Source organism: Ostrea edulis, chromosome 10, assembly GCF_947568905.1.
Source record: "Ostrea edulis chromosome 10, xbOstEdul1.1, whole genome shotgun sequence".
Taxonomy (NCBI): domain Eukaryota; kingdom Metazoa; phylum Mollusca; class Bivalvia; order Ostreida; family Ostreidae; genus Ostrea; species Ostrea edulis.
This window is the reverse complement of record NC_079173.1, coordinates 43,091,027-43,235,205: the sequence shown is the minus strand read 5'-3', so window position 1 is coordinate 43,235,205 and position 144,179 is coordinate 43,091,027. Positions and strand designations below refer to the sequence as shown.

The window sequence follows — 144,179 nt, the reverse complement described above, 5'->3', positions numbered from 1 at the left end:
CATACAGTGTATCACTTGCTGCATTACAAATACACAGTGTACCACTTACTACATTACAAATATACAGTGTTCCACTTACTGCATTACAAATATACTGCATTACAAATATACAGTGTACCACTTACTGCATTACAAATATACAGTGTACCACTTACTACATTACAAATATACAGTGTACCACTTACTACATTACAAATATACAGTGTACCACTTACTGCATTACAAATATACAGTGTACCACTTACTGCATTACAAATATACAGTGTACCACTTACTGCATTACAAATACACAGTGTACCACTTACTGCATTACAAATACACAGTGTACCACTTACTGCATTACAAATACACAGTGTACCACTTACTGCATTACAAATACACAGTGTACCACTTACTGCATTACAAATATACAGTGTACCACTTACTACATTACAAATATACAGTGTACCACTTACTGCATTACAAATATACAGTGTACCACTTACTGCATTACAAATATACAGTGTACCACTTACTGCATTACAAATATACAGTGTACCACTTACTGCATTACAAATATACAGTGTACCACTTACTGCATTACAAATATACAGTGTACCACTTACTGCATTACAAATATACAGTGTACCACTTACTGCATTACAAATATACAGTGTACCACTTACTGCATTACAAATATACAGTGTACCACTTACTGCATTACAAATATACAGTGTACCACTTACTGCATTACAAATATACAGTGTACCACTTACTGCATTACAAATATACAGTGTACCACTTACTGCATTACAAATATACAGTGTACCACTTACTACATTACAAATATACAGTGTACCACTTACTGCATTACAAATATACAGTGTACCACTTACTGCATTACAAATATACAGTGTACCACTTACTACATTACAAATATACAGTGTACCACTTACTGCATTACAAATATACAGTGTACCACTTACTACATTACAAATATACAGTGTACCACTTACTGCATTACAAATATACAGTGTACCACTTACTGCATTACAAATATACAGTGTACCACTTACTGCATTACAAATATACAGTGTACCACTTACTGCATTACAAATATACAGTGTACCACTTACTACATTACAAATATACAGTGTACCACTTACTGCATTACAAATATACAGTGTACCACTTACTACATTACAAATATACAGTGTACCACTTACTGCATTACAAATATACAGTGTACCACTTACTGCATTACAAATATACAGTGTACCACTTACTGCATTACAAATATACAGTGTACCACTTACTGCATTACAAATATACAGTGTACCATTTACTGCATTACAAATATACAGTGTACCACTTACTGCATTACAAATATACAGTGTACCACTTACTGCATTACAAATATACAGTGTACCACTTACTACATTACAAATATACAGTGTACCACTTACTACATTACAAATATACAGTGTACCACTTACTACAGTACAAATATACAGTGTACCACTTACTGCATTACAAATATACAGTGTACCACTTACTGCATTACAAATATACAGTGTACCACTTACTACATTACAAATATACAGTGTACCACTTACTGCATTACAAATATACAGTGTACCACTTACTGCATTACAAATATACAGTGTACCACTTACTGCATTACAAATATACAGTGTACCACTTACTGCATTACAAATATACAGTGTACCACTTACTACATTACAAATATATAGTGTACCACTTACTGCATTACAAATATACAGTGTACCACTTACTGCATTACAAATATACAGTGCTACATACATATCACTAGTTATACATGAATCTAACAATGTATTCTAGTTGAGCTTTGCCCTTTGCAATCAAAATTTCTCAGTGATAAGAATTAGGTTGACGGTACATCAACTAGAAAATTCTCTGAAATGATAATTGTTGAACCAAGGGCATTATATTAAACATAACGTTAGAAATGTTGATTGCATGCGTAATTAATTATATCAAGTTTTGCCTTTATCTTCATCCAATGTACAAAAACCAACAACACCCAACATCTAAAGTGTCGGATCTAATATTAGATACGAAATCAAATAAATAAGGATATAAAAAGCACCAAAATGCCCAACTGCACAAACAACAGTGAATTGTCAAATTCTCGGGTATACTTCTCCCTTCCTCAGAACAATAGAATTTCTACATAGAAACGAAAACTAAATAGAAAAGCAAACTAACACTTAAAGTAAACTACAAAAGCTGATAACAAACACAACGTCTCCATGTTGAAATCAAGTCGTAACTCACTATCCCTGTAATATAAGTACAGTCAAAACTGTTATACTGACCCACTGTATTAAGCGACGCACTGTCGTATTTGACCATCAAAAGTCTCCCCCGAGACATTACCCTATATATAGCCCTGCAATCCTCTTTTATTACATTTGCCCTTTTACTATAGATGTTCATTTTCAATACCTAGTTGTTTTCATCTTTTAAAGTCGTTCACAATACATCTTCATTGCATTGTTGCTTAAAAACTGTGTACAATTTTGGTAGTTTTACATTATTATCGTAAACATTATCATTTAACGAAATGACAGTTATTGAAACTGTTGGGCTTAGTGACTGAAATGAACATGGCGCGGCGTCTTCTTTTACTTTGGGATATCGGAAAATATTCAGGCTTCACGCAAGTATTCTTGTATGGTACTGATATCATATCGACTAATTTTTTGCTTTATTTATTTTACAAAATTGTTACTACGCAGCTTTAGATTGTCAACATTCGAAATAACTGTTTTATTTAACCTAACTTTATGTACATTGGGAGCAAGTCCTTCTTTGATTTACAGTACATACAAGTTTCGGGCTGAATATTAGCATGGCCTGGTCAGGCAAAAAGGAATTCAAAATAACAGATTTAAACTACAACATGACTTACCAAAGCATTCAGCATTGCCGCCAGTTAAATCCGACACAGTAAATTATGTAAGCAATTCATAGATAGCGATCCATATGTTATTGATGAGACATGACGTCATCTGTTGTAAGACATTCATGGCGCATTTTATGTTTCGATAGGCGGATCAAGTAACCCCCATATGAAAATACTCGATATACCGGTTTTTTTTTATTTCACATATGATATCGTTGTACATGTCAAGAGTTTTTTAAATTTTCTATTTTTATGTAACTTTACTTGTAAACAAAGACTGGGGTTTTTTTTAGGGGGGGGGGGGTAAGACAGTACAGTATTTATTGTGCATGTTTAATTCCGTTGATTTTCAATTTCATGGCCTAGTTTCAAGGCCTATCAACGTATGAGTGTTCCATTGTCCAATGTAAAATTAGAAAAGGAAAAATAGTGTCGTCTTGGTTGTCAAGGAGGTGTGTCCCCATGCCAAGTTACATTTATACAATATCAACAAATATTTTTTCAGCGTGTTAAACAAATCAAATTGCGTGATACAAGTAAAATTAAATTATGACAGACGGACTGAATGCTATATTATATATGTTTTGCCAATTAATAAACTGGACATGTGTTGTGCCAATAAATATATTTAATAATCCAGCCTACAATAGCAACAGGAAATTGTGCTTAAATTGCCCAATCTTCAAAACCTTAAATTGTGTACATGTGTGTGGTGGCGGTGGTGGGTGGTGGTCTTCATCCACTCAAACTGTCCCAATCCCCCTCCCAAATTCAATTTCTTTAAGTGTGCAGTGGATAGATCGCCACATGGACCCATCCAAGTCTACTGTAAGGATGTTTTAAAATATCGGTTTCAAATGCAATTAGTTCACACACACAAAAATATATAGATCTAGACAACATTATTTGACGATTTGCATTTTAGTTGCTTCTATTCGTACACGCTATACAACATTACTGAATCTGTAACAGAGAGAGAGAGAGAGAGAGAGAGAGAGAGAGAGAGAGAGAGAGAGAGAGAGAGCACCAGTAAATGTATACAGGTACGGGAAGTTTAATCAAATCTTAAATGTACAATATTATTCTTATTAATTAACCATTCCACTTCATTCTGATATATTTAATTTCCATTTTTTTCCATGTTAAATTATTTGGCTGGCGCGAGTTAGGACTGCCCCCCCCCTCCCTTTTTTAAACCGATGTTACGTGCCTAGCTCTCTAACGCCCTCTCAGTCAAAAATGAAATAAATATATAATCTATATTACTACAACTTCATTGGATTTACTAGACTTTTTTTACCACCGCAATACATGTTTATGCAAGCGGACAATCCAGGCATTTTAAAAAAAAATTCCCATCTTCGATAGCAAAATGTATTCAGTCCACGAAGAGCAGAATGGACCCATGGCAAGCGAAGATGATTTTTACACCCGTTTTCGGGTGTTATAACTGACCCCAAAACAGTATGTTTTATAACTTTCATTCAGAAGACGGGTAAGTTCGTGAGTGACTGAATAAACAAAAAATCGTCCGCAGTCTTATTTCAATCGCGTTGTCAACTGTACACTTTTTGATATTTCTACACTACCTGTAAACATGTAGACATCGGATCTAAATTATCTAATATTCTTAATTACAATAAAAATTATACATTGAAAGACATGTGGTGCACTAATATAAATGTCAATCTTTTAAAATAATCGCACAAATAAACCAATGCTTGTACTTGTCATTTTATGGTCCACATTTCTTTGAGCTGCTATAATTCATGCTATTTAACAAATTGAAATCAATGCCAATTTATACCATGTGATATTCGTTTGTTCATTTTCAGAGTCAAATGATCCTGAAAGTCTCTTATTTGGTGAACTCATGCTGCTCGTGCTGTGAATCATTGTACCGACTAACACGTACAGGTGTTTGTGTACGGGGTGTCGAGAATTTGGGCGTTTTATAAAGGTGTGAACGTCTGCGGGGAAGTCTGCATACGGATATGTATCAATATCTTGATATATCAATATACAAGAAATAATCCCGATTTACAAACATGTTGTGGTTTCTACTTCGAGATAATTAAAATCCATTTAGCGACACTGCCCACTCTATATCTACTTTAAACATATACACGTGGAAAGTTAATACAGAACGGACGTCATAAGTTAAGGGTAATTAAGATGAATTGTTTCGAATAACAAACTCCAACATGTAAACAATTTAAGTAAGTTATCAAATCAGCATGATAATTCTTTAAAGATAGACAGTGAAGGTACATTTTTAAAAATTAAATTACTACATGTATTTTAAATTTACAATAATATAAATCATTAAATGATATGAATATATACAAGTCGTCGTTTTATACGTTTTAATTTTCACCCACTAATATTTCGCTTAGTATTTTTTGTTATCACACGGTGGCACAAAGGAGGCACAGATGTCAGATCTCCGTGGACTTAAATGTCTACCTCGCTCAGAAAATTAAGACTTCAGAGGTGCCGACAATTTTAAAGGTCCACCGTGTTTTATTTAAAAAAAAAATAGTTTTAAAAATCCATTTTTGTAATTAGTTACTATAATTACTCAAGTTTAACCAAAATTATACAGTTGTCTCTCTTTTTTTATCTTCAATTATATCAATTTTAATGGAAGTTGATACAAATAGATATATGCAACTTGAAAATATAAACTCGTCTTTGAGATAGACGGTAAAACAATACTATTTGCTGTGGTCCTTTCACTGCAAGGAATTCTAATTTTTGATCACCATTTTTCAATTATGACCAATACAGCGGGGAAAAAAATGTAGTGTTATGTAGTGGGGAGGGGGGGGGGGCAATATATCACAAATTTAAACATCGTGATAGAAAATATACAAGTTCCTAGTATTTTAACAGTTGTGATTTACAATCAGAATAAGCCCCCAAAAATATATATCAACCTATGCGTCCATTTTTTGTGTATTAGACTGTGATTCTCATAACGTGAACATCATGACGTTATATAGCTTTTCTGTTGAAAAACAACACAAAGTTTAAACGACTGTAAAATGAAAACTAGAAAAGATATAGTTATAAAATAAATTGTTCAATAACCTATAAATCCTAGAGCATCAACTGTGAAAGTCTCATTTATTTTGGTGAAAGGGCCTATTTTAGCACTTTGTGGCTCTGGTTCTTTGAAAGGTTTCAATTTTAAAAATATTGTTGTACGCATCCCTCACTTTTCATCCATATCAAATTTCTCTGATGTGACATACCTCCTTAAAAGCATTCACTGGATTACATCTGTTTCACTCCATGAAAGCATAACCATGCACGTCACTGAAGAAATCTAGGCAAGGAGATATGTTTGTTGGGCAGCTAGAACAACCAGAAAGGTTACAAGGACGTTTTGAAGGTGATGAAATATTTGTTTTTTCCCAAAAGAGTGCACGTACACCACATTGTTGAAAACAAATGCAGCAATACACAATGGTATAATTGATCATTTTGAACCAGACCGTCACATCTAGAGCTAGATAGTGATAAGCCAGTTAACACTGACGTATACTATCAACTTCTTCACATTGGAAACATATCATCCGAGCAACTAAACCAATGAACTGCATTACCCAATACCTTTCATCTCCCTATGAGGCAAAGATGTTTACAGCTTTTTTACAAGGATCCAGGTTCTGCATTGCTGAATTCATCATCATGCAACCAACTAGAAATACTTTTAATTGATGACATTTCAGAAGTGGGAAGGTATACTTTTTCAAACATGAATCGTATGAAAATTAACCATTTGGCAGTCTCTCTGTTAGTTGTTGATGACCTCTGCTATTTTAATTCTGTACGTTAAAAAAAACCGGTATACAATTCAAAAGCGGCAGAAACCGTAATGAAACTAATGATGACCAAAATATTGAAGACCAAGCTTAAGTAGACAGGAAGTTTCAATATGGTCAACTAGTGTCATATTTAGTATATCTAGCATGGATGACAAATACAGTTCTCTTCAAGTTGAATGGGTTTTCTTGGACATTAGAATGGGAAATAACTGTACACAAAGTCCAATTACGTTTAAAGAAATGATAGAAGATATGACCAGTAGAATTTCACGCAGAATGTATACACTATCAAGTTGAGCGAACTCAACGAGAGTCCTAGCAATATGATTCTTTGATGCAGAGAAAATCAAAGTTGATAACTCTGCTTTAGACGTAATGAACATACTGAAAACTTACAAACGTTTTATTTTATATATGCATCAACCACATTGATGTGATCTCTAAATGTGGGTTCTTTAAATGAACATCATCAAGATTTACTGAACTTTAAGATTGTAAGGCACACTGATATTTTGTGTTTGTCAGAAACAAACGTCCATACCTACAGTATCAATTTGACATGGAACATTTCTATACATGAAGTAGGCATTGGTTAGTCGTACCCTCTGGCTTGTTCGTCTGGGAGGGACAAGACCTTGTCACTGAAATAAATTACTATAGTCGATATTGTAAAGAATAATCAATTCGCAACACGCTAGCCGGTACCGTTATTCAATATATGTACATAGCGTTCTCCCGTCATAGGTTACCAGAGATACTTCTATCTGACGACAGTCCACAGCATTCGAGCGATTAGTTTGCAAAGTTCAGCAAAACAGTGTGGCTTCGTACATGGGACGTCAAGTCACTCATATTCTCATTCTAATGGGCTTGCTGAGAAAACAGTACAGTATGTTAAGCACATATTAGCTAATTGTAAATACGACCACGAGAACCCTTATTTCGGCATCCTTGAGTACTTAAATACTTCGTTGGAAGGCGACACTCTCCCCGGTACAAGCTCTGATGAGTCAACGAATTCGTTCCACCTTACCAATAACTCATGGGCAACGTCAGCATGCAGAATAATTAACACTACCACAATCAGCTTATCCATAGGCGCGAGAAACAAGTTACACACTATTCGCAACAGCCCAAACCGCTTACACCGGAAGGGGACATCGTAAAAATGAAGAAGCAGAATATTTGGTTTCTGTTGACAGTAACAACTCAAGTTGATCATCGATCTTGCATTGTACGGACCACCAATGATCCCGAGTACCGCATGAATCGCCGTGACTTGCTAAAGTCCCATGAAGCCACTTCACTGGAGTTCGATCCACCCAATGTCTTCATTTGCGAGCAGCAATCCGCCACTTCATTAGGTAATCAGCATATTCGTTCTTCAGTCCAGGGATTATCTCCGGTATCCAATTCTAGCAACCTGGGAAATCTGCCCGCTCTTTGTCCAAAACCTGAAATAGCTAGAGCACCTATTATTACTTCCAAAAAAGAACATTACGTAAATCGGTCTGGCGGTGTGGCCAAACCTCGCACTATCATATCTATGTAGATATATCAAAATATGTATTTGTATGTATATGTTAATAAACGCACGGGTGTTTCATTCGAAATGAAGATGGGATATCTATATCATTTTTGGCACTCGCCCATATGAGTGATTACACAATTTGAAACAAACTCATTAAGTATTACTTCGTATAGTGTTTATGTAGTTGATTCTATGAACTCCGTCTCTGTACCTCTATGTTTGAATAAGCATGTGCTTGTACAACTATGCGCTTTAGTTTTAATTCTAACATTACACGCCCGTGACTTTACTCACGTGGTATAACATGAACTAGAATCCACGCAACTTATAAATATTTGCATCCTTATATTATTTGATGTGACTCTGTTACTCTTGAAAAGACATTAACGGCAAACTAAAAACTCAACTGTATGACAAACGGGATGATTTCAGCTTCTCCATCGTCAACTTCCCACATTTATTTAGCAATATTCCATTATCACCTGCATATGGTGTTTATATATCTCAACTGATTTGATATGCAAGAGCTTGTTCTGGGTATAGTCAGTTTTTAAATCGAGGTAAGCTACTGACAAACAAGTTGATGGTACAGGGATTTCAACAGTCTCGATTGAAGTCAGCATTTCGCAAATTCTATGGTCGTTATAACGATCTAGTTCGTCAATACAACCTCGCATTGGGTCAAATGCTGTCTGACGTGTTTCATACCGATTGTTAAGCCGTTCTTGGCACACTGATTTTGACTGCGGATAACTCCGTTTACCTGATCAGGATATGGGGCTCACGGCGGGTGTGACCGATCAACAGGGGATGCTTACTCCTCCTAGGCACCTGATCCCACCTCTGGTGTGTCCAGGGGTCCGTGTTTACCCAACTATCTATTTTGTATTGCTTGTAGGAGTTATGAGATTGATCACTGTTCGTTATCTTCACCTTGCATCCCCATATAAAAGTTTGACCGCCTATTAAGACCCCTTGAACAAACTTGAATTTGCACTACCCGTAGATGCTTGCATATTGGTGTAATTAATCATGGTCCTGCTGTTCTGAAGAAGATTTTTAAAGATGCCTCCTTATATTTACCAATATAGAATTTTGATCGAGAAGTTTTTGGAAGACATATCTAAATGGGCTTGAGTTTGTACTCAGAATGTGTACCTATATACGTGGGTAATAAAACTAGATTATGCTTTGGATATTGACGGCTACAACAAATACAATGAGAATTAATGGTTTGTATGGATTATATTCAGCGATATCTAAAATGATAAAGTATATGTATGTTTTCTTGCCCTTCAATGCAGTGACAATAAGTTGATCATGTTACATTTGCATGGTCCCTCCTCCTCTTAGGTCTGTAATTCTTAACTTTGATGGAAATACCTCCGAGTCGCACTTTTTGGTTTACCATCAGTAGATGTCATTTTGTAATAATGTTCTCACGAGAGAAATTGAGGTGAAAAACCTGTGTAGAACAATATTTTTAAAATTATATGCAGAATTGAAACATTCACTTTCAAATCAGTAAATCGATACTCAGTCTTAGATTAAGAAAAATAGTTAATTGCTTTATTTATCCAATTGCTTTCACAACAGTTTTGAATGATAAACCATATATCTCAAATATGTTACTTGATTAATGTTCCTCAGCTTATCTTTTTTCATGAAAATTTGATTTTGTACCTAGTTATGATAGTGCCTATCAAAGAAGATATGTTGTCCTTTGAATTTGAGAGCTCTGCACAAGTGCTTTACTACCCCCTCCCCTAGATATCTTCCATGGAAAAGGTCATGTTTCACATGCATGGCCAATAGTCATAATAGTAGCCAGCCTCATCACACCTCATGAACACCTAACCACATTATGTTTACCAATCAAAATGATATATCAACCAACTCAACACCAAGAGTAACAATGTTACATTTCAAAACCTACATTTAGGCCTACATTTCAATACACAATTATGTAACTAAAACTAACATATACGTATCCGTGAATACATAAACAACATAGACATGTACAGAAGATAAAAACAAATTAGAACAAGTATGCCAATAACTGTCATTTCCAAATATACCTTTAGGCCTCTTTTGACATTTTTGTTTGGCATGTATTGTCTAGCTAAAACTCTTCCTTTATACTTGATCATGCCTTCATCTATAGACTGTTGCTGAGGTAAATTCATTTAATTTCTGGACATTTTCCGTGTTTCATAGAGGACAGGCCTCATCTTATACAATCTGTCAAGAGAAACTGCAAGTAAATGTTCATTAATGTATCTAATTGAGGCCTGTGAAAGAAAAAAAAACGAAAAAAAAATTAGGAACAGAAGTTTGTAAAACATATTATCAGAGAATTCAACAAGCCAAGCAACATATGCAGAGCAATATAATCGAAAGGGGGGGGGTCATTATTCACATATGGTCAAAATACCCGTCACACTCTTGTGTTCCCCTTATTCCCTGAGTAGTATTATCGTTTAGATTGAAGAAACGTTGCAGTCGTTCAAATCTTTTCAAAGTCAGTATTTCCTGAAACCCAATGTTCCCTTCAAATGAACGAGAAAAAACCCTGACAACATCAGCACTACTGTGAATTATATTTGGAAATAGAGATAATTACATTCTAGAATTTTAAGTAATATAACAGCCATGTGAAATTTGATTTTGTAACAAGGTAGACTTATAGAATATATATGTGCATCATAATCATGCGGTTTATACTGATAACGTTGAAAGAAGCATACCAAACACAAATATCATACAGAAATAGCACTACTCATAACTGAGTTGAAAATATTTTCATGAAAAATATCCAAGATAAATAGAGAACATCAATGATCATTTCCATATCAGCTTAGTGAACAGTCATCTCTAAGTTCATTGATATAAACCCCTGTTGTGAAATAAACTATGTTTTAGTGAACACTTAAAATATCAAAGTAAACATTCAACATATCGCGAACAAATAACAAACCATTCTTAAGTAAAGGCAATCTAACAGTTGTTACCAGTGATGTGTGGCATGTATTGTTCTACTTTCAATATGTAATTCAAATACAAAGTTACACAAAAGTTGATAATTCATTCAAAACAATAACTGTTCATCTCACTGCAAACAAGAATAAATATACCATACATTAAAATATAATACTAAGATATACTTTGAGGCTCCCGCATAAATTTACCTACAATCCTGTCAGATGACCAATACATATAATCTGCAAACAAAGGTATGGTTTCATCTCGTCAATGGTTGTATCGGTCCATCCCTGCGTATCACTTTGAACAGCATACAGATTTTTGTTGTCAAGAAGTACCTGTAAAAGTGCTACTGGAAACAAACGTAAGGAATACTGCAACGGTCTGGCATCAGGAGGTAGGTCATGGGTAGGACCAGTCGGCTCTGTAAAGTTTGGGTCGTCGACATCCTTGATATCATCAGTCGAGAAGGCCTCATCTCTGTTATCAGTGATTTGACTGTCGAGGTCAAATATTGTTGGCTCCGTGTCATTTTCGGGTTCCTTGGGTTCACTATCCGTGTCACTGTCAGATAAATAATCACTTTCTGAGTCATTCTGATCAACGTGTAATCCAGAATCGAATGGATCGCTATCAAACTCGCTTTCGGATTCTGAGTAATTATTATTCGATGATATGCTGTTTACACGTGGATACAGCTTGTTTTGACAAACTCTTGATCCCGATGAACTATTTTATGACACATTTTGACGATGCTGGATTTTTCGTTCAAGGACTATGAAATGATATTTCATTTTAGATATGGAAAAAGAAGTAATTGTCTGTGTTATGAAGTAAACTATCAAGTTATTACACGCGTCATAGAACATATAAGCAATGTCACGATGATCTACTGTCACGTGAACCAATGATAGCAATCGACATTGTTTTTCAAAAAGTTAATATTTGTCATCAGGTATATCACAAACAACTGTATAATCTTTTGCTATTCCAACTTTAGTCTGATTTTATTACTTTTTCACACAGCTATTTCAAAATGTCAGCGAATGCTGCATAGAATGCGAGATAAAAAAATAACGCAATATTTTGATACATTTTAATTTAACTTGTACTCCATGAATTTAAATAGATATATATTTTTTAATCAGAAAGTGTTTTCTTTCTTATTTGTAGATTTTTTCCTATCGTTTAAATGTCATAGCCCTCATAATCAGACTTTAAGCAAAACTTTCACATATTCTATCGGAGATGCGTAAAAATGCCTATCTGCCATAAAAAGGGGTTAATGTGATCCGACCCTATCCCCAGGGGTTATGATTTGAACATTCCTGAATCTGTACTACCTGGCTATGCTTGTATGACTAACCATGAACATGCTGTTGTTACGATGATGTTTCTATATCATTATGTAAAACTATGATTCCTGTCATGGTCCCAGCCCACCCACACCGGGACATTATTTAAACAAACTTGAATTTGAGCTACCTGTGGATGTTTGTATATCAGTTTGAAAGTCGCGGTTTTGTTGTTCATGACAAAAATAGTTTTTATTTTCCCGGTTCAATAGCTTGATTTGAACAATATTGAATGTACTTTGTGAAAGGGGGTAGATAACGAACAGGCATCAATCTAATAAATCCCATAAGTAATACAAAATAGATAGTTGGACCAATATGGACCTTCGGACACACCAGAGGTCGAATCAGGTGCCCAGGAAGAGTAAGTTTGTCAGGAAATTTAAGCTTTTCTGGCTGAATGCTTTTTGAGAGGGGTTGTAAGTGATCCCACCTCATTTATGCCTTTCTCTTGATGATCATTGTTTGAAGGAGGCATGGTCGTTAAATTGATCGAACAAACTTGAATCCCACAGATGATTTTTCCCATTCTGGAGTTTGGTTCAAATTGGTTTATTGGTTATACAAAAGAAAATGATGATAACGTAGTAAAGTTTTGATTTAACTACCGCATATTGGATTTTCTACGCGGGATGGTAAATTTAGTTTATTTTAGCTGTCAGATAGCTTTCCTCCAACATTTTACTCGCCAAAATGTATTCAATTGCGACTTCCATATTTACAAGACAGATACCTCCATCTTTTCTGCCAACCTTTATTTCGCTAAAATTATTAGCATACCTTTGAGCCATGTTACAGTACAATTGGTCGCCTCCGTACATTTGGTCGCCAGGGACAACTCGTGCTACACATATTGTCGCCAGGCGAACGATTTGTCGCCATTTTTAGGCGATACCCGAGCACGAATGGTCACCATCCAAGCCCCCCAGTCCCAAACCCAGCGTTGCTTTTACCCTCCCTCTCCTCCTTCTCTAGCACTATTCCCCTTCCTTCTCTTTCCCCCTTATAATCTTCACCCTTCCCCTTCTTCTCCAATATCTTCCGGTTTCTTCAAACCGGACAACGAGTCCTTTAAATTGGCGGGTAACAGCTAAGGGAGATGTGTCGCTTTCGAGTAGCCTTCGATTAGCAATCAGATGCCATTAGACGTCCCCTATAAAAACCACAGCACATTCTATTCCGATTCGAAACAGCTCCCAAACCTTGTTTCAAGTGTGCAGAGAATAGACCTAATCTTACATTTCATAAACGTGGCGTAGGCCTACAAACAAAGAGAGTGCACAAAACATGGCATGAATATACCCGGACAATTTGTGGTACTCCTCCATAGACACATATTCTTCAACAAGTCAGAGCTACCCTTCGCTGTCTTCCAATCACCCCCACCCATGTAATCGCTCTCTCTCTCTCCTCTCTCTCTCTCTCTCTCTCTCTCTCTCTCTCTCTCTCTCGCTATCTCTCCCTCTCTCTCTCTTCCTCGCCAAATTCAATAACAGAGGGAAAGAGAACTGCGTTTGTGGTCAATACTTTAAAATATAATGGATTTGTTCTGAGAAAACCAACTCCATGTATATAAATTGCTTCATACACATGCAGTTGCTAATTTATTCATGTATATTTGCTTACTCCATTTGTTCAATTTGATGCGTACTTTGTAAATTTACCTATTTTGTAGCGTGTTCGTACATTTTACTTTCATGATGATCGCTAGTACACCAAATGATTTAAATTCCTTTTTTTTTTTAATTTTGTTGATCATAGTACTGACGTTTTTTTTTTTTTTTTTTTTTTTTTTTTTTTACATAAAGTTGACCTGTTAAGAGCCATTCTCTGTAAGCATCAAAACATGTGGAAAACGACCGACACGGATTTTGACGAAACTTTACACAAAGTTTACATACTTCAGTCCTTTAATCATGACACCTTTAAAATTGGGCTTTGACTCGTGTCTACATGGCAACAAGACATGAAATTTTGTGCAAAGACGTGACCCTCAGTAAATATTGAATTTTCCTTTATAAAAATGTGTATATTCATTTTTCATTTAATTTCCTTTGCTATTCAATTAAGCTATGATGTGTGTTATGTTGTGTATAGTTTTTAAAATTAAAATTATTTTGCTGCAACGCCTTAACATGAAATATATGCCCCCAAATGCCAAAAAATCCCACTGAAAATGAGAGAATTTTTTTTTTCAATTTTGTGCAGAAACACAACCACTGGTGGATTGTTCTTGGATTGATAAATGTGCATCGTATCTACTAGAATAACATATCAAAAAATTAGAGATGTCATATTTCATTTAAGAAAATAAATTAATTATAAAATTTGCGCTATTGCGAAAATATGCGAGTTTTTTCCCGAAATCTAGACCACCTCGACTCTTAACTGCAATGCGTATTCCAAGTATATTCATGATCAAGACAAGTTATGTCCCTTTTCTGAAGTGAAAGTAGAAATTCGGGAGCGGTGATTTGGATATTTTCAGCTGGTTTAAGTCTATAACTCAACTAGAATTTTACATTTGATACTTGTGTTTGTCGGATACCGTTATGCTCTCGATGGGTAGCTTTCAATGATGATATATCAGTGGATTTACGCTGTGATCATGATTACAACAGGAAGAACATGAATGCAAAAACTTCTGAGAAAATTAGCCGAAAAAGAAACGTACAGGTGGCATTAAATGTGTCCAATGCTGCTGTCATCACAGTTCAGATCCGTAAGTACTTTACTATCATTCATTTTGCTTCAGTTTGTACAATAACTAGACAGTAAACAAATATATAGATATATCCAATTTCATATGCAATTCACCGTTGAACCGATGAATATAAACACTGATAAACTTCAAGCAAAATCTTGTACATGAGAAATGCCTGTGCCAATAGATTATAGATGTTTGTGAATAGGATTTATCACATTAACTTTAACGTTTGTATTAAAATAGTCATAAATCTGTCAATTTAATTTCACTTTAAAGTTCTGATTGATCAGCTGGAAATATTTAGTATTGTTAATATACATCTGTAGCTCTGACAGGCAGGGGTGCAGATTCAAGATTGGATGTTCTAAATGAAATTAAGACAAATATTTTCTGTGAGGAATGTATAAGACTGATCATCATCATTATGACAACACAGTTGTGGGTCATTAAAATTTAAGTGGATCCAACATGGCTGGAACTTGTTTAAAGATTTTTCAGCTGGAATGTGTCCACTGAAAAAATCACAGAGGCTGTAACTGTTGGAGAATATTTGATGACCTGTTTTTGACCCCCTTTCATGGACGGAACTGTACTCAAGTGAACAATGCAACTGTACATGTCCATAGTTTACAGAAAAATACTGATATATATGCAAAAACAAATATAGTGTGTTAGTCATTGTTTACAAACTCATTTTAAGATAAAGCTTGAACCTATAATTGAAGATTGTTTAATATATTTTCTTCACTGACTGAGAGCTTCACAGACTCCAATTTAAAATGTAAAATTTTAATCTGATAGAAAACAATCAGGATAAGTCTGACAGAAACAGGGCAACTCATTCAAAGTCATAATTTTAATATAACCAAGATGGACACAAAATTTGCTTTTAAAAACAACAAAATACCCAACCCCCACCCCGAATTGGACGTTGGGCAGTATTTTTTGTAATGCATGCATCTTATAAGTCATTTATCTACATGTATGACACATAAACCCATATTATAATTTTGATACAAAACCAAAACCTGTTTTTAACAACAGCAACCCCCCCACCCTGTAAATTGTGTTGTTATAAATGATGGATGTTTTGGGAATTTTAATGGGCATTGATTTCGCATTGCAAATCTTTTTTAATGCCATCATCACAGAATCTGGTATTCATGGAAATGAATGAAATTATTTGCAACAAAGTAATTAGAAAAGCGACCTTATGTACTTATGGAGAAAGTACTGACACAAGCCAAAGGGTCATCCATATTCAGTTAGGTTATTTTCCCCACTAAAGTTAGATTAATCGAGAAATAAAGAAATGAATGAAAGGGTAGTGTACTGGTGTAAATAGATTATAACCTAAGTAACATCATTTTTCTGGTACCTTGCAGATTTAGTTGACACACAAAACAATTTAGAAATCGTTAGTACATATATATGTATGTGGGTAGCTGATAAAAATCAGTGTCAAGAAAATGTTGGGGAAAAAATGCATACCCAATAATTAATATACTACAGTTACATGTAGCTGGTACAGTTCCTATTTAATGTTTCCATGGAGCCAAAAAGTCAGATTGCCAACATTTTCATAACAGGACTTTTGGACTAGCTAGCTCTGGTCAAAACTGACTCAGCTGAGTATAAGTAGGTAACATACTTGTAGTTTAAAATGCAAATGAAAAGAAGTCTAAATCGCCAGCATAATGTTTCCATGGAAGTAAGTTTCTATAGCAACTAAACAACACATTGAATTCCTTCTTAATTAGTATATTTTAACCAGCCTATGAATACAAAGATAAAGTTATGATATTATAGAATAAATCTACTGAAGTACATGTACATTAAATTGTTTTCAATTATTATGGCCTGGATAGCTCAGTGGTTAGAGCTCCTGACTAGTAATGCAGGGGTCCCGGGTTCGTTTCTTGGTCCAACCAAAGATTTTCTCTCTCCTATGCTACATTTGGAGGTGAAGGTCCTGTCAGGGGCGAAAGGAATCTGGGTTATGTGTCTTCGAGGGCAAAGACTGTTGAAGGAGGGAGGGATGTAGTAATTAGGGCTATATACGAACCGTGGATATCGGCCTGGATAGCTCAGTGGTTAGAGCTCCTGACTAGTAATGCAGGGGTCCCGGGTTCGATTCCCGGTCCAGCCAAAGGTTTTCCCCTCTCTCTTATATATACTTCATTTATATATATATATATATATATATATATATATATATATATATATATACTACAAAACAATTCGAGTTGAATTTTAGCATGTATATATCTCATGAGAATACACAAGTCAAGTTGATATGTGGTTCTGTTCAGATATTTTTTTTAGCAGAGTTAAACCTCATAGATTCAGAAAATTACAAAAGATTCATTGTTTTTGCTCAGTTATTCATGATCATATTGCAATAAAATTTGGGATATATGTATCTAAAAAAAGCAGTGCAGTTCAAGTATGAGTATGGGTTCAGTTGGTTAGCTTTTTGACAGAGTTATGGCCCTTTGGCTGGGAGATTTGTGTCCCTTCAACACATCTAGTTTGTTTATCGGTTTGTTTACGTATTTATCAGTTATTCTCTGTTGCATTGCCATGGGAACTAAGTTGGCACCACTAAAACAAACTCTTTGACAGAATGGTTTATCAAAATGACTTTTCAAATTAGTAATCAATAATTCTTACAAATTTATGTGTGTGGGACAATTGAGTTTTATAGTAATTGTGTTGGATGTCTGTGAGATACTAAACAATTGAGTTTTATAGTAATTGTGTTGGATGTCTGTGAGATACTAAACAATTGAGTTTTATAGTAATTGTGTTGGATGTCTGTGAGATACTAAACAATTGAGTTTTATAGTAATTGTGTTGGATGTCTGTGAGATACTAAACAATTGAGTTTTATAGTAATTGTGTTGGATGTCTGTGAGACACTAAACAATTGAGTTGTATAGTAATTGTGTTGGATGTCTGTGGGATACTAGACACTTCAGTTGTATAGTAATTGTGTTGGATGTCTGTGGGATGCTACATTAGTGTTATAGTTATTATACACCCCGAACGAAGTTCAGGGGGTATATAGGAATCACTTTGTCTGTCTGTCTGTGTAGATTCGTGTCCGGGTCATAACTTCTTTGTTCTTTGACATAGGCATACCATATTTAACACATGGGTGTATCATCATGAGATGATGTGTGGGGTACCTTCATGACCTCTATATGACCTTGAACTTTGACCTCAAAGTCAAAATTTATTATAGGGTTTTGACATAGTCATACCATAAGACATGGGTGTATCACCATGAGACTATGTGTCATGTACATTCTTGACCTCTTTATGAACTTGACCTTTGATATCAAGGTCAAAATTATAGGTTTATACCATGGATTTGTGATCGGACTATATCTTCTATTTTCTTCTACAAAGGCATACCATATTTTTACACTCAGGAAAAAGGTAATTTATACCTATTAACAACACCCTTTGAAAGATTGGGGTAAGCGAGGGGTATTCTTAGTGAGCATTGCTCACAGTACCTCTTGTTGTGATGAATATGGATACTTACTAGCTATCTTCTATTTCAGATACAGACCTGTATCACGGACGCAGAGAGAATCGAGTACCTAGTCCAGATAGACAGTCCATTACTGAAAGCCTATGCTACACTCACCCCATTTCTGTTGGCCCCCATGCGAGCCCCTAGCACCCTGGCGGTGTCCAGTAGTGGTCCCTTCACTACCTCTCTATCTCTCCTGCCTGCATTATTGATAGTGACTTTTAATGCTATCAGGATGTTAACCTTCTCATGACCAATGGCTACATTGTCAGGAATTGATCTTATTTGTAATGATCTGTGAATACCGAGTGGTCGAATTAGTGTTAACTTATGGGGACCCTGTCATAGGAAACGTGTTCATATGTAGCTGAGTCATCAGAGAACCAATATGAAACAGGCATTTTGATTGGATGATTGGGACGAAGCAGTTGTTCTATTCAGAGACCCCACCAAGCAGCTGAGTTACAGGGTGAAAGAATAATGGCTTCCTTGCAGGTTTCTGGATGAAGTATGTTTACAAAGACCACGAGCTTCAACTGAACATGCAGAAAATGATGCATGTTCTGGACAAAATAAAATGGCTAAGTACTCTTGTACTTTTTTCTGTGGTCGCTTATTTATAATTACATTGTGGTCCTGCGACCAAATACCTGACTGTGATATCCAATCAGTGCTTAAAGACAAAAGAGAAACAATGATTTGTCAGGAAGTGTAGCATACTGGGATTTGATTGGAGGATGCTATGGTCCAATCAGTATTACCGTTCTGGAAGGCCTTGATCGTGAGATGGTGCTATGGAATGATAGCTTTACAAAGACAAACAGCATTTAAACCAACTCTAAATTGTTATTGTTTATTCAGTACAGTGAGCATCATTCATCTTGTAAAGTGAAAGTTTGCACCTGTAACTGTTGCATTGCATATTGTGTAAATGATGGCATTACCTGTATGTACCTTGTGTAACTTTATGAAGCATTACATCATCTTTATTTTTAGCACTAGATTGAAACAAACCAAAGATCTTCATAGCTATTACCTATATCATGACATTTTAATCAGGTCATCGACAAAATCAGACACAAAAAGGGATGTTTTGTGGTGGAAAGAGCTGCTTTTTGTTTTATCCTAGCTTTTGGAAAGTTTATATTTTTGTTAAGTGTGACTGGTCAGAATCTCATACATTTGTAGTAGAAGATGGAAGTTCTTGTGTATAATACTCATCCATCACATCATGTTAGAGAGAGAGAGAGAGAGAGAGAGAGAGAGAGAGAGAGAGAGAGAGAGAGAGATGGTATGTATATGCAGATGTTTTATGTCTGTACACACTCAACCCCAGGGGATCTAACTTACTGTGAAATCATTTGATTTCATTGGATCAGATTTCTGTGGTTTGAGAAAAAATACAGTATGTTTGTGGCAGATGGTGTGTAACTCAACTTTTAGGTAGTTAAACATGTAAATTGGTAGTCTTTAAGGTAATTCATTATGCAGATTGTCAGTCTTCAAAATAATTTATTATGTAGATTGTCAGTCTTTAAGGTAGTTCATCATTTCCTGTTGATGTTAGATTTGATTCTGTGGGTTAATGTCTGTGCTAAAAAAAATCACACCATACAAAAATGATTGTTTTGACAGTTGTGGATATATTTTAAATTTCACCAGACATTTGCAGAATTGTCTGAGGAGTCTGGAGATTGATTTTTGTTGAGTATTGATCTGAATGAGAGGAAGTGTAGCTTGTGAGCACTTTGTCTGTCTGTCTGTGTAAGTGGAGTGTGACACATCTTGTGTATCTGTCTGTGTGCATAGAATATGTCACATTAAATTCTACAAATTTGTAAGCCGTCTCTCTGTAAGTCGGGGAGGTCATTTTGTATTTAGATAATCAGTATTTGTCTAGTCATGGTTGCCTGAGGACACAATGATGGTATTTGTTCTTTATATTTTGTACGATTAGACGTTTTATATCCATGTCCTCCCTGAGTTTTTTCTGATGTGACTTATCTAATTTATTTATTTGAATCTTTGATATAAACCAAAGGTAGCGGTTGTCATTAGATATATATCAAAGGTAGCGCTAGAATGGCATACATACAAACACATTTTATTTTAAGAGAGATAAAGCTTTGATATTGAAATCGTATGCTTTAAGTTAATATCTGTCCTTGAGGAGTGATACTAATGCACTAAAATTCATTTCTGACAAGTGACAACAATATTTTGTTTCATAGCACTGACGTTTTGACTGAAAATTGACGACGTTATGCTAAAAACCATCGCTGAAAAATGACAAGAATAAGTTATAATTCATCATTGACGAATGACAAAAAGAAGCTAAAATTTACCTCTGACAAATTACAAAAATAAGCTAAAAGTTACCTCTGACAAATGACAAGAATAAGCTATACTTTAATTCTGACAAATGACAAGAATAAGCTAAACTTTACCTCAGACAAGACAATGAGATAACATTCGTTTCTGACAAGTGACAAATTATTAAAACTCGACATTGACAGGAGATGGCAGTGTGTTATATTTCATTTTTATCAAAGAAACTTCATCACATACGATTTTGAAAACCCTCTGCAAACTTGACTTAATTTGTATGAACATTTTATTCATCCCACCTCTGGTGTGTCCAGGGGTCCGTGTTTGCCCAACTATCTATTTTGTATTGCTTGTAGGAGTTATGAGATTGATCACTGTTCGTTATCTTCACCTTGCATTCATGTGGTATATGTACATGTACCAAGTGATTTGCACGGTGTGATCACGTGATTTTGTCATGTGATTTATGTCCCGTTCAGTATTATAGCCAAACCAGAGTTGTTTTGTCATTGTATGCCTGCCACATTTATAATATGTGTCCAGTTGTTTTAAATGTGCAAATAGTGCATGATGTTTGTTACAGAAATAAAGAGAAATGTTATTTTGTTCATCAGAGTCTGTTAAGTATTTACAACATTTGAGCCGAATTCTTTGTCATCATAACCTTTTCACCTTCTTATCTGTAACTACTGGATGAATTTCAACCAAACTTAGCACAAAGCATTTTGAGTAAAAGGAATTGAATTTTCTGTAAATGAATCATCTAACCTTTCAAAGGTGATATGATTATGATAAACCAATATTTACAGGAAAACTTTTAGTTAGTGCAAATTCAAAATATAATCTACAGGTTGATAATGGGACTGTAGGAGTGGTGCCAAAGTTAGCTTATGATGAGTTTTCTTGGTAGAACCAAGTTAGTTCACACTATAATCTCCAACGTCCACATATAGGACATAAGGGGAGGTCGAATGTCTAGAAATAGGACACAAGGGGGTCCAAAGGTTAGAAATAGGACACGAGGGGGTCCAATGTCTAGAAATAGGACACAGGGGGTCCAAAGTCCAGAAATAGAACACAAGGGGGTCCAAAGTCCAGAAATAGGACGCAAGGGGTCCATTTATATATAAGTCCAGAAATAGGACACAAAGGGGGGGGTCTAAAGTCCAGAAATAGGACATAAGGGTCCATTTATAAGTCCAGAAATAGGACACAAGGGGGAGGGGTCCAAAGTCCAGAAATAGGATACAGGGGGGGGGGGTCCAAAATCCAGAAATAGGACACCTGGGGGTGGGGTCCAAAGTCCAGCAATAGAACACAAGGGGTTCTAAATCCAGGCATAGAACACAAGGGGTCCAAAGTCCAGAAATAGGACACAAGGGGGTCCAAAATCCAGAAATAGGACACAAGGGGGGTCCAAAGTCCAGAAATAGGACATAGGGGTTCCAAAGTCTAGATATAGGACACAAGGGGGGGGGGGAGTCCAAAGTCTAGAAATAGGACACAGGGGGGTCCAAAGTATTGAAAAAGTAAACAGTGTAATTTGTTGAATAAAGAACAGTACATGTAGGTTAATAAATATGAACATATGCTACTTTTAAGTATATTCAAATTGTTGTCGTATGGAATACTCAAACTAGCTAACCGTAATTTGGTTAAAGGTATTCTGATAAAGACCCTATTATACTTGTTATACAAAAATCATTGCATTATCCAGACACTCACGATGAACATTTTTCCCATGTAAATTTGTAAATTTCTATCAAAGTAGATGAACATAAGTCTCGGTCAAACGTACTTAACTCTGGATATTAAAAATAAATCATTCGATGGTTTGTATTATTGCATCTATTAACAAAAGGCCCATGGGCCTAGAATCGCTCTTCTGATACATTGTAAAACAGGCAAAAATTCTCACTAACCAAGATTCATCAAATAACAAAGTTTGATGATGTTAAGCCAAATAGTACCTGAAAATTAAAATGTAACTATTCAAAAGTAGGTCACGGTGACCTACTTTTGGTCGACACACTGAAGACTCAAGATGCATCAACTGACAAGCCAAATAGTATTCAAATATAGACGTCAAATTCCAAAAGAAGGCCACAGTGACCTACTTTTTGGTCGACACACTCCAAAGACTCAAGATGCATCAACTGAAAAAGTTTGATAATTGAATTCAAATAGTAGCTGACATATTCAGATATAAACGTCAAATTCCAAAAGTAGGTTACAGTGACCTATTTTTTGGTTGACACACTCTGAAGACTCAAGACCCATCAACTGACGAAGTTGTATCAAATTCCAAAAGTAGGTCACGTTGACCTACTTTTTAATCAACAAACTATGAAATCTGAAGATGCATCAAGTAACGAAGTTTGATGATCCTAGCTTTCATAGTGGCCAAAATATGCATCTAAAATTGAAAATGTGAAAGTTGAATGTCTGTAAAATTCAATAAGTAGGTCACTGTGACCTACTTTTTTATAAATATGTTTCGAGGCGTCTAGACACATCAACTTACACGATTTGATGATTCTAAACATCTCGGAATCTGAAATAACAACCTAAAATGTATTCATAAATGATTAGCCATAAAATTCAGAGAGTAGGTCATGGTGACATACTTCTCACATGACGCAGTTCAAGGCCCCATGATCCATCAACTGACAACTTTTGATGATCATAGGCTCAAAAGTGTCCAAGATATGCATCAAATCCATTTATTATAATTACCTGTGAAATTAAAAAAGTAGGTCACCATGACCTACTATTGAAACAACATGATATTAGGTCCTACGATGCATCAACTGACAAAATTTGATGATCCTAGTCCTTATACTAAGCAAAATATCAAAGTTTTAACAAAACAAAATTTAAGGTCAACTTTGAAATGATCTTGAGACCACACCCTTTGCCCCAGGATGATGCCTTGAACAATTTTTTATCAACAACCTATCCTCATCCTTATGCATAAGTTTGGTGATAATTTGCCCAGTGGTTCTTGAGAACATTTTTAGCAACCACAACTTTTGTTTGCATTTTTCTAATTATCTCCCCTTGTTAAAGGGTCACAACCCTAGTTTTCGTACAAATGAAAGCCCTTAGGCCAAGGATACCCTGTGACAAATTTGACAAAAATTTGCCAAGGAGTTCTTGAGATATAGCCCTTTTTCCGAAAAGTTGATGCACACTGCACACCGCAAGCCAGACATATGGCCATATGATTAGCTCTTTGAACCTTCGGCTCAGAAGAGCTAATAATGTAATAAATTAATTCCAATTCGTTGATTGACGACATTTTCTATATTAGATCAAGTTATATTTGTGGGTGAGAGAGAGAGAGAGAGAGAGAGAGAGAGAGAGAGAGAGAGAGAGAGAACATCGGTAATTATTAAATATCTCTTTTACATGTTTTACATACATGATTTTCATTTACTGAATATACTAATATGCATTCAAAACAGGAATCGCTTGCAGTAAGCATAATTATTAAACATAGAATTTAAGAATATTTTAATGAAGAACGGGATTAGAAGACTTAAAGAAAATTTTTCAAAACCAGGTCTTCTCAAAAACATAATATATAGTGTTTGGCATCGTTGGAATTGGCTCAAAATGTTGAAAAACAATATAAATATCAGGGCGGACAATATTGACATTTATTCATTTATTAAACTTCCGCATTTATCATGATTATTTAGCCTGTGGCACACGTTAACGCCTCCTGCAAGGCGCCATGGCCACAGCAAAGCTCCTAGAAGTTGTGTGTATTCGCAAATAACACGCACCGTGGAACACGGTGTATCTCCTAGGATTTTCAAACGTGATCTTTCCGCGGTGGGATACATAAAACTCCTGTCGTGCACTGTACATGTTTTTGAGAGGGTATGGCAGGTGCCCGCTCCGACACGTGGGTTTCTTTGACCCACTTTGCCAATTTCAATCATTATTGACACAAATTGTCTTTGGGTGAAGGGGATTCAGGTTTGTTCAAATGAAGGACCATATTACAATTTTATATGGGAATATAAAGGGTCTATGAACATTTCATACCATGATCCCCCCCCCCCCCCCCTTGTGACATGTATCATGGCTAAGTTGGGGTCACAATATGGGGTCAAACCTTTTTTTGATGGGAGTAAAATTTTGCAAGAATTCTTTTAAAAATTAGAGAACATCATGCAGGGACAAGGAAACTCGTGTACGCGATGTGGCCCACGGGCCTCTTGTTTTTATCCTGGCTGTCACCTAGCTCTTTTGAGTGACACGATATATGGCTGTACATTTCTTGTGACAAAACAATTCTTTTTTGTACAAGTTTCAAAACTTGTGACATTGACCCTTGAAGAAAACCCAACTTAGACATCATCTCCTGAACTATTTAGGTGGGCTTTCATCTTTGTATATATATATATATATATATATATATATATATATATATATATATATACGTGTGTGTGTGTGTGTGTGTGTGTGTGTGTGTAAACATAGCCTAGACAATATCTTATAAAATATTGAAGCCATAGTTTCATATTTTGCATAAAAAAATATATGAAAGACTTTTAGTTCATGTTATGAGCCTGTGGGATCCGGGTTAGAATACATGCGCGGATCTAGAGGGGGAGGGGTCCGGACACCCCCCCCCCCCTGGAATTTGCAAAGATAAAAAAAATTACAATATAACGATTTATAAGAAAGATGAGTTATATCACGGGTTCGATTTTGTGAAAAAGTTCGACCCCCCCCCTGGAAAAAAATTCTGGATCCGCACCTGGAATAGACCCTCAGTACCCATTGCTTGTCGTACGCGTGGATTAAATGGGATGTCCTTCGGATGAGACCACAACACCAGCAGGTGTGACATGATAAAGATATCTACCTGCTCAAAGGCCACAAGTACGAACATGTGTCTAAATTGTGCAGCCATTCATCAGCAATAATAGCATCACCGTCTCCATTTCAGTAAATATAATAGAACGGGACGTTAAAAATACACAATTCATTTTATGATCTTTGACCTTGATCTCAAGTAATGCAATATTTTCTATGAGCATAATGATTTTTTTTACAGAAATTGAAAAATCTCAGCAGAGCCAACACAACTCAGGTAAGCGATGTGGCCCATGGACGTCTTGTTATGTAGTATTTTCTGGTTCCTTCACCATTAACGACCTATTAGCATGTTAATATAAGTCGTGGAACTTGTTTGTTAATTGTCCTGAATTAAAGTTTTCACTTTTCTTTACATAGTTTCAGCAAAATTAATTATTCAAAAACAAGATATGTTTGTAAAACACATATGCCCCTCATGGTACAAAATTGAAAAGGGTTATACACACACATCATTTAATTGATAGTAGTATCATCAATTCAAAATATTGAGCAGACAATATCTTTCTATGTCAAGAGTGAATTGACCATGCGACATAAAAATCAATAGGGGTCATCTACTCCTTATACTGTATAAGTGTACCAAGTTTGGTGTAAATCAAGCAAATAATTCTTAAAATATAGGAGACAATATACTACTATGTCCAGTTCAACTATTGACTTTTGACCTCAAAATGAATGTGGGCCATCTTCTCCTGAAGCTATACCAGTGTACTAAGTTTGATGTCAGTCAAGCAAAAGGGTTATCAAGATATTGAGTGGACAGTATATTACTATGTCCAGTTTGACCCATGACCTTTGACCATGTGACTTCAAAATCAATATGAGTCATCTTCTCCTAAATATACACCAGTGTATTAAGTTTTATGTCTGTCAAGCAACGAGTTCTCAAAATATTGAGCAGACAGTATAGTCCAAAGTCGAGGTTGACCCTTGACCTTTAAAGATGTGACATCAAAATCAATAGGGATCATCTTTTCCTGAAGATGTACCAGTGTACCAAGTTTGATGTCTGTCAAGCAAAGGGTTCTCAACATATTGAGAAGACAATATATTCCCATGTCTAGTTTGACCCCTGACCTTTGATCATGTGACCTCTAATCATTGGGATGTACCAGTGTGCCAAGTTTGATGTCTTTAAAGCAAAGGGTTCTCAAGATATTGAGAGGACATTATATTCCTATGTCCAGAGTAGATTGACCCTTGGACCTAAAAAACAGTAGGGGTCCCTTTCTATTCATAACCAACACATATGAAATATCATTATCATCAAATGAATAGTTCTCAAGATATTGAGCGGACAACATGTGGTCTACCGACCGACCGACAGGTGCAAACCAATATGCCCCTCTTCTTTGAAGGGGGCCATAACTAATAGATCAATTTTTATGAAACTTGGTATATTCATGGCTTTGATAGTCACCTACAAGATATTATGTAACACATAGCATTTGACTTACTTTTCATGTGACAGTTTTCTCCTGAAAACTCTTTTATATATTTTCTCTATTCTTTGGCCAAATGTATTGTTTTTGTAGAATGATGCAAGGTGAAGATAACGAACAGTGATCAATGATATATCAAAAAGTAATTTAAATTAAAGAAACGTTTGCTTCATAGTTCAGTTGTTTACCATGTAGGGAGGTTATTTCGCAATTTTAATGTTTCTAAAAAAAAGAAAATTCCCATGCAGGTGAGGAATTAGAGGACAAACAACAGTATGAATTACAATCTCTAGCCAGGAATTTACAAATTACACAAAAATTCCATAGAAATACGTGATTTAATATTTTTAGTTTTAAATCACGAAAATGGTCATACAAAGCACACAGTTTAACGTCAATGAATCAATGTAAGTGGAAATGTAATCAATGTCCTCCATCTCTAGATGAGGCATTATAATCAATATCCACAATTACTAGATTAGGAAATGTTATCAATGTACACCATCACTAAATGAGGAGATGTAATCAGTGTCCACCATCACTAGATGAGGAAATGTAATCAGTGTCCACCATCACTAGACAAGGAAATGTAACCAATATCTACCATCACTAGATGAGGAAATGTGATCAATGTCAACCATCACTAGATGAGAAAATGTAATCAGTGTCCACCATCACTAGACGAGGAAATGTAATCAGTGTCCACCATCACTAGATGAGGAAATGTAATTAATGTCCACCATCACTAGATGAGAAAATGTAACTAATGTCCACCATCACTATATGAGGAAAAGTAATCAATGTCCACCATCACTAGATGAGGAAATGTAATCAATGTTCACCATCACTAGATGGGAAAATGTAATCAATGTCCACTATCACTAGATGGGGAAATGTAATTAATATCCACCATCACTAGATGAGGAAATGTAATCAATGTCCTCCATCACTAGATGAGGAAATGTAATCAATGTCCACCATCACTAGATGAGAAAATGTAATCACTGTCCACCATCACTAGACGAGGAAATGTAACCAATGTCTACCATCACTAGATGAAGAAATGTAATCAATGTCCACCATCACTAGATGAGGAAATGTAATCAGTGTCCACCATCACTAGATAAGGAATTGTAATCAACGTCCACCATCGCTAGATGGGAAAATGTAATCAGTGTCCACTATCACTAGATGAGGAAATGTGATCAATGTCAACCATCAATAGATGTGAAAATGTAATCAGTGTCCACCATCACTAGACGAGGAAATGTAATCAGTGTCCACCATCACTAGATGAGGAAATGTAATTAATGTCCACCATCACTAGATGAGAAAATGTAACCAATGTCCACCATCACTAGATGAGGAATTGTAATCAATGTCCATCATCACTAGATGAGGAAATGTAATTAATGTCCACCATCACTAGATGAGAAAATGTAATTAATATCCATCATCACTAGATGAGGAAATGTAATCAATGTCCACCATCACTAGAGGAGGAAATGTAATCAATGTTCACCATCACTAGATGAGAAAATGTAATCAATGCCTACCATCACTAGATGAGGACATGTAATTAATGTACACCATCACTAGATGAGGAAATGTAATCAGTGTCCACCATCACTAGATGAGGAAATGTAATTAGTGTCCACTATCATTAGATGAGGAAATGTAATCAGTGTCCACCATCACTAGATGAGGAAATGTAATCAGTGCCCACCATCATTAGATGAGGAAATGTAATCAATGTCCACCATCACTAGACGAGGAAATGTAATCAGTGTCCATCATCACTAAATTAGGAAAATTAGATCAGAACCATTTGCTGAAGCGAGGGTAATCAAGGGTAATGGTAATCGTACGTCATCTGTAAAATATGAATTACAATCATTAAGTCATTTCTGTAAACTTGCAAGGAAACACTTCTCTCAATATGTGATATTTATATGCAGGAGTTTAAAACAAGAGGTAATGTGAGCAATGCTCACAAAGAATACCCCTCGCTTACCCCTATCTCCCAAAGGGTGTTGTTAATAGGTATTAATTACCTCTTTCCTGAGTGTAAAAATATGGTATGCCTTTGTAGAAGAAAATGGAGGAAGATATAGTCCGAACACAAATCCATGACATAAACCTATAGTTTTGACCTTGAGATCAAAGGTCAAGGTCATAAAGAGGTCATGAATGTACATGTCACATAGTCTCATGGTGATACACCCATGTCTTATGGTATGACTATGTCAAAACCCTATAATCAATTTTGACCTTGAGGTCAAACTTCAAGCTTATACAGAGGCCATGAAGGTACCCGACACATCATCTCATGGTGATACACTAATGTGATGTGTTAAATATGATATGCCTATGTCAAAGAACAAAGAACTCATGGCCCTGACACGAATCCATTGTAAAAACCTTTAATTTTGACCTTGAGGTCAAAGTCATATGGAGGTCATAAAGGCAAGTGACACATTGTCTCATCGTGATACACTCAAGTGTCAAATATGGTGTGCCTATGTAAAAAAAACAAAGAAGTTATGGCCCGGACACGAATCTATTGTAAGAAACCTTTAATTTTGACATTGAGGTCAATGGTCAAGGTCATATAGAGATCATGAAGGTACTCGACACATCGTCTCATGGTGATCCGCCTGTGTGCCAAATATGGTATGCCTAAGATAAAGAACAAAGAAGTTATGGCCCAGACACGAATCTGCACAGACAGACAGATGGACAGACAGACGGACGGACAGACAGACAGAGTGATTCCTATCAGAACTTCGTTCGGGGGTATAAAAATGTTTCATTAAATGTATTAACACACTAAAATTTGAAATTGATGTTTTGTACGTTTACATATTAAAATTTTGATACAATTTGAAAGCCATATTTCACTAGAAGATTATGTGACACCACTGGGAAAATTAATTCTTACGTCTACACCAAGATACACCGTTGGCAACATGTTTTAGGATCAGTTTCTTCTCTGGTGTCATCTTCCACACTGTCTGGATAGTCTAAGGGTATAAAAAGTACAGAATGTAATCAATTACAAATCCTACATCACATGCCAAGATACCAACATGCCCACTCGGTCATCCGAGTATCACTATTTGAAAAAAAAAACCTTGTCACAGTTTGTCTATAACTGAGGCAGAAGTTAAGCATTTAATCCTGTTGAAATAGGCCCAACCTACCACAGACAACATCAATTATTTATTGGTAATAAGTAATTGTAATCAACGATTGATCAATCATTTAAAGTCAATCATTTAATCACATTCATCACACATTGCATGACATGATAGGATCCAAGGCAATAGTCCTATGGGTCACATTGCTCACTTGATCAGAAAGTAGCCTTTTCTTCTTGATTTAAAAAAAAAACATTACTGTGCATCAATTCATACTGGTCATGTAGGAGCTTAATTCAAGTCACATCCACCCTACTGAAGTATGATAATTGTATAGTGAGAAGATTTAATTTGTAGCATGTGACATTCTTCTGGGGCCAGTGTACCACTTACTACATTACAAATATACAGTGCTACATATATATCGCTATTTATACATGAATTAAAACAATCTATTCTAGTTGATCTTTGCCTTTTGCAATCACAATTTCTCAGTGATAAAAATTAGGTTGACAGTACATCAAGTGAAAATTCTCTGAAATGATAATTGTTGAACCAAGGACGTTATATTAAATATAACGTTAGAAATGTTGATTGCATGCATAATTAGTTATATCAAGTTTTACCTTCATATTCACAAAATACACCAAAACCGACAACACCCAACATCTAAAGTGTCGGATCTAATATTATTATAGATACGAAGTCAAATGAATAAGGTTATAAAACATTAAAAATGACCAACGACACGAACAACAGTGAATTGTCAAATTCTCGGGTAGACCTCTCCCTTCCTCAGAACGATAGAATTTCTACATAGAAACGAAAACTAAATAGAAAAGCAAACTAAAACTACAAAAGCTGATAACAAACAAGACGTCTCCATGTTGAAATTAAGTTGTAACTCACTATCCCTGTAATATAAGTAGTCAAAACTGCCATAGCGACCCACTGTATTAAGCGACTCACTGTCGTATGTGACCATAAAAAGTCACCCCCCCCCCCCCAATACATTACCCTATATATAGTAACTGTATTAAACTACCACCTGTCTGACAGGACCAACGACCACGAGTTTGATTAATGGTATTACAAGTGGTAGATTATTTATTTTTTTCACACTGTCTGGGTAGTCTAAGGGTATCAAAAAAGCGCAGAATGTAACCAATCAGAAGTCCTACATCACATGCCAAAAGACCAACATTCCCACTCGGTCATCTGAGTACCACAGAAACAAGAGGGCTCAGAGGGTCATGGATCACATCGCTCACCTGAGTCACATTGGCTCATTATTTAAAGATTTGTCCTATATATTCACATAAAAAACTTTAATCCCTATTGTGGCCCTAACCTAATCCCGGGGCGCCATGTTTTTTTTTCCAATATTGAATCTGGACTATATCAGGAATATCTCATGTGAATGCAAACTTTTCTGGCCAGTGAATTTTCAGAAGAAGATTTTTAATGATTTCCCCTATATATTTGTATGTAAAATTTTGACCCCTTAAAGATGTTCTCTCCTGGTTTGAAATTTTTCAGAAGTATCAAATTTTGTTGATAAACCATTTTAACTGATACATCTTTATCCGAAAGACATTTAAAACATAAAAAAGAGTATGTTAGTGTGGACTTTAAAGAATTATAGCCCCTCAAAGTTGCCCCTTTGCTGAAACTTAATTTTTCATGAAAATCACCAATTTTCACAAGAAACACACTATAAAACAAATATTAAGGACAGAATAATCTTGGCTTTCTTTTATTTTATGAAAGTTAAGCATAATTGATTATTTCAATAACTTTTACATAAAATATATCACCAATTCTACAAAAAATCAAGTATTAATTAACATAATTGTATAAAATATCACACAAATTTGAAGACCTATTTCATCAAAAAATTCAACCTAGGGAGAATATCTGTATCAAAATTTTTCTGAAATTACTAAAGTAGATTTGAATCATGTTTTTGCTTAATTTAAAAGAAAAAAATATGAGGGGTAGTGTGCATTGGAACAAAGATTTGAACCATTTTGTGTCCCCACCCCCTTTCTTACATGGACATACATTCTAAACAATAACAATATATGATTTGTTATAAAATGTGTATTTTTCAATTCATATTTACAAATTTTATATATTTATTTCATTATATAATAAATAATCAGAAAACATAAATAATATATGCATATATACAATACCAGTTCATTTATAACTACGGAATGTGTAAAACATATGCCCCCGCATCAGCATTTTCTAATTTCCATGCACTGTGACCCTGATCTTTGACCTTCTGACCCCAAAATTGATAGGCATCTTCCCTTCTTTGTATGTATCCATATGTCCAAATTTGGTTTGAATAGAATGCAAAGTACTTGAGTTATTATCCAGAAACTACTTTTAACAGTCAACTTCCATGTGGCCATGAGGAAGAAATTTGCACTTCCTGGTATGGTTCTTCATATGATGATAGTACAACTCATCCCTCTCACTGTGGTTACCAAATAGATGTAGCTAAAAAGCAAACATTGGAACTCAATTTCTATCAATACTGTACATTCTTAAAAATATAAAAGAATATACTATTAGGTTTACCACCAGACTGCTAATACACCAACTTCAACTAACTCTAAGTTTTGTCTAGCCAGGGATTATGTTTTAATGCCTTGCTCAACAAATTGTTACTCTAAAAGAATTTCTTAGGCAAATTGTTATATATGAATTTGTTAGTGCATAAATGACTGTTTATGAAATATATGCTGAAATTCTAATCAGGATTTTTTTAAATACCCTATAAAAAAGATTTTAACATTATTAACACTTTTTGACAATTACACTTTGAAGGAATAATTAAAATAAAATTTTTATAAAATAATTTAATTTTCCAGAACTGATTAGAAACAAATTATCGATCTAGTAGCCCAATAGAAACATATTTATACATGTATATATAGTTAACAGAACTGTCTTTTTGTTTTAACTAATTTGTACACGAATGGCGCGCCATAATTCTCTAGATGGGATAAACCCCCCTTTTCCCTTTGAATTATTTTTAATGAATTAAATTCGCTGTATACTTTGGCGATTTTTTAAAACGATGATATAGATTACACTTTCTAATCAAAATGATGCTTCAATAATGATACATTGAACGTTAGGAGAGATATTCGCTCATGACCGACTAGGCGGGATCGGTAAGATCGCAGATCAATTTAGGTACAGATAGATCTACATAGTTTTATGTAGTTTTATATAAATTTTATTTTCATAAAAAAAATTCTTGTATATTGAAAAACTTACAAATCCATTCAATACTATATCATCAGCCTCTGATTCGGGTACTACATCGCTAACATCTATCCATATCCCCCTCTCGTCTGACACTATGTACAGTACTGTACTGTGTCACCATGTGCGTGTTTCTGCCTGCTTGTCTGTAATGTTCTCTGTCTGCCACTCACTTGTGAGAATATCGGATGCAGACTGATCTATAACTGCCGTTTTACTTCTAACGATTTGCCCATGTGTGTTTCTGGACTGCTTTAGAATAGACTAAATGCGACATCGTACAGTGTGCGTCTTCGAGCTCGAGTTTGTTTACAATCGTGACGTCATCATGAATGTCGTAAAATGAGAAAATAAGTACAATATTGTCATGTTTTAATTATTTTTTGTTAGTTTATTAACATTACTTGCAAATAAAAACAGATAATAATGTTCTTCTTTGTGCATACGAAATAAAACACGCATCCCCTTAGTTACGACTTTAAAAAGTATGGAGACTCACTCGCGGTAAAAGTACCATGAAAGTACACCCTTAATGTCGCCTCGTCTTACCTCCGGGGGTCATGATTTTAATATACTTGAATCTACACTATATCAGAAGCTTTCATGTAAATTTAAACTTCCCTGGCCCAATATTTTTTGAGAAGACGATTTTTTTTAGAGTTCTCTCGTATATTTGTATGTAAAACTTGGATCCCCTATTGTGCCCCCACCATACCCGTAGGGCCATGATTTTAACAGACTTGAATCTGCACTATGTCGGGAAGCTTTCATGTAAATTTCAGCTTTTCTGGCTCAGTGGTTCTTGAGAAGATTTTTAAAGATTTATCCTATATATGTGTATGTAAAACTTTGATCCCCTATTGTGGCGCCCTCAGACTCAAAGGGGCCCTGGTCTTAAAAAAACCTTGAATCAGTACTATGTCAGGAAGCTTTCATATAAATTTCAGCTTTTGTGGTCCAGTGGTTCTTGAGAAGAAGATTTTTAAATGACCCCATCCTATTTGTACATTTATGTGATTATCTCCCCTTTGAAAAGGATATAGCCCTTCATTTAAATAAACTTGAAAGCCCTTCACTCAAGGATGCTTTTGGCTAAGTTTGGTTGATATTGGCCCAGTGGTTCGGGAGAAGAAATCGAAAATGTAAAAAGTTTACAGACGGACAGACAACAGGCGATCAGAAAAGCTCAGGTGAGCTAAAAAGGTTCTGCGGTACATACCATGGTATAACACAAATTTAATCTTTAAGTATCATTTTTTTTTAGTTGTGGTTTATTAATGTAAAAAATGAGCAGTTGTTAGTTTATTGATTGTAAATTGCATTTAATTTTAATTATTCAAATATAAATAATTAAGAAAATATCTTATTTAAATTTATTTTGAAACCTTGCAGTAACAGAACAAAGGTTCAATCCATTCATAGAAGTAAGCATATAGTCTAGTATATACTAAATGGCAGTGTCTCTGTATCAAGACTAGAATTGACTGTGACTAGACTACTGACTGGGACGAATTCCAAAATAATTAATAGGTGGAAAACCTGTGAAATTTATTTGACACGCTCACATAGTCCAGAAGTGCGTTCCAAACTGCTGTTCCTGTTGTTCTTACATTACAATGAAGGTACGATACAAACAAGAGACCCACAGGCCTTATCAGCCACCTGAGTACTAGTAAAAAATTATCACTATACTCCCAAGGGCTATGAAATCTAGAAAAAAATGTTCTGTTTCGAATATCTAAGCCACATTTTAACATTCAGCAAAGGTATAAAACAAGATGTGTTCTAACAACTTCAATGCCCTCATCAGTGTATACACTGATGAAAGGCTCCAAATAACATAATAGGTGTATTAACATTAAAGGGAAAGGCAAGCCTAACCATATAGCTGCTTTTATGAATAAACTATTACTTACTGATATCGTAATTGGCAGTCTTTAACAACAAAACCTTGCTTAAGAATTAAATCAATATTAATATATCATGCATTTTGAATTACCCGCCGCGAAGAGAGTTGCCATTGAAGTTTAATTAATGACGTCACACCGTCTACCCCGGTTTATTTCATCAGCAGCACTGTAAACATGACAAATTACGAACAGTTAAGTTTGAAGCCGTATAGATTTGAGCCCGCTCTTTTGCAAGAAGAAATTGAGAAAAGAAGACATATTCAGTCAATTCGCAGTGCAGGCAGACGGTAAACGTTTCTTCATACAACCTCGACTTGTCATTATGTAAATAATGGATCCACAGTTTACGTAGAGTCTTTTGTTTTCAGATGACTTCGTTGAGTCGGGAATTTTGAAAAAAAAAATTAAAAAATTCACATCTCCCCTTTGCATTAGTGTAATTAACTGCATGTCAGGAAGGGATCAACCTATTTATTCATAAGATCTATCACATGCACATCTTTGATGATCTCACAGGTGCTTGAGTTCAGGACCCCCAACCCCCTCCGAACAAGCTACATGAGTAGATTTAATCAATTTCTCTTGAAAATATTTTTAATGCATGTCAACAACGTCTTGCATACCCATAAAGTCCTAAATACATGTAATTCAAAATAAGCCCTTTAAAACAAGAGGTTCTGTGAGCAATGTTCACCAAGAAAACCCCCCGTTTACCCCAATCTCCCAAAATGGTGTTGGTAATAAGTATAAACTACCTCTTTTCTGAGTGTAAAAAACAAATGGCATGACAAACCAAACCATATTGCTACTTCGATGTCCAGTGCGCGTAACCTTTGACCCCAAAATTGATAGGGAGCATCTTCACCCCATGGGTAGTCCATATTTATGATACGGTGACTGTAGATGGAAAGGATGACGCTTTAGAGCCCGGAAACCATATTGCTACTTCAATGTCCAGTACACGTGACCTTTGACCTTTTGACCCCAAAATCGATAGGGAACATCTTCATCGCATGGGTAGTCTATATATATAATATGGTGACGGTAGGTGGAATGGATAATACTTTAGAGCCCGGAAACAATTGCGTCTACAGACGGACGGAGAGACGGACAATCCGATTCCAGTATAACCCCCACAACTTGTTGCGGGGGGAGGGGGGTATAAAAAGTATCCTCACTGGTTATTATAAGTTCTGTTATAATAACCAGTGAGGGTTCTTTTTTTTAAAAAAGGGCTTATTTTGAATTATTTTGAACTTTATGGGTATGCAAGACGTTGTTGACATGCATTAGAAATATTTTCAAGAAAATAAAAAAAATAAATTAACTCATGTAGCTTATTCGGGGCGGGGGGGGGGTTGTTCCTGAAACCAAGCACCTATGGATGATCTTAGAATCTCATTAAAACCGGAGCAGACGGTGTGACGTCAAAGTTATTGCTCTTTGTGGTTTTGATTGCAAAAGAGTTGCACATAATGGCAGCCTATATAGAACGCATTGATTTCAATTTTGGATGTTCTTAGAATCTCATCAAAACCAGAGCAGACGGTGTGACATCAAAATTATTGATTTTTGTGGTTTTGAATGCAAAAGAGTTTCACATAATGGCAGCCTCTATAGAACGCGGTGATTTCGATTTTTGCCGTTTTCAAGTTGTCGTCCTGAAGCTTATCTAGGCCATATATCAACAGAATTGTATGCCAAATCTTTACCATATGATTAATCCTATCATTTATCATGTAAAATATTTTGGGTTGCTTTCCCTTTAAAACGTTAAAAGATATGACTAATTTGGACCCATCCTAGATTCAAAACCATGAGTTGTGAAATTCACCATGTTTTGTACATCTTTTTCTGCTATTCCTTAGTGTGCATTTAGATTTTATACAGTATCTATCAGCAAACTTACACATAAACACTATTATATACTAAAATTGGACCCACCTTGGGGTCAAATCCCCTACCCCGGGGATCAGGAATTTGCAATTTCGATAGAAGCCTTCTTGCTTTACATCTTAATGTGTTTGGTTTTTCTTAAACGTGTGCGGTTCCATAGAAGATTTTTGAAAAATGGTCAATTTTGGGCAGCTTTTGCCCCGCCCCCAGGGGTGCAGGAATCCTGAAATTTATAATTCATGTCTCCTTTGTTCCAAAGATGCTTCATACCAAATTGGAAAAAAAAATGGAATTATTGTTATCAAGAAGAAGTTAAAAATGTCTATTGTTCACACATTTAATACCTGACAATATTGGCCCCACCCTGATACCAAAACCCCTACCCCTGGATCATAAAATTTACAATAATTGTAAAGGACTACTTGTTCTTTCTAGATATCCAATTTGTTTCAATTTAGTATCAATAGCACTAAAGAAGATGTTGTTTAAGTGTTTTACACATAGACACTATATAGTAAGTTTGGCCCTGCCCTGGGGTCAGAACCCCTACCCCCGGGAATCATGAAATTTACAACTTTGGTATAAGCCTTCCTGCTCTACATTTCCATGCATTTAGCTTTTCTTAAACATGTGCAGTTCTTTAGAAGATTTTTTGAAAATTGTTCAATTTTGGGTAGTTTTTGCCCCACCCCTAAGACCCCAGGAGTGCTGGAGTCCTAAAGTTACAATATATGCGCCCCCCCCCCTTATCCCAAAGATGTTTTAATATATCAAATAAAAAAAATGGACTGATTGTTATCAAGAAGTTACAAAATGTTGAATTGTTAACGAACAGCATAACAACGTCCAACAACCAATTATAATAGGGACCAGAGTTAATAAAGTGAGTCACTGCATACACACATTTCTTCAATTATTTGTGTTATATATATATATATATATATATATATATATATATATATATTTTTATATATATATATATATATATATATATATATATATATACTTTATTTCAATTTAATATTTTTGTTTAGAGTCAGCAGACTTGAATATAGCGATAGTTTGCCTCGTTTACCGCAGTACATACCGGCACCAGAAACATACTGGTACACCGGTATACCAATATTACCGCACACCTCTAAAAATTGTATTATTCAATGAATTGTATAGTGCACTGCAGAAATTTCTAATGAAAGTGGCACAAATCTACATTTAAAGTCACATGAACACATTCATTTTGGAATAACCAGTAGAAACACTCTATCATTAGTACTTGACAACAATCTTAGCATTTTTTGAAGGGGGGGGGGCATTCATCAAAATCTGTGAATCTACTAATTAATCAGATTTGTAAGCTATTGAACCCCTAAAATCATGAGACCTATTCGGCACAAAGACTGGGTGGAATGTATATGTTAAATGTCAAACTATACACAATGTAGATTTTGTCCACACCTGCTGCAGAAATTAACAACATTCCACAGAAATACACAACAAATTACAGAAATAAACAACATTTTACAGAAATATACAACATGTCACAAGCCAGAACTGTGTTGATATTACTGATATTTACATTCTAGAGAGCTCTGAAAAATAATCATTTTTATCATTCTTAAGGTAAATCCATACTCACAGTTTTATCTGATACAAGTTTTGAAAGTGTATTTATTTCCATTCATTAGAGTTAAAACTAACACATTATCAAATAAAATACATCTAGGTCATCACACTTTTTAAGATGCGAGATATACATAAAAAGAATCATCTACATGTATAACCGTCAGAAAATTGCAATTTTTCTTAAACAACGTTAACAAAATTTCATGCAAACTGGTTATGACGATATAATTACATTCATAACAATTTCATGAAACTGTATCTTCACAAAAATATACAAAATGTCTGTAAAAATAAAGGAAATATATCAAATAATAGACGTGATAAAGAAATCAATAAAAACAGGGTTATTACCCTTTGATTCAATATTTTAAAAAAATGTATCATTGACTATTCATCTATAACTTAGATTTTTGAAAAATTTTATTAACAAGATTTCTTACAATAGCTATCAGAAAAGACTCTAGCAAAATTTATGTTTCTATCCTGCATAAATCAAAATAAATCATTGATTTTGCAAAATATGATGACATCACAGGAGGGTGGAATCACTTTAAATTCATAAATTTAGCTGAAGAAAACAAGAGGTACTGTGAGCAATGCTCACAAAGAATACCCCCCGCTTACCCCAATCTCCCAAAGGGTGTTGGTAATAGGTATAAACTACCTCTTTTCTGAGTGTAAAAAACAAATGGCATGACAAACCGAACCATATTGCTACTTCGATGTCCAGTGCACGTGACCTTTGACCTTTTGACCCCAAAATCGATAGGGAACATCTTCATCCCATGGGTAGTCCATATGTATGATATGGTGACTGTAGGTGGAAAGGATAACGCTTTAGAGCCCGGAAACCATATTGCTATATCCATGTCCAGTGCACGTGACCTCTGACCTTTTGACCCCAAAATCGATAGGGAACATCTTCATCCCATGGGTAGTCCATATGTATGATATGGTGACTGTAGGTGGAAAGGATAACGCTTTAGAGCCCGGAAACCATATTGCTACTTCCATGTCCAGTGCGCTTGACCTTTGACCTTTTGACCCCAAAATCGATAGGGAACATCTTCATCCCATGGGTAGTCCATATATATGATATGGTGACGGTAGGTGGAAAGGATAATGCTTTAGAGTCCGGAAACCATTGCGTCTACAGACGGACGGACGGACGGACGGACAGACAGACGGACAACCTGATTCCAGTATACCCCCCCCCCCCAACTTGTTGCGGGGGATATAATAAAGAATTCTAAACAATGATCCTGAAATTTCCCAGGGAACATAATTAAAATTAAACACTAACTTCTGATTAAAATCCACACTGCAAATAAAACTAAATACTAAATTTAATTATTACCCACCCTGTAATTAAAACTAAGCACTACCTCTAATTATAACCCACCCTGTAATTAAAACCAAACACTACCTCTAATTATAACCCACTAGGTAATTAAACTAAACACTACCTGTAATTATAACCCACACCGTAATTAAAATTAAAAACTACCTCTAATTATAACCCACACTGGATTTAAACTAAACACTAGTAACCTCTAATTATAACCCACACTGTAATTAAAACTAAACACTACCTCTAATTATAACCCACACTGTACTTAAACTAAACACTACCTCTAATTAGGTCAATCCAACTTAATTAGTAGCTAGATTATCATCCAGGGTCAACAAAAAGTATGGGGCGGGTGGGAGGATTTAATTTTTTAATTTTTACTTTCTGAGAAAAATATTAATGACAAACAATTTTGTTTCCAACAGATGTGCATCGTTTAATGCCAGGTGGATATCAATCTATGCTATTTTCACAGATAAATTTCAGGTTAAGCTTTAATTTCGAACAAAAAATATATACCTAACTTCTTCAAGATTTACGCCTGTAAGAACGCGAGAAATTAAGAAAACCATATAGATCTATTTTCTTCGCGTGACTTTTCACGTTGCTATACCGGAAATGTAAACAAGAAGTGCAAATACCGGAGTCGGACATGAAAATATTCCGGAAATCGCAAGTTTTGCAAAATAAAAAAAATTGCGGGCCAATTTTCGAGGGGCTGGCGGGGATGATAATTTATCAATTAAGTTGAATTGGCCTTATAATCCACACTGTAATTAAAACTAAATACTATATCTAAAATACACTGTACTTAAACTAAACACTGCATTTAATTATAACCCACACTGTAATTATAAAACTAAGCACTACCTCTATTTATAATCCACACTGTAATTAAAACTAAATACTGCATCTAATTATAACCGACACTGTAAATTATAAAACTAAACACTACCTTTATTTATAACCCACACTGTAATTAAAACTAAACACTGCATCTAATTATAACACACACTGTAATTAAAACTAAACACTGCATCTAATTATAACCCACATGGTAATTAAAACTATACACTGCATCTAATTATAACCCACACTGTAATTAAAACTATACACTGCATATAATTATAACCCACACTGTAACTAAAATTAAATACTACCTATTATTATAACACACACTGTAATTAAAACTAAACACTACCTATAATTATGAAATACACTGTACTTAAAGTAAACATTACCTCTAATTATAACCCACTCGGTAATTAAAACTAAACACTGCATCTAATTATAACCCACACTGTAATTAACACTAGACACTACATCTAACCATATCCCACAGTGCATGTGTTTTTATATTGACTGATAGAGTACAATAAACTACAGTACTACTAGTACTTACCAGTCAGAAAGTACCTCCTCTGTAGATATCTATATACAGACACTGTATTGGTGTTGTGTGAACCGACCCAGAGAAGGTGAGTTTTATCATCATAGTTCAGGCTGTATGGTTCGTTTATCCCGTGTCGTGTCAGTAACAGAGACAGGAAGTGACCGTCCTTGTCAATCATCTGTACTGTTTCGGTGTTATAATCACACACCAGGATGTGTGAAAGTGCGTCTGTACAGATTCCACGTGGTATTAGTGATAATCCTGATGGAGGTCCTGTGTAGGAGAATCGATGTCTGCCCCCGCGCTCTGTCACCACAACAGCACCACGCTTATATTTAATCCAGTCAGACACAATGATATCACCGTTATTGTTCTCTGTGATATATTGAGGCTCACTATAAAGCGTGTGACCTGTGTTGTCGTGTTCTATGGTCAGGATGTGTTGACCACTACTGTTGTACCGGGTTACCTTGCCTTCTATATAGTTATACATCCCGACCATCAGATCTCCAGTGGACGGGGAGCAGTACACACACACTGGTATCCATGGTGATGTACTCTGTATCAGTCTGGTGACTGTTTTATTGTCTGTAGACAGTTTGTTGATGTTATCATCACTGTTTATATAAATCAGTTCACCAGAACTATTCACTGTGTGTAGTCCTTCTCCATACCATGTTTTTATACCAGTCACACGGTGTATAGTGTCTCCTGTTGTGTCTGTCAAGATGAGATTGTTATAACCAGAGACCCAGACCCGGTCTGATATCACACGAGATATGTGTCTCACATACTTAACACCTGTCACACAGACAGACGTGTGTAATACAGGTGTGGACATCCGTTTACAACACTCGTCTATTCCTACTTGTCGTTTTCCTGTTGTCATTTGGATTTCTGTGATGACACTCAATAACTGACTAGGACTGTTCTTTATCTGGGGGACACGACTGGTCTTTATAAACAAGAGGAAGTGTACCACTCTGTTTGCTGATTGTTCATATCTGTTTTCATAGTTCTGTAGGTGAACAAGTTGTCTGTTCATTTTTCTCTTCTGTTGTTGTATTCTATCAATCAATAAACCTCGGTATCTTATTTTAAAATCACATACCACAGTGTCAATCCGATCCTTCAGTCTCTGGGCTTTTGTTGACATCTGTGATTGACGGTGACAGATTTGTGGGGGACAAGTTTGGATATCAGTTTGGATTCCTGCCAGGAGAACACGGCAGTTATAGAGAGTCTCACTTCTGATGGTGTCAATGATTTCTCGGTGTTGTTGTCGCTTTGTTTGATAGGCTGTTCTAATGTCCAGTATTTGGTGTTTTCGGTGCTCTAAACATCGGAAACAGACAGAAAGTTCACACGACTGACAGAACATTTCATAGAACCTGTCTGGATGTCTGACACAGATCTCTTGTCTGGGGATGTAGTTAAACTTCTCACGGTAAATCACAACATCATGGTATATGGTATCTAGATCAATGACATGTTTCTCTTTACACTGTAAACACAGATCACGTTTACATGTGTTACAGTAGAACTCGGTGTCCCCCTGACATTGAGAACATTGTCGTACTTTTAGCTGAGTGCTGAGTCCTAGTGTGTCCATGATGTGGAGGGTCGGGGTCTTTAGGAATACAATCTGAAATCAAACAAACAGTATAAAGCTAGATAAACTGGAAAGTAGCAATCATTGAATTTACATTTATTTTTACAAAATCCATATTCCAAGAGCTACATAAATTAGGATAAAAACTTTCGCATAATGTAATTCATACAATTAAATAGATTTCCATAATTTACTGAATAATTTTAATCGACCCATTTTCTGCATAAACAAGAGGATGACACAAATCGCTCACCTGAGGCAACCTGGCCCTGCTGTTGTTAAGTTGTTATGGTTTTTTTCTAAGCTTTTTTAAAAATAATATTGTCGCCCCAAACTTAGCCCTAAAGGGTCATGACAAAACCAAACTTGGAATCACAAAACATGGGGATGCCTCGGTACCAATGGAAAAATAGCATGACCTTGTTATTCTGGAGAAAGTCAAGATCACGAAGTCAGATATAATATGAAATGAAACGTCTTTCCATACGATGTCTACAAGTATGTAGAAAATAAGAAAGCTCTATCTTAACTGATCATAGGAAATATTGAGTAGGTGAGGCTTTCTTAACAGTAAGCTTTTCTCTAAGGTCTTGCTAAAGGATATCTACATGTATATAGAAAACATGCACATTTTTTCTTTAAAAGGTCAGGAAATGTTGAATATGTTGGCTTTTCTGAAAAGGAGACTAATCTCAAAGGTCAAGGTCACAAAGAAACAGAAACTCTGCCATCAAAAGGTCTTGTTACAGAATATGCACATATCACCCACTATTCAAAAGTCCCCCCCCCCAAACACACAGCGAAATGGGAACAATGAATTCACAGAACTTGGGAGCATTTAGATGGATTTAATGTGGCCCTGCTACTCTTAAAAAGAATTCTTTGAATTAAGTTTCTGCATATTCTCATATAAAACGTTGATCTCATATCGTGGTCCCACCCTACCATTAAGGGTCCTGATTTGAACAAACTTAACTTTGAACTGCGTATAAATCTTTGCATATTAACATGACTAATCATTACCCTTCAGTTGTTGGGATAAATGTTCTCAAAGAGATTTCCCTATAAACTCTTACCGGGTATGTCACACTTTCATCCCCTTTTGTGGCCCCACACTACTTTGGGGTTGGGGTGGGGGGTGCAGCTGGGGCTGATTTGAACCAACCTGCATTTTCACTACCTTGGGATGCTTGAAAATCAATATGACTAATCATGGCGCTGTTTTTCTGGAGAATAGCATTTTTATATATTCTCCCTTTATATCCGCATGTAATACTTCAATCTTTAATTGTAGCCCCACAATACCCCTTAAAACATGACTAATCCAGTGTAGCCCCACAATACCCCTTAGAACATGACTAATCCAGTGTAGCCCCACGATACCCTTAAAACATGACTAACCCAGTGTAGTCCCACAATACCCCTTAAAACATGACTAATCCAGTGTACTCCCACAATACCCCTTAAAACATGACTAATCCAGTGTAGCCCCACAATACCCCTTAAAACATGACTAATCCAGTGTAGCCCCACAATACCCTAAAAACATGACTAACCCAATGTAGCCCCACAATACCTCTTAAAACATGACTAATCCAGTCTCAGTCTACATTTTTTTTACAAAGGTCCTGTGGCTTTCGAATTCGGAAAAATTGTCGACATTTCAGTCAAATTGGGAAAAATCAATTTTATCGTAAATAAGTTTTAAAATCATATCAAACATTACTGTAATACGATGTAATTTACATTATCTTTATTTTACACATCTAATTTTCTTTAACCTTCTAAAATTTTAAACTATTCTATCCTAATCATCATTATCTTATGTACATATAATTCACATCGAATGTTTATTTTTTTCAAATATGTTTTCCTTTCATAATTCTATTATTGGGGAAAATGCAAGCTAAATTGGGAAAAAATTGACAATTTTTAGGAGGGAAAAGGGCCGAAATTCGGACCCAAAATGGGCCTTCAAAAATCACTGCCATTGGAGCCCCACAATACCCCTTAAAACATGACTAATCCAGTGTAGCCCCACAATACCCCATAAAACATTACTAATCCAGAGTAGCCCCACAATACCCCTTAAAACAAGGCTAGCCCAGTGGTTCTTGAGAATATTTTTGAAAATGTATCCTTTATATATCCCCATATAAAACTTTGATTGTCTGCTGTGACCCAAGTCTACCCTGAACAGTCTTGATTTGAACAAATTTTACTTCAGGAAGCCTTCTTGTGAATTATAATATTTCTGGCTAAATAGTTTATATTGAGAAGAAGAATTTTAAATATGTTTGTCTTCCCTTCCTATAAAAAACTTTGATTTTTCGCTATAATTTCTGTTGTCAAACTTTCATGTCCTCGCCTGGCCCTAACTTATCCCCAGGGGTCACAATTTAAACATATGTACTAGAATCTGTACAACCTAGCATGCCTAAGGATGCTTGCATATCAGTATGACTAATCATGATGGTGTTCTTTTTAAGGAGATTTATAAAAAGATGTCCCCGATATATTTTCATGTAAAACTTTGATCACCTAGTGCGGCCCCACCCTACCACCAGGAACCATGGTTTGAACAAAATTAAATCTGCTTTATTCCATAAAGCCTTTATGTAAATTTCTACTTTTCTGGCCAAGTGGATCTTGAGGATGTCTATAAGATGCACTAAGACGACCCATGCACAACTGCATACACTGCAAGTCTAAAGATGGTTGTTTTTGTTTGTTGGTTAGGGCTGTTCCAGAAATGATCAAATGGGGGGGCGGCAAACGATATTTTTTTGTGTGGGTGGTCGTATTTTTTCACATTTTAATTGGTCCGTGGTTGGACTGTTAAAAAAATATTTATTATGGTTAGTGGGTAGTTTCTATTGTTTTATTTTGTGCCACGTGGGTGTTGAGTTTTCAGAATATTTTTATTGTCGATCTTGTCGTGTTGGTTACAAAACGTCGGAGGGATAATTGAAAACGTGCTTTCGAAATCGGAAATAACATAGAACTATTCGAGTTGTCGCTCTTTGCAGCGCATAACTTTCCATTACGGCACTCTTCAAATTAGAGGCGCGTTCAGTAGGGTCCCTTTGGACGTGATGGCGGCGAACTCTCTTCTGTAGATTATTACGGTTTACAGTGCATCGATTTTGGGAATATTTTGAAACCAATAGGTATTCCGTTTTCTAATAAAAATAGGCAAACCTTAGTTGATTTATACGAGGGTACCGATGCGTTATATTTATCAGTCGGTGTGATAGTGATAGAGGCCTCCGGGCGCGGGCTCCATTAGAAGACGAACGATTCGTGGAAAAACATATCCATACCCACTTCATGATAATAGCATCGTTTGGACTCCCAATCTTTCCAACATTCCCGCCATAGATGCCTTTGATTGTTGATGTGACATCGTTTCTTCAGAACTACTGTGATACAATGTCGCACAGGCATTACCGACTAGAATGTTTGTCCCGAAAGCCTCGCGAGATTTGTACCGTTTTCATTTTTAAAAATATTTTTGTGGTGGGTCTGGTTAGTTTTGTTTTTTATTAGATGGGTCATTGTAAAATGAGTTTATTAATTTGATGGGTCATGGAGTAATTTTTTATTTTTTTTTTATGGGTGCTTGGTATATACAAAAGGTGCCTCCCGACCCCCCATGTATTTATTTCTGGAATAGCCCTTAGAACTTTAATGCAGAAATGTTGTTCGTTATTTTCGCCTTAGGTGTAGGTGAAGTGTCACAAATTTTGACCTATGCACGACACTCAAAGGCAGAACAGTCATTATGGTTCTATATATAGAACCAACGTATACTATGATAACAGAACCTCTGTTTTTTCGGGTCATTTCCGAAAGACCTGCGATTTTTACTTCAAATGTCGAGCACTTGGTGAAGAAAATAGTCAGTTTTCAATTCAGGGAGCTGAAACACTGAATCTAGATACAGTTTTTTTTTTTCTCAAGGAGTCACAAAAAAGGAGATGTGGAAAAGAGATAAATTTAAAGCTGTATGGTCCGAATTACAATATTTTTTTCCATGTCGTAAAAACGCTATTAAATCATCGCACGTATGTAGTTATGAGACTGTACGACATATCATAAATTATTTAACCTGATTTAACCCAAATAATTTGATTTTAAATAGATGTTTACAAATAACTGCGTCACTCTGCCATTTCAAATGACAGTCACGTGGTCAGTTCAAACTTTCAGATCATCGGTGGTTTTATCTGTGTAAAACTGTGTATTTTGTTATAACAGTGCCGTACCATAAGTTTAATAGAAATAGAAATATCAAATACCTCTTAGTAATTCGTTGTTTTACGCTCTTTTAACCTTACTAGACAGTTGCGTATGAGTTAATATATCTTGTTGGGATTCCCCTGATGCACGTGGGTCTATTTATAGACGTCTATTATGGGGTGATTTATATATGTAGCCACTATATTTACTTTCTAAATAATATTCGCACTGTTTTCTTTTACATGCAAATGTTTTCAAGCATGTAATTAAGGGAAAGTTAATAACTTTATAAAGTAATTAATCTGCTTTAAAGTAATTATGTACAAAAATAATACATGAAAATCGGGTCATACAGCTTTAAGAAAGACATGCCACAAATGCTATTAGCAAATTTGACTCCGATTTTTAATAATGACCTTGGACTTGATGAGTTGAATCACTTTGACCTTTTAGTTTATCGAGGATAAAATCTATATCGTGTAAAATTCTGAAGATCAGACTAAAGTTAAAATTGCAGACAGACAGACAAGAATCGAAAGATAAATCTCTATCTAGGTGTAATAGGAACATTGCCACTTTGACATCAAGATTCCATCTCTCTATTATGCAGAAGCTCAACGAAGTCCAGGATGAACCTGTGAAAAATCAAGAAATCAAAAATTAACATGGTGATCAATTCTCATTAATCTTATTGAAACAGTTTCTTAGAAAAGACCATGGTAACTACTAATCAATCAATCCATTAAAGTTCAACATTCAGGTTACTGACCGGTGGACAGAAACGGTCACCTGAGTATCGCACACGAAATACTTAAGGATGACAGACCTAATTCGAAATTTTGCACTTCTGCACAGAAAGCCACGCACATCGCTATTTACAGTCTCCGTGCATTGTGACGTCTGAACATGCAAAATTTACGAACTGAACTTAAGACTGCATATTTCTTTCATTATACAAGTAATACATCTTGTTTTAATCCATATTTCATATGAATTCTTCAATAAAGTCGATTTATAGAATTTCCGTAACTTTTGTATCTGTGAATCCGCGACTTTAAAAAATCTGTTTTATGTATCATTTCTGGGATTCCGTAATTTTCCGTGTTTTTACAACCTCCCGCACATATGCCATGAATCAAACTGTCATAGGTATGCACAACGAAGTAAAAAAAAACCAAACTCTTTTGTTATTAAAATTTTACTTCTGAATATAGTTTATATCATGAATATTCTTATTAATAGTAATTACTGTATTACTCTATAAACAATTAACGATTTACGGCATGCACCAGAAGCGTATTACTCAAAAACCGACGATAATTTCTATTTACAACCAACTGCGGAAAAGAGTAGAATAATTATATTTTGAAATCTTTCGACCATCCATTAAAACGACACAGAAAAAATGACTAAAACCAACAACAACCAAAGAACAGAGGCAGAGCCGGGGTAGTTTCTCTCTCGGCTGACAATAAACACGCTATCGCCCCTACCCATTGGATAGGTATTTTATTATTATACCAAAGCAGAATAATTCATCTTCCGACAACAAAGCAAATCCTTCCGTCATGGTGTTGGGAACAGCTGCTATAGTTGTAATGTTGAATACGCCGCTGGGCTTTGTATTGGACGTCACAATGCCGAATTGCGCGAAAAAAAGATGCTGCCATTGAATAGTTTGAAGACTATCACCCTAGCGCAGATCTTAGCACAGAACCGATCACTCGGCAGAGATACATATATTTAATTTTGGCAAAAATAGTCGCTTATCGTCATTTTTTGATATAGAGAAAAATACATTCAGGTAGAATAATGATTTAGCTACTCATGTCTGAGATTGCAATTGCCAATCAACATGCCACAGTACCACGTATTACATAAACATGTAGGCCTATATGCATTTACATTTCATACAAGTAGCCTACAAGAAATGTCATAATTCCTTTATCAAAATAAATTTATACTACTCTTGTTAAGCTTAATTTATAAAAATGTTTCAGGAAATAAAAGTCCATTTCATTTCTGAGAGTGTTCATCAGAAAAATCTTATAAATGATGATGACAATTGAGTACATGTTGGATCCTATCTTGAAACTGTCCGATAAGTAATGTACTTGGTCTCTTATCAATATAAAATATGTATGCTTTTATTCAAACATTTGAACTTTTAAAATTTATTTAGAAAGGTTAAAGATTATGAAAATGAAAACAAAATATGCACGTTATATATACCCTATATAGAAATTCATTGTCTTAAGCTGCATACTGAGCTCTATATCGGATTTATTGAATTTGTCAGTTCATACATTACATATTTTGACACCACTCCTGAAATATTATGCAATGACTCAGTGTTTACACATGATTGGTAAACATTTTCTTAATCCATATGATTATTCAGTATAAAGAAAAAGTATGAAACTACAAGTAGAAAACCTATCCATTTCTTATTTAATGACATTTTCCTTGAAAACTGACCAAAAATCGTCCTTTGACATGCTCCCCTTAAAAAGAATTGCCGATGACCCATACTTTTTTTCTTACAATTGGTAAGCTTATTGTATTTTTAAAATAATTCTTTAATTTGGATTAAAACTCTATTGTAGAATTTTATTAATTTTAACCCCCCCCCCCGCTGAAAATCAAATACGATTTTCATTTGTTTTTTTCATTGATTTTAACTCATTAATGCATGCTTTACCTTATATCAAAATTTAAATAAAATCTCTATGGTAGAAACGAATTACGTCCGTCACCCTTAAATGTTTGTTGCAAATGTTGCATGTTGATGGTTCAAGGAGTGCAATTTTCAAACTTGAGGAACAGAAGGATTTCAAATATTTTTATTTATCATGAAATGTTATTATTACAAGTTGTCTCCCTGATGCAGATTGAAAGGGAAGGACAGAAACTTTGTTTACAGGTGCTATACACTAACAATTTCAATGTGTTTTCTATTTATTCAGGTGTTAAAGAGAAAATTTCTAAAAATTATTTAGTGTTTTATTGCTCAATTAATCCAAATAGCCCTAAACTGGGACCTGAACCTTTGGTGTCCGGGTAGAGTAGTGGTCAACACATTCGATTTGTTATGCTACCAAATCTAAACATGATGGTGTGTGTATGTTTATCATATAAAATGGTGTTTGTATTTTAGACATATTGAGAAAATGTACCTTTGTGGTTTACAACAAATATTCATATCATCCTTCACAATACTTCAGTCAATCTCATTGGTTGCAGGCTGGTCACGTGAAGGAAGACAATCCGTGATGTCCCCCTGATGAGGAGGGTGATCATTGTGTTGTCTCTCTTTAGAAGATAAATCCTAATGGCCCAAGTAAGATAGCTCCATTAAATTAAAAAAAAAAACATGCGCAAGATTGATTGGCAATCAAGTTTAAATGCGACATCAGTGTCAATATCAACAGCACAGATAACAAATGAGAATAAAAAAAATTCCCATTCCAATTGAATTTTTTAGAAAATTTACCTTGATGCTTACATTATTATTTTGAAATACATTACTGAATTGTAGCGGTCAGGATAAGAGGAATTGTAGCGGTCAGTATCAGAGGAATTGTAGCGGTCAGTATAATAGGAATTGTAGCAGTCAGGATAAGAGGAATTGTAGAGGTCAGTATAAGAGGAATTGTAGTGGTCATAATAATAGGAATTGTAGCGGTCAGGATAAGAGGAATTGTAGCGGTCAGGATAAGAGGAATTGTAGCGATCAGTATAAGAGGAATTTTAGCGGTCAGGACAAGAGGAATTGTAGTAGTCAGTAGGGGTGTGTATTGCTCAAGATTTTCCGATACGATACAATATTTTCTGATGCGATATCCGATATATTGGATATACAATGTAGTTAAGCATTTTCTGAAGTAAAATATCAAAATTTTAAAAAATGAAGTGGTTTAATATCTTTTATTTCATAACAAAACAAACAATGAAAATTAAAGTCTGAGGAAACTCCAATGTCACAATGTAAAAGCGAGGATTAAAGTCTGAGAAATCTCCAATGTCACAATGTAAAAGCGAAGATTAAAGTCTGAGGAATCGTGTTCCTGTTAGAAGCCATTTTTAAATCATGAACCTCGATCTAGACTATTAAAAAGGTTATTTTTAAACCCGACATTATATCGTATCGTATCGTTGAAACACCGTATCATATATCGCTGGACAGGCGTATACCGGTACATTTCGATATATCGATATATTGATTCACCCCTAGCGGTCAGTATAAGAGGAACTGTAGCGGTCAGTATCAGAGGAATTGTAGCGGTCAGTATAAGAGGAATTGTAGCAGTCGGTATAAGAGGAACTGTAGCGGTCAGGATAAGAGGAAATGTAGCGGTCAGTATAAGAGGAATTGTAGCACTCAGTATAAAAAAGAATTGTAGCGGTCAGGATAAGAGGAATTGTAGCGGTCAGTATAAGAGGAATTGTAGCGGTCAGGATAAGAGAAATTGTAGCGGTCAGGATAAGAGGAATTTTAGAGGTCAGGACAAGAGGAATTGTAGCGGTCAGGATAAGAGGAATTTTAGAGGTCAGGATAAGGGGAACTGTATAAGTCTCTAGTGAGCTAGCTTTTCTAGTTATGCGGTAGAGTGTCTCTCTTGATCACACAAGTTAAGCAATGGTGAGTGTGATCAGTTCTTGGCTGGGTGACCGCTACATGTTACACAATGTTTTCGTTTGATTTTATGTTTTTGCGTTATTCTACTACGATGCTACATTAGAAAGATTTCGCTCGATTAACTTTCTCAAACCTCAGTGATTTCCTTTCTTTATTACATGTATACATTGAGGTAATACAAAGATTACATGTAGTTGACGTTAAGATCGATTTCTTCCCTTAAAAAACCATTTAAAATTGATCCGAATTTTTCTGCAGAAAAAGTTAAGATTTTTTTTACGTTTAATAAAAAAAAAGTAGTGTAGTACAAGTCAATAAATGTTTAATGTTTTTTTTCAATGTTTAGGTTCTTCAGGATAACGAAGTATTATAGACTGTTTAGCAGGGAGACATCACAAATTATCAAGTCTAAGTAGGATTGCATCCACGGGTGATAACCCTACTAAGACCTGATAATTTGTGATGTCTCCTTGCTAAACAGTCCATTCATACTATTCGATTCGATTTGCTGATTACAAATTCCAGATTTCGAGTTCGTTCAGTTTAGATTTTGCATATCAAACAAACAAGAAAGATGGGATCCGAGTGAAGTACAGAACATATGGATTTTTGTGAAACATAGATTTAAATCACTACTGTGTTTAGATTTAACATTTTCAAAAATCAGACTCCCAACAGAATATGTCCGCCAGATCTTTACATGACATATAGCATTTTTGTCAGTGCTGGAGTGAAATCAACATCGTAGATAGTGACACAGATTAAATGTTTTGACAGTTAAAGGGACTGGTTCACGATTTTTGATAAAAATATTTTTCAATTTTGATGGTAAACATTAAAAATATAACTCATATAATATTGACAGCCAAATTTTGACCTTCTGAATGAAAGAATAAAAACAATATTTTAGCCTTCAATCTGTGTTATGTAAACAAAGACTCGAGTCTTTTTATGTATACAAACAAACAAGTGAAATATTGATTTTTTAATATAAAGCATCTTAATTTTACATAGTCACAAATTTTAACTTTAGATGGACACATTCTACCCAAAGAATGCTTGAAATGTGAAAGATATAATAACTTAAGTCGATATCCATTTCTTTTGAAAATTTTGTAAACAATAACATACCACAATCTTTGTTTACAAAACAAATAATAAACTCTCTAAAATGAGCTTCTGTGATAATGTATAACCTTAATTTCTATGTGAAATCTTTTAAACACATTAGACAGTAGATTTTGATCATAAAAAGTGAAAAAGAAAATTTTGGGGGAAATCGTGAATCAGTCCCTTTAAGATGAGAGAATGAAGTGATTCAATAAAGGACATATTTTCAAAGACTTTCAATGTGACAGAGTTGTTAAATTTTGACATATAAATGATACACATCATACACATTTTAGATTGACTATACTATTTAATGCATTCCAGAATAAAAAAGGAAATTCCAGGAGTTCTTTTTCTGGGTTTTAGAGCAAATCTGTCATAGGGTAAACGAATTAAGATAGAGGAATGTTCTCCTATCTCAAATGTTGATGTAGTAACATTACTCTATCCCCTGTGGATTCTCTGATAGAGGAATGTTCTATCTCCAATGATGATGTAGTAACATTACTCTATCTTCAATGATCCTATGATAGAGGAATATTCTCCTATCTCAAATACTGATGTAGTAACATTACTCTATCTTCTATGGATCTTATTGCTCAAAATCTCTGATAGAGGAATATTATCCTATCTCCAATGATGATGTAGTAACATTACTCTATCTTCTGTGGAACCTATGATAGAGAAATGTTCTCCTATCTCAATGCTGATGTAGTAACATTACTCTATCCTCTGTGGATCTTATTGCTCAAAATCCCTGATAGAGGAATGTTCTCCTATCTCCAATGATGATGTAGTAGCATTACTCTATCTTCAATGATCTTATTGCTGAAAATCTCTGATAGAGGAATATTCTCCTATATCAAATGCTGATGTAGTAACATTACTCTATCTTCTATGGATCGTATTGCTCAAAATCTCTGATAGAGGAATATTATCCTATCTCCAATGATGATGTAGTAACATTACTCTATCTTCTGTGGAACCTATGATAGAGGAATGTTCTCCTATCTCAATGTTGATGTAGTAGCATTACTCTATCCTCTGTGGATCTTATTGCTCAAAATCTCTGATAGAGGAATATTCTCCTATCTCCAATGATGATGTAGTAACATTACTCTATCTTCTATGGATCGTATTGCTCAAAATCTCTGATAGAGGAATGTTCTCCTATCTCCAATGATGATGTAGTAACATTACTCTATCGTCTGTGGAACCTATGATAGAAGAATGTTCTATCTCAAATGCTGATGGAGTAACATTACTCTATCCTCTGTGGATCTTATTGCTCAAAATCTCTGATAGAGGAATGTTCTCCTATCTCAATGCTGATGCTAAGTAACATTTCTCTATCCTCTGTGGATCTTATTGCTCAAAATCTCTGATAGAGGAATGTTCTCCTATCTCCAATGATGATGTAGTAACATTACTCTATCTTCAATGATCTTATTGCTCAAAATCTATGACAGGGGAATATTCTCCTATCTCAAATGCTGATGGAGTAACATTAATCTATCTTCTATGGATCTTATTGCTCAAAATCTCTGATAGAGGAATGTGAGATTTTTATGATTTTTGTGGAAACAACATCATAATACCAGGTGAATGTGACATTATTGATACAAGACTTCCCAGATATATGCCTCTATTTAGAACAACTAAATGGCCAAGAGTAACAATAGAGTAATGTCAAGTTTATTGACTGAATTTTAAAAGATATATAAATTTGGGGCCGATTTGCACCCTTAGAGCCCCTAGCTCAAGCACCGTCCTTAGATGTGTAAAGTGTTTTAGTTATATCTATTGTATATTTCATCGTGCTAATTTATAGATTTTGTTTGCCCAACTATCTATTTTGTATTGCTTGTAGGAGTTGAGATTGATCGCTGTTCGTTATCTTCACCTTGCATTTGTAACACTGTGTTAAATGTGTGCAGTGCAACATTTTGAAGTGTGACAGTAGTAGTCCATCTGATATAATGTAATGCTGTAATGATTATGGGTATATATGTATATTGTTTAAGAATGTACATTCCTCTCCCGGGGCCCTTAATCACACACACTTAAAGGCCGGCAATTGGGTATAAAAGCAGCCAATCGGTGAAAATGGTGGAATATATGAATTTTCTGGTCACATTCAGATTGCAGCACTTGTTTTGCAAAAATAAAGATTAAGCTGTTGTACTGAAATTTTAAAATGGGTATGCTTGTTCCCCTCATAACTGTGCATATATTGGCCATATCTATTTTAGATATAAATTCTCATGAAGTTTTAATTTTGGCCTCTAAAATCTGAAGCAGGGCTTAATTTGTATTTCAAACTAGAGATTGGCAGTTTGTGGGTGTGATTATCTTTTGTTATTGTTTACACCGGATGTTGACTCACATATTGCCCGAGCATGCTTGCCTAGTTCTAGATAAGGGCGATTGCACTAAAGTAAACATGTAATCAAATCACTGTACAACGTGGAAAAAAAGCACTTACTCATATATCATTGGTAAATCCAGATTTTATTTTTTAATTATATAAAATCACATTCCTTTAAAAAAAATTGGTTAACTTTATAAAAATAACTCATTAGGACTGTTCAGTCTGATCGCTGTTTCAGAGTTTTGCAGGATTGCTGGTACCTTTTCTAGAATAATGTCAAGCATGATGTTTTTCTGATCAAGCAACAATCTCCTAGGCCAGTTGTGTGACTCCCATTGTCTCTCACTAATGATGACAAATGTCCAATTGATCAACCATCACTTTAAAATTACTCTCAATCTGGATTCTTACGTGTGAACATTACAATGTCAAAAGAGACAATCACAGATAGTAGGTCTCCAAATATCATAGTGGACAAAGTGTTTCTTAATAATCCTTCAATGCACATGTCCTCCATTGCACAGCTACAATCCCCACCCCAATTCTTCTCATAATTGAAAGGTACCAAGAGGAAAATCATAAGTATTAGTATATCATATATACCAATATTTGTGTATATTATCAAAAAACTACATGTTTTAAAAGACATGGATAAAACAATGATGAATTCATTTTGTAGTTCCTAGGGTGAAGTTTTGTTGAAGTAGAAACATATCCTTTCAGTGCCTCACAGATTGAGCAGAGTGGTAAAAAATGCAGGAAAACTTTAGTTTATTTTGATCAATCATGCCAGTCTCCCTGTTCAAAATATCGTCTGCTACAGAGCACGTGTAGAGTCAAGCATCAGACTGTTGCTTATTCTGATAACACTGCTAAGCCCTGTCCTCTTGCCATATATATTGCTGTAGGGGTGTAAATTTTTCTAGGTTACTCCCGGCCTTTAAGATGGCCATATCTCCCCCTCTATCCAAGCTAGACTTCCATGTACTGCTGTCCTTGCCACTTTAGAATTAGAGTAAGTAATCATTTCCTCAGACATTCAATCACATCATTTTTACATATACAATTGTACGCTTGGGAACTCAAAATCTAATAATATGCTAGTGAAGATTAGAATGATCAAGCCACCTTTCTGAATCTATAAATATAGCATCATCCTGCAGTTGTTGTGCCTATCAGCTCTACACAAATTGATAACATAAATTAATCACAGTGGGCTAGCTGATGGCTGTGTCAATGTGCCTGATATTTCAGGTCAAATGTTGAAATCTGAACATCTTAGCTGTTGCTGTGTAAACAGGCTAATAATATGTGATTTCTTTTTCCCTAAAAAGTTGTAACTATGTAAGTACATGCATGTACCATGATTGTTTTGTACTGTAATCACAGATCATTCATATTAATTGTAAAAATACATAATTATATTAAATCTTTATTTGATAAAAAAAAAAAGCATCAGATATACAAATGTAGTAAAAACACATTGACAAAAGTAATAGTTTTTGTTTTGATCTATTAGAATTAAAGCAGTGTCGGAATCTGTAAAAGCTGTACATAACTGTGTCACACCTACAATATGTATGTGTGTGAAATGATCAGTTCTGAGGTATACGTAAATTATGTATTATTTATACCATGAAACCAAATACAACTGTGTTTTCAAAACTGTTTTATAATTGCATTATTGCAAGAATTAGTAACCTTATAAAGACCTCTATATGTTCTAAGATTCTTCAAGATGGATACGTGCATACATGTATATATACATGTATATATGATATGCAACCTGTAAGAATATTCATGATGGATTTGATACATTGATATGCATTCAATTATCAGCCTGTTTTCAAACTGATAACTTTGATAATGTGATTCTTCTTCTCTCTCTCTCTCTCTCTCTCTCTCTCTCTCTCTCTCTCTCTCCACCATTGATAAAGAGAAAAAGTAAAATTCTTGAGGGGACATAAGATATCACGTTCCTTTATAACTTATAAACACATCACATTTATATTATTATTGTAATTTTCCTTTCATATTTGAAAATCTTAAATAAATTGGTAATGTAAATTGTAACTATATTTTCATGAAATCCGAATTGGACGATGCATGTGACAAAATTATTAGTCTAAGGAATTGAAATTATATTATGAAAGAAATCCAGAGCATTCATCCACATGCAGACACCTGAAGTATGGATACTACTTACATCCTCCCCCACTTTTTAAATACTTTTTTGTGGCGATAATTTCTCTGAAATGTGTGGATTCCCTGTCTACCTCATCCTTCTTTCAATATTCTATATAATTAATTGTTTCATACTTTTGTAAGCTTTAGAGATTGGCCTTCTACCATTATGTATTTTATTATATATCCTGTTCATTGAATTGACAGCAAGTTTGTGTTAGCAGTATTGCTAAATTGGTTTTTCTTACTGCAAGAAGGCATTGTCTTATCACTTAATTGTAGATCCCATTTTCATCAGCTAGTGTAAACAATGGTTTTCGCATTTTGCCGCTCTATTGACCACAGATCGCGTTATACTCACCGCTCCAATTAGCAGATATCGCCTCTCCAAATTTTGCATTTTTCATTTTAATATTTTTTTCAAAATTATCAGGGCGGCGATTGCCGCCCCTTTGCCAATGCCCTAATGCATGTATATATATATATATATATATATATATATATATATATATATATATATATATATATATGTGTGTGTGTGTGTGTGTGTGTGTGTGTATGTGTGTGTGTGTGTGTGTTTGTAAGCCCTGTCAATTGAACCAGTGAATAAGAAGGCACACGTGTAAATCAACACGGGGTCGGCCAAAGGAACACGGAAATGGTGGTGTTCAGTTGTATTTTTATAAAAATCAGCATAAAATCATTAAATAGGTCATCTACCATCAAAATCCTGAAGTGTTTACTTAACAGGATTTATGAGATGTGTATAACAGGTGTGTAAAGATTTAGCACTTGTCCATCTTTTTTCCTTGCGAGTATGGCTTACACACTTTCGAAGTGCGCATGCTCTGTTTTAAATGACGTCATTTGTGATATCATCATAATGGAGTTTTCCAGGGAAAGAAGTTGGCCCATCTGAGGTAAGTAAACACGGTTGAAAGAAATTTTTTGCATGTTATCAATGGGTTTTTTATTACATAGACTGATTAAATGGTGTTTCATACCGATCGTGTTATGTACAAGCGACTTAGTACCCGAGTTACTGAAAATTTCGATGATAAAAGTGATAAATCTGCGTGAACTGTTTGGTTTTTTTTTCTTTTTGAAATATAATCTTTGCAGTTAATGTACTCTGTATACTAAGAATTCATATTGATTTTGGATAGAATTTCACAAAAAGAAATGCGCCAGGTCCTTAGGAATCAACCCCCTACCCCACCCCCCACACGGCACATTTTTTGGATGATTGGAACGTATACCCCTTTACATCTGTCTCCCTACTTTGAAGTTTTTTCCAACGCCATGACATAAATAATAAATAGATAAATAAATAAAAATCCAAAAATAAAAAAGAAAGATGTATATGTATTCGGATTGGCATGTTCCACTTTGTCCGGGTTGAAATCCCTGAGGAAGCAAATGTACATTACGCCGCACTGCTTGCAGTACGTACATGGTACAGGCGTACCGCATAGGTATATAACTACTAAGACTATAAACCAAACAGAATATGATATGTAAAACTATTACTCTGAATGCATTTTACTTGTTTACAATGTAGCCTGTCGGGTTGTGGTGTCACACGCGTGGTTTACACGTGCACTTTAGGTGGCAGTGGAGGAAATTCGAACGATGTATGGATTATTGTCTCCTGGTAACTTTGGCAGTTACCTTTTGCTTTCAATCTACTTTTTAAGAATAATTCAACCCTCACTAATAATTTCCAAGCTGCATTTCGATCTTGGAAGAATGATCTTCAGCTACAATACAAAATTAAGGGATGATGTTGTGTACTGAGTTTTTCTTGATTGTTTACATCTGTGATTGTTTATGTGATGTATAAACTGATCAAGCTGTACAGTGTCATGACATATAGTGGCATAGCTTCCATTTATATGCTTGCACATCATTTTGTCAGAAGAAGAAATTTCTAAAATTAAGATTTTTAACATGTATATGATTATATGTGTTTGTTTGATTTTAGTATAATACCTCTAGAGAATATTTCAGTAATATGAAGTGCTACACATTTAGACGCATGCATGTGGTGTTTGAAGGTCTCATCTGAAAGACCAGCAACTTTCTCTTTTGAATGCTAAATATGACGATGGAGCATTCACTTCACTACCTACATTTACACCCTAAATAAAGTACATTAGCATGGCTCGAAACCATGATTTCTTCATCATGAAGCAAATGCTCTGTTACCACTGAGCTACCAATTTTTTAACATGAATTCATAGCTAAAAATTTAAAAAATTTATAACTAATTTTTTGGTTAATTCCATAAATATTATTCCTCTCTCTAGACACAATTCTGGGTAACCCCCTGCCTTTGGGGATATAAGCACATCATTTCTTTCAGAATGGGACAATGTCAGGAGAGCTTTTGTTATTTGTTATACCCTTAGTGTTGATGGCATCTATGACCAACATGATAATGTTTTTAGATTATTATTTCTGATATCATATTTGTAAATTGTTTATGAGGGGTTGTTAAAGTTTGTGGACAAAAGGACACACTTATTAAAAATTCAAAGTTATGATAAGTAAAAAATATAGGAGATGTGTAACAAGATTGTAGATTTGAACATTTTAATTTTAATTAATTTTTATAAGTATTGATTTCAGATACATGTATGACATTGCATGCTTGATCGGGGAGGGGGGCTACAGTTAGATAATATTCTGGTCAGCACATTCGATAAACTACAGTTGTACATGGAACTCATTAAATCACTTCTTTTTCTTTCAGTGGTCTTCAACTTTTAATCTCCAAGAAGGAAATGTAATTAAAAGATGAATAAAGTATCCCTAAGAATACCAGAAGAAAGGCTGTGTTGAGAAAAACAGCCCTTCCTCAGTACCTCAGAACTAGATGATAGCCCTTGTTACTTTATGCTGAATATGACACAGTATAGAAGATCTGATCATGAAGAAGTTACACCATTGATACACTTGTCAACTGCCAAAACTACTTTCTGATAGTATGACGAGATTAGAAGATATCATGGTGTAGTCATGACACAAACTGCAAATCAAAGATTGTCTTCCCCAGAGGATGAACAGAGTGCTTCACATGGATAACATTTCCTTTTCGAGTTTTGAAATTAGTAAGTATACAAAATATTTTAGGTCACATAGTCATAAAATTATTTTTTAGATTTCCATCCTTGCTTGGAAAAAAATGGGGCAGGTGGTGTATTTTTTATTTTTCAGAATATATATTTCCCGTTCATTATACTCGCATGTTGCTGTAGAGTGTAGATTACTTCATATATTTTTTTTACATTGTTTTCTTTGGACAGAAAATTTTCATACAGCAATATTATAATTGTTTTTAAGTGATTTTGAAGTACATTTTCATGTAACACTGAAGTTGAACATTCTTTTGCGTTTTTTTTTAATAATAGTAATTTTTAGCTCACCTGAGCTGAAAGTTTAAATGAGCTTTTCCAATCCCCTGTTGTCCGTCTGTCTGTAAACTTTCACATTTCTGACTTCTTCTCAAGAACCACTGGGCCAATTTCAACCAAACTTGACAAAAAGCATCCTTTGTGAAGGGCTTTCAAGTTTGTACAAATAAAGGGCCACATCTCCTTTCAAAGGGAAGATATAATTACAAAATTGCAAAAGTAGGGTTGGGTCATTTAAAAATTTTCTCCTAAAGAACCACTGGGCCAGAAGAGCTGAAATTTACATGAAAGCTTCCTGACATAGTGTAGAATGAAGTTTGTTCAAATCATGACCCCCATAGGTAGGATGGGGCCACAATAGAGGATTAAATATTTTACATACAAATATAAAGGGAAAATCTTTAAAAATCATCTTCTCAAGAAACACTGGGCTAGGAAAGTACAAATTTACATAACAACTTCCTGACATAGTGTAGATTCAGGTTTGTTAAAATCATGACCCCCTGGGGTAGAATAGGGCCATAAAAATCTTCTTCTCAAGAACCATTAGGCCAGAGCAGTTTACATAATTTACATGAAAGTTTCCTGACATACAGCTCTGAAGTGCAGATTCAAGTTTGTAAAAATAAAATTTCGAAAAGGTGTCGCTGTGTTTGGTGTAATTTTTGTTCGTTCTGCACAAACTTGCTCACTCAGCTTGACACAGCCTAGGTGTTCATATGTAATTTTTTTTATTTTTCGTAACTTAAAATGTCGTGTAGCAATGGTGGCCAGATCAAATTTTCCTTCCAATGTTATAATAGGACTAGACATGGTTATCATTTTGCATACAACTTAAAGTATGTTTTTGCATATACACATTTTTCTAATGCCTGTACACATTGAATTATTAAACACCAGGCACGTCCTCCTATCCCCTTTACAAGCTATGTTTGTGTGGGGTTTTTTGGAGTTAGATTTTAGGTAGGAGAAATCATGGCCCCGTGAGTAGGTTGGGCCACAATACTTAAATAGGGATCAAAGTTTTAGAAGCGAATATGTAGAACAAATCTTTAAATATTGGCCAAGGTGAATCAGGTGAGCGATGTGGCCCATGGACCTCTTGTTTGAATATGCAGTTTATGCAGGATCAGGATATGCCATTGCCGTATCCGCTAATTAATGAGTCATAATTACCATCATTGTACCACAAAGCAACAGTCACTGTACTGTAGTTCTTTTGCTTAACATTATTCAATTCAGTTTGCCACCATCTTCTTCTAGTCTAAGACACGCACATTCAATAATAAAAGTTCCAAACACAGAATTGGGAAATAGCATGGTATCGCATACTTTCACATTCAATAGCATCTCCATTAATCAATTTTAACAAGGCATACATGTGCAGTCACTTGACCAAATGCATATCACACTGCAACAGTCCTTCACAACTACCACATCTTTGGGTACCCTTATAATAGAAACATGTCAAATATAACCACAACATGCCAAAATGTTAGGGTCAGTCATTGAAATGATCTAAATGTTTGATATACAAGCCAAATATTTGTTCTCAACTTCTTTTTTTAAAAAAAAAAGGTAGAATAAAAAACAATGGGGTGGATAATTTTGAGAGGGGTGGGCGTGGATGATAATCTGTAAATATGAAATTCTATGTGGCCTTAAGTACAGTAAATATGAAAGCAGATCTTAGTATTTAACAATTTTGTTGATCCATAATTTATTTACAGATTTTATATGATCTTATTTTGTATAATTAAAATCTTAGATGATATGTGTAGAATAATTATATCATTTAGCAAAATGTAATGATTTGTAAACTATAGATACATATACATGTAGTAAATTTGTGTAACAATTAATACATTCAACCCAAAAATGAATTTGCATATTTTAACTGATTTTTAGCTCACCTGAACCAAAGGTTCAAGTGAGCTTTTCTGATCACATTTTGTCTGTCGTCTGTCTGTCTGTCCGTCTGTAAACTTTTCCCATTTTCGACTTCTTCTCCAGAACCACTGGGCCAAGTTCAACCAAACTTGGCCAACAGCATCCTTGGGTGAAGGGCTTTCAAGTTTGTTCAAATGAAGGGCCATGTCCTTTTCAAAGGGGATATAATCACAAAAATAGGGTGGGGTCATTTAAAAATCTTCTTCTCAAGAACCACTGGGTCAGAAGAGCTGAAACTTACCTGAAAGCTTCCTGACATATTGCAGATTCAAGTTTGTTCAAATCATGGCCCCCGGGGGTAGGATGGGGCCAGAAGGGGGAATCAAAGTTTTACATACAAATATATAGGGAAAAACTTTAAAAATCTTCTTCTCAAGAACCACTAAGCCAGAAAAGCTGAGGCAAAAAATAAACATTGATTTGTTTGATGTACTCCGACCGACCAATCAAATTTGCTCCTACCCGACCATTTTTTCCAGCAATTTAAAACTTTTTGGGGGGTTGGGGTTCCCTTGAAAAATAGAAAATTCTCCTTATTGTAAAAGAAAATATTACAAATTTTCATGACATTAAAAAAAAAAACAAAAAAAGAAAACCCTACCTACCGACCCACCTTGAAAAATGTGAGTCAGAGTACATCAAACAAAAATATTTTTAATGATGGCCAGAGATTTACATGAAAGCTTCCTGACATAATGCAGATTCAAGTTTGTTCAAATCATGGGCCCCAGGGGTTGGATGGGGCCACAATAGGGGATCAAAGTTTTACATACAAATATATATGAAAAATCTTTAAACATCTTCTTCTCAAGAACTACTGAGCCAGAAAAACTGATTTTTACATGAAAACTTTCTGACATAGTGCAGATTCAAGTTTGTTCAAATCATGGCCCCCGGGGGTAGGATGGGGCCACAATTGGGGGCCCCATCAGTAAGCACGCCCCCTACTTCCGGTGTAATGGCAGTAACTGCAAAAATGAAGGCCATTGTGTACAATACTTCATTATCATTTAATGTTGTTCACGTTCTTCTGACCCAGGGATCGAATATTTTCCTACAATTTACAGTGGATCAAAGAGAATTGTTTTATAGTTTTTTTCTTCTTTATGCATATATGACCCAGTATGTCTCTGCAGAGCACAGATCTACATCTGGTATTTTCTAATTACTTAATGTTCACTATGTTTAGCGATCAAATAAGTTTTTTAAAATTAGTTTTTCAGTCAAAATTAGCATAAATATAAATCTATAGCTAATCAGGGGTATGATGCATGTGACCCAAATTTGTCATTATGCAGGAGCCTTTATCTATTCTACGAAGTATATTTGATGCGCATTAAAGTTTGAAAATTTTAATTCAAAATATGCATTCAAACTGCTGTTTGAACAAGGCATAAGTGTCATTTTAAAGTTACATATGTACGTAAGTATCTTTGCTAGATATGATGTTCAAAAAGATTAATCAGTTTTTTTAATTACTGATTAGATCACCTGAGTGGGTATAAGGATTGATAAACTAAGATTTTGAATTTTTAAAAAAGCTAACAGACAGATGAAAGAGCTTGATAAATACCATAATACAGTCCATCATAACATGGGTGCATAAAAATCAGGTTCTAGAGCAGATATTAATATATTAGGTAGAACATTGATGATACGTCTTATCTGGTACATGTAAGTTGTAACACCCTCTTCATTAATACTGTGCATTTTGACAAAATAGTATATGAAGTCCAGTGGTTCCATTGAATTTGAACATATGTTGAATAAATATATAGTTAGTAGTGGTAGGGAACAGGTATTGCTTGAATATGTCTACTAGATTTCTTGTTAAATAACCTTCACTTTAATTTCAGTCAAACATAATTTTGCATCAAAGAGAAAAAGTGGCTTTGACATAACCTAGAAAATACAATATTCATTAAAAAGAGCATGGCACCAGGATAGCTAGATGCCCATATTCCCAGCAAAATGAGCCAGTCCTAAAGAAAGTCCACTAGAGATGAAATAAAACGCATTAAAATGTATTGAGAAAAGGTATATATATACAAGTTTTGATTTGCACCTTAAGAGTATATTGATAATTTGTATTTTGACAGCCTCCAACTGAAATACAGTGAAAATATTGCTGCAGTACTGTAATTATGTCTCCCCTCTTTCAGGGGAGACATATTGTTTTTGTACTTTCTGTCCGTCTGCCGCAAAATCTTGTGAACACTTCTCCTATATGGCTTATCGGATAGACTTTAAACTTTGTACAATGCTTCATTGCCATTTGTAGATGTGTATATTGGTGGGACGGAAGGATCCAATTATTTTCCTAAAAGTTAATAGTAGATCTTAGAAGGGTGGAGGATGTAAAATACCTTGTCAACACTTCTCCTCCTATATGGCTTATTGGATAGATTTGAAACTTTGTACAATGCTTCATTGCCATTGGTAGATATGCATATTGTCGGGACAGGAGGGTCCAATTATTTTTTCTAAAAGTTAATAGTAGATCTAAGAGGTGTGGAGGATGTTAAAATAGCTTGTGGATACTTCTCCTATACGGCTTATCCGATAGACTTGAAATTTTGTAGAATACTTCAATGCCATTTGCGATGTGCATATTGCAGGGACAGATCAAAGATCCAAATGTTGTCCCTAATATAGTGGATTGTAGGGGTGGAGGGTGTAAAATAGTTTGTGAACCCTTCTCCTATGTGGCTTAATTATTGGAGTTCATAATGTCTATGTTCCTGCTCATGCTTTATCTTTAATACCATGCAGTACATTAAGGGGTTGGGGGTTTCATTTGGAGCACTTTCAATTTGGGGAGCTGGGGATACATTTGTTTTTCATATAAACAATCTGAAGTTATGATATATTTGTCATAAACTGTTTATGATATCTGTATCACTTTGAATCTTTAAAAATGATAAATGATGTGTGAATTAATATTTACAGCTGATCATTTGATAAACACTTACTTTGTAGAAATAGAAATTATGATTTTATCTAATTGTACATTTCTTGCTACCTTTTACGAAGACCTTTTACTAATCACTTCTCTAAATATTTTTGCAGATTTGTCAGAATGTTATGCATCATGATCAACAGAAAAGAACTTCACAGGTAGACCAAAACTGACATGGGATGAGATCCTAAAACGAGACCTAGAGTTTAGAGGATTGGATAGGATCAATCCACTGGGTCGCCAAGTGTGGAAGTACAAACTTCAACCTCAACAGGACAGCCAGGCCTCACCCTTGCAAAAATATTAATTTGGCCTGGATAGTCAAAATGAGTGATGATGATGATAGCAAGGTCTGACACTGTAAGCTCAGTAAGGGTAGGAGCTGTTAAGCAATACAACAAACAGGTTTAACATTGAACATGTTTATATACTTTTTTAGCTCACCTGAGCCAAAGGCTCAAATGAGCTTTCTGATCACCTTTGCCTGTCGTCTGTCTCTCTATAAACTTTTCACATTTTCATTTTCTTCTCCAGAGTGAACCACTGGGCCAGTTTCAATCAAACTTGGTATGCATCATCAATAGATAAAGGGTATGCAAAATAGGGTGGGGTCATTTAAAAAACCTTTTCAAGAACCACTGGACCAGGAAAGTTGAATTCACATAAAAGGTTCCTGTTTTGTGCAAATCATGGTATCCGGGGGTAGGGTGAGATCACAATCGAGGATCAAAGTTTTACATTCATATATAGTACAGATTCAAGTTTGTTAAAGGTCATGGCTAACAGGGGTAGAGTGGGGTCACAATAGGGGATCTAAGTTTTATATGTGAAATATATACAAGGAAAATCTTTTAAAATCTTCTCCTAAAAAACTAGATGCAGAACTAAACCCAAAATCGTAGCTCTTTGAGAAGATATTGGGGCAAGTCAGAGCGCTAGAGCTTCAGATGAGCCCCTTATTAAAAATCTTCAATTTATGGCACAGAAAAAAGTGCATGGTTAAGTCCCTCTACCATTCCTGCATCGCTATCTCATGAATTTAATATTAAATAATTCCTAACATAATTTCCCACTATACTTGTTTCCAAGCATACTTTCAAATATTTCTTAAACCCACATATAACCTAAAAACTCACAGCTTCAAGTGATTTTCTTTGTTGATGTAACCATGTTAGGTATACGTAGCCAGTCAATTTGAACCCCAGTTCATTTCCATACTCGTACTCATTTTGAAACATAATGTCTGTGTGAACTAATATCCCTACAAATATTTTTAGTGAAATATTTTGGATGAAATCATCCCAGTTGGGTTAAATACTTATTATTCAAAAACTGTAGGTTTGAATATTGAACTAATCTCACAGCTTTCTTAAGTTTGGTCCCCATCCACTCCAGTCTGTTTTTACGCTTAACTATTGAAATGGAGTGTAAGGGATCAGACTAGGCTTTAATAGCATTATCAATTTTCAAAAGCTTTAGAAAAATTATACAATTTAGGTCACTTGAGTAAACTCAGATGACATATTGCTATTGGTCTGCGTCCGTTGTAGTCCGTCGATGTTAACAATTGAATATTTTTAACTAAATTCTATAACTGAAAGGTGAAGATAACGAACAGCGATCAATCTACGATTCGAATAACAGAATTCTTTTCAAATTTAGTATGAAGCACACAAATATACATTAAACCTTCCTGACATAGTGCATATTCAAGTTTGTTAAAATCATTTCCCGGGAGGTATGATGTGGTAACAATAGGGGACCAAAGTTTTATATGCTGATATATTTAAAGGAAAAATCTTTAAAGATATCTCTTGAACTATTTAAGGTAGAACTTTCATATCTTGTATATACAATTTTTATGGCAAAACAAATCTGACCTATTCAGTGTGTCCTGAACTACATTGTGTTTAAGGTAAAACTTATACGGTACCAATTTTGATGCACCAGATGCGCATTTCGACAAATAATGTCTCTTCAGTGGTTGGCGTGGATTCGAATCCTGCTTGCACCGGTAAGAGAGAAAGTTTCCCAGTTTACTCTCGGAAGGTCAGTGTTCTCTTCCCAGGTACATTGTATCTGGGTTTTCTCTTCCACCAATAAAAACTGGGCACCACCAAATAACTGAAAAATTGTTGAGTGTGGCGGAAAACAGCTAAAACAATCAATCATATCATGTTCTTTGACCTTGTGACCCTGAACTCTGAGTTTGACCTACTTTTAAGAAAGTATAACTTATTAAGTATATCCAGGACTATTTTAGATAGGGCTTTCATGTATTGTATATATATTACTTATGGCAAAGTCTTTCATATCATACCAAGACCTATGACTTCATACCTTGGTCTTATCCAGAACAGCAATGTCATGCTTGTCATATCTTTGTGTTATATGATTTCATTTTAGTAATGTTGTGTTCTTTAGAGGTAGGTTTGGGTCACGTTATTCATGAGAATAAAGATTGATAAAATAGCATTTAAAAATCAAAACAGCAGGGCCAAGGTGACTCAGGTGAGCGATGTGGCCCCTGGGCCTCTTGTTGATTTTGATATTTGTACAGATATCATTTGTATGAGAAATGGAACTCTTTTTTTCTTCTTTTACAAACACATGTATTATCATATGGATCCATCTGTGTTGATTATTTAATCAAAGGACTACATTCAATGTATTAAATGCAAATTTATTGATATGTCTGTGGTTGAATTACTCATGTATGTATACATTTTTTTGGCACATGCAATTACATATATAATGTATATATATATATATATATACTAATTGTACATATAACATCTCCTGTAATATAATAAAATATATGACTGAGAATAAAAGACCTGCTGTTTTCATTGCTACCATGGAACATTAAAAGATTAGAATAATTCAAATATCTTAATGAATTCTGTAATATATGAATTTGATATTTGTATACAATTGCCTCACTGGTGTTCAATGTGAACTTTGGTTTATCATTTCAGTTTGCTCTTTATATCAAATCAAAATTTAAGACAAATAAGGAATTATTTCCGAAATTGGTTAATATGGTACATTGTAGTAAAATAATCAAAAGTTTATTCATATGAGATAGCTAAATTCCACATGGATAACAAGTGACTGATTCTTAATTGTCAACATTTTCACCAAACAGTTTAGAAATTACCCCGGTACATACTATTGGGGGATTATAAAATTCCTTGAAAAGTGACATATTTTTAAATATCACCTTTTCAAGGAGAAAAATCCCTTTAAGTATATGAATCCTATGAAGAAATTAAAAGAGAAGTGGTTATAGGTATATGCGACCCACCTGATCTTTATTTTTCTGCAACATGTTCAAGTGTGTTTTTATCACTTGTATGGTGAGATTCATTTGTGGCAAGAGCTGTTATGATGTCTGAGTCAGAAAGCACCAGAATCCACTAGGAATAGTTTTAGATCTATGGAGCGCCAAATAACAAACTCAAATATTTGAAGATATCTTTAATTATTTGAAGATATTATCAATTCATTTCATGCACCAACATTGCAATCAAAGATCTCTTCAAATAATTAATATCTTCAATTCTGCATTATATATATATATTGCGAGCATGAATTGAATTATTGATAACATTATTTATTCTGCTGAATTGATGAACGCAATAATTTAATTGTTGCTCTCCTCAAATGAATTATAATTTAATGATACCAACAATAGAATTAATGCATGCTACAATTCAATTGAAGAGAGCAATAATTCATTAATGCTAACATCACTTAATGTGCACAATAATTGAATTATTGCTCTCTTCTATTGAATTAATGATATCATTAATTAAATTGATGCGTGGAATAATTATTTTAGAGAGAATATCTAATTGAGATATAATCTTCAATTCAAGATATCCACAATTGAATGATTTCTTTAATTGAATTGTTGCTCTTTTAAAAAAAAATGATGCGCGCATTAATTGCTTATGAAATAGCCTTGTATATATAATTAAAAAGATCCTCCATTGAATTAAAAGAGATAATCAAGTCATTCATACAGAGCTCTAAATTAATTTTTGCGAGCAATATTTCCACCACATGGATGTGCGCATCAATTGAATTAATGAGAGTGATAATTAATTTGATGCGCGTATATTATTGGACTTTAATTTGAGCTTATGTAAAACATTAACAAGATTTTAAAAATCAACCTGGTGAATTTGTATTATAAAGGTCATGAGAGGACACGTCCAGTTTTTGAAAAAAAACAGAAGGTAATATATTCCCTTGAATTTGCAATTGGTCATCTCTGTCCTCAGATCGGCAGGGAAAGGAGTGGGGGTCCAAATCACTTTTATGAGGGAGATTATTTCTCATTCGAAGGCGCGAATTGCCGATATTCAGGGAATGTTTTAAATCTCTACTTGCCTTTCGAGACTGGACTAAGTTCATCAATAAAACTTACAAATATGTAACTTGAATTTTACCTTTCGTTATAATAGTTCAATTTATGCGCAATGTACCAGGTTCAATTGTCGGTGTGTTTCAGACGTGGTTAATGAGGGGTGGGGGTGGGGGGGGGGTCCAACACGTAACACGTTTAGGGAAGGGCGTAATGAGTGCCAAAGGCACGAAATCTCTAAACAAAAATATCTAAGATGAAGCAAAATCGTGATTTTTGGGGGTTCTCTATTACAATTTTGTCCTCATATTTCAAGGTGAGATGATAGTCAAAATTGACATAATGTGCATGTACATATCATAAACATGTAGATATTTTTGTAACAGTATATAAAGGAACCGGGAACAAATCCTGATTCTGAAGTTATGTTATATAAACTGGTGTTATAAACCGGATTTTCAAAGAATTTATGGTTTTTGCAACGTTTGATTAAACTTTTCTGTAAGGTCACATCTATGTAGTTACATATATAAACAGAATGTTCATGAAAATGTTCCCTTTTAGAGTGGAATTAAGATATCGCGTAACATTTCTTTACAAAGATATCTAATTTTTATTCATGTCAAAAGTCAACAAAAAACTTAAAGTGATACAAACAATGTACATAACTATGAATACTTGTTTTAGATCTTTTAGGCACTGTATTGCAGAATTTTGATTTTATTTATCATACTTTTTGGTCGAATTACTACAGAGTCTGTCCCGTACAGCATGCATTGGCAAACGAGGGAGTCTATAATCATAGAAGTATATATATATATATATATATATATATATATATATATATATATATATATATAATAATGATGATTATCATAAGTTATTATTACATTAAAAGTCATCATTATGGACACTACTACCCCTCCCCCCGACCGGTCGCGGTAGCGCTTCGTAACCGAGAGGTCGTGAGTTCAAGCATCGTTCATGCGTCAAATCTAAGACGTTAAAATTGGTAGTGTTAATTGCTCTTTCGCCAAACGCTCGACATTTAGAAGTGAGGATCACGGATCTTTTGGATGTGACCTTATAAACGTATATCCCTTGTCGTACATGTAGTAGGTGTTGGCACGATATTTCAAAGAACCCTCACTGCTACGACCCTGAACCCTATGGATACATTGGATAGGTCTAATTTCGTGGTACTCCGCTTAAAGCTGGTTACGTCTCAATATGAATACAATATTCTCGACGGGACGTAAAATATATAATCAATCATCCAATCAATAATACCCCCCCCCCCTTTTTATTTTCTTGCGGCGATAATTTCAACGAAATGTGTGGATTCCCTGTCTATCCCATCCCAATTTCGATTTATATCATCGTTTCACACTGTTTTGTAAGCTTTAGAGATTTGGCCTTATTTATTTAGCGTGGTGAGAATGATTGTTTGGATGTTTCAGAGTGTTTGATTGCCCGTGTGTATCAGAGTGTTTAACTGGCTGCGTGTATCAGAGTATTTAATTGGCCATGTGCGTCAGAGTGTTCAATTACACGTGTGTGTCAGAGTGTTCATTTGCCCGTGTGTGTCAGAGTGTTCAATTGCCTGTGTGTAAAGGAAAGTGTTCAATTGACCGTGTGTAAAGGAAAGTGTTCAATTGCCTGTGTGTAAAGGAAAGTGTTCAATTGCCTGTGTGTAAAGGAAAGTGTCCAATTGCCCGTGTGTAAAGGAAAGTGTTCAATTGCCCGTGTGTAAAGGAAAGTGTTCAATTGCCTGTGTGTAAAGGAAAGTGTTCAATTGCCCGTGTGTAAAGGAAAGTGTTCAATTGACCGTGTGTAAAGGAAAGTGTTCACTTGATAAGCAAAACTTCAAGGAGTGAATAAAACGATATTTCACAAATTTCGACCGCAGCAATGTCTTCTATGTTGTTTTTAGTACCAAATAGTAAATTTTCGTACTAAAATACCAATAACTGTAGAAGTGTTCAGTTGCAGGTGGGAAGTTAAGGTGTTCATTTGACACGCGTTACACGTGTGTGTGTGTGTGTGTGTGTGTGTGTGTGTGTTTGTAAGCCCTGTCAATTGAACCAGTGAATAAGAAGGCACACGTGTAAATCAACACGGGGTCGGCCAAAGGAACACGGATATGGTGGTGTTCAGTTGGATTTTTATAAAAATCAGAATAAAATCATTAAATAGGTCATCTACCATCAAAATCCTGAAGTGTTTACTTAACAGGATTTATGAGATGTGTGTAACAAGTGTGTAAAGATTTAGCACTCGTCCATCTTTTTTCCTTGCGAGCATGGCGTACACACTTTCGAAGTGCGCATGTTCTGTTTTAAATGACGTCATTTGTGATATCATCATAATGGAGTTTTCCAGGGAAAGAAGTTGGCCCATCTGAGGTAAGTAAACACGGTTGAAAGAATTTTTTTGCATATTATCAATGGGTTTTTTATTACATAGACTGATTAAATGGTGTTTCATACCGACCGTGTTATGTACAAGCGACAGAGTACCCGAGTTACTGAAAATTTCGATGATAATTTAAGTGATAAATCTGCGTGAACTGTTTGGTTCTTTTTGAAATATAATCTTTGCAGTTAATGTACTCTGTATACTAAGAATTCATATTGATTTTGGATAGAATTTCACAAAAAGATTTGCGCCAGGTCCTTAGGAATCAACTCCCCTACCCCACCCCCACACGGCACATTTTTTGGATGATTGGAACGTATACCCCTTTACATCTGTCTCCCTACTTTGAAGTTTTTTCCAACGCCATGACATAAATAATAAATAGATAAATAAATAAAAATCCAAAAATAAAAAAGAAAGATGTATATGTATTCGGATTGGCATGTTCCACTTTGTCCGGGTTGAAATCCCTGAGGAAGCAAATGTACATTACGCCGCACTGCTTGCAGTACGTACATGGTACAGGCGTACCGCATAGGTATGTAACTACTAAGACTATAAACCAAAGAGAATATGATATGTAGAACTATTACTCTGAATGCGTTTTACTTGTTTACAATGTAGCCTGTCGGGCTGTGGTGTCACACGCGTGGTTTACACGTGCACTTTAGGTGGCAGTGGAGGAAATTCGAACGATGTATGGATTATTGTCTCCTGGTAACTTTGGCAGTTACCTTTTGCATTCAATCTACTTTTTAAGAATAATTCAACCCTCGCTCATCATTTCCAAGCTGCATTTCGATCTTGGAAGAATGATCTTCAGCTACAATACAAAATTAAGGGATGATGTTGTGTACTGAGTTTTTCTTGATTGTTTACATCTGTGATTGTTTATGTGATGTATAAACTGATCAAGCTGTACAGTGTCATGACATATAGTGGCATAGCTTCCATTTATATGCTTGCACATCATTTTGTCAGAAGAAGAAATTTCTAAAATTAAGATTTTTAACATGTATATGATTATATGTGTTTGTTTGATTTTAGTATAATACCTGTAGAGAATATTTCAGTAATATGAAGTGCGACACATTTAGACGCATGCATGTGGTGTTTAAAGGTCTCATCTGAAAGACCAGCAACTTTCTCTTTTGAATGCTAAATATGACGATGGAGCATTCACCTCACTACCTACATTTACACCCTAAATAAAGTACATTAGCATGGCTCGAAACCATGATTTCTTCATCATGAAGCAAATGCTCTGTTACCACTGAGCTACCAATTTTTTAACATGAATTCATAGCTAAAAATTTAAAAAATTTATAACTAATTTTTTGGTTAATTCCATAAATATTATTCCTCTCTCTAGACACAATTCTGGGTAACCCCCTGCCTTTGGGGATATAAGCACATCATTTCTTTCAGAATGGGACAATGTCAGGAGAGCTTTTGTTATTTGTTATACTCTTAGTGTTGATGGCATCTATGACCAACATGATAATGTTTTTAGATTATTATTTCTGATATCATATTTGTAAATTGTTTATGAGGGGTTGTTAAAGTTTGTGGACAAAAGGACACACTTATTAAAAATTCAAAGTTATGATAAGTAAAAAATATAGGAGATGTGTAACAAGAGTGTAGATTTGAACATTTTAATTTTAATTAATTTTTATAAGTATTGATTTCAGATACATGTATGACATTGCATGCTTGATCGGGGAGGGGGGCTACAGTTAGATAATATTCTGGTCAGCACATTCGATAAACTACAGTTGTACATGGAACTCATTAAATCACTTCTTTTTCTTTCAGTGGTCTTCAACTTTTAATCTCCAAGAAGGAAATGTAATTAAAAGATGAATAAAGTATCCCTAAGAATACCAGAAGAAAGGCTGTGTTGAGAAAAACAGCCCTTCCTCAGTACCTCAGAACTAGATGATAGCCCTTGTTACTTTATGCTGAATATGACACAGTATAGAAGATCTGATCATGAAGAAGTAACACCATTGATACACTTGCCAACTGCCAAAACTACTTTCTGATAGTATGACGAGATTAGAAGATATCATGGTGTAGTCATGACACAAACTGCAAATCAAAGGATTCAATGTCTTCCTCAGAGGATGAACAGAGTGCTTCACATGGATAACATTTCCTTTTCGAGTTTTGAAATTAGTAAGTATACAAAATATTTTAGGCCACATAGCCATAAAATTATTTTTTAGATTTCCATCCTTGCTTGGAAAAAAATGGGGCAGGTGGTGTATTTTTTATTTTTCAGAATATATATTTCCCGTTCATTATACTCGCATGTTGCTGTAGAGTGTAGATTAATTCATATTTTTTTTACATTGTTTTCTTTGGACAGAAAATTTTCATACAGCAATATTATAATTGTTTTTAAGTGATTTTGAAGTACATTTTCATGTAACACTGAAGTTGAACATTCTTTTGCGTTTTTTTGAATAATAGTAATTTTTAGCTCACCTGAGCTGAAAGTTTAAATGAGCTTTTCCAATCCCCTGTTGTCCGTCTGTCTGTAAACTTTCACATTTCTGACTTCTTCTCAAGAACCACTGGGCCAATTTCAACCAAACTTGACAAAAAGCATCCTTTGTGAAGGGCTTCCAAGTTTGTTCAAATAAAGGGCCACACCCCCCTTTCAAAGGGAAGATATAATTACAAAATTGCAAAAATAGGGTTGGGTCATTTAAAAATTTTCTCCTAAAGAACCACTGGGCCAGAAGAGCTGAAATTTACATGAAAGCTTCCTGACATAGTGTAGATTGAAGTTTGTTCAAATCATGACCCCTGTAGGTAGGATGGGGCCACAATAGAGGATTAAATATTTTACATACAAATATAAAGGGAAAATCTTTAAAAATCATCTTCTCAAGAAACACTGGGCTAGGAAAGTACAAATTTACATAACAACTTCCTGACATAGTGTAGATTCAGGTTTGTTAAAATCATGACCCCCTGGGGTAGAATAGGGCCATAAAAATCTTCTTCTCAAGAACCATTAGGCCAGAGCAGTTTACATAATTTACATGAAAGTTTCCTGACATACAGCTCTGAAGTGCAGATTCAAGTTTGTAAAAATAAAATTTCGAAAAGGTGTCGCTGTGTTTGGTGTAATTTTTGTTCGTTCTGCACAAACTTGCTCACTCAGCTTGACACATCCTAGGTGTTCATATGTAAATTTTTTATTTTTCGTAACTTAAAATGTCGTGTAGCAATGGTGGCCAGATCAAATTTTCCTTCCAATGTTATAATAGGACTAGACATGGGTATCATTTTGCATACAATTTAAAGTATGTTTTTGCATATACACATTTTTCTAATGCCTGTACACATTGAATTATTAAACACTAGGCATGTCCTCCTATCCCCTTTACAAGCTATGTTTGTGTGGGGTTTTTTGGAGTTAGATTTTAGGTAGGAGAAATCATGGCCCCGTGAGTAGGTTGGGCCACAATACTTAAATAGGGATCAAAGTTTTAGAAGCGAATATGTAGAACAAATCTTTAAATATGGGCCAAGGTGAATCAGGTGAGCGATGTGGCCCATGGGCCTCTTGTTTGAATATGCAGTTTATGCAGGATCAGGATATGCCATTGCCGTATCCGCTAATTAATGAGTCATAATTACCATCATTGTACCACAAAGCAACAGTCACTGTACTGTAGTTCTTTTGCTTAACATTATTCAATTCAGTTTGCCATCATCTTCTTCTAGTCTAAGACACGCACACTCAATAATAAAAGTTCCAAACACAGAATTGGGAAATGGCATGGTATCGCATACTTTCACATTCAATAGCATCTCTATTAATCAATTTTAACAAGGCATACATGTGCAGTCACTTGACCAAATGCATATCACACTGCAACAGTCCTTCACAACTACCACATCTTTGGGTACCCTTATAATAGAAACATGTCAAATATAACCACAACATGCCAAAATGTTAGGGTCAGTCATTGAAATGCTCTAAATGTTTGATATACAAGCCAAATATTTGTTCTCAACTTCTTTTTAAAAAAAAAAAGGTAGAATAAAAAACAATGGGGTGGATAATTTTGAGAGGGGTGGGCGTGGATCTGTAAATATGAAATTCTATGTGGCCTTAAGTACAGTAAATATGAAAGCAGATCTTAGTATTTAACAATTTTGTTGATCCATAATTTATTTACAGATTTTATATGATCTTATTTTGTATAATTAAAATCTTAGATGATATTTATATGTAGAATAATTATATCATTTAGCAAAATGTAATGATTTGTAAACTATAGATACATATACATGTAGTAAATTTGTGTAACAATTAATCCATTCAACCCAAAAATGAATTTGCATATTTTAATTGATTTTTAGCTCACCTGAACCAAAGTTTCAAGTGAGCTTTTCTGATCACATTTTGTCTGTCGTCTGTCCGTCTGTCTGTCTGTCCGTCTGTAAACTTTTCACATTTTCGACTTCTTCTCCAGAACCACTGGGCCAATTTCAATCAAACTTGGCCAAAAGCATCCTTGGGTGAAGGGCTTTCAAGTTTGTTCAAATGAAGGGCCATGTCCCTTTCAAAGGGGAGATAATCACAAAAATAGGGTGGGGTCATTTAAAAATCTTCTTCTCAAGAACCACTGGGCCAGAAGAGCTGAAATTTACCTGAAAGCTTCCTGACATATTGCAGATTCAAGTTTGTTCTAATCATGGCCCCCGGGGGTAGGATGGGGCCACAAGGGGGGATCAAAGTTTTACATACAAATATATAGGGAAAAACTTTAAAAATCTTCTTCTCAAGAACCACTAAGCCAGAAAAGCTGAGGCCAAAAATAAAAATTGATTTGTTTGATGTACTCTGACCGACCAATCAAATTTGCTCCTACCCGACCATTTTTTCCAGCAATATAAAACTTTTTTGATGGGGGGGGGGGGGGGGGGGGGGGGTCCCTCGAAAAATAGAAAATTCTCCTTATTCTAAAAGAAAATATTACAAATTTTCATGACTTTAAAAAAAAAACCAAAAAAAAAACCCTACCTACCGACCCACCTTGAAAAATGTGAGTCGGAGTACATCAAACAAAAATATTTTTAATGATGGCCTGATATTTACATGAAAGCTTCCTGACATAATGCAGATTCAAGTTTGTTCAAATCATGGGCCCCGGGGGTTGGATGGGGCCACAATAGGGGATCAAAGTTTTACATACAAATATATATGAAAAATCTTTAAACATCTTCTTCTCAAGAACCACTGAGCCAGAAAAACTGATTTTTACATGAAAACTTTCTGACATAGTGCAGATTCAAGTTTGTTCAAATCATGGCCCCCGGGGGTAGGATGGGGCCACAATTGGGGGGACCCCATCAGTAAGCACGCCCCCTACTTCCGGTGTAATGGCAGTAACTGCAAAAATGAAGGCCATTGTGTACAATACTTCATTATCATTTAATGTTGCTCACGTTCTTTTGACCCAGGGATCGAATATTTTCCTACAATTTACAGTGGATCAAAGAGAATTGTTTTATAGTTTTTTTCTTCTTTATGCATATATGACCCAGTATGTCTCTGCAGAGCACAGATCTACATCTGGCATTTTCTAATGACTTAATGTTCACTATTTTTAGCGATCAATTAAGTTTTTTAAAATTAGTTTTTCAATCAAAATTAGCATAAATATAAATCTATAGCTAACCAGGGGTATGATGCATGTGACCCAAATTTATCATTATGCAGGGGCCTATATCTATTCTACGAAGTATATTTGATGCGCATTAAAGTTTGAAAATTTTAATTCAAAATATGCATTAAAACCGCTGTTTGAACAAGGCATAAGTATCATTTTAAAGTTACATATGTACGTAAGTATCTTTGCTAGATATGATGTTCAAAAAGATTAATCAGTTTTTTTAATTACTGATTAGATCACCTGAGTGGGTATAAGGATTGATAAACTAAGATTTTGAATTTTTAAAAAAGCTAACAAACAGATGAAAGAGCTTGATAAATACCATAATACAGTCCATCATAACATGGGTGCATGAAAATCAGGTTCTAGAGCAGATATTAATATATTAGGTAGAACATTGATGATACGTCTGGTATATGTAAGTTGTAACACCCTCTTCATTAATACTGTGCATTTTGACAAAATAGTATATGAAGTCCAGTGGTTCCATTGAATTTGAACATATGTTGAATAAATATATAGTTAGTAGTGGTAGGGAAGAGGTATTGCTTGAATGTGTCTACTAGATTTCTTGTTAAATAACCTTCACTTTAATTTCAGTCAAACATAATTTTGCATCAAAGAGAAAAAGTGGCTTTGACATAACCTAGAAAATACAATATTCATTAAAAAGAGCATGGCACCAGGATAGCTAGATGCCCATATTCCCAGCAAAATGAGCCAGTCCTAAAGAGAGTCCACTAGAGATGAAATAAAACTCATTAAAATGTATTGAAAAAAGGTATATATATACAAGTTTTGATTTGCACCTTAAGAGTATATTGATAATTTGTATTTTGACAGCCTCCAACTGAAATACAATGAAAATATTGCTGCAGTACTGTAATTATGTCTCCCCTCTTTCAGGGGAGATATATTGTTTTTTGTACTTTCTGTCCGTCTGCCACAAAATCTTGTGAACACTTCTCCTATATGGCTTATCGGATAGACTTGAAACTTTGTACAATGCTTCATTGCCATTTGTAGATGTGTATATTGGTGGGACGGAAGGATCCAATTATTTTCCTAAAAGTTAATAGTAGATCTAAGAGGGGTGGAGGATGTAAAATACCTTGTCAACACTTCTCCTCCTATATGGCTTAATGGATAGATTTGAAACTTTGTACAATGCTTCATTGACATTTGTAGATGTGCATATTGTCGGGACAGGAGGGTCCAATTATTTTTCTAAAAGTTAATAGTAGATCTGAGAGGTGTGGAGAATGTTAAAATAGCTCGTGAATACTTCTCCTATACGGCTTATCCGATAGACTTGAAATTTTGTAGAATACTTCAATGCCATTTGCGATGTGCATATTGCAGGGACAGATCAAAGATCCAAATGTTGTCCCTAATATAGTGGATTGTAGGGGTGGAGGGTGTAAAATAGTTTGTGAACCCTTCTCCTATGTGGCTTAATTATTGGAGTTCATAATGTCTATGTTCCTGCTCATGCTTTATCTTCCATACCATGCAGTACATTAAGGGGTTGGAGGTTTCATTTGGAGCACTTCCAATTTGGGGAGCTGGGGATACATTTGTTTTTCATAAAAACAATCTGAAGTTATGATATATTTGTCATAAAATGTTTATGATATCTGTATCACTTTGAATCTTTAAAAATGATAATTGATATGTGAATTAATATTTACAGCTGATCATTTGATAAACACTTACTTTGTAGAAATAGAAATTATGATTTTTATCTAATTGTACATTTCTTGCTACCTTTTACGAAGACCTTTTACTAATCACTTCTCTAAATATTTTTGCAGATTTGTCAGAATGTTATGCATCATGATCAACAGAAAAAAACTTCACAGGTAGACCAAAGCTGACATGGGATGAGATCCTAAAACGAGACCTAGAGTTTAGAGGATTGGATAGGATCAATCCACTGGGTCGCCAAGTGTGGAAGTACAAACTTCAACCTCGACAGGACATCCAGGCCTCACCCTTGCAAAAATATTAATTTGGCCTGGATAGTCAAAATGAGTGATGATGATGATATCAAGGTCTGACACTGTAAGCTCAGTAAGGGTAGATGCTGGCAATGGAGCTGTTAAGCAATACAACAAACAGGTTTAACATTGAGCATGTTTATGTACTTTTTTAGCTCACCTGAGCCAAAGGCTCAAATGAGCTTTTCTGATCACCTTTGCCTGTCGTCTGTCTCTCTGTAAATTTTTCACATTTTCATTTTCTTCTCCAGAGTGAACCACTGGGCCAGTTTCAATCAAACTTGGTATGCATCATCAATAGATAAAGGGTATGCAAAAATAGGGTGGGGTCATTTAAAAAACCTTTTCAAGAACCACTGGACCAGGAAAGTTGAATTCACATAAAAGGTTCCTGTTTTGTGCAAATCATGGTATCCGGGGGTAGGGTGAGGTCACAATCGAGGATCAAAGTTTTATATTCATATATAGTACAGATTCAAGTTTGTTAAAGGTCATGGCTCACAGGGGTAGAGTGGGGTCGCAATAGGGGATCTAAGTTTTATATGTGAAATATATACAAGGAAAATCTTTTAAAATCTTCTCCTAAAAAACTAGATGCAGCACTAAACCCAAAATCGTAGCTCTTTGAGAAGATATTGGGGCAAGTCAGAGCGCTAGAGCTTCAGATGAACCCCTTATTAAAAATCTTCAATTTACGGCACAGAAAAAAAGTGCATGGTTAAGTCCCTCTATCACTGCATTCCTGCATCGCTGTCTCATGAATTTAATATTAAATAATTCCTAACATATTTTCCCACTATACTTGTTTCCAAGCATACTTTCAAATATTCCTTAAACCCACATATAACCTAAACACTCACAGCTTCAAGTGATTTTCTTTGTTGATGTAGCCATGTTAGGTATACGTAGCCAGTCAATTTGAACCCCAGTTCATTTCCATACTCGTACTCATTTTGAAACATAATGTCTGTGTGAACTAATATCCCTACAAATATTTTTAGTGAAATATTTTGGATGAAATCATCCCAGTTGGGTTAAATACTTATTATTCAAAAACTGTAGGTTTGAATATTGAACTAATCTCACAGCTTTCTTAAGTTTGGTCCCCATCCACTCTAGTCTGTTTTTACGCTTAACTATTGAAATGGAGTGTAAGGGATCAGACTAGGCTTTAATAGCATTATCAATTTTCAAAAGCTTTAGAAAAATTATACAATTTTAGGTCACTTGAGTAAACTCAGATGACATATTGCTATTGGTCTGCGTCCGTTGTAGTCCGTCGATGTTAACAAATGAATATTTTTAACTAAATTCTATAACTGAAAGGTGAAGATAACGAACAGCGATCAATCTACGATTCGAATAACAGAATTCTTTTCAAATTTAGTATGAAGCACACAAATTTACATTAAACCTTCCTGACATAGTGCATATTCAAGTTTGTTAAAATCATTTCCCAGGAGGTATGGTGTGGTAACAATAGGGGATCAAAGTTTTATATGCTGATATATTTAAAGGAAAAATCTTTAAAGATATCTCTTGAACTATTTAAGCTAGAGCTTTCATATCTTGTATATACAATTTTTATGGCAAAACAAATCTGACCTATTCAGTGTGTCCTGAACTACATTGTGTTTAAGGTAAAACTTATACGGTACCAGATGCACATTTCGACAAATAATGTCTCTTTAGTGGTTGGCGTGGGTTCGAATCCTGTTTGCACCGGTAAGTGAGAAAGTTTCCCAGCTTACTCTCGGAAGGTCAGTGGTCTCTTCCCAGGTACATTGTATCTGGGTTCTCTCTTTCACCAATAAAAACTGGGCACCACCAGATAACTGAAAAATTGTTGAGTGTGGCGGAAAACAGCTAAAACAATCAATCATATTATGTTCTTTGACCTTGTGACCCTGAACTCTGAGTTTGACCTACTTTTAAGAAAGTATAACTTATTAAGTATATCCAGGACTATTTTAGATAGGGCTTTCATGTATTGTATATAGATTACTTATGGCAAGGTCTTTCATATCATTCCAAGACCTATGACTTCATACCTTGGTCTTATCCAGAACAGCAATATCATGCTTGTCATATCTTTGTGTTATATGATTTCATTTTACTAATGTTGTGTTCTTTAGAGGTAGGTTTGGGTCACATCATTCATGAGAATAAAGATTGATAAAATAGCATTTAAAAATCAAAACAGCAGGGCCAAGGTGACTCAGGTGAGCGATGTGGCCCCTGGGCCTCTTGTTGATTTTGATATTTGTACAGATATCGTTTGTATGAGAAATGGAACTCTTTTTTCTTCTTTTACAAATACATGTATTATCATATGGATCCATCTGTGTTGATTATTTAATCAAAGGACTACATTCAATGTATTAAATGCAAATTTATTGATATGTCTGTGGTTGAATTACTCATGTATGTATACATTTTTTTGGCACATGCAATTACATATATAATGTATATATATATATGCTAATTGTACATATAACATCTCCTGTAATGTAATAAAAATATGACTGAAAATAAAAGACCTGCTGTTTTCATTGCTACCATGGAACATTAAAAGATTAGAATAATTCAAATATCTTAATGAATTCTGTAATATATGAATTTGATATTTGTATACAATTGCCTCACTGGTGTTCAATGTGAACTTTGGTTTATCATTTCAGTTTGCTCTTTATATCAAATCAAAATTTAAGACAAATAAGGAATTATTTCCGAAATTGGTTAATATGGTACATTGTAGTAAAATAATCAAGAGTTTATTCATATGAGATAGCTAAATTCCACATGGATAACCAGTGACTGATTCTTAATTGTCAACATTTTCACCAAACAGTTTAGAAATTACCCCGGTACATACTATTGGGGGATTATAAAATTCCTTAAAAAGTGACATATTTTTAAATATCACCTTTTCAAGGAGAAAAATCCCTTTAAGTATATGAATCCTATGAAGAAATTAAAAGAGAGGTGGCTATAGGTATATGCGATCCACCTGATCTTTATTTTTCTGCAACATATTCAAGTGTGTTTTTATCACTTGTATGGTGAGATTCATTTGTGGCAAGAGCTGTTATGATGTCTCGAGTCAGAAAGCACCAGAATCCACTAGGAATAGTTTTAGATCTATGGAGCGCCAAATTAACAAACTCAAATATTTGAAGATATCTTTAATTATTTGAAGATATTATCAATTCATTTCATGCACGCAATCAAAGATCTCTTCAAATAATTAATATCTTCAATTCTGCATTATATATATATTGCGAGCATGAATTGAATTATTGATATCATTATTTATTCTGCTGAATTGATGCACGCAATAATTTAATTGTTGCTCTCCTCAAATGAATTATAATTTAATGATACCAACAATAGAATTAATGCATTGCTACAATTCAATTGAAGAGAGCAATAATTCATTAATGCTAACATCACTTAATGTGCACAATAATTGAATTATTGCTCTCTTCTATTGAATTAATGATATCATTAATTAAATTGATGGGTGGAATAATTATTTTAGAGAGATTATCTAATTGAGATATAATCTTCAATTCAAGATATCCACAATTGAATGATTTCTTTAATTGAATTGTTGCTCTTTTAAAAAAAAAAATGATGCGCGCATTAATTGCTTATGAAATAGCCTTGTATATATAATTAAAAAGATCCTCCATTGAATTAAAAGAGATAATCAAGTCATTCATACAGAGCTCTAAATTAATTTTTGCGAGCAATATTTCCACCACATGGATGTGCGCATCAATTGAATTAATGAGAGCGATAATTGATTTGATGCGCGTATATTATTGGACTTCAATTTGAGCGTATGTAAAACATTAATAAGATTTTAAAAATCAACCTGGTGAATTTGTATTATAAAGGTCATGAGACGACACGTCCAGTTTTTGAAAAAAAACAGAAGGTAATATATTCCCTTGAATTTGCAATTGGTCATCTCTGTCCCCAGATCGGCAGGGAAAGGAGTGGGGGTCCAAATCACTTTTATGAGGGAGATTATTTCTCATTCGAAGGCGCGAATTGCCAATGTTCAGGGAATGTTTTAAATCTCTACTTGCCTTTCGAGACTGAACTAAGTTCATCAATAAAACTTACAAATATGTAACTTGAATTTTACCTTTCGTTATAATAGTTCAATTTATGCGCAATGTACCAGGTTCAATTGTCGGTGTGTTTCAGACGTGGTTAATGGGGGGGGGGGGGTCCAACACGTAACACGTTTAGGGAAGGGCGTAATGAGTGCCAAAGGCACAAAATCTCTAAACAAAAATATCTAAGATGAAGCAAAATCGTGATTTTTGGGGGTTCTCTATTACAATTTTGTCCTCATATTTCAAGGTGAGATGATAGTCAAAATTGACATAATGTGCATGTACATATCATAAACATGTAGATATTTTTGTAACAGTATATAAAGGAACCGGGAACAAATCCTGATTCTGAAGTTATGTTATATAAACTGGTGTTATAAACCGGATTTTCAAAGAATTTATGGTTTTTGCAACGTTTGATTAAAGTTTTCTGTAAGGTCACATCTATGTAGTTACATATATAAACAGAATGTTCATGAAAATGTTCCCTTTTAGAGTGGATTTAAGATATCGCGTAACATTTCTTTACAAAGATATCTAATTTTTATTCATGTCAAAAGTCAACAAAAAACTTAAAGTGATACAAAAAATGTATATAATTATGAATACTTGTTTTAGATCCTTTAGGCACTGTATTACAGAATTTTGATTTTATTTATCATACTTTTTGGTCGAATTACTACAGAGTCTGTCCCGTACAGCATGCATTGGCAAACGAGGGAGTTTATAATCATAGAAGTATATATATATATATATATATATATATATGTATATATATATATATATATATATATATATATATATATATATATAATAATGATGATTATCATAAGTTATTATTACAATAAAAGTCATCATTATGGACACTACTACCCCTCCCCCCGACCGGTCGCGGTAGCTCATTGGTAGAGAGTTCGCTTCGTAACCGGGAGGTCGTGAGTTCAAGCATCGTTCATGCGTCAAACCTAAGACGTTAAAATTGGTAGTGTTAATTGCTCCTTCGCCAAACGCTCGACATTTAGAAGTGAGAATCACGGATCTTTTGGATGTGACCTTATAAACGTATATCCCTTGTCGTACATGTAGTAGGTGTTGGCACGATATTTCAAAGAACCCTCACTGCTACGACCCTGAACCCTATGGATACATTGGATAGGTCTAAATTCGTGGTACTCCGCTTAAAGCTGGTTACGTCTCAATATGAATACAATATTCTCGACGGGACGTAAAATATATAATCAATCATCCAATGAATACTAACCCCCCCCTTTATTTTTTATTTTCTTGCGGCGATAATTTCAACGAAATGTGTGGATTCCCTGTCTATCCCATCCCAATTTCGATTTATGTCATCGTTTCACGCTTTTTTGTAAGCTTTAGAGATTTGGCCTTATTTATTTAGCGTGGTGAGAATGATTGTTTGGATGTTTCAGAGTGTTTGATTGCCCGTGTGTATCAGAGTGTTTAGCTGGCTGCGTGTATCAGAGTATTTAATTGGCCATGTGAGTCAGAGTGTTCAATTACACGTGTGTATCAGAGTGTTCAATTGACCGTGTGTAAAGGAAAGTGTTCAATTGCCTGTGTGTAAAGGAAAGTGTTCACTTGATAAGCAAAAATTCAAGGAGTGAATAAAACGATATTTCACAAATTTCGACCGCAGCAATGTCTTCTATGTTGTTTTTAGTACCAAATAGTAAATTTTCGTACTAAAATACCAATAACTGTAGAAGTGTTCAGTTGCAGGTGGGAAGTTAAGGTGTTCATTTGACACGCGTTACACGTATGTGTGTGTGTGTGTGTGTGTGTGTGTGTATGTTCATAGAAATTCTTTATATCATGATCATTGAGAGAAGATACAGTTCCCTTATCAAAATGATTTTCTTACCAAACAGTTGTGAATACAATAGTGTTTAGGATGCCCCTTAACAAGCAACTGTTAAGACAGTGCAGTACATACACAGTTAGCATGTGCTTTACAAAGACAATCTGAGAGTTTTTAATTCTGAAAGTTTCCTAACAATCAGTTGTTAAGACTTTTCTGTACAACAAGATCCATATAAGATAGAGTAATGGTACTTCATCAACATTGGAGATAGGAGAATATTCCTCTATCAGAGATTTGAGCAATGATATCCATAGAAGATAGAGTAATGCTACTACATCAGCATTTGAGATAATAGAACATTCCTCTACCATAGGTGCCACAGAAGATAGAGTAATGTTACTCCATCAACATTTGAGATAGGAGAATATTCCTCAATCATAGGATCCACAGAAGATAGAGTAATGTTACTACATCAACATTTGAGATAGGAGAACATTTCTCTCTATGTTACTACATCAACATTTGAGATGGGAGAACATTCCGGTTCTTTAGCGTACCACACCTACTGTGACACGGGACATCCGTTTTTAAGGTAATCTCCGAGGACCTGTGACATTCACAGCTGATGCCGAGCGTTTGGCGATGGAACTGTCACTACCTATTTTAACGACTTAAGGCTGGGATTCAAACCCCGGCCTTCCGCATGCAGGGTGAACGCTCGAACCTCTCGGCCACCGTGGCGAGATTTTGAACAATAAGATCCATAGAAGATAGAGTAATGTTACTCCATCGGCATTTGAGATAGGAGAACATTCCTCTATCATAGGATCCATAGAAGATAGAGTAATGTTACTACATCAACATTTGAGAGAGGAGAACATTCCTCTATCAGAGATTTTGAGCAGTAAGATCATTGAAGATAGAGTAATGTTACTACATCATCATTGGAGATAGGAGAACATTCCTCTATCAGAGATTTTGAGCAATAAGATCCACAGAGGATATAGTAATGTTACTCCATCAGCATTTGAGATAGGAGAACATTCCTCTATCAGAGATTTTGAGCAGTAAGATCATTGAAGATAGAGTAATGTTACTACATCATCATTGGAGATAGGAGAAGATTCCTCTATCAGAGATTTTGAGCAATAAGATCCACAGAGGATAGAGTAATGTTACTCCATCAGCATTTGAGATAGGAGAACATTCCTCTATCATAGGTTCCACAGAAGATGGAGTAATGTTACTACATCATCATTGGAGATAGGAGAACATTCCTCTGTCAGAGATTTTCAGCAATAAGAGCCATAGAAGATAAAGTAATGTTACTACATCATCATTGGAGATAGGAGAATATTCCTCTATCAGATATTTTGAGCAATAAGATCCATAGAAGATAGATTCCATCAGCATTTGAGATAGGAGAATATTCCTCTATCAGAGATTATGAGCAATAAGATCATTGAAGATAGAGTGATGTTACTACATCATCATTGGAGATAGGAGAACATTCCTCTATCAGAGATTTTGAGCAATAAGATCCACAGAGGATAGAGTAATGTTACTACATCAGCATTTGAGATAGGAGAACATTCCTCTATCATAGGTTCCACAGAAGATAGAGTAATGTTACTACATCATCATTGGAGATAGGAGAATATTCCTCTATCTGAGAGTTTGAGCAATAAGATCCATAGAAGATAGAGTAATGTTACTCCATCAGCATTTGAGATAGGAGAATATTCCTCTATCATAGGATCATTCAAGATAGAGTAATATTACTACATCATCATTGGAGATAGTAGAACATTCCTCTATCAGAGATTTTGAGCAATAAGATCCATAGAAGATAGTGTAATGTTACACCATCAGCATTTGAGATAGGAGAATATTCCTCTATCATAGGATCATTGAAGATAGAGTAATGTTACTACATCATCACTGGAGATAGGAGAACATTCCTCTATCAGAGATTTTGAGCAATAAGATCCACAGAGGATAGAGTAATGTTACTACATCAACATTTGAGATAGGAGAACATTCCTCTATCTTAATTCGTTTACCCTATGACAGATTTGCTCTAAAACCCAGAAAAAGTACCCCTGGAATTTCCTTTTTTATTCTGGAATGAATTATTTCTTTAATAATCCTAAAATTGTGTTGCACTTTAGTAAAACAATTTTTTAAACTGTCAATGTTTTCTTTTTCTGTCAAAGTTATGTGTAATTATAAATAAATGAAAGGTGAAGATAATGAACAGTGACCAATTTCATAACTCCTATAAGTAATACAAAATACAGAGTTGGGCAAACACGGACCCCTGGACACACCAGATGTGGGATCAGGTGCCTAGGAGGTGTCAGATATGTTTACAAATGTTGACATATTGTTATACAAAACTTGAAGAAAAGGAAATAAGTGTGCTGCTCATTAAAGTTCTTAAGTAGATAAATTAGACCTCACATGAACCGGATAAAAAAAAACAAACATCGTATATTGTTCAGCACGTTAAAAAATCCAGCAGTGTTTTTTTTTTTTTTTTTTTTTTTTTGCTTCTTCATATTTTGGTTTATCAAGGTTTAAGAAAAAGTATTTAACATATATAGTACAGTTTACAAGTACCTAAATTCAGAACTTTAATTTTTAACCCCCGAAGAGAATGTTTGTAGATATAATGGGAGTTATTGGCCTTTGCAAAAATGAAAGTAAAATGCGTTTTTCTCCCTGTAAAAAAGACGTACTTTGCGATTTTGTAAACATCTGTGCTAAATAGGAATGTGAAAGATCAAATGTAAAAACTTCAGTGTGAGTCAATCAAACTGTACATCGAGTGTCTGTACTCTGCACTATTCTATCATCGATTGTATACGACAACGAAGAAACGACCCGGGTTTTCTTTCCTGCACGATATTCGAAGTATATCTGAGAGCAATGCTAGTTATGGGGTTGATTAATTAATTAAAACGGTGAAAACAGAAATAAACAATTATAACGTTTGTGAGCTTGATTCAACAGGCATTATAGGAGAAAAAATAAATACGCAAGTACTTTTGTTTTTAAACTCGCGTGGTTGTATGTATATATAGGTATAGATATATTGATATAAATATAAGTTATTATGCAAGAAATGGGTTCTATTCAGGTCCAGGAGTAAGGATTGTTTTTTAAATATTGAGTTTTGAACAACTTTTATCGCATTACACAATTTTGAAATGATATCAACAATTTGACGAGTTGCTGTCCAAAAGTAAAGAAAATTTCTAAGGTATTTTGATAGAAGATTTCCAGATCCCAAACTCACAGTTGCGGTAAAGGACTCATTGCTCATTATAATCATGCTAAATAGTTTGACTTTTTGGTGTCTAGGAGTAAATAGGAAGATTGTTTAAGATTTCATCAACTGTAATGGTTTTCTCCACACATTTCAGGCTTAATGGGATATCATAATTATGTATTTAGTTTTTCTCCCACATTTGTGGGAGTAGAGAAGATGATTTTCCATATATAGCCTCTTAAAGCATATTTGGCCCCACTCATGAGGCCCCAGTAGTGGCAAGGTCATACATTTCACAGTCAATTGTATTTTTTCCTTTGATCCTAAACATGTTCCACACCAAAAATGGTAACATTTAGCTGTGTAGTTTTCAAGAAAAAGTTAAAATGTAAATTTGATAACGGACGACACACGACGACGGACGGTGACCAATGGTATCGGGTCACCTGAAATAATCAGATGACCTAAAACTCTTGATTCAGAAAAACTTCAGCTGGGCTTTTAGTTTGTTATGAGGAGAAACCTATACTAAACAATATAATTTCATATTTATCAATGTTACTATTGTTACCACCACATGTTTTCCATTCTTCTCTCCTTGTGATGCAGGTATATCTAGCTGTTATCTTGTGATGCTGATAAATCTAACTGCTATCACCTGTGGAAAAACTAAAATATTGAATTCATATATGCAGTGATATGGTTACTGTAGGATATTTAAAACAAGAGGCCCATGAGCCACATTGCTCACCCGAGTGACCTTGGCCCATATCTAAAGATTTCCTAGTCTGAGAATGTAACTGATAGACTGCGGTTATGCCAAATGAGGTTGGATCATGTCATGTGCAAATAAGATATCCCGTATTGTCTATGATTCTAAGAAACAATGGAATAATTATGGTACATGTGTGAGATAAGTAATGCACTTAAAATAAATATTTCCCTTACAATCGTCAACATCTATTTTGGAACCTGGATTGTTGTCCCATTGATTTTGAAATATACGACGCATGTGTCTAAGCAGTTTAAAGATTATGACTAGTGTTCTATACAAATTGTTCAGCATATGATACGTATGTCTTTAAATTTCGAGGTTTTTTTTATCTGCATTGATGAATTTTATTGGGATCGATTTTTTAAATTGAAATACCCCCTAACAATATAACAAGAGTTGTTCTTTTTCTTTCTTTTGCAAATATTCAAATATTGCAAGAATGTCAAACAAAATAATATACGCCCTACTTAGCAAAAATAATTTGAGGTGAAGGTTAACAAATGGCGTGCAGATGATTCTGCAGTTAAAATATTTTGAAGGCACAAAGCCTGGCATTAAAGCAAATGGTGTCAAACAAACAAAAGAATCAGAACAAGAAAAACACAAGCTATATGAACAAGAAGAAAGAAAACGCGAATTCAAGCCACAACGGCAGAACAGACGAGTATGATCTGAAGTTCGAGGGGAGAGCAATGTGGTGTGTTCCCTGCAAGGAGTTTCGGTCAAGTCTATTCCAAATGTCATAGACTATGTCGCATCAAAAAAGACATAGACCTATCATCTATGCAATTTAAAATGTTAAATTCTGAGAATGATTTTCCCTACATATTCTCATGTAAAACTTTCAACCCTGTTGTGGCTCCAACTTAACCCCACCCCACCCATCCCTTGGGGGATGAAATTTCGAATCAGTACTATGTCAGTAAGCTTACATGTAAATGTAAACTTTTATGGACCAGTGTAAATTTGTATGCAAAATATTGGTCCCCTGCAGTGGCCCCAACCTACCCTCAGGTGCAAGGGTTTCAACAAACTTGAATCTACATTATATCAGGAACCTTACATGCATGTAAATGTAAATTGTTCTGGCTCAGTGGTTGTTGAAAAGAAGATTTTCCCTATATTTTCCCATGTAAATCTTTGTTCTAATATTGTCAGGCCCCACCATACCCCCGGGGCCATGGTTTTAACAAACTTCGATCTGCAGTATATCAGGAAGCTTTCATATAAATAAAAACTTATCTGGTCCTGTGGTTCTTCAAAATATTTTTTAAAAATGTTCCCTTTATTTTGGTATGTAATAGTTTAACCCCATATTGCAACCCCATCCTACCCCAGGGGCCATAATTTTAACAAATTTGAATCTGCACTATATCGGAAACCTTTCATGTAAATCTGTTTTAATCTTCAGAGAAAGACATTTAAAAACTTCCCTATATATTTGCACGTAATTTTTTTTATCCCTTGTTGTGGCGCCATGCTATCCAGAGGGGCGGGATGGGGCATTTAACAAATTTGAATTTGTATTATGGCAGGAGGCTTTCATGTGAATTTCATCTCTTCAGGCCCAGGGGCTCTTGAGAAGATTTTTAAATTATCCCACCATATTTTTGTGATTATCTCCCCTTTGAAGGGGTATGCCCCATCATTTTAAAAAATCTAAATCCCGTTCACCCATAGGTGCTCTGGGCCAAGTTTGATTGAAATTTGCCCAGTGGTTCTGGAAAAGAATATGAAAATGTGGAAAATTTACGACGACGACAACGCCTTCGGCTCAGGTGAGCTAAAATAACACTAAAGAATTGAACATATGTACACCTTTGGAGGAAAATAAGTGAATTCACAGTCACATAGATTTATCAGTAATAAAGAAAATGTCAAAGAGAACATTGCTTAAGCTATGAATTTTGGTGTATCTTATCTGAAATATTGATATGTATACGTGATAGAACAGCTGATACATTGCACCACCATATAAAAATGGCTTCCGTTCTTCCTTCTCTGTGATGTCAATTCATCCAAGTCTTTTCACCTGTAGGAAAACAAGGTATGTTATAGAGAATTCACCTGATACATTTTGTGTAGAGATAATATAGAAAATTCCTCTGATACATTTTGTGTTGAGATAATATAGAGAATTCTTCTGATACATTTTATATTGAAATAATATAGATAATTTTCTGATACATTTTGTATATAGATAATATAAAGTCTGCTTTTATAAAATTCAGACAAGTGTTTGATTTGTTTAGATCATTGCAGTTTGATATGCTAAGTTAGTCATAGTACATTTTATCCACCTCAAGAAGAAAATTCATATATAAAATTAAAAATTGAAGAATTATCAAATTATCATAACCTATAGTTACTTGCGTTTTGGGGGCACTAGGTGCTAAACAAATCAAAGAATCATCTTGACTTTATAGCAAATTTTGATTTCCTTGTTAGGGCGATTCCAGAAATAAATACATAAGGGGGGGGGGGGGGTAGGGAGGCACCTTCTGTATATACCAAGCACCCATAAAATAAAATTTAAAAAAAATGCCCCATGACCCATTAAATTGATAAAACTAATTTTACAATGACCCATCTAATTAAAAAAAAACCTAACCAGACCAAATATCCTGCAAACATTATACATCTAATGAGATAAGGGCACTTCACTGCGAAAAACTGCAATGTACATTAATAATGATACTACTAGTATGTATTTTGTTTCACTTCACAGCTTGATATTGGTATTTACCTGAACGGGTAAATACCAATATCAAGCTGTGAAGTGAAACAACTACATATCTTCTTCTATTTTTATATTTAAGCTTCTTAATTGAAATAAATTGATAAATGTTCTGTTCTGAGTATCATCTTTCATCAATATTTCATTTAGACTATACCAAATAAGAAAGATGGATTACTGAGAGGATTTTCTTTTGTCTTTTATAATAACAATGCCTTATGAGGGATTGGCTCTTCAGCAAACTAGCTTGTTTGCTTCAAGAATATTGCTCAAGATAATCTTCATACAAGTATGATGCTTATGGCACTGAATAAAATACTGTTTGCGGTGCTCCAAGTCGCATCTGTTATCAGGTCACAAAATGGCGACCTAAAAATATTTCTGGTCGCCATTTTCAAATTTCTAGTCGCCATGCTCAAAATTTCTACTCGCCATTGTAAATATAAGACTTACAAGGTTTTTTTTTAAATATGAATATCTTTCAAGTAAAAAATCAACACCCATGTATACATGTTGTTTGTTTTATTTTTAAACTGAATAAAAATGTACTGTGAAACATGCTGGATGCTAACAAGTCAAGTATTTACTCTGGCAAAAGTTGTATTGCATTGGGCCATCCTGTATATTTTAAAGTACGCTTCTGGGGAAGAAAATCCAGCGTTCCACACAAAGATTTGCTTTAAAGTTATCAATAAGTGGGTCTTTACTGCTTATCAAGTTATGCGAATAAGAGCTCCTAGTTTTGTTAGATCTTTTGCTGAACAATTAGTACCAGCATCAATAAGAACACTACATCCCGAGTTTGATTGTCTTTGAAAATTAACAGCAACAGTTGCCCCGCTCGACTTACTGCTAATAATGCAGTCACGGACAACGACATGTCTCATAGTCTTACTGTTACCGTGAATAGTCACACTTCCACGTTTGAAAGATGTACACTCGGTCGTAGCGAAATAGGACAATGCATGTCCAGAAATGGTGGACGTTGCTGGCTAATTGGCCACACAAATTCTGCAAAACATTTTGCCATCACGAAAATTCCCTCCGCCATTTCAGGACTGGGGTTCTACCTTTACTTTTGCATTTCTCTGTAGACATTGCTACGCCATCTTTTGATGCAGAACTTTCCCCGTGTGATTCTTGAATTTCCTAGGCTGAGGCTTCTATTTTTTACTATTGATAAATCCAAAGTGCTCTAAACCTCGTTTTCCGCCATCTTGATTGTTTTGACCGAGACTGAAAAATATTTATTCAGACTTCCGATTCCGATTCTAAAATTTTACTGGTTGCCCAAATTTTCTTCACTCGTGAAAATGCGACTTAACTATAATCTCTACTCGCAAAATTGATTGTCTGGTCGCAAATGCGACCGTTTTACTCGCAACTTGGAGCACTGGACTTTGTGATGTTGTATTATCTTGACATGTATGTAAATGGTATGACGAAGTGTGAAAACATATCAATGCGAACTCTTTATAAACATAACACATCAACAACTCGAATAGGGTCGGTAGGTCGATTTTTTTTTTAATATTGTCATACGCAATTAAAGGAGATGCAACTGATTCTGTTTTTATAAGGCAGCCAAAGGTATTCATACTGTCAGATACAAATATACAAATGATGTATGAATATATCAAATTCTGATTTGCAGGTCAAGCATTTCCTGTCATCACTAACACAAAACAAATACTTAAGAAATTTTACCAAAATAGTCTTATAGTACTCATATCTCAAATTGAACAAAGTGACGACCTCTCCCACTGTCAGAGATGGAGTCACGGACGCTGTCGATGTCGCTGATTTTGTTGTCACTAAACATTCATTGTTTTTTAATTTATAGTCATGATATATATCAAAAATTTCAACAAATGTAGTTGAGTCCCTGAATGGAGCTATTACATTTTTCTTCTCCTTAGAATGGATACACTCATTAAATGTGAGCGACAGAACAGACGAACCACATGTTGCAGCCGCACCGGAGGTCGACATATTGTAAGAAAGTAAAAGTCAAGTTCGGATACGGATCAGATCAAAATATTTCCGGATTTTGTTTTGCCGATTTTGTCAATAAAAAAGTCTAGGGTCAGTAGCTACAAAATAGGGTCGGTCGGACTACCGTAAACACACATTTCTTTTTTGGCTTAAGTAAAACAGTTCAGACAGGTACTGCTCCAGCTGCCAGAACAAGTCATTCTTGAATCTTAACTAAGATAACTGATTTTCTTTTAATGTATGGAGGTTTATATAGAAATAATTTAATGGGAACTAAAATCAAGTGCATTCCCTAAACTTGATAACTTTAGAGATAAGAATGCATATTTGAATCAAATTTTCTTTGAAATATAATTTCAAAAGCCCAGAGTTCTTGAAAAGTGTCGGTAATATCGGATTATCCGATAAAAGTAGTAAATGTCCGACACAAGTTACTTAATTTTCGGTCCTAATGGCCGATATAAGATCGAGATCGAAGTCCGTTTTTTACCGGGAAAAAATGGCAGCCGTATGGCCCATATATTTTCAAACTGATGCAAAATCCGGCAACACAGTGAAACGTAAACGCGAGGAATCAGTTGTGAGGAACTACGAGGAGAAGATAAACCGTTTGTTTCAATCCGCCTGGCAATCTGAGAGACAATGGCTTTTGTTTGCAGCAGTTTTACCTATTGCTTGGTGACACAATTTGCTCAAAGTCGAAACTGACGAAAGACCAAATTTTATACACCTGGGCAAAAGTGAGAGAAGGAGTTGTTACAACAATTGCAGAGGAAGATGAGGAAGAAGTTGAAAGGAATATACAGAATAGAGAGAGATATGGAGGATGAGAGAGAAGTGGAGGGTGATAGAGAAATAGAACAAGAAAGTGACTCGGATAGTGAAAGTGAGGAAGATTCATTCAGAGTGTAGGGAAGATGAGAAAGGGTATGAAAAGATAATTTATGAACTTATAGCTGAGATGGAGATTGAATACAATTACACATGTAGTTGATTTTAAATAAAATTTATGAAAACCTCTAAAGCGATGCATTTTTTTTCTGGACTGACAAAATTTTGTTTGGGCTGACACTATTTCTAACAGTGTCAGACCAAATGTCTGACACTTCAAAAGAGATTTCAAGAACTCTGAAAGCCGAGAAAAATTTAAAAATCTAATGAAAAATTACGTTTGATAATGAAAACAATCAACTGGAAGTAGAATTTTCTCAAAATTTGCTGTAAGGAAATATGATTTACCCAGAAAATGAGGAAAATTCTGAATCAGACTTACTGCAACTTAATCGTGAGAGAAAATTCAAGCTACTTGCAAACATCGAGGATTCAAATCAACATATACACATAACAATTGTTAGTTTAATCACGGAGAAAATGAGGAAAAAACTCTGAATCGGACTTACTGCAACTTAGCGCATATTCAAATTCTCTCAATTTCTGATCAGTGTGCATGTGCAAAGGGAAAATCCTGTCTGAAAATAGAAAAGGGTCGCATCAATACAAGTCTCAATATACCTGGCGAATTGCCAATACGAAGTGACCAGGTTTAAAATATAAATATGTTAAAAGAGTATTTTATAGAATTTAAATAGTTTCATTATTATTGATATCTGTATTAATACATGTATTGGGAGGTGACCATTCTACATTGATTCAGTGCCATTTTATGGTATTCGAAACCGTGACTGTGGGTGTATGAGAGTTTGACTTCTGGTTGGACAATTCTACTTTCACTTTAAACGGTAAGTTGAAAAGAGCATGCCGCATCTTTGATATTTAATATCTCGAAAAGGAATCGGGGACATTATTGCAAATTTGGCCTTGTTGGAAAGGTTAGGATTTTTGCTGAAAGTTGATATCTGTCATTATACTGAGGATTTGGGGGGGGGGGGGGATTACAAGGGGTACGTTGAAAATGGGTATATTTTCCTAATTTTTGTTGATGTTTTATTTCCAGGATGGCAGGTGCCTGAGTGTATCTCGACCCATTTCCAGGCTAGTAGCAGATGACATTATGGACCTTTAAAAACTTTCACATGTGTACTTTCAAGAAACATACATTATTTTTTGAAAATTGGTTGCCATGGTAGTAAAATCTGAAATTTAAAACATGGGCTTCTGAAGGCAAATTTCCCTCCATTTCCTGGTAGTTTGAGACCCATACGGCCCGCTTCAATGTTGCAACGTCATGGGTCAACTAATTTGCATTAATTATTCATAGGTACAAGGAGCAGATAAAATCCTAGCCCGGTGTCTCCCTGTATCATGCTAGTTCAATGTTTTCTATGAAAACATGTTCAAACACCAATATTTTGCGCTAAATTTGTGATGTTAAAAAAGTACGTCTTTTCCTCAAATCACAGAGTAAAATAATTTAGATTTTTTTCTTCTTTTAAGTCGTGAAAAATATGGTGTGCAACTTCAGTTTGCTTTGTGTTAGTTGAAATTGAAGAGTTCCATTGTATCTTGCTACATCATTAAATCAATCTATAGAGCTGAAAAAAAGACATAGTTCAATATTTGTTAAAATCTTACAAGACACTTGGTTTTATTCTTATATCTGACCCATTGTAATAAAAAAAATATACATAGTACATAGAAAATTTAGCATGTATGATTGATGCCTATGCAGTGAGTGAATAATAAATTAATGACTTGTGGGGCATAATAATAGTGTTTTCCAACATTTGTTTACATTCAGACACTGAAATGGCTTATAAATATGAATAAAAAGAATGATACATATGATTGAAATATCTAAATTGTTCCTAAGTGATTTATCTTATATGACTTTACAGTAGAGATAAAAGCCAAGTCAAATTTAATTTTTACTGAAAATATCTGTAATAATTTTACCTTTCTGGCTTTCCATACATTTTTAGCCATTGACACTATTTACGTATTCTAGAGAACAAAATAACCAGCGAATATTTTGAAAATGATTCAGAAGGATTGGACTTGTAAGTAACAAATTAATGCATGCTATTTTAAATGCTTTCTTCCGTCTATTTTTAAAACAAGAGATTTTTGTAGAACACATATGCCCCCCCATGGTGCAAAATTTAAAAGGGTTATACACACACATCATTTAATTGAGAGTAGTATCATCAATTCAAAATATTGAGCAGACAATATCTTCATATGTCAAGAGTGGATTGACCATGTGACCTAAAAATCAATAGGGGTCATCAACTCCTGAAGGTGTAACAGTGTACCAAGTTTGATGTCTGTCAGGCAAAGGGTTTTCAAGATATTGAACGGACAGTATATTCCTATGTCCAATTTGACCCTTGACTTTTGACCATGTGACCTTAAAATAATTATAGTAGTCATCTTCTCCTGAAGCTGTACCAGTGTACCAAGTTTGATGTCTGTCAAGCAAAGGGTTCTCAATATATTGAGCGGACAGTATATTCCTATGTACAGTTTAACCCTTGACCTTTGACCACGCGACCTCAAAATTAATAGGTGTCATCTTCTCCTGAAGATGTACCAGTGTACCAAGTTTAATGTCTGTCAATTAAAGGGTTCTCAAGATATGGAGCAGACAGCATATTCCAATGTCCAGTTTGACCCTTGACCTTTGACCATGTGATCTGAAAATCAATAGGGGTCGTCTTCTCCTGAAGACGCATCAGTGTACCACGTTTGATGTCTGTCAAGCAAAGGGTTCTCAACATATTGAATGGACAGTATAATCCTATGTCCAGTTCGACCCTTGACCTTTAAACATGTGACCTCAAAATAAATAGGGGTAATTTTCTCCTTAAGATGTACCAGTGTACCAAGTTTGATGTCTGTCATGCGAAGGGTTCTCAAAATATTGAACAGACAGTATATTCCTGTCTAGTGTGACCCTTGACCTTTGACCATGTGACGTCAAAATCAATAGTGGTCGTCTTCTCCTGAAGTCGTATCAGTGTACCAAGTTTGATGTCTGTCAAGAAAAGTGTTCTCAAGATACTAAGCAGACAGTATATTCCCATGTCAAATTTGACCCTTGACCTTTTACCATGTGACCTCAAAATCAATAGGGGTCATCTTCTCTTGAAGATGTACCAGTGTATCAAGTTTGATGTCTGTCAAGCAAAGGGTTCTCAAGATATTTAACGGACAGTATATTCCTATGTTCAGTTTGACCCTTGACCATGTGACCTCAAAATCAATGGGGGTCATCTTCTTCTGAAGATGTACTGGCGTACCAAGTTTGATGTCTGTCAAGCAAAGGGTTCTCTAGACATTGAATGGTCAGTATATTCATATGCCCAGATTGACCCTTGACCTTTGACCATATGACCTCAACATTAATAGGGGTCATATACTCCTTAGGTTGTACCAGTGTGCCAAGTTTGATGTTTTTCAAGCAAAGGGTTCTCAAGATATTGAGCGGACATTATATTCCTATGTCCAGAGTAGATTAACCCTTGACCTTTGACCTTTTGACCTGAAAAACAATAGGGATCCTCTTCTTCTCATAACTAACCAAAATTTGAAATATCATTATCATCAAGTGAATGGTTCTCAAGATATTGAGCGGACAACACATGGTCTACAGACCGACTGACCGACAGGTGCAAAACAATATCCCCCCTCTTTTTCAAAGGGGGGCATGTAAATTCAAATTCTGCATTATTTGAACTTATTGTACTGAAACTTACCAATATCATAAACATTCATTTAGAATATATTGCCTGACTAAACAACGTGATTTCATGTTTTTATTCCAAAATTAACCTGCCGCTAAGGAAGCATTGCACATGCGTAAACAACGAAAATTAAAATAAAACGATATAATGGGGTGCACAATACATCGAGAAGCGAGTATTTGTCATGTTTAGATTAAGTGATTCAGCAATTTTTTTTTCTACCCACTGCTACTGGTACCCACTCAATTGGGAAAAATAGCGTCAAAATCGAACAAATTGGGAATTTTCTACCAATGTATCGCCTAATGATTTTAACTAAAAGAAAAGAAAAAAGAGAGAGAACAGAAGAAGAAGTAGTCATCTCTTTACAAACTTTTTTACTGTAGTGTAGAATATGACAATATAATATCATTCCTAGATTACAGTGCATTGCATTCAAACAACCACGTGTGAAATAAATTGGTTCACGTGTACGAGAGGTATTTACAGGTAAATAACTCGTATAAAGTTTACCCCACAACTCCTTCAAATCATTATCAATCATTATGAAATTTAAAGTGTGACTATGACCACCGCGGTGGCAGAGATGTTAGAGTGTTTGCCCCGCATGCGGTAGGCCGGGGTTCGAATCCCGGCCGCAACAGACCGAAGTCGTTAAAACGGGCAGTGATAGTTCCATCGCCAAACGCTCGGCATCAGGTGTGAATGCCACGGGTCCTCGGAGATAACCTTAAAAACGGTGTGGCATGCTAAAGAACCCTCACTGCCCAATGGCCGTAAGCGCCGAGCATAGGCCTAAATTTGAAGCCCTTCACCGGTATTGGTGACGTTTCCATATGAGTGAAAAATTCTCGAGCGAGACGTTAAGCAAGATACAATCAATCAATCTGGACACGAACGATAACTTTTAACTCTTACAAGCAAACAGTAACAAAAGAGACAACTATATAAATAATTTCCAAGGGTCTACAATTATGCTTTCCCGTTGCCCGTGGCAAGTGTAATGTCGTCTCGGGAAACAGACCTAGAGTAATCAAATGAAATTCTGAATAAAGGAGACCTACGTTTGACAATCATCAACATATTCTTACTTTACCACGTTTAGATACTTTTACTCGTAGTCTTAGTTACCCCGTCTCTGCTGGCTTGAGTTTAGCAGTCATGTGTTACACACACGAAGAAAAACTAGGCCTATATTCTCAGCCCTGTCGTCTGCTGCGCCTTGATCAATGTAATGATTTGCAATGGCGCGAAGTTCCCTTCGACAAATTAGAATTATCGCTTATTTTCATCTCCAATATCGAACCCGATCATATATATCGCATGGTATTAAAACTTTAAAACAACACCCTTCGCAATATTTTCTGTTCATTTTTACCCGAAAACAAGACTAACCTCATATCGAAGTGTTCTTCACATGTTTGCAATCTATTCAAAATTAGATCCTATGATCCGCTCATCAATCGCTACGGGTGAAATCTCTCAATAGAGGGCGCGCTACGGAAAATCAAAGGGAAGACGGAACGGAACAGAACACGGAAAATATTGTATGCAATAATACTAAAAGGAGGTCAGCATTTTGCAAAGTAAAAGGTTTATCATGAAGAAGGAGGCAGAAAATACATAGAGAACGGGTAGTCATCCACAGAATCCACCGTTTGATGCGCTTCATACTAATGCATATGTATTTCAAAATCATTAATATCAATAGGCATAAAGAATAGAAAAAATAAACAGACTTGGGTTTTCAAATTTTATATCCAATGAAGAACACCCCTCCCCTACGAAAACAGCAGTGTAAAAGTTCAAAAAAATTTTGTTTAACAATTTTCTCCAAACAGAGCCTTTTTAAATCTAACTTGTTTTTCTTCGTAATTTAGATATAGGCCTGTTATAATACATGCACAGTGTATCTATTACGTATCACATCAGCTTTAAAGTGAACGAGCCCGGTGTGTATAAAGGATTTGGGATGGGTTTACATTTACTGACGTCCTGGGGATTAGTGTTGAACCCTAAGAGATACAGAGGGAAAGAAAGACTGAAACAGAACCAATGAAAACTGAGGTGAAGTTTACGATCCATAGTATGAGAAATTATTAGAAATGAAATAGGTAAAACGCTAACAGACAATTTATGCTTGAATGAAATTAAAAGGTCATCTCATCATTAATCTAAATATTAAAATACCAGTATTTAGTTTAAAAATAAACTTCTAGAAGTCCTCCCTATTTAGGATTGGAGTCACAAAGTCTTTATTACTTAAAGATTATATATCAAACACAAGATGTTTAACTTTCTGACTTAATAAGATCATGAATTGTTGTTATATACATACCACACTTCCCTTTTTATAAGTACACTCGTACACTGTCAGGGGCGGATCCAGGAATTGTGGGGTTTTTTTTTTGGGGGGGGGGGGGCACTTTATGAGGCAGTTGGTCCAGGGGGCGATGCCCCCAGAGGCTCTTGGATTTTACAGATTTTATGGGGCTTGAAATATTTCTCATATTAAGTCATCTGTACAATTTTCTATCATTTTAATAAGGTGGAATTAATAAAATTACCCAAATTTTAAGGGTTATTTGGAAAAAATTAAGTTCTCCCAATAAAGTAATTCAAGAAATCAAAGGGTTTTGTCATGTATTTCTCCGGGAATGGAAGAAATTATTGCTTCTTTTATCGTTTAATACATTTTCCAAAACAAGATACCGCGATTTACCTTAAATATGAAAATTTTAGGGGGGGGGGGGGGGGCTGCGTCCCCCTCTAAATCCTCCACTGACTGTATTAAATATAAATTTAAATGTAAATGTGCGTTAATGACGTTTTGCCACCCGGGGGGGTGGGGGGGGGGGGGTGGGGTATAAAGTACATTTGTTCTTTCCTCTCTCTACCTTGATCCCATAGCTGTGACTGCTTGCTAAGACATCTGTCAATGCCGACATTTCAAAATTCTTGTAAAATGCTTTGTGAATTGTTTAACAGCTTGTAAACAAATTCCTGCAATTTAGATTTTAATAATAATAAAGTTTTAATTTTCTTCCGAATTCTGGTGTTATCTTAGTTATATTAATCATTCTAATTCTTAATTCCGTTTTCCGTTCCGCGTTTTAGCATCACCCTATTGCTACACGCCTAGGTGAACATTAGGAAGTATTGTAATCAGGTATACACAAATTAAGAAGAAAAAAACCAAGCCCCATGTTTTTTCTGACAAAGACCAATTCCTTATCAGCGAATGTAGAGCCCCCCCCCCTTCTTATTTTTCTTAATAATTATTATTTTTCCAGAACAAATGGGCTGTAATAAGCAACATAGACTATATACCCATTATCTAATGATATGTAATCATTTATTTTGATAAATTTGAATAACTATTTTCATAATGTACACTTTGTAAGCCCACACATGTTAAAAGAAATACTGTTGAAAATGCCATTTGATGTCAATATTGGTCTTTTACCTCAATTTTTATGGACTAAACCTTGAATAAATTGTTTCTAATTTACAGATTATTATCTCAGAAAAAGGATTTGCGTAAGAAAATTATATGTTGACGTATCATTTTAAAAGCTATAAGCTCTATAACAAGTAACCCCCCCCCCCCCCCTCAAAAAATAAACTTGAATTATACATTATCATATTTTCATACCACATGTGAAATTTGAGTATATTTACAACCTTGGATACATGTAATAATTTGAACTATGTTAAACTATAAGTATTATAGATAAATGTGGTTTGCAATTAGATTTTACATTTTATATGAAAACAAATCATTCTAGAAGCGGGTATTCACAATGTGAATGTAAAACGAAAGTAACAAACTGAATTTTTATAGGTTTGATATTATGATTAATGCATGTGTCTAATGTGTGTTATATCTTTTATCATGGAATCATTTGCATGTACATGAATTGGATATACGTACATGTAAACCACTTACGCTGATCTATGTAGATGCAATCTCAATAAGGAACTACAGTTGTAATCGCGTTATACAGATGCCACCCCAATAATTTTGAAAAAAAGGAGAGGGGATGAGGAAAAAATGACCGACGGTCGGTGAAATAAAACAAATTATTTGCATCCGTTCTTTGAAACTTGTGTCAATATCTGCAACATTGGAGCAGCAAACACAACTACGATATCTGTTGTCACTGGAGCAGCGAACACAACTATGACATCTGTGGTGACTGGAGCAGCAAAGTGTGAACTTTTATTTTTACACAAGTTTACCATGTATTTGTTCATGATAATTTGGATTTAACAGCTGCGTAGTTTTGAATTAGAAATCATTACGCTCGAGAATTTTTTACTCATATGGAGACGTCACCATTGTCGGTGAAGGGCTGCAAAACTTAGGGCTATGCTCGACGCCGATGGTTTTTGAGTAGGGTTTTTTAGCGTGTCACACCTGCTGTGACACGGGGCCTCTGTTTTTGTTGTCTCATCCGAAGGATCGTCCCATTTGGTCGCCTCTCGCGTCAAGCATGGGATACTTAGGATCTGCTTTAACCCGGATCCTCACAAAAGAAATGAAATTATTATTATGATGCTGGTGGAAATATGAATTGGTCCCCCTTTCCCATCCGTCTCTCCAACTTTCTGATGCCCGCGTAATTCCATATGTTGAACATGGATTTTTGTTGGTAACTGTACATGACCAGGGGCGGGTCCAGGAATTCTTATGGGGGATTTTTTTTTCAAAGGCAGGGGGTCTGGGGGCGAAGCCCTCGGAAGCTCTTGAATTTTAATGATTATAAGAGTAAAATTAATTTAACCATATGTGAAGTTACATCCCCTCTTACAAACAGAAACACGTCTTTATCAACACTACTTAAATGAGGTAAAATTTATCCTCATTAATTTTCTTTCTAGTCAAACTTATTTGCTCGTCATTGAGCTCTGATTTGAATCAATGTATTTATATTTCTTGGATTTGAACACCCACCCCTATACACACCTCTTTTCATCACATGTTACGTCTCTTACCTCAACAGATGTTTCTCGTTTTTTAAATAAGAAGCAGATTTTTTTTTTAAATTTTAGATAGCCAATAAAACATTAATGTATGATTTTGAGGAGGGGCGGGGGTAAAAAATAACCCTTGTATATATAAACAATTCTCAAGAAACGCACACTAGTATTCCTATTGAAAAAATGTAATCATCTCGGAATCTCTATACAATTATTCATTTAGATGTGTACAATATTAGTGCAAGATATAATGCTTATTTCTCCTACTTATGTAAAATTTTGTAAGTGATAAAATATTCCCCACAGCAGTCAGCCATGAAAGTGCTTACTGATTTCAAATAAAATATGATATATATACACATGCAATAGGTTACATATTAATTTATTATTTGATTTTGACATATTCTTGAGTTGAACTTATCGGTATTTCATGGTAGATTTTCAGCATGAAAAAAATGACGTCACAATCATATTTATTTACAACCTTCACAGGGTTTCCTGAAAGTGACGGAGTTAGGGACTTAAAAATGTATTTTGACATTCACCTTTAAGAATCAACCATATATATGATTTGATTTTCCCTCTTCTTATAGTACGCACTGATTTGTAACCTAAACTTTGAAAAGTTTAGGGGGTGCCCCGCTCCCCCCAACTGCCCCCTCTAAATCCGACAGTGATGACAATGACCGTAAAAAATATATGGAAAGTTTAATACGACTGGAATACATATACATGTAACATTCTCCAATGAAACTGTTTAACGGTTATTTACATTGTTCGGCCTTAATCATTTTCCCCCCAATGGTTTGCAAAGTTCACAACGGTTTTTCGTAAAAGGCACCATGCCTTTGTCAACAGCTTTCATTCAGAAAAAATTACAAGTTCTTGTTAGCAGCCTTGACTATTAAAACACAGGTACTGCATGCTGGCTAATCGCCACGATAGAGGACTACAGTTTTACATTCAAGTATATAGGGACATATTAAAAAGATATTCCCAAAATCCACTGGCCCGGAAAAGTTCATATTTACATGTTTGCTAACATAAAGTTGATGCACGTGTTTTGTATTGCTTTTTTGTACTAAATTGAACTCAAGAAAAGTGATATTTATAATTTATATGACACGTGCGACCTAGATTGTTCTAGAAGTTATTTTTAGAAGAAATAGTACGTAATGGTTACATCATTGTCTTTAAAGATTGTACTAGAAATTCCATTCGCATTATATATACACAGAAATTCTTGTGTTTAAAAAAAAAAGCTCTAGTTAGACACTTTCTATTGCAGTCTACTCTGGATATAATGAAATTCAGGGGACCGACCTGAATTGTTCATTATATCCAAAGTTCAATATAACCAATGCTGAACTACACAAATATTGCTACCGGGGGATTTATTTTAACTTCAATATAACAGATATTTCAAAATAACCGACTTCAATATAAGTGGAGTGGGCTGTATTTGGATTATTATACTGGAAACTACGATTTTGGAATTTTCCTTTTTGGGTGTGTAGATTCCGTTTGGATTTATTGTTGAACTACCGTAAATCAATATTTTACTATTGTAACAATTTCATTTCAATTATCAATTGTTAAATAAATATTGTTAATTGTTTAATTGCCTTTTGTTAGTAAATTCTGCTGCGCTATATTAGGAGTTTGTTCTGACACACGTTTTTGTAATCCATGACCCACGGGAATAGGGTGTGGATACAATGTTGGGTCCAAAGTGTTACATACCAATGCATGGGAAACATCTTCAAAAATATCTCTGGGACTATTTAAGCTAGGACTTTCATATTTTGTATATATGTATACATGTACATTTCTTATGAAAGGAGTTTTCATATGATACAATAGCATGTGATCTTGAAACCTTGTCCTTGAGATTTGGCCTTTTTAATGACAATCTAACCTACACAATACATCTTGAAGTATTTAAGGCAGATATGTTGTATCTTTCATACGTATTGCTTAGGGTAAGACCTTTTATTTCATGTCATATCGTTCACCTAGTGACCTTGAACTTGAACTTGAAGTTTGTCTATTAAATATATTCCCAATTATTTTAAGCGGATCCAATATTTTGTATGTGGATTCTTTATGACAATGCTTTGTACAACATGTTGTTTGATCATTTGATCTTGACGTTTGACCTTTTTAAAAAATCCTACCTATGCAATATATCCTGAACTATTTAAGGCAAGGTTATATGTTCTTTATGACAAGACCTTAGTATTTTGCGAATTCTGACCTATTTTTGATAAAATTTCTACCTATTCCATGAGGGAGAACTGATAATCTAAAAACGACCAACAAACCTCATGTTTCTCAGATTTTCGTACCACCGTCCGCATATGCTTATACGATAATTGCTCTAGAGACATTCACACCTGGTGCTGAGCGTTTGGCGGTGGAACTGTCATTACCTGTTTTAACGACTTAGGTTTGTTGCGACCGGGATTCGAACGACCTTCTGCATGCAGGGCGAACGCTCTGACCTCTAGACCACAGCTGTGGTACAATGTACAGTTCCTTAATTGGTGACTATAATGTGCATCTCTGTAACTCTGATTTGCACGTCACGGATTTTAAACAGATCAATAACCAAAATACACATGCAAAAATGTTTTCAGCTTTGACATATTCAAACCAAGATGACTTTTGTTTTTGTCAATTCATTAATCTAACTGATATCTGGAATAGCATGATGTGTTGTTTCTATATTGTAAACACTGCCGGGGAGCACTAGCTGTAAAATCAAACTTATTCAATAATGAATAAAAATGAAACATATTTATGTTACTAATCAAAAATCATATCTTATATTTTAAAAACATTTTATTTTTACATTTAACTTCCATGCATGTTATTGGTAAGAAATTCTTGTTCTTGTTCCGAAACAATAAAAAGTGATTTCTCATTTCTCCATTCGTACTTGCTAACACAACTGCAGATAGATCGTCGTTCCTGCGGCCGATAATGATGGATTACAGGTAGAACTAGTCACATATTTTGATCTGTTACCCTGTGGATGAATGGCGTTGTCCGTACTTTGGACACGTTCCAACAAATAATACAGGGAACATTTGAAGATAACGTACAGTGCGTAATCTCATAAATCCCATTAAAATGCCACATTAAGAATAAAACAATCACGAACCCCTGGCTACACAAGTAGTTGAATCAGGTGACTTGGAGGTGTTCTACCCCACCAAGATACCCATGCACCGATTTATCTGTGAATTCAATCAGTAGGAGAATATTTTCAGCAAATCTACAGATTCTATGACAAAATAAAGTTAACAAAATATTTTATTTGTAAGTCATATTAACTCTTATAACATTTCATCCAATATGATTTGAACAATATCTCAAAGTACATGACTTTGAATATCTTTGATGCAAATTACATCAACTAATTTTTAAAATCGATTGCTAAATCAAGTTAATTACATGTAATTGCATCGATATAAATACACAAACTACACATTTATTCTTATTAAATCTTTCACAAGGAAATCTTGAATGAAGCGTATTCTCATTACAAAAGAAGAAAAAATATGGTAGTAAATTATTTCAAATACAGTTCTGTTTGATTAATTACACTTATTTGATTAACTTTCTTGGGGACCCCATAGTTTTGATGTCGAATAGGATGTTAATAATTATCCCATACAGGGCCTTTAAGGTGTTACAACTGACAAATCAATGTATAACATTTTCATAATTATTTGTTTTATGTAGAGAGTGGCTGCTATCTTTCTGTGCTAGGTATCTTGCTTCTACACGGATTAGTTTTGTAATCCATTACTTTAGCAATGGTATTCTATGCTATTAGTGTGTCGGGTGGCCAGGGATGCACAACCTACGACTTTTGCGATGGATTCCAAAATTTTTGTTATTCAGATTGGAGGAAATGACTTGGACATGGGTAAAACAATTAGAACAGCATTTCGAGATATTCTCAGTTATGCCAATCATTTAGTGATGGAATGTGAAGTCAAATTCGTAATTATAGGACATATTTTTTTTTTTGGACGAAAAGGATTGGTTCCTATAATGAGTAAGTGGTTGAACTGAACAATTTGTTGATGAAAATACTGAATATAATGTACATTTCCATCGGTATCATGGGTTTTGGAGTTCTTAAGAGTTCCTAGCAAATGATGCGGTCCACATTCGATGTACTCACAGAGACAAAATGCATATGCATAAATTCCTACAGAATATCAAGAGAGCAGTTTTAAAAGCTGCAGAGAGAATAGTAGGATAATTGTTTTAATGATCTATATTTTATTATATAGTCAAAATCAGTGTGCCAAGAACGGCCTAACAATCGGTATAAAACAGGCCAGACAGCATTTGACCCAATCATAAATCTCTTTCGCCAGCAACACGTATTGTTTATGCTGGAAGTTGCAAATTATTAATTCAGTATGATCAATCTTCAAATCCAAGCATTGTCTTCCCGGTCAATTCAATTATTTTTAGCAAATGCTATTGGACACCTTTATTCAACAGTTTCATTACTTCATCACTAGCCTTTCAATCCTCTTCTATTAGTTCTGTTCAGAAGTTATTTGGTTGTTCTTTTTAAAAAAAATTGCTAAAAGGTTCAAGGCTATCTATCTGAAGTAAGCGTTGCGTTGTTCAAACTCTTCTTGTTTACGTTTTGGAAGGTTTGATACCCTAGGAATGTCTCCCAAAATGGTAAAATTTAAAGTGGAAATTGAATTTCCTTTATATTAGAACTCGAATCATTCGGAAAGAAAAATGTTAATCGGACAATCAGGGTCGCAAAGTGGGCGACGAGAACAGAAATGTTGGGTGCCCACACGCAAAGTAAAGTCGAAAATGCGATTGGACGAACGCTTACTTGGAACCCTGACGGTACAGTTTTGTATATGGTTTGCCATGTTATCTGTGTGTCATGACTGGGGTTTTCTCCATTAATTTTGATTTGATTATTTTGCATATGTTTATGTGTCCATATTAAAATAGTGTTTTAACTTATTGTAATCTGATTAAAGTAGTATTTTGCCTTCAATTCGGGTGACCTACAAGGTTTTATACCTTATCAGTACACTTGTATAACACATTGTTGCCATAAATTTAGCCCACTTTTTTTGCCCTTGTTTTATCATTTTGTTATTCTGGGAGGCAACATGTACATAATATATGTGATCTGCCCAGGTTTATGGCCGATATGCTTTGTTTTATGCAATATGTGTTTGGATTGGCCTCCTAGAATTATGGTAAAGAACTAGCTTCATTAAAGGCATCATCTTTAGCTTTGGCACAAAGAAGTTTTACTTAAACACAATTAACGTGAAGGATTCTAAATACAGAGAACACTACAGAACATATTCAGTATAAGTATTATATTACAATACTACGTGGTGTCTATTGTAGAATACGTCATTGTACATGTATTCCATATTTAAGAGAAGAGCTTGATATATGAGGAAAACGTGGTTACAATACTGAAGATGTTTTACAACATTGTATGGTATGTTATTTTACCGTACTGTCAATGATTGTGTTATTTAAAAATCCCAATCCTAGACTGCACATACCATACAGTATGCTGAATAAATGTTTAAAACAAAATGATCTTGTTAAGTTAATCTATTTCACATTGAAACAAGTGTACCTGGAGTAGGGTTGTATTGTATCTTCTTTGTGAAATCAGAACTTCATTGGGTGCTGTTGGATTGTTAATTTCTGATAGTACCAAAATTCAGAATAAATGGTATTGATACATATGACACTATGTACAGCATGTACATAAATAAGTCACGTTTGCCGACAGGCACATATATCACAAATTGACACCAAACTTATAGGTAGAATATCGATCCTCTTATCTTTAGAATGGATAGCGTCGTGTGAACACGCCCCGACTTGTGATGCTAGAAGTGTTTATTCTCTACCCTAATATTTACTTGGTTACATGGATCCTCCAATTTTATCAATGTGGGAACATGCACAAAAATAACTCATATATTTCAAGATGATATTTTAAGAAATGAATTGTTTTCCCCTTTCACAGATGAGGGCATGTTGTTTTAGTATGAATTCTTCCGTTTCTTCTTTTTCCTCTTCTCATGCAAAGTTTGTCCGAACCATAACTTTTTTGTCTTTTGACATAAGCCTTTTGATATTTGGTTTGTGGGTATACCATGATGAGATAGTGTACCACGTACCATTTTTGATGAAAAGTGACCTTGTTGATTAATGTAGATGTCAAATTAAAGTATTTTGGGACATATTTTGTCTGAACAATAATGTTTTTGCGTTTTGACATAGGCCTTTGAGATTTGGTATGTATATATACATATAAAGGTCTAGATCGGTGCATACATACCTGCCTACCTACCTACTTACCTACCTACCTACCTACCTACTTACCTACCTACCGATCTACCTACATACATACAAATACATACATACATACATACATAATGGTGGATATACATACATACATACATAATATGCATACTAATGTATAGAAAAAGGCAATCAGGTTGATCCTTAGTCAAAAAAGCGTGCAAAGAACGGCCTAAGAAGTGTTATGAGACCCGTCAGACAGTATATGATCTAATGACAGGTTGTATTTGTAAATTAGAGCGTTATATCGACCATAAGATTTGCAAACTGCTGATTTCACACAAGATGACTGAAACCCCTACAACTTCAACCAATCGTCCATCAGCCTACCCCGATCCATAAATGGATCACACAGACACTACACGTCCCCGTACACTGAACACACGCACTATAAATCTCCGTGTACCGATAGCAATACGCAAGTCACAAAGGAACACCGTCACATTGATATGGGAAGTTGACAAAAGAGAAGCTGAAGTCATTCCTTTGTCATAATGTTGGGTTATTATTTTAACGTTAACATGTATTTTGAATAAAATTTCCAAATACGAAGTAGACGTGGAGGCCTTCATCTCAAGTTAACTGCGATACGCCAAACCGACACATGAACTAAAACCAGTACCACCAACAACAAAAAAGTATCAACACATCCAAACGCCGAGCCGAAGGCCAAAGCAAGATACTTTCTTCCCATGCAGAAGCTGTTTTACGAAATTATGTTTCGTAAGTATATAAAACATGTCAGCTATTAAAGGGACACAATTCATGTCCCTGGAAATTGAACATACTTTAGGAAGGTTTCATCACCAGAGACTATGGATGTATTATTAATGACGAACTCCAGCATTTTTAAAGATGACTATCATAGTACTTCTGCGTAGATTAAGAGTGGTTTTCGATGATTGATCACAAAATTTGAATATTTCCATGTTCCATTTTTATAGGAAAAGCATCTGTCTTTCATGTGAAAAAAACCCAACGTCTTCAATTTCAGGCGATGCATGGCCTAGTACATTGTTGAAAAGGCTTGCCTACCAAGTCTGGCAGTGAAAAAGATAAATGATAAATCACCTCCGATATGTGCAGGGGTGCGTGTTTACCCAGTTCTGTATTTTGTATTGCTTATATCAGTTATGAGAATGATCAGTGTTTGTTGAATGTTAGGACGTTCTTGTCAAACTCATTTTGACTACGGATAATCCCGTTAACCTGATCAGGATATGTCACTCACGGCGGGTGTGACCGGTCGACAGGGGATGCTTAAAATTAAAATAGGCACCTGATCCCACCTCTGGTATATCCAGGGGTTCTTATTTGCTCAACTCTCTAGTTTGTATTGATTATAGGACTTATGAGATTTATAACTGTTATTTTATATATTTACCTTTCATACCACAGAAGGAATAACTAATTCGCCAATTGAAAGGGAGAAATGAAGGGGAAAACACATACCAGATTAGTGCGGATCAGTCCCCCAAAACATATGAATAGAAGATTTTGTATCGAATGAATTCCTTACAAACACATTAAGGGGGTACTCTAAATCGTCATAATGGCGGACGTCCTTTTAAAACATGGATGAAAATATAAATATCAGCAATATTTGTCTATTCATTTCTAAAATCGTCACCTAGTTTGAGACCTTGTCCTTACAATTTGAGACTTGGCCTATTTTGATGACAATATAACCTGTACAATACGTCTTGAAGTATTTAAGGTACATCTCTTGTATCTTGCATACGCATTGCTAAGGGCCAGACCTTTTTATTTCATACCATGATCGTTCACCTAGTGACCTTGAACTTGAAATTTGCCTATCAAATATATTCCCATCCATTTTAGGCGGATCTTTTATTTTCTATATGGATTTTTTATGACAATGCATTGTACAACATGGTGTTTGATCGATTGATCTTGACGTTTGACCTTTTAAAAAAAATCTTACCTATTCAATATATCCTGAACTATTCAAGGCAGGGTTATATGTTCTTTATTATAAGACCTTAGTATTTTCGAATTCTGACCTATCTTTGATAAAAATCCTACCTATTCCATCAGGCAGAACTGATAATCTAAAAAAAACCCAACAAACCTTGTGTTTCTCAGATTTTCACACCACCGTCCGCATATGCTTATAAGACAATTGCTCTAAAGACATTCATACCTGATGTCGAGCGTTTGGAGGTGGAAGTGTCACTACCTGTTTAAACGACTTAGGTTTGTCTCGACCGGAATTCGAACGACCTTCCGCATGCGGGGCGAATGCTCCAACCTCTAGACCACAGCGGTGGCACAGTGTATACTTCCCGGATTGGTAACTATACTGTGCATGTCTGCAACTCTGCTTTGCACGTCGCGGATTTTAAACAGAGCAATAATCGAAATACACATGCAGAAATGTTTTCAACTTTGACATATTCAAACCAAGATGACTTTTATTTTTGTCAATTCATTAATCTAACTGATATCTGGAATAGCATGATGTGTTGTTTCTATATTGTAAACACTGCCAGGGAACACTAGCTGTAAAATCAAACTTATTCAATGATGGATAAAAAATGAAACATATTTATGTTACTAATCAAAAATCATATTTTATATTTTAAAAACATTTTATTCTTAAATGTAACTTCCATGCATGTTATTGATAAGAAATCCTTGTTCCGAAACAATAAAAAGTGATTTCTCATTTCTCCATTCGTACTTTCTAACACAACTGCAGATAGGTCGTCGTTCCTGCGGCCGATAATGATAAATGACAGGTAGAACTAGTCACATATTTTGATCTGTTATCTGTGGACGAATGACGTTGTGTGTACTTTGGACACGTTCCAACAAATAATACAGGATGAAATTGAAGATTATGTACAGTGCTTAATCTCATAAATCCCATTAAAATGCCACATTAAGAATAGAACGAACACGAACCCCTGGATACACAAATAGTGGAATCAGGTGACTTGGAGGAGTTGTCCCCCACCAAGATACCCATGCACCGAGTTATCTATGAATTCAATCAGTAGGGGAATATTTTCAGCAAATCTACGGATGCTATGAGAAAATAAAGTTAACAAAATAGTTTACCTGTAAGTCCTATTAACTCTCATAACATTTCATCCAATATGATTTGAACAATATCTCAAAGTACATGACTTGAAATACCGTTGATGAAAATGACCTAAACTAATTCTTAAAATCGATTCTTCAATCAAGTCAATTACATGTAATTACATCGATATAAATATTCAAACTACACAGATATTCTTACTAAATCTTTCACAAGGAAATCTTAAATGAAGCGTATTCTCAAAAAAAAAAAAAAAACCAAAAAAAAAAAAACACCCAGATATGGTAGTAAATTATTTCAAATACAGTTCTGTTTGATTAATTACACTTATTTGATTAACTTTCTTGGGACCCTCGTATTATTGATACCGAGTAGGATGTTAATAATTATCCCATACAGGGCCTTTAAGGTGATACAACTGACCAATCAGTGTATATCATCTTCATTATTCTTTCTTTTATGTAGAGAGTGGCAGCTATTTTTCTGCGCTAGTTATCTTGGTTCTACACGAATTAGTTTTGTAATCCATTACCTTAGCACCGGTATTCTAAGTTATTAGTGTGTCGGATGGTCAGGGATGAACAACCTATGACTTTTGCTATGGCTTCCGACATTGTTTTTATTCAGATTAGAGGAAATACCTTGGATCAATGAGACTATATGAGAGTACACCAATGAGAACAGTATTTGGATATATTATCAGTTTTGCAAATTATTTGGTGATGGGATGCGAAGTCAAATTCGTAATTATAGGACATATTTTTGGACGAAAATGATTGGTTCCTATAATGAGTAAGTGGCTGAACTGAACAATTTGTTGATGAAAATAGTGAATATAATGTACTTTTCCATCGCTATCATGGATTTTGGAGTTTTTTAGAGTTCCTAGCGAATGATGCGGTCCACATTCGATGTACTCACACAGACAAAAAGCATATGCATATATTTCTACAGAACATCAAGAGAGCAGTTTTAAAAACTACAGAGAGAATAGTAGGGCAATTGCTTTAATGATCTATATTTTATATAAATTTTCTAAAGTAGGAGAATTGTCTTGTTATAAACAGTATAAACAATCGTAAAGAGTCAGTCTTTAATATTGCGTCTTGTTAGAAGGCTAGTAGTGGTGTGTATATACAAACACATTCATTTCAAAGTTGAACATATTCCGGGAAAAGATAATTCAGTTGCTGATGGTTTGTCTCCATTTGAATTTCAGGAAGTACGCCTCAAGGCTCCATGGTTGGATCTAGAACCAACATCTATTCCACCCGAGTTAAGAAACATTTAAGTAGTGACTCGTTAATGCTGTTACGTAGATGAAAGGTGAAAATAACGAACAGTGATCTATTTCATAACTCCTATAAGTAATAAGATATAGATAGTTGGGCAAACACAGACCCCTGGACACACCAGAGATGGGATCAAGTACCTCGGATGAGTAAGAATCCCCTGTTGACCGGTCACACCCGCCGTGAGCCCTATATCCTGATCAGGTAAACGGAGTTATTCATAGTCAAAATCAGTGTGCTAAGAACGGCCTAACAATCGGTATAAAACACCCCAGAAAGCATTTGACCCAATCATAGATTTCTTCCGCCAGCAACACGTATTGTTTATGCTAGAAGTTGAAATCATTAATTCAGTATGATCAATCTTCAATTCCAAGCATTGTCCTCCCAGTCCCTTTAATTATTTTAGCAAATTTTATTGGACACCTTCATTTATCAGTTGTCATTACTTCATCTATAGCCTTTCAATCCTCTTCTATTAGTTTTGTTCATAAGTTATTTGGTTGTTCTTATAAAACAAAATACTAAAAGGTTCAAGGCTAACTGTCTGAAGTAACCGTTGCGTTGTTCAAATTCTTCTTGTTTACGTTTTGGAAGGTTTGATACCCTAGGACTGCCTTGCAAAGTGGTAAAATTTAAACTGGAAATTGAACTTCCTGTATATTAGAACTCGAATCATTCGGAAAGAAAAATGTTGATCAGACAATTACGGTCGCCAAGTTGGCGACGAAAACAGAAATGTTGGGTGCCCACACGCAAAGTATAGACGACAATGCGATTGGGCGAACGGTTACTTGGAACTCTGACGGTACAGTTTTGTATATGGTTTGCAATGTTATCTGTGTGTCATGACTGGGGTTTTCTCCATTAATTTTGATTTGTTTATTTTGCGTATTTTTATGTGTCCATATTAAAATAGTGTTTTAACTTATTGTAATCTGATTAAAGTAGTATTTTGCCTTCAATTCGGGTGACCTACAAGGTTTTATACCTTATCAGTACACTTGTATAACACATTGTTGCCATAAATTTAGCCCACCTTTTTTGCCCTTGTTTTATCATTTTGTTATTCTGGGAGGCAACATGTACATAATATATGTGATCTGCCCAGGTTTATGGCCGATATGCTTTGTTTTATGCAATATGTGTTTGGATTGGCCTCCTAGTATTTTATACAATGCTTGAATTTCGAAATTTCAAAAAAATGACAATTATGGTATAGAACTAGCTTCATTAAAGGCATCATCTTTAGCTTTGGCACAAAGAAGTTTTACTTAAACACAATTAACGTGAAGGATTCTAAATACAGAGAACACTACAGAACATTCAGTATAAGTATTATATTACAATACTACGTGGTGTTTATTGTAGAATACGTCATTGTACATGTATTCCATATTTAAGAGAAGAGCTTGATATATGAGGAAAACGTGGTTACAATACTGAATATGTTTTATAATGCAAAGACTCTCAGCTTTACAACATTGCATGGAATGTTATTTTACCGTACTGTCAATGATTGTGTTATTTAAAAATCCCAATCCTAGACTGCATATATCATACAGTATGCTGAATAAATGTTTAAAACAGAAGGATCTTGTTAAGTTAATATATTTCATATTCAAACAAACGTACCTGGAGTAGGGTTTTATTGTATCTTCTTTGTGAAATCAGAACTTCATTGGATGCTGTTGGATTGTTAATTCCTGATAGTACCAAAATTCAGAATAAATGGTATTGATGCATATGACACTACGTACAACATGTACATAAATAAGTCTCGTTTACCAACAGGAGCATATATAACAAAATGACACCAAACTTATAGGTAGAATATCGATCCTCTTATCTTTAGAATGAATAGCGTCGTGTGAACACGCCCCGACTTGTGATGCTAGAAGTGTTTATTCTCTACCCTAATATTTACTTGGTTACATGGATCCTCCAATTGTATCAATGTGGGAACATGCACAAAAATAACTCATATATTTCAAGATGATATTTTAATAAATGAATTGTTTCCCCCTTTCCTAGATGAGGACATCTTGTTTTAGTATGAATTCTTCCGTTTCTTCTTTTTCCTCTTCTTGTGCAAAGTTTGTCCGAACCATAACTTTTTTTGCCTTTTGACATAAGCCTTTTGATATTTGGTTTGTGGGTATACCATGATAAGAGAGTGTGCTACGTACCATTTTTGATGATCCTTGACCTTGCTGATTAATGTAGATGTCAAATTAAATTATTTGGACATATTTTGTCTGAACAATAACGTTTTTGAGTTTTGACATCGGCCTTTGAGATTTGGTATGTATATATACATATAAAGGTCTAGATCGTTGCATACATGCATACCTACCTACCTACTTATCTACCTACCTACCTACCTACCTACCTACCTACCTACCTACCTACCTACCTACCTACCTACCTACCTACCTACCTACCTACCTACCTACCTTCCTACCTACCTACCTACGCATACATACATACCAACATAATGGTATATATACAAACATACATAATATATATACTACTCAAAATTTGATAAGGATCATAGATATTTTTCTGTTTAAAAAATGAATAACTGCATAACTGGCGATATTGTGTCCACGTGAAATCAAGAACCTCTTCAACAAACTTCCACGTGCATTTCATGCCATGGGAAATGCGTTTCTCATCACAGTTTATGCTTTTACTACCATTGCACGATTTTCACTCAGGCATCGGTGTCTGATTCTTTCTAAAATTTCAAACTCACTTGAGTGTTTACACTACGTTTATCAACACAATGCCCCCTCAACGTGTAAGGCGTCGCCTGACGACAGAACAACTGGGCAGATGTATTGGAATGCCTGACGCTAGCTATTCACAACGTGACGTTGCAAATGCACTAAACGTCAGCCAGAGCGTTGTAAACAGGGCCTGGAACAGACAGCAAACTTTTGGTACAGCAGCACACCGACATGGGGTGGTCGTCAGAGGTCGACAACCCAACGCCAAGACCATTTTGTGGCTCTTCAGGCACGACGCCATCCCTTCTGGACACCAACCAGCCTACGTAACAACCTCCTGAACGCCTCGGGGGTGAATGTGTCCACTCAGACGATACGGAATCGGCTTCACAATGCAGGTCTCAACTCGAGAAGGGCATGTGTTCGAGTCCCTCTGACTGTTCGACACCGGCGGGAGCGATTGGACTGGGCTGAAGATCATGTCACTTGGACACAGAACGATTGGGTTCAAGTTCCGTTCACCGATGAGTCCAGGTATTGTTTGGACTTTATAGACAGGAGGCACCGAGTGTGGCGACGACAACGTGAACGTTTCCATGATGCCAACATTAGTGAACATGACCGTTATGGTGGTGGTTCAATCATGGTCTGGGGTGGAATCAGCAGGGATGGAAGAACTAGAATGATCCACAAAGACATGTGACAGAGAAATGAAATTAGAAACCGAAAACCCCGAACAGATGGTCAACAGACTAAGATACAGACATCGCTGTATCATAATACTGTCCGTCTAACAACATGTGTATAAATAAGAGGCCCAAGGGCCACACCGCTCACCTGAGTCACCTGAGTCACCTTGGCCCATATCTGAAGACTTTCCATATATATTTGCATGTAAAACCTTAGTCCCTAATATAGCCCCATTCCACCCCTGGAGGCCATGCGTTTTGCAAACGTGATCTACACTATGTCAGAAAGTTTTCATGCAAATGTCAACTTCTTTAGCCCAATGGTTTTTGAGAAGAAGAATTTTAAAGATTTTCACCATATTTGTATGTAAAACTTTGATCCTCCCTTGTGGCCCTATCTTACCCCCGGGATCCATGAATTGAACAAACTTGAATCTGCATTGTGAAAGGTGAATATAACAAACAGTGATCAATCTCATAACCCCTACAAGCAATACAAAATAGATAGTTTGGCAAACACGGACTCCCAGACACATCATAGATGGAATCAGGTGCCTAGGAGGAGTAAGCATCCCCTGGCGACCGGTAACACCAGGCGTGAGCCTGATCAGGTAAACGGAGTTATCCGTAGTCAAAATCAGTGTACCAAGAACGTCCTAACAATCGGTATGAAACATGTCAGACAGTATTTGACCGAATTATAGGTTTTATTGACGAACTAGATCGTTATAATGACCATAGAATTTGCGAAATGCTGACTTCAATCGAGACTGTTGAAACCCCTGTACCATCAACTTGTTTGTCAGTAGCTTGTCAGAAAGCTATTTCATGTATATATCAACTTTTCTGGCCCAGTGGTTCTTGAGAAGAATATTTATAAAGATGTTCCCTATATAATTGTATGTACAACTTTGATCCCCCTTGTGGCTCCATCCTACCCGCGGGACCATGTTTTGAACAAACTTAAATCTGCATTATGTCAGGTAGATTTCATGTAAATCTCAGCTTTCCTGGCTCAGTGGTTCGTGAGAAGATTATAAAAGATTTTTCCTATATATTTGCATGTACAATTTTGATCCCCTACTGTAGCCCTACCCTACCCCCGGGAGCCATGATTTAAAAAAAATACTTGAATCTGCACTATGTCAGGAAGCTTTCATGTAAATGTCAACTTTTCTGGCTCAGTGGTTCTTGAAGAGAATATTTTTAAATGACCCCACCCTATTTATGCATTTTTGTGAATATCTCCCCTTTGATAGAGACATTGCCCTTCATTTGTACAAACTTGAAAGCCCTTCACCCCCAAGGATGCTTTTGACCAAGTTTGGTTAAAATTGGCCAGGGGGTTCTGGAGAAGATGTCGAAAATGTAAAACGTTTACAGACAGGCGGGCGGACGGACAGATGACGGACAACAGGCGATAAGAATAGCTTACTTGAGCTTTCAGCTCAGGTGAGCTAAGAAAGGTTAGCTGATAAAGAGCACATGACCATGGGAATTCCAACAAATTGTCGGAAGAATGATCACCAAAGACTACGACAATATTGTCAATGAGGAACAGCAGCATCTTTTTAACATCAACTTAAGAGTACGTGTGTGCCGCATCAAAGTGGAGTTTAACGAAGTAAATTTTTGAATAACCAATTACTTGATATCAAAAATTCCTTTTTTACATTTTTGTTGAAAAGGCAACTGTCTATGACATGGGAAAGTCTAGTCTTTAGTTTGTTTTGAAGAATCGCCGTTTAAAGTGTTTAAAAGTCACTCATTTGGATGTTGTAGATTTAAGGTTGATCGATCCACCTGTGATGTCATAGGCTTTTGCAAAAATCTGTATCAAATTAAACCTTGTGCATGATAGAAATATAACTGTTTGAGGAATTGTATTCACTGCACATGTATAAAAAAAGGTAAACTATTGATAGTGAAAAAGTTAATATTTTCCATAGATAACCAATCATTTATAATGAAGACATGTTGTTAAGGGCAATAAATCCTTTGATGGTTTTCCCCCAACTGTATGTCTATTCATTATACAATGATTTCTCTAATATTCACAACTAATCTATACATATTCATATATTAACAGATTTTCTTTAAAAAGGTGGTAATATAACAATTTTCTTTCCTTATTAATCAAAATAAGTTATACTGAGTGAAAATTAATACAGTTTTTTGTTTTACTTTCAACCACTATTATTGATAAGCCAAATGAAGGTGGAGCTATCTTAGGTCAGAAAAGTTTTGTGATTTCAAATTTACTAAAAGTTTTTTAATATAATTTAGAATCCAGAATTGATTTACACCTTACACCTTTTCTAGCATATGTTGTGTGGCATAGTACGTTTGAAGTATTTCTGCATAGTTGTTAATAGCTTAATGATTTACGTACCACATTGCCGACATCTGTAAGAAGACAGCTAAAGTTTACGACACAATTTTAGTCGTCTGAGGATAATCACCATTTACCTTGATTTTAACAAATTTTAATTACTGCCCACTTACACGGCTGTTTTACTCTGAAAAGAATACCATAAATATGGAGAAACTAGAGAAAAAGTACCTCCGTTTCATATCTAATAAGTATGTATCTATATGTAATGAATCACTCCAAACTGGGTCTGGAAACGTTTAATATTGTAAACAAATTCAGTCCCCTCTCTTTAAGACATAACACTTAAAGATCACTATTACAGCTTCACATATATAAATATTATTGTTGTGCCCAGTGTAAGGACAAGGTGTTGATTGAAATTATTTATGTACAGAGCTTCTAATATCTGGAACTCTTTGCCGCATAAAACAAGGCTTTTAACAATCTTAAGTCAATATAAAAGTTTTATACAATTTACCTGGTGTAAAAGATTGACTATGTGGTTTGTTTCTATGAAGTCCACGATGTTCTACATATATTGCATGTCTCTTTTCAAGTGGTCCGATTCTGGTGAATGGAGACGGATAATGTAAAACTGAACAATGTATAGGTTAATGGGCACATTGCTGCATTTTATCACATTAAACAATATACTAAATGGGGGGGGGGGTGTATATCAATTTGAGATATTGCATCAATAAAGTAACTTAAAATAAAATTTAAAAGAAAAATCCCTATTTGGAATATCTCCTTGCACATGAAAATTATTTTCATGAGCAAGGAGGTATTCCAAATAGGGATTTTTGAGAAAGATTTCCATGCAGATATTTCATTATTTGGTATTTTGTCATTTATTTTCATTGCAAAACTTCAGATTTTATCTGTGAATACATTTTGGGGACAAGCTTTACATTATTCAACGTTTATATCATGGCATGACAGCATTCTCAATATCAAAATCATATCACCATGGAAACAGTCACATAACCTGATAAAATAATTGGTGTAGCATATAAATTGTTAAATATGATCTAATTTTCAGTGTTTTACTTGGTAAGGATGGATGAACGATTCGTTCGACTCTACTTTTCAATAAATAATGGGATAATGGGGGTCTCTTCTCAGGTGCAGTGCTTGTGGGTTTGGTGAAGGGAGACAGATCATCTGAAAATGAAGAAAACCAAATATGACTACATATCTACAGCGCTTCAAAATGTGTTTCTGTGAACAGCGCTTCTAATGTGTGTTCTGTGAACAGCACTTCAAAATGTGTGTTCTGTGAACAACGCTTGAAAGAGTGTGTTCTGTAAACAGCATTTCAAAATGTGTGTTCTGTAAAAGTTTCTAACAAGTACTCCTCAGACTTTGGGTATTCAGCACACTAAAACCTTTAAATAAGACAATATAATACGATAAAAATGATATATTTTCTTGCATGTGTAAACGTTTGAAATAGAGATATCATCATGTTTAAATTAATGGAGAAATTAATTTCTAAAAATATTCTTGGCTACTTGAACTTTTCTTTTCAAAATATATATTCTCCCTATGCAAGTTAAAAAGATCACTAGCTTCAAGGATTACATAATCTAGGATAATATTCCAGTTAAGCATATCTAACCTAAGGCCTTTTATTTATGTTGAGTTGGTTTACGGATGCGCTGCACTGATTTTTTGGGATGTTGGGGAAAAAATGAAATGGTTTTTCACTCCTTTATATATTTCCAACGTTTTAATTTTTTATTTTTCCTTTTCACAAAAAAGAAAGAAAATAGATTTTGCTGGACTGGGTATTTGGACAGACGCCTCCCTAGAAATCCCGGGACAGTCCATACTATTCATGTGTCATATCAGTCAACTTCAGCCAGTGCTAACAATTATTCTGCACCTTAGTAACAATGCTGTTTGCTTCCAATAAGTTATCTGTTATGCATTGCATACCATTTAGATATGTAAATCCCAAATTAAAAACAAACACTTGTTTTCAAATGGCATCCATGACGTACGATATGATGGACTAATCACCTAAACAAGTATAACTCTACCTGACCTTACCATGTATACATTTTGCCGAGGATACACTTTTGAAATATTATTAATAAATTTTAAAGAAGTATTCTTCATAATTGATATGTATAATTCTTCACATATTGAAGGAGGTTTAAAACATATTTAACATTATGGAGTTCACGAATTCATTGTATAAAATTGGTTGACTACCAACAATGAATTGATGTCACCTATATAAAATTCAGAATTTTTTAAATAAATGTTGATAGGGATCATGGATTTATAAATTTACTTGAGTTCATAAATAAGACTTTAAAACTTAAAAGTACTGTTTTAGACAAAATATATACTTGGTAAGGTCAGTCAGGATTTTAATAATTCAGGTGATTAGTGCGTCCCTATATACGTCATGAATGTCATCTTTGGAATGGACAAACGATGTGGTTCTTTTAATTTGGAATTTACATAACTAAGCGCTAAGCAATCGACATTTGATAATGATAGAATGTTAACTTAATAAACAAATAATATTTTTGAAGGAAAAAGCATTGTTGCTGAGGTGCACAATAGTTGCTATATACCACCGTCTGAAGTTGACTGTGAAGAGAATATTAAAGGACACATGTCATGTTTTCAAAGTATACAAAATTGCATGCATTTTCTCTTCTTTATGCTTTTAGAAATTAATTCTAATAGTTCGTTCGCCGAAATTTTGCGATAATTAACCACAATACAGACTTAAATCCAAGCCCCGATTTCAAAAAAAGTCTAGTTAATTAGGTAGGTAGCCACGTGGTACAGTGACGTCACATGTGCCCTTCGGATTGTGAAAGTACTGTGAGATATCATTAAAAACTCAGCTTTTAGGGACCTAATTTATTCCCCATCGGCAATATTTAAATTGATGTTGACAAATTTCCCGAGTTTTATATGTTTTCGCCACCAGTGCATACAAATAACGATGCAAATGCCCAAATATAGCGAGGAAAGCGAGCATGAAATCAGCAATATTGAGAGTAAATAATGTTTATATGGGTCGCTATCTACAAACTGTTTGGTAATGTTATTCCTTTATACATCTGTAATTGGTGCTGTTTTTCTAAAATAAACAGTGCAATCATTATTTATTTTTGAATAAGACAAATTATAATACGTTACATTGTTGACAACTAGGCCCTAGGCCAAGCTACTGTCACGGGTGCATTTCGGAAAGAAAGAATAAGATAGAAAAACACATAAATAAATAAAACTGATATAATCTAAAGTGGAAATCACATTATTTTATCTTTATAATTCAATCTTACTATCATTTTTGATTTGTGATCAGCACGTTGTTAGGAAGTGGAAGCGGGTGTTATGCTGACGCACTAGCTCTTGGAAGATTTTACGACTTCAATGAGGAAATAATTTCATAATTCAATTTAAAGTTAGGAAATACAGTACTCTATTACTTATATAACTAAAAGTTCAATTATTTTGTATCATTAATTTTTTTTGTAAATATGTTCTACCAGTTGGTTGAAACTCACAAGTAACACACACACACATACGTGTAACGCGTGTCAAATGAACACCTTAACTTCCCACCTGCAACTGAACACTTCTACAGTTTTTGGTATTTTAGTACGAAAATTTACTATTTGGTACTAAAAACAACATTGAAGACATTGCTGCGGTCGAAATTTGTGAAATATAGTTTTATTGACTCCTTGAATTTTTGGTTATCAAATGAACACTTTCCTTTACACACTGTCAATTGAACACTTTCCTTTACACACAGGCAATTGAACACTTTCCTTTACACACAGGCAATTGAACACTTTTCTTTACACACGGTCAATTGAACACTTTCCTTTACACACAGGCAATTGAACACTTTCCTTTACACACAGGCAATTGAACACTTTCCTTTACACACAGGCGATTGAACACTTTCTTTTATACACAGACAATGGAACACTTTCCTTTACACACAGGCAATTGAACACTCTGAAACACGCGGCCAGTTAAACACTCTGATACACACGGGCAATCAAACACTCTGAAACATCCAAACAATCATTCTCACCACGCTAAATAAATAAGGCCAATCTCTAAAACTTACAAAAAAGTGTGAAACGATTACATAAATCGAAATTGGGATGGGATAGACAGGGAATCCACACATTTCGTTGAAATTATCATCTTAAGAAAATCAAAAGGGGGGGGGGAGTATTGATTGGATGATTGATTGCTTATATAATTTACGCCCCGTCGAGAATATTTTATTCATATTGAGACGTAACCAGCTTTAAGCGGAGTACCTATCCAATGTATCCATAGGGTTCAGGGTCGTAGCAGTGAGGGTTCTTTGAAAAATCTTGCCAACACCTACTACATGTACGACCAGGGATCTACGTTTATAAGGTCACATCTAAAAGACCCGATATTCTCACTTCTAAATGTCGAGCGTTTGGTGAAGGAGCAATCACTACCAATTTCAACGTCTTAAAATTGGGTTTGCGCATGAACGGTGCTTGAACTCACGACCTCCCGGTTACGAAGCGAACTCTCTTCCATTGAGCTACCGCGACCGGTCGGGGGGAGAGGTAGTGGTGTCCATAATGATAACTTTAATTGTAATAATAACTTATATATATATATATATATATATATATATATATATATATATATATATATATATACATATATATATATATATATATATATATATATATATATATATACATATGTATACATATACTTCTATGATTATAGACTCCCTTGTTTGTCAATACATGCTTTACGGGCCAGACTCGGTAGTAATTCAACCAAAATGTATGATAAATAAAATCAAAATTCTGTATAATGCAGTGCCTAAAAGATCTAAAACAAGTATTAATAATTTTAAAATCAAACGTTGCAAAAACCATAAATTCTTTGAAAATCAGGTTTATAACACCAGTTTATATAACATAACTTCAGAATTAGGATTTGTTCCCGATTCCTTCATATACTGTTACAAAAATATCTACATGTTTATGATATGTACATGCAAATTATGTCAATTTTGACTATCATCTCACTTTGAAATATGAAGACAAAATTGTAATAGAGAACCCCCCAAAATCACGATTTTCCTTCGTCTTAGATATTTTTGTTTAAAAATTTCGTGCTTTAGGCACTCATTACGCCCTTCCCTTGGATAATTCCTGGTTTCGCTCCCGCCACATGCCAACAACTAAATATTCGCTAAACGTGTTGGACACCCCCCCCCCATTGTAATAGAGAACCCCCAAAAATCACGATTTTCCATCATCTTAGATATTTTTGTTTAGAGATTTCATGCTTTAGATACTCATTACGCCCTTCCCTTGGATAATTCCTGGTTTCGCTCCCGCCACATGCCAACAACTAAATATCCGCTAAACGTGTTGGACACCCCCTCCCCCTAAACACGTCTGAAACACACTGAGGACAGGGATGACCAAATTCAAGGGAATATATTACTTTCTGTTTTTCAAAAACTGGACGTGTCCTCTCATGACTTTTGTAATACAAATTCACCAGGATGATTTTTAAAATCTTAATGTTTTACATAAGCTCAAATAATTGAAGTCCAATAATATCCATGTGGTGTAAATATTGCTTGCAAAAATTAATTTAGAGCTCTGTATGAATGACTTGATTATCTCTTTTAATTCAATAGATCTTTTTAATTATATATACAGGGCTATTTCATGAGTACATGTAAATAATGTGCACATTCGTTTCTTTTTTAAAGAGAGCAACAATTCAATTAAAGAAATCATTCATTCAGTTGTGGATATGTCGAATTAAGGATTATATCTCAATTAGATAATTACTTTCTCTGACATAATTATTGCACGCATCAATTTAATTATTGATATCATTAATTCAATAGAAGAGAGCAATAATTCATTTATTGCGCACATTAAGTGATGTTACATGTAGCATTAATGAATTATTGCTCTCTTCAATTGAATTGTAGCATGCATTAATTCTATTGTTGGTATCATTAAATTATAATTCATTTGAGGAGAGTAACAATTAAATTATTGCGTGCATCAATTCAGCGGAATAAATAATGATATCAATAATTCAATTCAAATGAAGATATCATTAATTATTTGAAGAGATCTTTGATTGCAATGTTGCGTGCATGAAATGTATTGATAATATCTTCAAATAAATAAAGATATCTTCAAATATCTGAGTTTGTTATTTTGGCGCTCCATCAATCTAAAACTATTCCTAGTGGATTCCAGTGCTTTCTGACTCAAGACATCATACCAGTTCTTGCCACAAACGAATCTCACGATACAAGTGATAAGCACACACTTAAATATGTTGCAGAAAAATAAAGATCTAGCCACCTCTCTTTTAATCTCTTCATAGTATTCATATACGTAAGAGGATTTTTCTCCTTGAAAAGGAAATATTTAAAAATTTGTCACTCTTTAAGGAATTTTATGATCCCCTAATAGTATGTACCATGGTAATTTCTGAACTGTTCGGTGAAAATGTTGACAATCAAGAATCAGTCACTGGTTATCCATGTGAAATTTGGCTATCTCATATGAATAAACTCTTGATTATTTTACTACAATGTATCATATTAACCAATTTCGGAAATAATTCCTTATTTGTCTTAAATTTTGATTTGATATAAAGATCGAGCAAACTGAAACAATAAACCAAAGTTCACATTGAACACCAGTGAGGCAATCATATACAAATATCAAATTCATATATTACATAATTCATTAAGATATTTGAATTATTCTAATTTTTTAAATGTTTCATGGTAGCAATGAAAACAGCAGGTCTTTTATTCTCAGTCATATATTTTATTATATTACAGGAGATATTATATGTACAATTAGTATATATATATACATCATATATGTAATTGCATGTGCGAGAAAAATGTATACATACGTAAGTATTTCAACCACAGACATATCAATAAATTTACATTTAATACATTGAATGAATTGAATATAGTCCTTTGATTAAATAATCAACAAAGATGGATCCATATGATAATACATGTATTTGTAAAAGAAAAAAAAAGTTCCATTTCTCATACAAATGATATAGGTAGATATATCAAAATCAACAAGAGGCCCATGGGCCACATCGCTCACCTGAGTCATCTTGGCCCTGCTGTTTTGATTTTTAAATGCTATTTTATCAATCTTTATTCTCATGAATATTTTGACCCAAACCTAGCTCTAAAGAACACAACATTACTAAAATGAAATCATATAAGACAAAGATATGACTAGCATGATATTGCTGTTCTGGATAAGACCAAGGTAAAAAGTCGTAGGTCTTGGTATGATATGAAAGACCTTGCCATAAGTAATCAATATACAAAACATAAAAACCCCATCTAAAATAGTCCTGGATATACTTAATACGTTATACTTTCTTAAAAGTATGTCAAACTCAGAGTTCAGGGTCACAAGGTCAAATAACATAATATGATTGATTGTTTTAGCTGTTTTCCGCCACACTCAATAATTTTTCAGTTATCTGGTGGTCCCCAGTTTTTATTGGTGGAAGAGAGAAACCAGATACAATGTACCAAGGAAGAGACCACCGACCTTCCGAGAGTAAACTGGGAAACTTTCTCAATTACCGGTGCGAGCAGGATTCAAACCCGCGCCAACCAGAGGTGAGAGGCTCCTCAACAAGATGAAAGGTTTTATCATAAGAAATTCATAATATATAATATATATGAAAGATCTACCTTAAACACAATGTAGTTCAGGACATACTGAATAGGTCAGATTTGTTTTTGCCATAAAAATTGTATATACAAGATATGAAAGCCCTAGCTTAAATAGCTCTCGAGATATCTTTAAAGATTTTTCCTTAAATATATCAGCATATAAAACTTTGATCCCCTATTGTTACCACACCATACCTCCCGGGGAATTGATTTTAACAAACTTGAATATCCACTATGTCAGGAGGGTTTAATGTAAATTTGTGTGCTCCATACTAAATTTGAAAAGAATTCCGTTATTCGAATCGTACATTGATCGCTGTTCGTTACCTTCACCTTTCAGTTATAGAATTTACTTAAAAATGTTCAATTGTTAACGTTGACGGACTACACCAGACGGAGACCAATAGCAATATGTCATCTGAGTTTCTAAAGCTTTTGAAAATTGATAATGCTATAAAAGCCTAGTCTGATCCCTTACACTCCATTTCAATAGTTAAGCGTAAAAACAGACTGGCGGGGATGGGGACCAAACTTAAGAAAGCTGTGAGATTAGTTCAATATTCAAACCTACAGTATTAAATAAGTATTTAACCCAACTGGGATGATTTCATCCAAAATATTTCACTAAAAATATTTGTGGGAATATTAGTTCACACAGACATTATGTTTCATGTTTCTGACTTAACCCAATATCTTCTCAAAGAGCTACGATTCTGCTTCTAGTTTTGAGGAAGATTTTAAAAGATTTTCCTTGTATATATTTCACATGTAAAATTTAGATCCCCCATTATGACCCCACTCTACCCCTGTGAGCCATGACTTTTAACAAACTTGAATCTGCACTATATATGAGTGTAAAACTTTGATCCTCTATTGTGACCATGATTTGCACAAAACAGGAACCTTTTATGTGAATTAAACTTTCCTGGTCCAGTGGTTCTTGAAAAGGTTTTTAAATGATCCCATCCTATTTTTGTCTTTCTATGATTATTTCCTTTTTGAAGGGTGCATGACCCTTTATATGAACAAACTTGAATACCCTTTATTTATTGATGATACGTACTAAGTTTGATTAAAACTGGCCCAGTGGTTCACTCTGGAGAAGAAAATGAAAATGTGAAAAGTTTACAGACAGACAGACGACAGGCAAAGGTTATCACAAAAGCTCACTTGAGCCGTTGGCTCAGGTGAGCTAAAAAGTATACGAACATGTTCAATGTTAAACCTGTTTGTTGTATTGCTAAAAAGCTCCATTGCAGGATCTACCCTTACTGAGCTTCCAGTGTCAGACCTTGATATCAACATCATCACTCATTTTGACTATCCAGGCCAAATTAATCTATTTGCAAAGGTGAGGCCTGGCTCTCCTGTCGAGGTTGAAGTTTGTACTTCCACATTTGGCGACCCAGTGGATTGATCCTATCCAATCCTGTAAACTTTAGGTCTCGTTTTAGGATCTCATCCCATGTCAGCTTTGGTCTACCTGTGAAGTTCTTTTCTGTTGCTCATGATGCATAACATTCTGACAAATCTGCAAAAATATTTAGAGAAGTGATTAGTAAAAGGTCTTCATAGAGATAGCAAGAAATGTATAATTAGATAAAAATCATAATTTCTATTTCTACAAAGTAAGCGTTTATCAAATGATCAGCTGTAAATATTAATTCACATATCAATTATCATTTTTTAAAGATTCAAAGTGATACAGATATCATAAACATTTTATGACAAATATATCATAACTTAAACTACAGATTGTTTTTATGAAAAACAAATGTATCCCTAGCTCCCCAAATTGGAGGTGCTCCAAATGAAATATCCACCCCTTAATGTACTGCATGGTATGGAAGATAAAGCATGAACAGGAACATAGACATTATGAACTCCAATGAGCCACATAGGAGAAGGGTTCACAAACTATTTTACACCCTCCACCCCTAAGATCCACTATATTAAGGACAACATTTGGATCTTCGATCTGTCCCTGCAATATGCACATCGCAAATGGCATTGAAGTATTGTACAAAATTTCCAGTCTATCAGATAAGCTGTATAGGAGAAGTATTCACAAGCTATTTCAACATCCTCCACCCCTCTTAGATCTACTATTAACTTTTCGGAAAATAATTGGACCCTCCTGTCCCGACAATATACACATCTACAAATGGCAATGAAGCATTGTACAAAGTTTCGAATCTATCCAATAAGCCATATAGGAGGAGAAGTGTTCACAAGGTATTTTACATCCTCTACCCCTCTTAGACCTACTATAACTTTTAGGAAAATAATTGGATCCCCCCGTCCCACCAATATACACATCTACAAATGGCAATGAAGCATTGAACAAAGTTTCAAGTCTATCTGATAAGCCATATAGGAGAAGTGTTCACAAGATTTTGTGGCAAACGGACAGAAAGTACAAAAACAATATGTCTCCCCCTGAAAGAGGGGAAACATAATTACAGTACTGCAGCAATATTTTCACAGTATTTTAGTTGGAGGCTGTCAAAATACAAGTCAGCAATACTCTTAAGGTGCAAATTAAAACTTGTATATATATACCTTTTCTCAATATATTTTAATGAGTTTTATTTCATCTCTAGTGGACTCTCTTTAGGACTGGCTCATTTTGCTGGGGATATGGACATCTAGCTATCCTAGTGCCATGCTCTTTTTAATGAATATTGTAATTTCTGGGTTATGTCAAAGCCACTTGTTCTCTTTGATGCAAAATTAAGTTTGACTGAAATTACAGTGAAAGTTATTTAAAGCTGTATGGTCCGAATTACAATGTTTTTTTCCATCTCGTAAAAATGCTATTAAATCATCGCACGTATGTAGTTATGAGACTGTATGACATATCCTACATTATTTCATCTGTTTTAACCTAAATTATTTGATTTTAAATCGATGTTTACAAATAACCGCGTCACCCTGCCATTTCAATGACAGTCAAGTGACCAGTTCAAACTTTCAGATCATCGTTGGTCTTATCTGTGTATTTTGTTTCAACAGTACCGTGCCATAAGTTTAATAGAAATAAAAATATCAAATACCTCTTAGTAATTCGTTGTTTTACGCTCTTTCAGCCTTAAAACTAGACAGTTGCTTATGAGTTAATACATCATGTTGGAATTCCCCTGACGCGCGTGGGTCTATTGATAGACGGCTATTATGGGATGATTTATACATGTACACGCTATATTTACGTTCTAAACAATATTCTCACTGTTTTCTTTTACATGCAGATGTTTTCAAGCATGTAATTAAGGGAAAGTTAATAACTTTATAAAATAATTAATCTGCTTTAAAGTAATTATATACAAAAATAATACATGAACATCGGGTCATACAGCTTTAACAAGAAATCTAGTAGACACATTCAAGCAATATCTGTTCCCTACCACTACTAACTATATATTTATTCAAATTCAATGGAACATGTACCACTGCACTTCATATACTATTTTGTCAAAATGCACAGTATTAATGAAGAGGGTGAACATTACAACTTACATGTACCAGATAAGATGTATCATCAATATTCTACCTATTAATATCTGCTCTAGAACCTGATTTTCATGCATCTTTGTTATATGATGGACTGTATTATGATATTTAACAAGCTCTTTCATCTGTCTGTTTGCTTTTTTAAAAATTCAAAATCTTAGTTTATCAATCCTTATATACTTACTCAGGTGATCTAATCAGTAATTAAAAAAGTAAAACTGATTAATCTTTTTGAACATCATATCTAGCAAAGATACTTACATACATATGTAGCCTTAAAATAATACTTATGCCCTGTTCAAACACCGGTTTTAATGCACATTTTGAATTTAAATTTTTAAACTTTAATGCGCATCAAATATACTTCGTAGAATAAATATAGGTCCCTGCATAATGACAAATTTGGGTCACATGTATCATACCCCTGGTTAGCTATAGATTTATATTTATGCTATTTTTGATTGAAAAACTAATTTTAAAAAAGTTCATTGATCGCTAAAAAAAGTGAACATTAAGTCATTAGAAAATTCCAGATGTAGATCTGTGCTCTGCAGAGACATACTGGGTCATATGCATACAGAAGAAACAAATCTATACAACAATTTTCTTTGATCCACTGTAAATTGTAGGAAAATATCACATCCCTGGGTTAGAAGAATGTGAACAACATTAAATGATAATGAAGTATTGTACACAATGGCCTTTATTTTTGCAGTTACTGCCCTTACACTGGAAGCAGGGGGCGTGCTTAGCGATGGGGTCCTAAGATTCAAATAAAATAGTGGTAACAAATAGGGTATTGTAAAGCTTATGGTATCAAAATCTTTATTATGAGTTGAGTTTTAACAGGTTGTATCATATCTCTTATACTTTATAGGGGAATAATTTCACGGGTTGTAATTTTCGCGTTTTTTTTTCATTTTAGACACATTTGCGGATTCATAAATTCGCAGATTCGAATCACTATAAGCCCCCTCCCCTTTTTCTAAACACATTGTGTATTAAAGAATAATAAAAATAAAAATATTCACAGTTTCTTAAATTCGCGGATTTGTCTAGACCACGAATATAGCGAAAACTTTCACCGTGATTTATTTTCCCCTATACAGTAATAACAAAGCTTGTAGTTTATCCAATTCTACGAAGAACACTTTAGAATATATTCATTTCGTTAAATTGAAGGGAAGGGGGAGGGGGGAGTGAAGGGGTATATACAAGACCTATATCCAGTAGGTCTATTTAGTGCCTAATTCTGTCCAAGTAATGATACAATTAATACCAAAACTTTCATGAGTAATCTGTAAAATAAAAAATGAATAATAGACCCCTGGGAACAAAAGCACCATGAAACCATAATGGCATATGATGATATAAATTTAATCGTCGGGTATGTAACATTATTTTCAAAATGGGGAAGGCAAGGTGAAGCTGACTTTACAATTATTGTCTGAAAATTCTTGAAAAGCAAAAACAAACAAACAAAAATAACAAAACCCTAAGCTCCAAATCCTAAATCGTGAAGGGGGTTGGGTGTGTGTGTGTGGGAGGGGGGGGGGGTTGGAGGTAAAGGTTAGTCCTGAAATTCAATTAATTAGTTCCTTAAATTTTATAGTTCCACTATAATTTTATACTATACTATATATTAGAAACTAGTTTTCAACAGAAAATTTGCAATAGAGATACGGATTCGATATACTTTAACATGTTCCGTTTATTGACACTAGCTGGTGTACATATTTTTGTCCACAGTGTGAAAGGATTACAGGTTAATGATTGCATGTGTTGGTTGCACATGTAATTTCTTGCATATTCATTGGATTTTTTTTTTTTGGTCATCAATAATATTGATAAAAAGTATTAATCAAAGAATTGCTCATGCATCCTTATTCTGATCTTAGCTGAGATATCGTGGAATGTGAACAATCCCATACAGGACGTATAAATATAATAAATGACTAAAAATTTTGTACAGTCATATCAAACGTCAGTAATTACACTTAATTTCTACAAAAATTCCTTAACTGGCATTTAATTACAATCTGAAATAGTAAATTCTTTATCTATTCCTTATAATGATAAAATCACTTGAGGAGTACCCCACCGTGCTGTGCGCCCCATGTATTCAGGGGGAAATAACTTGTGCTGCACTGTGAACAATTGTATCCCATTCCCTGGCTATTCGATAAACCATATAAGAGGAGAAGTGTTTACAAGTTATATAACATCCTCCATCCCTCTTCTGAATCAATATATGCACATCTACAAATGGCAATGAAGCATTGTACAAAGTTTCAAGTCTCTCCAATAAACCATACGGGAGGAGAAGCGGTCACAAGATTTTGTGACGGACAGATGGACAGACTGACAATATAAATTTCAGTACAAGTTTCAATCAGAAAAGCTCAGCTAAGCTAAAAACAAATTATTTATAATTTGTTGGTGGTCATTTTAAGTTGAAAAAATATGCAAATGATAAGAAAAAAATCAATTAAAATATGCAAATTCATTTTTGGGTTGAATGTTACACAAATTTACTACATATATGTATCTATAGTTTACAAATCATTACATTTGGCTAAATGATATAATTATTCTACATATATCTGACATCTAAGATTTTAATTATACAAAATGATATCATATAAAATCTGTAAATAAATTATGGATCAACAAAATTGTTAATACTGAGATCTGCTTTCATATTTACTGTACTTATAAGGCCACATAGAATTTGATATTTAGATTATCATCCACGCCCATCCCTCTCAAAATTACCCACCCCATTGTTTTTTATTCTACCTTTTTCTTAAAAAAAAGTTGAGAACAAATATTGGCTTGTATATCAAACATTTAGAGCATTTCAATGATTGACCCTAACATTTTGGCATGTTGTGTAGTATATTTGACATATTTCTATTATAAGGGTACTCTAAGATGTGGTAGTTATGAAGGACTGTTGCAGTATAATATGCATTTGGTCAAGTGACTGCACATGTAGGCCTTGTTAAAGTTGATTAATGGAGATGCTATTGAATGTGAAAGTATGCGATACCATGCCATTTCCCAATCCTGTCTTTGGAACTTTATTGAATGTGCGTGTCTTAATTAGACTAGAAGATGATGGCAAACTGAATTGAACAATATTTAGCAAAAGAACTACAGTAAAGTGACTGTTGCTTTGTAGTACAATGATGGTAATTATGACTCATTAATTAGCAGATACGGCAATGGCATATCCTGCATATTCAAACAAGAGGCCCATGGGCCACATCGCTTACCTGATTCACCTTGGCCCATATTTAAAGATTTTTTCAACATATTCGCTTCTAAAACTTTGATCCCTATTCAAGTACTGTGGCCCAAACCTACTCACGGGGGCCATGTCTCTCCTACCTAAAATCTAACTCCAAAAGAAAACACAAACATAGCTTGTAAAGGGGATAGGAGGACGTGCCTGGTGTTTAATAATTGTGTACAGGCATTAGAAAAATGTGTACATGCAAAAACATACTTTAAATTGTATACAAAAATGATACCCATGTGCAGTCCTATTATAACATTGGAAGGAAAATTTGATCTGGCCACAATTGCTACACGAAATTTTAAGTTGCGAAAAACTAAAAATTTACATGTAAATACCTAGGCTGTGTCAAGCTGAATGAGCAAGTTTGTGCAGAACGAACAAAAATTACACCAAACAGAGCGACACCTTTTGGAAATTTTATTTTTACAAACTTAAATCTGCACTAAAGAGCTGTATATCAGGAAGCTTTGATGTAAATGTAAACTGCTCTGGCCTAATGGTTCTTGAGAAGAAGATTTTTAAGGATTTTTTCTATACTTATTTGAATGTAAAACTCTGATCCCCTATTGTGGCCTCGGCCACCTTTCCCTGGGAGGCATGATTATGACAAACTTGAATCTGAACTATTTCAGGAAGCTTTTACGTAAATTTGTACTTTACTGGCCTTGTTATTTTCCTACTTTCCTAGTTCTTGTGAAGAAGATTTTCCCTATATATTTGTACATGCAAAACTTTTATCACCTAGTGTGTCCCTATTCTACCCCATGGGGTCATGATTTTAACAAACCTGAATCTACACTATGTCAGGAAGTTTTTATGTAAATTTGTACTTTCCTAGCCCAGTGGTTCTTGAGAAGATGATTTTTAAAGATTTTCCCTTTATATTTGTATGTAAATTTAAATATTTGATCCCCTATTGTGGCCCCATCCTACCCACAGGGGTCATGATTTGAACAAACTTCAATCTACACTAGGCCCGGAAGCTTTCATGTAAATTTCAGCTCATCTGGCCCAGTGGTTCTTTAGAAGAAGATTTTTAAATGACCCCACCCCATTTTTGCAATTTTGTAATTATATCTTCCCTTTGAAAGGGGGTGTGGCCCTTTATTTGAATAAACTTGTAAGCCCTTCACCAAGGATGCTTTTTGTCAATTTTGGTTGAAATTGGCCCAGTGGTTCTTGAGAAGAAGTCAGAAATGTGAAAGTTTACAGACAGACGGACAGCAGGGGATAGGAAAAGCTCACTTGAACTTTCAGCTCAGGTGAGTTAAAAATCACTATTATCTAGAAAAGTGCAAAAGAATATTCAACTTCAGTGTTACATGAAAATGTTCTTCAAAATCACTCAACAACAATTATAATATTGCCGTATGGAAATTTTCTGTCCAAAGAAAACAATGTAAAACAAGTGGCCCATGGGCCACATCGCTCACCTGAGTCACCTTGGCCCATATCTGAAGACTTTCCATATATATTTGCATGTAAAACCTTTATCCATATTATAGCCCAAACTACTCTTTGCAAACTTGAATCTACACTATGTCAGAAAGCTTTAATGTAAATGTCAACTTCTTTGGCCCGATGGTTCTTGAGAAGAAGATTTTTAAAGGTTTTTCCTATATTTGTATGTAAAACTTTGAACCCCCCCCCCCCCCACTTGTGGCCCTATCCTACCCCCCGGGGGCCATGATTTGAACAAACTTGAATCTGCACTATGTTCTTGTAAATATCAGCTTTTCTGACTCAGTGGTTATTGAGAAAAAGATTTTAACAATATATTTGTATGTAAAACTTTGATCCCGCTTGTGGCCCCATCCTACCCCCGGGGGCCATGATTTGAACAAACTTGAATCTGCACTATGTCAGAAAGTTTTCATGTAAAAATCAGCTTTTCTGGCTCAGTGGTTCTTGAGAAGAAGATTTTTCCTATATATTTGTATGTAAAACTTTGATCCCCTATTGTGGCCCCATCCAACCCCCGGAGCCCATGATTTGAACAAACTTGAATCTGCATTATGTCAGGAAGCTTTCATGTAAATCTCAGCTTTTCTGGCTTAGTGGTTCTTGAGAAGATGTTTAAAGTTTTTCCCTATATATTTGTATGTAAAACTTTGATACCCCCTTGTGGTCCCATCCAACCCCCGGGGCCCATGATTTGAACAAACTTGAATCTGCATTATGTCAGAAAGTTTTCATGTAAAAATCAGCTTTTCTGGCTCAGTGGTTCTTGAGAAGAAGTTTTTCCCTATATATTTGTGTGTAAAACTTTGATCCCCCCTTGGGGCCCCATCTTATCCCCGAGGACCATGATTTGAACAAACTTGAATCTGCACTATGTCAGAAAGTTTTCATGTAAAAATCAGCTTTTCTGGCACAGTGGTTCTTAAGAAGAAGATTTTTAAAGATTTTTCCTAATATATATTTGTATGTAAAACTTTGATCCCCTATTGTGGCCCCATCCAACCCCCGGGGGCCATGAATTGAACAAACTTGAATCTGCACTATGTCAGAAAGTTTTCATGTAAAAATCAGCTTTTCTGACTCAGTGGTTCTTGAGAAGAAGATTTTTAAAGTTTGTCCCTATATATTTGTGTGTAAAACTTTGATCTCCCTTGGGGCCCCATCTTATCCCCGGGGGCCATAATTTGAACAAACTTGAATCTGCACTATGTCAGAAAGTTTTCATGTGAAATCAGCTTTTCTGCCTCAGTGGTTCTTGAGAAGAAGATTTTTAAAGATTTTTTCCTATATATTTGTATGTAAAACTTTGATCCCCTATTGTGGCCCCATCCAACCCCCGGGGCCCATGATTTGAACAAACTTGAATCTGCATTATGTCAGGAAGTTTTCATGTAAATCTCAGCTTTTCTGGCTTAGTGGTTCTTGAGAAGATGTTTAAAGTTTTTCCCTATATATTTGTATGTAAAAACTTTGATCCCCCCTTGTGGCCCCATCCTACCACCAGGGGCCATAATTTGAACAAACTTGAATCTGCAATATGTCAGGAAGCTTTCAGGTAAAGTTCAGCTCTTCTGGAAGATTTTTAAATGAGACCCCTCTTATTTTTGCATTTTTGTGATTATCTCCCCTTTGAAAGGGACATGGCCCTTCATTTGAACAAACTTGAAAGCCCTTTACCCAAGGATGCTTTTGGTCAAGTTTTGTTGAAATTGGCCCAGTGGTTCTGGAGCAGAAGTCGAAAATGTGAAAAGTTTACAGACAGACGGACGCCGGACAAAATGTGATCAGAATAGCTCACTTGAACCTTCGGTTCAGGTGAGCTAAAAAATGAAGTAATCTACACTCTACAGCAACATGCGAGTATAGTGAACGTGAAATATATATTCTGAAAAATAAAAAAATGAAGTAAAATCCACCCACCTGCCCATTTTTTTTTCCAAACAAGGATGAAAATCTAAAAAATAATTTTATGACTAGGCCAAAATAAAAAATATATTTATTTCAGGTCGCCCTTTTTAAATATTAAAAAATAAAATAAAATAAAAAACCTACCTACCGACCCCCCCCCCTTTTTTTTTTAAATCAGAGGCGACCTAAAAGAAACATTTTTTTTTTGGCCCTATGTGGCCTAAAATATTTTGTATACTTACTAATTTCAAAACTCGGAAAGGAAATGTTATCCATGTGAAGCCATTGTGCTCTGTTCATCCTCTGGGGAAGACAATTAATTCTTTGATTTGCAGTTTGTGTCATGACTTACACCATGATATCTTCTAATCTCGTCATACTATCAGAAAGTAATTTTGGCAGTTGGCAAGTGGTGTAACTTCCTCATGATCAGACCTTCTATACTGTGTCATATTCAGCATAAAGTAACAATTAAGGGCTATCATCTAGTTCTGAGGTACTGAGGAAGGGCTGTTTTTCTCAACATATAGCCTTTCTTCTGGTATTCTTAGGGATACTTTATTCATCTTTTAATTACATTTCCTTCTTGGAGATTAAAAGTTGAAGACCACTGAAAGAAAAAGAAGTGTTTTAATGAGTTCCATGTAGTTTATCGAATGTGCTGACCAGAATATTATCTACATATGTAACTGTATCCCCCCCCCCCCACCCCGATCAAGCATGCAATGTCATACATGTATCTGAAATCAATACTTATAAAAATTAATTAAAATTAAAATGTTCAAATCTACAATCTTGTTACACATCTCCTATATTTTTCACTTATGATAACTTTGAATTTTTAATAAGTGCGTCATTTTGTCCACAAACTTTTAACAACCCCTCATAAACAATTTACAAATATGATATCAAAAATAATAATCTAAAAACATTATCCTGTTGTTTATAGATGTCATCAACATTAAGAGTATAACAAATAAAAAAGGCTTTCCTGACATTGTCCCATTCTGATTTAGAAATGAGGTGCTTATATCCCCAAAGGCAGAGGGTTACCCAGAATTGTGTCTAGAGAGAGGAATAATATTTATGGAATTAACCCCAAAAATTAGTTATAGATTTTATAAATTTTTAGCTATAAATTCATGTTCAAAAATTGGTCATTGTAGCTCAGTGGTAACAGGATCAAGAAATCATGGTTTCGAGCCATGCTTGTACTTTATTTAGGGTGAAAATGTAGGTAGTAAGGTGAATGCTCCATCATCATATTTAGCATTCAAAAGAGAAAGTTGCTGGTCTTTCAGATGAGACCTTTAAACACCACATGCATGCGTCTAAATGTGTGGCACTTCATATTACTGAAATATTTTCTACAGGCATTATACTAAAATCAAACATACACATACATGTATAATCATATAGTCTACATGTTAAAAATCTTAATTATCATTTTAGAATTTTCTTCTTCTGACAAAATGATGCACAAGCACATAAATGTAAGCTATGCCACTATATGCCATGACACTGTACAGCTTGATCAGTTGATACATCACATAAACAGTCACAGATGTAATTGTAAACAATCGAGAAAAACTCAGTACACAACAACATCCCTTATTTTGAATTGTAGCTGAAAATCATTCTTCCAAGATCGAAATGCAGCTTGGCAATGATTAGCGAGGGTTGTATTATTCTTAAAAAGTAGATTGAAAGCAAAAGTTAACTGCCAAAGTTACCAGGAGACAATAATCCATACATCATTCGAATTTCCTCCACTGCCACCTAAAGTGCACGTGTAAACCACGCGTGTGACACCACAGCCCGACAGGCTACATACATTGTAAACAAGTAAAATGCATTCAGAGTAATAGTTTTACATATCATATTCTGTTTGGTTTATAGTCTTAGTAGTTACATACCTATGCGGTGCACCTGTACCATGTACTTACTGCAAGCAGTGCGGCGTAATGTACACATGCAGCCTCGGGGATTTCAACACGGCCAGGACAAAGTGAAACATGCCAATCCGAATACATATAATATATCTTTCGTTTTTATTTTTGCATTTTATTTATTTATCTATTTATGTCATGGCGTTGGAAAAAACTTCAAAGTACGGAGACAGATGAAAAGGGGGATACCGTGGTTCAATCATAAAAAAAGTGTCGTGTGGAGGGGTGGGGTGGGGTTGATTCCTAAGGACCGGGCGCATATCTATTTGTTTTTAAATGTGAAATTCTATCCAAAATCAATATGAATTCTTAGTATACAGAGTACATTAACTGCAAAGATTATATTTTAGAAAAAACAAACAGTTCACGCAGATTTATCACTTTTATCATCAAAATTTTCAGTAACTTATAACACGATCGGTATGAAACACCATTTAATCAGTCTGTCTATTAAAAAACCCATTGTTAATATGCAAAAATTTTCTTTCAACCGTGTTTACTTACCTCAGATGGGCCAACTTCTTTCCCTGGAAATATCCATTATGATGACATCACAAATTACGTCATTTAAAACAGAACATGCGCACTTCGAAAGTGTGTAAGCCATGCTCGTAAAGAAAAAAGATGGACGAGTGCTAAATCTTTACACACCTGTTACACACATCTCATAAATCCTGTTAAGTAAACACTTCAGGATTTTGATGGTAGATGAACTATTTAATGATTTTATGCTGATTTTTATAAAAATCCAACTGAACACCACCATTTTCGTGTTCATTTGGCCGACACCGTGTTGATTTACACGTGTGCCTTCTTATTCACTGGTTCAATTGACAGGGCTTACAAACACACACACACACACACACACACACACACACACACACACACACACACACACACACACACACACACACACACACACACACACACATACGTGCATAATGCCGAAACTCACTACACAAGACTTTACACCTGAAACTCACTACACTATGTTCTAGTTATGCTAACCAGAATATAAATTCATTTTTACGTAATGTGGGACATCTGTATATTGTTCTGATACTTGAAATATAGAAAAGCCGTCTCTAAAAATATTGAATTTACACCGGATACCTACGACACGGTGTCACATGACTCATGTGAACACACACGGGAAACTCACTACAGAGTGTTTAAACGTGATATATTACCCGAAAGTCACTACATTTAGTCTGGCGATTGATTGAGAGCACAGGAAACTCAAGCATTTCAACCATTTTCAAAAAAACAAAACAAAACCCAACAATTTTTATTTTACAGTATCCCCCTTTACAGCAAACAGGACTATTCCGGATACTAAAGTAAAGGGGGGGGGGGGTCTTTACTTTGGTATACGGAATTGTCCTGTTCGCTATAATTTACATGTGTTTATTGAAATAAAATCCCAGTCTTTTATGCATTGTTTTACTTCAGTTTATCACAAAATATTATCCGGAAAGTTGGTACCTTTAAAAGAACTAGTTTTTTTTTTATATCAGACGATATGGCTTCTCGGCCAGTGCATGAGGTTGTGTTTAGCAATGAATATTTTCATATTTCAATGACTTCATATCCGAAGAAGAGCCTCGGTTTGAAGTGTCACATTGTAACCTATATATTTGATCATAAGTTATATGAATTAAAGGTATTTGATGTTCTACCAAGGAGTGGATGCAAGGGTTGGAGGACGTGTACCAATCCTCAGAGGCAATGGGTCTGAATAGTCCGGCGTTATGCCTTCAGTGCGCCCATGGTTAAGCCCTGGTGGGGCATGGGATGAGACACCTGGTGTTGTAGCGTATACCCCCTTCAGTAGGTTCATCCTCCGGAAAATCTGCTTTATGCCTAGCCATTTAGTAATAACTTTCAGAGAATTTAGGATAATGGAGGATCCAGATGGATATTTACGTCCTAGGTTGAAAATTTAAAACGTTTCTATTTACCATTTTATTAATCGTCTATCATTGTATGAAAGTCCTTTTAAATTGAGATTAAACTATATTTTTTTTTATGTGTTTGGTATAAAAGTAAGGAAAAACTCCTATTTTTTTCCCCGACATAAATTTTGAAAAAGGTTCATTTATCATTCGACAATATAGAGCCTTTCATCGAATCACGAATACTGGTTCAATATCCGTTTTTAACATTTTCTATGTCACAGTATAAGTTGGATTTTATAATATGTCCTGTGTTACACAATAATATCAAATAAAAATAAGGTCTGATGAAAAGACGAAGAGTGGATAT

At 34.9% G+C, this 144,179-nt stretch overlaps 1 protein-coding gene and 1 long non-coding RNA gene across 2 annotated transcripts; one reads left to right on the top strand and one right to left on the bottom strand.

The window, feature by feature from the left end:
• The first annotated feature begins 15,037 nt into the window (after positions 1–15,037).
• Positions 15,038–21,817, top strand: LOC125666299 (uncharacterized). The gene is made up of 2 exons (XR_007366651.2): positions 15,038–15,352; positions 18,910–21,817. It is a non-coding gene; the product is annotated as an uncharacterized LOC125666299 (long non-coding RNA).
• A 4,727-nt stretch (positions 21,818–26,544) lies between these two features.
• On the bottom strand, positions 26,545–95,088 carry LOC130050795 (uncharacterized). The gene is made up of 6 exons (XM_056151429.1): positions 94,932–95,088; positions 93,067–93,156; positions 90,921–91,007; positions 42,155–48,634; positions 30,489–30,570; positions 26,545–29,420 (listed from the first exon to the last, which is right to left on the bottom strand). The coding sequence occupies exons 4-5, from the start codon at positions 43,755–43,757 to the stop codon at positions 30,491–30,493; spliced, it is 1,683 nt and encodes a 560-aa protein (XP_056007404.1). The 5' UTR covers positions 43,758–48,634; positions 90,921–91,007; positions 93,067–93,156; positions 94,932–95,088; the 3' UTR covers positions 26,545–29,420; positions 30,489–30,490.
• Positions 95,089–144,179: the final 49,091 nt, after the last annotated feature.

What these genes read in the sequence shown, in the direction of transcription:
- LOC130050795 (XM_056151429.1), bottom strand. Translation starts at nt 43,757, where the DNA reads ATGGACACACTAGGACTCAGCACTCAGCTAAAAGTACGACAATGTTCT. An exon ending in GAGGAGGTACTTTCTGACTG is followed by an intron (nt 30,571 to 42,154) that starts GTAAGTACTAGT and finishes TTATACCCTTAG; the next exon opens with ACTATCCAGACAGTGTGGAA.